Below are 144,179 nucleotides of genomic sequence, written 5' to 3'. Positions count from 1 at the left end.
ATAGAATAAGAGCTACTGTAATTCTATTGGCTATTCTAATCAGCCAATAGAATTACAGTAGCTCTTATTCTATTGGCTATTCAAATCAGCCAATAGAATTAAAGTAGCTCGCATCCGATTGGCTGATTTGAATTTGGAGGCTCAAATCAGCCAATAGGAATTCAAGGGACGCCATTTTTAATCGCGTACCTTGAATTCCTATTCAGTGTACGGCGGCGATTGTATGAAGAGGATCCTCCATGTTCCGGCTCCGGTCTTCAGTTCCAGAGGTCTTCGGTTCCAGCGCCGCCGATCTTCAGTTCCAGCATCGCTGGTCTTCAGTTCCAGATGGACGGTCTTTAGCTCCGCGGTCATCGGTCTTCAACTCCTCCGCTCCACGCCGGCTGGATCCTGGAAGAAGAAGAGGTCGCCTCCTGGAACAGGAGCTTCTCCGCCGGTCTTCAGGACAGGTAAGGAGCACTTGGGGGTTAGACTTAGGTTTTTTTTAAGGGGGGATTGGGTGGGTTAGAATAGGGGTATGTGGGTGGTGGGTTGTAATGGGGGGGGTGTTGGGTTTTTTTACAGGCAAAAGAGCTGATTTCTTTGGGGCATGCCCCACAAAAGGCCTTTTTAAGGGCTGGTAATAGAGCTGTTAACTTTTGTAATTTAGATTAGGGTAGGGAATTTTTTTTATTTTGGGGGGCTTTGTTATTTTATTAGGGGGCTTAGAATAGTTGTAATTAGCTTAAAATTCTTGTAATCTTTTTTTATTTTTTGTAATTTAGTTTAGTGTATTTAATTGTAGTTTAGTTTAGATATTTGTAGTTTATTTAATTTATTGATAGTGTAGGTGTATTTGTAACTTAGGTTAGGATTTATTTTACAGGTAAATTGGTAATTATTTTAACTAGGTAGCTATTAAATAGTTATTAACTATTTAATAGCTATTGTACCTAGTTAAAATAAATACCAAGTTACCTGTAAAATAAATATAAACCCTAAAATAGCTACAATGTAATTATTAATTACATTGTAGCTATCTTAGGGTTTATTTTATAGGTAAGTATTTAGATTTAAATAGGAATATTTTAATTAATAATATTAATATTAATTAGATTTATTTTAATAAGAATTTAGTTAGGGATGTTAGAGATAGATAGGGTTATTATACTTAATATATATATATATATATATATATATATATATAATATAATAACGATATTAACTATATTAACCCTAATATAATTAGGGTTAATATAGTTAATATAGCTGGCGGCGGTGTAGGGGGATTAGATTAAGGGTTAATCTATTTAATATAGGTGGCGGCGGTGTAGGGGGATTAGATTAGGGGGTAATACATTTATTATAGGTGGCGGCGGTGTAGGGGGATTTAGATTAGATGCAAAAGAGCTGATTACTTTGTGACAATGCCCCGCAAAAGCCCTTTTAAGGGCTGGTAAAAGAGCTGATTTCTTTGGGGCATGCCCCGCAAAAAGCCCTTTTAAGGGCTGGCAATAGAGCTGTTACTTTGGGGCAATGTCACGCAAAAGGCCCTTTTAAGGGCTGGTCATAGAGGTGATTACTTTAGGGGGATTAGATTAGGGGTTAATGTATTTAATATAGCTGGCGGCGGTGTAGGGGGATTAGATTAGGGGTTAATACATTTAATATAGCTGGCGGCGGTGTAGGAGCTCACATTAGGGGGTAGTTTAATGTAGCTGGTGGCGGGTAGGAGCTCACATTAGGGGGTAGTTTAATGTAGCTAGCGGGGGATTAAGGGGCTCACATTAGGGGTAGTTTAATGTAGCTGGCGGCGGTGTAAGGGGCTCACATTAGGGGGTAGGTAATATAGATGGCGGCGGTGTAGGAGCTCACATTAGGGGGTATTATAGAAAAATAGGTAGCGGCGGTGTAGGGGGCTCACATTAGGGGGTAATATAGATAAAATAGGTAGTGGCGGTGTAGGGTGCTCACATTAGGGGGTAATATAGATAATGTAGGTGGCGGCGGGTCCGGGAGCGGCGGTTTAGGGGTTAATAACTTTATTAGGTTCGGCGGGGTCCGGGAGCGGCGGTTAGGGTTTAATACATTTATTATTATTAGGAGAGTGAGGGGGGATAGCGGATAGAGGGTTAGACGTGTCGGGCTATGTTTAGGAGGCGTGTTAGACAGTATGGGTGATTTAATAACTTAGTCAGGTTTTTTATGCGGCGGCAGTTTCTAAAGTGCCGTAAGTCACTGGCGACTCCAGAAATTTGTACTTACGCAGATTTCTGGACACCGCTGGTTTGTGAGACTTACGGCACTTTAGCCTCTGACGGCGCCGTATATGGGATAGCTCGAGTTGTGAGCTGAAACTACGGGCGGCGCAGGTTTCCAAGCTTGCGACGAAACCTGTGCCGAATATCGGATCGCGCCCACAATGTGCATCTGTTTTATTCAAAACTAGAGGCTGTGCAATGTGTGGCTCATCCATCTGAAGGATACTGTACTGATTTGAACATCCTAGGTCATGTGACCTTGAAGCTATCGAATTTCAAAGCCTTTTTAGCACCTATATCAGCTTATTAATAAAATGTGCATTATTTTTTTGCTAAACTAAAAATTGTGCAATGTGTGGCCCATCCCTCAAAAGGATCAAATTGTTATTTAACCAACCTAGGTCATGTGACTTTGAAGCTATTGAATTTCAAAACCTTTTTAACACCTAAATCAGCTTGGTAATAAAATGTGCATCAGTTTTTTGCAAAACTAAAGCCTGTGCCATGTGTGGCCCATCCCTCAGAAGAATACTACATGGATTTGAACAACCTAGGTCATGTGACCATGAAGCTATTGAATTTCAGAGCCATTTTAAGCATCTATATCAGCTTATTAATAAAATGTGTATCAGTTTCTTGCAACTCTAAAGGCTGTGCAATGTGTGTCCCATCCATCTGAAGGATACAATTTTGATTTGAACTATCTAGGTCATGTGACTTTGAAGCTATTGAATTTCAAAGCCTTTTTAGCACCTATATCAGCTTATTAATAAACTGTGCATCAGCTGTAATCAAAACGAAAGGCTGTGCAATGTGTGGCCCATCCATCTGAAGGATACTGTACTGATTTGAACATCCTAGGTCATGTGACCATGAAGCTATTGAATTTCAGAGCCATTTTAAGCATCTATATCAGCTTATTAATAAAATGTGTATCAGTTTCTTGCAACTCTAAAGGCTGTGCAATGTGTGTCCCATCCATCTGAAGGATACAATTTTGATTTGAACTATCTAGGTCATGTGACTTTGAAGCTATTGAATTTCAAAGCCTTTTTTAGCACCTATATAAGCTTATTATTAAAATGTGCATCAGTTTTTTGCTAAACTAAAGGCTGTGCAATGTGTGTCCCATCCCTCTAAAGGACCAAATTGTTATTTGACTAACCTAGGTCATGTGACTTTGAAGCTATTGAATTTCAAAGCCTTTTTAGCATCTATATCTGCTTATTAATAAAATGTGTATCAGTTTTTTGCAACTCTAAAAGCTGTGCAATGTGTGGCCCATCCATCTGAAGGATACTGTACTGATTTGACTAACGTAGGTCATGTGACCTTGAAGCTCTTGAATTTCAAAGCCTTTATAGGGCCTATATCAGCTTGGAAATAAATCGTGCATCAGTTTTTTTGTAAATCTAAAGGCTGTGCAATGTGTGTACAATCCCTCTAAAGGACAAAAGTGTTATTTGACCAATCTAGGTCATGTGACCTTGAAGCTATTGAATTTCTAAGCCTTTTTAGCACCTAAATCTGCTTATTTATAAAATGTGTATCAGTTTTTGCAACTCTAAAGGCTGTGCAATGTGTGGCCCATCCTTCAGAAGAATACTACATTGATTTGACCAACGTAAGTCATGTGACCACAAAGCTAATGAATTTCAAAGCCTTTTTAGCACCTACTGTATATTCGCTTATTAATAAAATGTGTATCAGTTTTTTGTAATTCTAAAGGCTGTGCAATGTGTGTCCAATCCATCTGAAGGATACAATTTTGATTAGAAGTATCTAGGTCATGTGACTTTGAAGCTATTGAATTTCAAAGCCTTTTTAGCACCTATATTAGCTTATTAATAAAATGTGCATCAGTTGTAATCAAAACTAAAGGCCGTGCAATGTGTGGCCCATCCACCTGAAGGATACTGTACTGATTTGAACATCCTAGGTCATGTGAATTTGAAGCTATCGAATTTCAAAGCCTTTTAGCACCTATATCTGCTTATTAATAAAACGTGCATCAGTTTTTTGTAATTCTAAAGGCTGTGCAATGTGTGTCCCATCCATCTGAAAGATACAGATTTGATTTGAACTATCTAGGTCATGTGACTTTGAAGCTATTGAATTTCAAAGCCTTTTTAGCACCTATATCAGCTTATTAATAAAATGTGCATCAGTTGTAATCAAAACTAAAGGCTGTGCAATGTGTGGCCCATCCATCTGAAGGATACTGTACTGATTTGAACATCCTAGGTCATGTGACCTTGAAGCTATTGAATTTCAAAGCCTTTTTAGCACCTATATCTGCTTATTAATAAAATGTGCATCAGTTTTTTGTAATTCTAAAGGCTGTGCAATGTGTGTCCCATCTATCTGAAAAGTACAGATTTGATTTGAACTATCTAGGTCATGTGACTTTGAAGCTATTGAATTTCAAAGCCTTTTTAGCATCTATATCTGCTTATTAATAAAATGTGCATCAGTTTTTTGTAATTCTAAAGGCTGTGCAATGTGTGTCCCATCCATCTGAAGGAAACTGTACTGATTTGAACATCCTAGGTCATGTGAACTTGAAGCTATTGCATGTCAAAGCCTTTTTAGCACCTATATCTGTTTATTTTGAAAAAAGTTTTATTAGGTTTTTCATAACAGGTTATACATAACAAATTTCGGCAAGTACAATCAGATTAATTGGACATAAAGCAAACATTCAGCAGGATATTAATGGTGTCAATCTCTTACCCATGTTGGTTTGAGACCACTGTATAGCGTATTATACCAATATATATCATCTTATTTCGTAAAAGGATCTGAAATTTTTAAGTAAATGTTAAATATTAACAGGATCAACAGAATCGAGGTCTACCCATAGAAAGGTATAATAAAGTCGTCCGTCACCACCCGGCCGATTGGTCGGATGGGCGGCTGGTCCCGGCTCTCTCTAAAGTGTAATACAGTGCATTGGTAGAATTTATTGAATCTCTGTGTTTCTCTGTGTTCTAGCTTCGTGGTACATAATGAGTGGCTCCCACTGTATGATAAATTTATCTTTGGTGTGTAGGTTCTCAGCAGCTAAGCTAGCCATTTCATAATGATGTATTATTTTTTTAACAATGAAAGTGAAGTTAGGTGGAGTGGATTTCCAATATTGTGCTATGCAAACTCTAACCACCGTGCAAATGGTCATAACTAGTTTTTGGTGTTGTCTTAAGATATTGGGAATCGGGAAGTGTAATAGGGCCTGTTCTGGAGTCAGTTGTATATGTTTATGGAAGAGATCGCTAAGAAATGTTGAGGTGTGTTCCAAAATTTCTTTCGCTCTGTCACACTCCCACCACATATGTATGTACGTCCCCCTTACATTACATCCTCTGTAGCAGAGATTCAGGGAAGGTCCTTCTGATCCACCGAACCTAGTAGGATATATATACCATTTAAATGCTACCTTGAGAAAATTCTCTTTCAGCATAGCATTGTATGAGAAGGAGAGGCCTCTGTCTAAATTAGTTAGCCAAGTCTCCAAGGACCAAGTCTTATTAAGGTCTTGTTCCCATTTCCCTATATCTGTTTATTAATAAAATGTGCATCATTTTTTTGTAATTCTAAAGGCTGTGCAATGTGTGTCCCATCCATCTGAAGGATACTGTACTGATTTGACCAACCTAGGTCATGTGAATTTGAAGCTATTGAATTTCAAAGCCTTTTTAGCATCTATATTAGCTTATTAATAAAAATGTGTATCAGTTTTTTTTGTAATTCTAAAGGCTGTGCAATGTGTGTCCCATCCATCTGAAGGATACTGTACTGATTTGACCAACCTAGGTCATGTGACTTTGAAGCTATTGAATTTCAAAGCCTTTTTAGCACCTATATCCGCTTATTAATAAAATGTGCATCGATTGTAATCAAAACTAAAGGCTGTGCAATGTGTGGCCCATCCATCTGAAGGATACTGTACTGATTTGAACATCCTAGGTCATGTGAACTTGAAGCTATTGAATTTCAAAGCCTTTCTAGCACCTATATTAGCTTATTAATAAAATGTGTATCAGTTTTTTGTAATTCTAAAGTCTGTGCAATGTGTGTCTCATCCATCTGAAGGATACAATTTTGATTTGAATTATCTAGGTCATGTGACTTTGAAGCTATTGAATTTCAAAGCCTTTTTAGCACCGATATCTGCTTATTAATACAATGTGCATCAGTTGTAATCAAAACTAAAGGCTGTGCAATGTGTGGCCCATCCATCTGAAGGATACTGTACTGATTTGAACATCCTAGATCATGTGACTTTGAAGCTATTGAATTTCAAAGCCTGTTTAGCACCTATATTAGCCTATTAATAAAATGTGTATCCATTTTTTTAATTCTAAAGGCTGTGCAATGTGTGTCCCATCCATCTTAAAAATACAGATTTGATTTGAATTATCTAGGTCATGTGACTTTGAAGCTATTGGATTTAAAAGCCTTTTTAGCACCTATATTAGTTTATTAATAAAATGTGTATCAGTTTTTTGTAATTCTAAAGGCTGTGCAATGTGTGTCCAATTCATCTGAAGGATACAATTTTGATTAGAAGTATCTAGGTCATGTGACTTTGAAGCTATTGAATTTCAAAGCCTTTTTAGCACCTATATCAGCTTATTAATAAAATGTGCATCAGTTGTAATCAAAACTAAAGGCTGTGCAATGTGTGGCTCATCCATCTGAAGGATACTGTACTGATTTGAACATCATAGGTCATGTGACCTTAAAGCTATTGAATTTCAAAGCCTTTTTAGCACCTATATCTGCTTATTAATAAAATGTGCTTCAGTTTTTTGTAATTCTAAAGGCTGTGCAATGTGTGTCCCATCCATCTGAAAGATACAGATTTGATTTGAACTATCTAGGTCATGTGACTTTGAAGCTATTGAATTTCAAAGCCTTTTTAGCACCTATATTAGCTTATTAATAAAATGTGTATCAGTTTTTTGTAATTCTATAGGCTGTGCAATGTGTGTCCAATCCATCTGAAGGATACAATTTTGATTAGAACTATCTAGGTCATGTGACTTTGAAGCTATTGGATTTCAAAGCCTTTTTAGCACCTATATTAGATTATTAATAAAATGTGCATCATTTTTTTGATAAACTAAATGCTGTGCAATGTGTGGCCAGCTCTCTAAAACACACTACATTAATTTGAAGTTTCTAGGTCATGTGATCAGGGAGCTTTTGAATTTATAAACTGTGCCCAAAAATGTAGTGATGCGCTTTGTTGACGGTCCCTTGCAACTTCCATTGACTGTGCACATATTGTACACAACCTTGAGAATAAAATATGGTGCCATTGTTTATTTTTTGTCGGAGTCAGGAAAACAAGACCTGTGCAGTGTTGTACACATTTTTTCTTTCAAAACTAGACTAACACAAGGTTTCTAGCTGTTATCGTTGATGTGCTATTGAACTTTGAATGTTCGAAAATCTGTCAAATATCGAACATCAAACCAACTTTACCACAGTGAGAAGGGACTGCTACTGAGGGACGAGATTTACCTGAAAGTCTTATAGCTATATAATGTACATTATTATTTAGCAACAATATCGCTAAGTCTCCCTAATAGTCACAGCCAATTAATTAAGCACGCTGAAGGTTTATGAATGCTATAGTGTGCTGAGATATAGGGAGACATAACTATTATCGGACCTTCAGGTTCACCTAAAAATTACACTGTCTAACTATACTGAGCCAGTATACTGTTGCTTAGTAGCTACATTTTATTAGGGACATATATATACCCCTGATTACTAGTATATAGAGATGAGCAGTTAGCATCATAAAATATTACTAACGTATGGTGCCGAGCTCTAATAACTAGCAAATCATACAAGCGCAAGATCTATCATGGTTAGATCAATCACTGCATAACTATCAAACTATTAGGGACACTTATATGTTATTTGACTTAATACTGTTCAGCAACACTTATTTGATTGAGCAAGAGAACAAGTGTTCTATAGATCAAGATATTTCCTGATACATGTACTGGTGAAATATATACTAACAGAGACTTGCTTATAGATCCTCGCTAGCAAAGCGGAGTATATGAACCACTAATTAACCAATAAATCTATAAACCGTGAATACAAACAGGAAAGCACTATAGAATTGAGAACTTGGGTGAAGACTATTAGTAATAGTAAGACTAACCTGTTTATGTACACAGGTGAACATCATTTGTTTTAACAAGTTTTCTGTTGATGTGCATAAGAAAGTACCGTTTACCTCACAGGTATAACCAAAACACTGTTCTCTATGATGTATATATCAAGTTGCTAAATCAATAAATACTATTAGAAATGACAATCTTTGGGACCTATATTATTATTACACAACAATTAGGAGTGTAGCAATTGGGCAGCCATTCGTTGAATCTAACACGTGTAACCAGATACAGCCCCACTGTCCATGATGGTCACAATTAGATATTGACAATTAACACAATTATAGATATTATTGTTAAGTATTACATATGTCCCCCAACAGAAGGTGTCAGATATTAGGATATTATAAATCCAAATGATCCCACATTTAGAGATACCTTACCTACTGAGAAACCTATTTGGTAGTTACTCTGAGAGACATACAGTGACCTACATGGTGTATATATATTCATAATTCCAATATACCCATATACTTAATTGAGTTGGGCTGTGATTGGGCAGCAATACATATCGGCTATTTTCATACTAAGCTCTCCAGCCCAGTAAACTTTTATTTCAGTTATTTGATCCCAGGTGGCCACTGGGAGCCCCCCATATTCTGGAATACAATAGCTATCACCTTGATATAGTAACAGCATTTAAAAGAGTGTAAATTTTAACGTGTATGTGTGTTTGTGTGTTTTTTTATCATTTATTAATAAAAGTTATGTTTTAATAACACCCGGACTGCACGCTTTCTAGTCTAGGCATGGAGTGCTGCTTGCATTCTTTCAGCGGATTTCTCTCTATCCACTATCCTTTTGCTATAACCCAAAGTATTGATCTAGGCCCATTTTGGTATGTTTCATGCCACCTTTTCACTGCAAAATGCAATCATATTAAAAAATTTGTTAACTTTTTCACAAACTTTGGGCTTCTCACCAAAAATTATTTAAATAACGCTTGTGCAGTCATAACACAAATGGATGTAAACACTTTTTTGGGATCCCCTTTGTTCAGAAATAGCAGACATGCATGTCTTTGCCATTGTTTTATGGTAATTGCAGCTGCGCACCAAACATCTGAAATCCCTGGTAGTTAAGGGGTTAATCGGGTAGCTTGTAAGGTTAAGTTTAGCTCCAACCACCTAATCCCTACCTGATCTAGGGTTGCCACCTTGGCCATGTTCCCTAGACACTTATGAGTTACACATGCTGCAAGGTGTGCAGAGGGAAACATGAATTGCACCCCTGGATAACACACAAATAGTGTTCGTGGACAGCACTATTCATGTTCCTCCCTGCAGCATGTGTAACTCAAAAGCGTGCAGGAAAACAAGGCTGAGGTGGCAGCACAAACCTGATCTTTCCTAAACTGGTCTCTTCCTTCCCTCACCCCCCACTGGTCACCAGACAGTCTGCCAAAGTGAAGTTTTAGTTGTTGTTTTTTTTTTTTAACAAATATTTTTATTATTATTATTTTCTACAGTGTAGGATTACCCCCTTACCTTCTCACCTCCCAGATCCCTCTCAAAAAGCTCTCTAACCCTCCCCCCTCTCCAAGTGTCTGCCATCTTAGGTACTGGCAGCTGTCTGCCAGTACCCAGTTTTCTAACTATGTATCTCTTTATAAACATAAAAATAAATTCTGTAGTTTAGCTGTCCCCTTCATTTACCCCACCTCCCCCCTCCAGGCTCCAAGCGATCTTTTCCCCTACTCTCTATTCCCCCTCTCCACTCTAGGACCCCCCTCTCCCTCCCTCCTTCTGCTTTCCTTCAACTCTCAGCATTTATTTATTTTTTGCAGTGTAGATGTCCCCCCCATTCCATTCCCACCCCTCCCTCCCCCTCCAGCAATGGGCCGCCCAACCGCCTCCCTCCCAACCCTCCCAGACCACCAACGATCAGCACCACAGCTACCAGATATGCAGAGAGGGACACAGAGTGTCTTTCTCTGCATCAGTCTCTCTACACTTCTATTTCTGCACTGCCCCACTTGTGGGGCATACTGAAATAGTGCAATCTTGCCACTATTAGTGAGACCTCAGCGAAAAGAGGCCCAGGACAGCAGCATGGTATAGCTATGGTTGCCACCTCGGCCATGTTTTCCTGGACACTTCTGAGTTACACATGTTGCAGGGTGTGCATAGGGGAACATGCATTGTACTGCTTGACAGCACAAAAATAGTGACCCTGTACAGCACTATTCATGTTCCTCTCTGCACACCCTGCAGCATGTGTAACTTAAAAGTGCCCAGGAAAACATGGCCGAGGGGGCAACCCTAGGTACAGCGCTGGTTGTTAAGGGTTTAATATCAGCTTTCAGAATTTCAAATAGCATGATTAAAAATTCTTCCAGGAAAAACCATCTTGGCCACTTAACATTTGTTGTATATGTATGTGTATCCTACAGGGTATTGTGTTATCTGTCACAACAGCCCCCATTCTGCAAGTGTCGTGTGCTAATATGCTAACATACATACAGGTCTATTTATCAAGCTCCGAACGGCTTGATGACCCGTGTTTCTGGTGAGCCTGAAGACTCGCCAGAAACACAAGTTATGAAGCAGTGGTCTTCAATAGGCAGGCTACCGCCATTGACTTCAATAGGCAGGCGAACTTTAAAACCAACATGGACTCTTTCTGGCCACAATAGCGAAGGAAAAGTTGTTTCAAGGGGACTAACACCTGGACTGTGGCATGCCGGAGGGGGATCCATGGCAAAACTCCCACAGAAAATTACATAGTTGATGCAGAGTCTGGTTTTAAGCCATAAAGGGCATAAATCAACTAACGTTCCTAAATTTTTTGGAATAACATGCTTTAAAACATCAGGTATGATGTTGTATCGATCAGGTAGTGTAAGGGTTACACCCTCTTCACAGTGACAGACCAAACTCCCCGTGTAACGCACCGCAAACAACCGCAAACAGTCCATTTGCACAACCACAAGATAGATAGATTTGATAGATAGATACATAGATCAATAGATGCAATATACATTTGATAGATACGATTGATAGTTAGATAGATTTGATAGATAAAGAGATAGATTTGATAGATAGATATATAATTTTCCAGACAGAGAATTACAAGACGTGCGGTCTGGGACCCATAGTAAGGTTCCCAGAGACAGTTGCGGCGCCAGGGGACGTGCATATGGCAGGGATTTTAGGAACCGGGAGATGGAAAAAGATGCTTGGTCGGTCCTCCTACTTCAAAATTGGGGCACTGCGCGTGCAATCTACTGTGGCATCAGATATGAGTGGTGTGTTAAGTAGTACTATTCTTATCAGTTTAATACCTGTTACTCCCCGTATCGGGGGAGGTGTATATGGCATGGATTTTAGGAACCGGGAGATGGAAAAAGATGCTTGGTCGGTCCTCCTACTTCAAATTTGGCCTAAACACAAGTGGCTGTCACAAAACAGTCCGGCCACGAGATAGATAGATTTGATCGATAGATAGATGCATAGATTACATAGATCAATAGATGCAATATACATTTGATAGATACAAATTACATAGATCAATAGATGCAATATACATTTGATAGATACGAATTACATAGATCAATAGATACAATATACATTTGATAGATACGAATTACATAGATCAATAGATGCAATATACATTTGATAGATACGATTGATAGATAGATTTGATAGATAAATATATAGATTTGATAGATATATAATGCCCCAGACAGAGAATTACAAGACGTGCGGTCTGACACCTATGGTAAGGTTCCCAGAGGCAGTTGTGGCGCCAAGGGACGTGTATATGGCATGGATTTTCAGAACCGGGAGATGGAAAAAGATGCTTGGTCGGTCCTCCTGCTTCAAATTTGGGGCACTGCGCGTGCAATCTATTGTGCCACCAGATATGAGTGGTGTGTTAAGTAGTACTATTCTGATCAGTTTAATACCTGTTACGTCCCCTATCGGGGGAGGTGTATATGGCATGGATTTTAGGAACCGGGAGATGGAAAAAGATGCTTGGTCGGTCCTCCTACTTCAAATTTGGCCGAAACACAAGTGGCTGTCACAAAACAGTCCGGCCACGAGATAGATAGATTTGATAGATAGATACATAGCTTACATAGATCATAAGATGCAATATACATTTGATAGATACGAATTACATAGATCAATAGATGTAATATACATTTGATAGATACGAATTACATACATCAATAGATGCAATATACATTTGATTGATACGAATTACATAGATCAATAGATGCAATATACATTTGATAGTTACAAATTACAGAGATCAATAGATGCAATATACATTTGATAGATACGAATTACATAGATCAATAGATGCAATATACATTTGATAGATACGAATTACATAGATCAATAGATGCAATATACATTTGATAGATACGAATTACATAGATCAATAGATGCAATATACATTTGATAGATACGAATTACATAGATCAATAGATGCAATATACATTTGATAGATACGAATTACATAGATCAATAGATGCAATATACATTTGATAGATACGAATTACATAGATCAATAGATGCAATATACATTTGATAGATACGAATTACATAGATCAATAGATGCAATATATATTTGATAGATACGATTGATAGTTAGATTTGATAGATAAAGAGATAGATTTGATAGATATATAATTTCCCAGACAGAGAATTACATGACGTGCGGTCTGGGACCCATGGTAAGGTTCCCAGAGGCAGTTGCGGCACCAGGGGACGTGTATATGGCATGGATTTTAGGAATCGGGAGATGGAAAAAGATGCTTGGTCGGTCCTCCTGCTTCAAATTTGGGGCACTGAGCGTGCAATCTATTGTGCCACCAGATAGGAGTGGTGTGTTAAGTTGTACTATTCTGATCAGTTTAATACCTGTTACTCCCCCTATCGGGGGAAGTGTATATGATATGGATTTTAGGAACCGGGAGATGGAAAAAGATGCTTGGTCGGTCCTCCTACTTCAAATTTGGCCAAAACACAAGTGGCTGTCACAAAACAGTCCGGCCACGAGATAGATTTGATAGATAGATACATAGATTACATAGATCAATAGATGCAATATACATTTGATAGATACAAATTACATAGATCAATAGATGCAATATACATTTGATAGATACGAATTACATAGATCAATAGATGCAATATACATTTGATAGATACGAATTACATAGATCAATGGCATGGATTTTAGGAACCGGGAGATGGAAAAAGATGCTTGGACACCCAGTACAGGTCGTTCTCCTTCAGCCTTTTTATACGAGGGTCCCCGACCCTCAACAGGTACGACAGCATGAAAGACCCCATATGCCATGACTTCCTTTTGCACAATCGAGTACAGGTATGGCATCGATTTTAGGAACCCGTAGATAATTTTTAGGAACCGGGAGATGGAAAAAGATGCTTGGACACCCAGTACAGGTCGTTCTCCTTCAGCCTTTTTATACGAGGGTCCCCGACCCTCAACAGACACGACAGCATGAAAGACCCCATATGCCATGACTTCCTTTTGCACAATCGAGTACAGGAATGGCATTGATTTTAGGAACCTGGAGATAATTTTTAGGAACCAGGAGATGGAAAAAGATGCTTGGACACCCAGTACAGGTCGTTCTCCTTCAGCCTTTTTATACGAGGGTCCCCGACACTCAACAGGCCAGACAGTTTGAAAGACCCCATATGCCATGACTTCCTTTTGCACAATCGAGTACAGGTATGGCATCGATTTTAGGAACCCGGAGATGATTTTAGGAACCGGGAGATGGAAAAAGATGCTTGGTCGGTCCTCCTACTTCAAATTTTTTTTTTTGGTTTGTGTTTTGAAGCCACAGTGCAGCACCAGAGGCCAGAAAAATTAGGCATGTACACATGCCTGAAAAATTAGGTATTGTTGCAGCCGCTGCTGTAGCAGCGGCCAGAAAAATTGATGTTTGTTTGACAGAAAGTGCCCTAAAACATTGCGGCTTGAACCCTAGTTGTTGGCGGATGGCGGATAAGTCACGCAAGTCATCCGGCATTCGAAGATAAAATACAGCAGCATGTGGACCATTTTTAGCCCAAGGCAGATCATCTCATCAGGCCTTTTTTACTCAAATGTATCGCCCAATGTCAGTCCCTTCGGGATCCATTCCTCATTCATTTTAATGAAGGGAAGGTAATCAAGACTTTTTTGACCTAGGCGACTTCTCTTCTCAGTGACAATACCTCCTGCTGCACTAAATGTCCTCTCTGACAGGACACTTGAAGCGGGGCAGGCCAGAAGTTTGATTGCAAATTGGGATAGCTCAGGCCACAGGTCAAGCCTGCAGACCCAGTAGTCAAGGGGTTCATCGCTTCTCAGAGTGTTGAGATCAGCAGTTAAGGCGAGGTAGTCTGCTACCTGTCAGTTGAGTCATTCTCTGAGGCTGGATCCCGAAGGGCTGTGGCGATGCATAGGAGTTAAAAAGGTCCGCATGTCCTCTATCAACAACACGTCTGGAAAGTGTCCTGTCCTTGCCGGCGTGGTCGTGGGAGGAGGAGTATTACTTTCACCTCTTCCCCTGTTAGATTCCCGTTGTGCTGTGACATCACCCTTATACGCTGTGTAAAGCATACTTTTTAATTTATTTTTGAACTGCTCCATCCTTTCCGACTTGTGGGAATTCAGTAGCATTTCAGTCACTTTATGCTTATACCGGGGGTCTAGTAGCGTGGACACCCAGTACAGTTCGTTCTCCTTCAGCTTTTTTATACGAGTGTCCCTCAACAGGCACGACAGTATGAAAGACCCCATTTGCACAAGGTTGGATGCCGAGCTACTCATGTCCCGTTCCTCGTCCTCACTGATCTCACTGAAGGTATCTTCTTCCCCCCAGCCACGTACAACACCACGGGTACCAGATAGGTGACAACAAGCACCCTGGGATGCCTGTTGTGCTTGGTCTTCCTCCTCCTCCTCAAAACCACATTCCTCCTCTGACCCCTCTTCCTCACAATCCTCTTCCTGCGTTGCCGCTGGTCTAGCAAGCGATGCTGATAAGGCTGTTTATGGTGGTGATGGTGACCACAACTCTTCCTCTTCCTCTTCACGCTCATCTACGGCCTGATCCAGCACTCTTCACAGGGCACGCTCCAGGAACAAAACAAATGGTATGATGTCGCTGATGGTGCCTTCGGTGCGACTGACTAGGTTTGTCACCTCCTCAAAAGGATGCATGAGCCTACAGGCATTGCGCATGAGCGTCCAGTAACGTGGCAAAAAAATTCCCAGCTCCCCAGAGGCTGTCCTAGCACCCCGGTCATACAAATACTCGTTAACGGCTTTTTCTTGTTGGAGCAGGCGGTCGAACATTAGGAGTGTTGAATTCCAACGTGTCGGGCTGTCGCAAATCAAGTGCCTCACTGGCAGGTTGTTTCGCCGCTGGATATCTGACAAGTGCGCCATGGCCGTGTAGGAACGCCTGAAATGGCCACACACCTTCCTGGCCTGCTTCAGGATGTCCTGTAAGCCTGAGTACTTATGCACAAAGCGTTGTACAATCAGATTACACACATGTGCCATGCACGGCACATGTGTCAACTTGCCCAATTTCAATGCCGCCACCAAATTACTTCCGTTGTCAGAAACCACTTTGCCGATCTCCAGTTGGTGCGGAGTCAGCCACTGATCCACCTGTGCGTTCAGGGCGGACAGGAGTGCTGCTGCGGTGTGACTCTCTGCTTTCAGGCAAGTCAACCCCAAGACGGCGTGACACTGCCGTATCCGGGATGTGGAATAGTACCTGGGGAGCTGAGGGGGGTGCCGTTGATGTGGAGCAAGACGCAGCAGCAGAAGAGGACTCAGCCGAGGAGGTTATTGAAGAGGATGGAGTAGGAGGAGTAGAGGAGGTGGCAGCAGGCCTGCCTGCAAGTCATGTCGGTGTCACCAACTCGTCCTCTGCAGAGCCAGGCATTCCATGCTTGGCAGCCGTCAGCAGGTTTACCCAATGCGCAGTGTAGGTGATATACCTGCCCTGACCATGCTTTGCAGAACAGCTATCAGTGGTCAGATGGACCCTTGCCCCAACACTGTGTGCCAGACATGCCATTACTTCCTTTTGCACAATCGAGTACAGGTTGGGGATTGCCTTTTGTGAAAAGAAATTTCATCCGGGTACCTTCCACTGCGGTGTCCCAATAGCTACAAATTTTTTGAACGCCTCAGACTCCCTCAGCTTGTATGGTAAAAGCTGGCGGGCTAAGAGTTCAGACAAGCCAGCTGTCAGATGCTGGGCAAGGGGGTGACTTGGTGACATTGGCTTCTTACGCTCAAACATGTCCTTGACAGACACCTGACTGTGGGCAGATGAGCAGGAACTGCTCCGAAAGAGAGACGGATTGGTGGATGGTTGAGAGGGGGCAAGGAGCACAGCAGTGGTTGACGTGGCTGAAGATGCTGGACCAGGAGGAGGATGGCGGCTTTGAGTTTGTGGGCTGCTTCTACTCATGTGTTCATCCAATAGGCGTTTGTGATGTGAGATCATGTGCCTTTGCAAAGCAGTTGTACCTAGGTGGGTGTTGGACTTCCCACGACTCAGTTTCTTTTGGCACAGGTTGCAAATGGCATTGCTGTTGTCAGAGGCAGACACATAAAAAAATGCCACACTGCTGAGCTCTGCGATGACGGCAATCTGGTGGTGGCAACAGCATGCGTTGATTGGCGTGCTGTCTGGCTGACCCCGGGTGCCGATATATGCTGTCTATCTGTGCCACTAGCTCCTTGCAATGACCTCCCCCTGCTTCCAACTCGTCTCCTCCTCCTGCTACTCTCTGTCTCCCCATCTGAACTTTCCCCCTGTTCTTCTTCTCTTCTACCGGGCACCCACGTGACATCCACGGACGCATCGTCATCATCAACCCCTTCACTTGTATCTGACAACTCAACAACGGAAGCAACGGCGGGTACAACATCATCATCATCGTCACACCGTGCGTCGTCCATGTCTGTAATGCTGCCTGACTGAGACATATCACAGTTATCTACATCCTCTGTCAATGATGGTTGCGCATCACTCATTTCTTCACACTGAGGTGTACATAACTCCTCTGACAGATCAAGTGAGGCGGCTGTGGTGCTAGTGTCGGTGGTGGCAGCAGGCGGGCGAGTGGTAAGTTGAGAGGTGCCCGAAGCTAAGCTAGAGGAGGAGGATGGTGCGTCAAGGTTACGAGCGGAAGCTGTAGAAGATTGGGTGTCCTGTACTATAAAGTCAACTATTTCATCAGAACTTTTTGTGTTCATGGTACGTGGCCTAACACTGGGCATTATTCTATGGCCAAAGGGAATCACAGCACCATGACCACGAAGGCCCCTGTGGGTTGGCCTGCCTCTGCCTGTCATTTTTTTTTTCAATTAGTGCTACTATGCGTGCAAGCTACTGTGAGTGGGCACAGTATACGCTGTGAGCCTGACACAAAAAACCAGACTGATGTTTCACAGTCAAAAAAATTTTTTTTTCTAAAATGTACACTGACAGTGCACTACTATTAAACAAGATAATATATGAGTGGTGGCACTGGACAAGTTAGCACAGTATACGCTGTGAGCCATACACAAAAAAGCAGACTGATGTTTCACAGTCAAAATATTTTTTTTATTTTTAAATGTACACTTTCACTACTATTAAACAAGATATGAGTGGTGGCACTGGGCAAGTGGGCACAGTATACGCTGTGAGCCTGACACAAAAAAGCAGACTGATGTTTCAAAGTCAAAATAGTTTTTTTATTTTTAAAATGTACACTTACACTACTATTAAACAAGATAATATGAGTGGTGGTGGCACTGGACAAGTGGGCACAGTATACGCTGTGAACCTGACACAAAAAAGCAGACTGATGTTTCACAGTCAAAATAGTTTTTTTAATTTTAAATGTACACTTACACTACTATTAAACAAGATATGAGTGGTGGCACTGGGCAAGTGGGCACAGTATACGCTGTGAGTCTGACACACATGCTGGCAGTGGCAGGCTGGCCTGGCAACTGCAATTAGATTACACTAGCAGACTGATGTTAAAAAAAAAAAAAAAAAAATTACACTACTGTTACACCAGATATGACTGGTGGTGACACTGAGAAAGAAGGCACAGTGTATGCTGTGAGCCTGACACACAGGCTGGCAGTGGCAGGCTGGCCTGGAAACTGAAATTAGATTACACTAGCAGACTGATGTAAAAGTTTTTTTTAAAGAAAATTACACTAATGTTACACCAGATATGAGTGGTGGCACTGAGCAAGTAGGCACAGTATATGCTGTGAGCCTGACACACAGGCTGGCAGTGGCAGGCAGGCAACTGCTATTAGATTACACTAGCAGACTGATGTAAAAAAAAATTTAAACAATTTACACTACTGTTACACCAGATATGACTGGTGGTGACACTGAGAAAGAAGGCACATTATATGCTGTGAGCCTGACACACAGGCTGGCAGTGGCAGGCTGGCCTGGAAACTGAAATTAGATTACACTAGCAGACTGATGTAAAAGTTTTTTTTAAGAAAATTTACACTAATGTTACACCAGATATGAGTGGTGGCACTGAGCAAGTAGGCACAGTATATGCTGTGAGCCTGACACACAGGCTGGCAGTGGCAGGCTGGCCTGGCAACTGAAATTAGATTACACTAGCAGACTGATGTAAAAGGTTTTTTTTAAAAATGTACACTAATGTTACACCAGATATGACTGGTGGTGGCACTGAGCAAGTAGGCACAGTACATGCTGTGAGCCTGACACACAGGCTGGCAGTGGCAGGCTGGCCTGCTGGCAACTGAAATTAGATTACACTAGCAGACTGATGTAAAAGTTTTTTTTTTTAAATTTACACTTATGTTAGACAAGATATGAGTGGTGGCACTGAGCAAGTAGGCACATTATATGCTGTGAGCCTGACACACAGGCTGGCAGTGGCAGGCAGGCAACTGCTATTAGATAACACTAGCAGACTGATGTAAAAGTTTTTTTTAAAATTTACACTACTGTTACACCAGATATGACTGGTGGTGGCACTGAGCAAGTAGGCACAGTATATGCTGTGAGCCTGACACACAGGCTGGAAGTGGCAGGCTGGCCTGGCAACTGAAATTAGATTACACTAGCAGACTGATGTAAAAGTTTTTTTTTTTTTAATTTACACTAATGTTACACCAGATATGAGTGGTGGCACTGAGCAAGTAGGCATAGTATATGCTGTGAGCCAGACACACAGGCTGGCAGTGGCAGGCAGGCAACTGCTATTAGATTACACTAGCAGACTGATGTAAAAGTTTTTTGTTTTTTTTAAATGTACACTACTGTTACAACAGCTATGACTGGTGGTGGCACTGAGCAAGTAGGCACAGTATATGCCGTGAGCCTGACACACAGGCTTGCAGTGGCAGGCTGGCCTGGCAACTGAAATTAGATTACACTAGCAGACTGATGTAAAAGTTTTTGTTTTTTAAATTTACACTAATGTTAGACAAGATATGAGTGGTGGCACTGAGCAAGTAGGCACAGTATATGCTGTGAGCCTGACACACAGGCTGGCAGTGGCAGGCAGGCAATTGCTATTAGATTACACTAGCAGACTGATGTAAACGTTTTTTTAAAAAAATGTACACTACTGTTACACCAGATATGACTGGTGGTGGCACTGAGCAAGTAGGCACAGTATATGCTGTGAGCCTGACACACAGGCTGGCAGTGTCAGGCTGGCCTGGCAAATGAAATTAGATTACACTAGCAGACTGATGTAAAAGTTTTTTTTTTAAAAAAAATTTACACTAATGTTACACCAGATATGAGTGGTTGCACTGAGGAAGTAGGCACAGTATATGCTGTGAGCCTGACACACAGGCTGGCAGTGGCAGGCTGGCCTGGAAACTGAAATTAGATTACACTAGCAGACTGATGTAAAAGTTTTTTTTAAAAAATTTACACTAATGTTACACCAGATATGACTGGTGGTGGCACTGAGCAAGTAGGCACAGTATATGCTGTGAGCCTGACACACAGGCTGGCAGTGGCAGGCTGGCCTGGCAACTGAAATTAGATTACACTAGCAGACTGATGTAAAAGTTTTTTTTTTTTTAAATTTACACTAATGTTACACCAGATATGACTGGTGGTGGCACTGAGCAAGTAGGCACAATATATGCTGTGAGCCTGACACACAGGCTGGCAGTGGCAGGCTGGCCTGCTGGCAACTGAAATTAGATTACACTAGCAGACTGATGTAAAAGGTTTTTTTTTTTTTAATTTACACTAATGTTACACCAGATATGAGTGGTGGCACTGAGAAAGTAGGCATAGTAGATGCTGTGAGCCAGACACACAGGCTGGCAGTGACAGGCAGGCAACTGCTATTAGATTACACTAGCAGACTGATGTAAAAGTTTTTTTTTTTTAAAAATGTACACTACTGTTACAACAGATATGACTGGTGGTGGCACTGAGCAAGTAGGCACAGTATATGCCGTGAGCCTGACACAAAAAAGCAGACTGATGTTTCAAAGTCAAAATAGTTTTTTTATTTTTAAAATGTACACTTACACTACTATTAAACAAGATTATATGAGTGGTGATGGCACTGGACAAGTGGGCACAGTATACGCTGTGAACCTGACACAAAAAAGCAGACTGATGTTTCACAGTCAAAATATTTTTTTTATTTTTAAATGTACACTTTCACTACTATTAAACAAGATATGAGTGGTGGCACTGGGCAAGTGGGCACAGTATACGCTGTGAGCCTGACACAAAAAAGCAGACTGATGTTTCAAAGTCAAAATAGTTTTTTTATTTTTAAAATGTACACTTACACTACTATTAAACAAGATAATATGAGTGGTGGTGGCACTGGACAAGTGGGCACAGTATACGCTGTGAACCTGACACAAAAAAGCAGACTGATGTTTCACAGTCAAAATAGTTTTTTTAATTTTAAATGTACACTTACACTACTATTAAACAAGATATGAGTGGTGGCACTTGGCAAGTGGGCACAGTATACGCTGTGAGTCTGACACACATTCTGGCAGTGGCAGGCTGGCCTGGCAACTGCAATTAGATTACACTAGCAGACTGATGTAAAAAAAAAAAATATTTTAAATTTACACTACTGTTACACCAGATATGACTGGTGGTGACACTGAGAAAGAAGGCACAGTATATGCTGTGAGCCTGACACACAGGCTGGCAGTGGCAGGCTGGCCTGGAAACTGAAATTAGATTACACTAGCAGACTGATGTAAAAGGTTTTTTTAAAGAAAATTACACTAATGTTAGACCAGATATGAGTGGTGGCACTGAGCAAGTAGGCACAGTATATGCTGTGAGCCTGACACACAGGCTGGCAGTGGCAGGCAGGCAACTGCTATTAGATTACACTAGCAAACTGATGTAAAAAAAAAAATTAAACAATTTACACTACTGTTACACCAGATATGACTGGTGGTAGCACTGAGAAAGAAGGCACAGTATATGCTGTGAGCCTGACACACAGGCTGGCAGTGGCAGGCTGGCCTGGAAACTGAAATTAGATTACACTAGCAGACTGATGTAAAAGTTTTTTTAAAAAAAAATTTACACTAATGTTACACCAGATATGAGTGGTGGCACTGAGCAAGTAGGCACAGTATATGCTGTGAGCCTGACACACAGGCTGGCAGTGGCAGGCTGGCCTGGCAACTGAAATTAGATTACACTAGCAGACTGATGTAAAAGTTTTTTTTTTTTAAATGTACACAAATGTTACACCAGATATGACTGGTGGTGGCACTGAGCAAGCAGGCACAGTATATGCTGTGAGTCTGACACACAGGCTGGCAGTGGCAGGCTGGCCTGCTGGCAACTGAAATTAGATTACACTAGCAGACTGATATAAAAGGGTTTTTTTTTTTAAATTTACACTTATGTTAGACAAGATATGAGTGGTGGCACTGAGCAAGTAGGCACATTATATGCTGTGAGCCTGACACACAGGCTGGCAGTGGCAGGCAGGCAACTGCTATTAGATAACACTAGCAGACTGATGTAAAAGTTTTTTTTTTAAATTTACACTACTGTTACACCAGATATGACTGGTGGTGGCACTGAGCAAGTAGGCACAGTATATGCTGTGAGCCTGACACACGGGCTGGCAGTGGCAGGCTGGCCTGGCAACTGAAATTAGATTACACTAGCAGACTGATGTAAAAGTTTTTTTTTAAATTTACACTAATGTTACACCAGATATGAGTGGTGGCACTGAGCAAGTAGGCATAGTATATGCTGTGAGCCAGACACACAGGCTGGCAGTGGCAGGCAGGCAACTGCTATTAGATTACACTAGCAGACTGATGTAAAAGTTTTTTTTTAAAAAAAATGTACATTACTGTTACAACAGCTATGACTGGTGGTGGCACTGAGCAAGTAGGCACAGTATATGCCGTGAGCCTGACACACAGGCTTGCAGTGGCAGGCTGGCCTGGCAACTGAAATTAGATTACACTAGCAGACTGATGTAAAAGTTTTTGTTTTTTAAATTTACACTAATGTTAGACAAGATATGAGTGGTGGCACTGAGCAAGTAGGCACAGTATATGCTGTGAGCCTGACACACAGGCTGGCAGTGGCAGGCAGGCAATTGCTATTAGATTACACTAGCAGACTGATGTAAAAAAATTTTTAAAAAAATGTACACTACTGTTACACCAGATATGACTGGTGGTGGCACTGAGCAAGTAGGCACAGTATATGCTGTGAGCCTGACACACAGGCTGGCAGTGTCAGGCTGGCCTGGCAAATGAAATTAGATTACACTAGCAGACTGATATAAAAGTTTTTTTTTTTTTAAATTACACTAATGTTACACCAGATATGAGTGGTGGCACTGAGGAAGTAGGCACAGTATATGCTGTGAGCCTGACACACAGGCTGGCAGTGGCAGGCTGGCCTGGCAACTGAAATTAGATTACACTAGCAGACTGATGTAAAAGTTTGTTTTTTTTAAATTTACACTAATGTTACACCAGATATGACTGGTGGTGGCACTGAGCAAGTAGGCACAATATATGCTGTGAGCCTGACACACAGGCTGGCAGTGGCAGGCTGGCCTGCTGGCAACTGAAATTAGATTACACTAGCAGACTGATGTAAAAGGTTTTTTTTTAAAATTTACACTAATGTTACACCAGATATGAGTGGTGGCACTGAGAAAGTAGGCATAGTATATGCTGTGAGCCAGACACACAGGCTGGCAGTGGCAGGCAGGCAACTGCTATTAGATTACACTAGCAGACTGATGTAAAAGTTTTTTTAAAAAAATGTACACTACTGTTACAACAGATATGACTGGTGGTGGCACTGAGCAAGTAGGCACAGTATATGCCGTGAGCCTGACACAAAAAAGCAGACTGATGTTTCAAAGTCAAAATAGTTTTTTTATTTTTAAAATGTACACTTACACTACTATTAAACAAGATAATATGAGTGGTGGTGGCACTGGACAAGTGGGCACAGTATACGCTGTGAACCTGACACAAAAAAAGCAGACTGATGTTTCACAGTCAACATAGTTTTTTTAATTTTAAATGTACACTTATACTACTATTAAACAAGATATGAGTGGTGGCACTGGGCAAGTGGGCACAGTATACGCTGTGAGTCTGACACACATGCTGGCAGTGGCAGGCTGGCCTGGCAACTGCAATTAGATTACACTAGCAGACTGATGTAAAAAATTTTTTTTTTACATTTACACTACTGTTATACCAGATATAACTGGTGGTGACACTGAGAAAGAAGGCACAGTATATGCTGTGAGCCTGACACACAGGCTGGCAGTGGCAGGCTGGCCTGGAAACTGAAATTAGATTACACTAGCAGACTGATGTAAAAGTTTTTTTTTTTAAGAAAATTACACTAATGTTACACCAGATATGAGTGGTGGCACTGAGCAAGTTGGCACAGTATATGCTGTGAGCCTGACACACAGGCTAGCAGTGGCAGGCTGGCCTGGCAACTGAAATTAGATTACACTAGCAGACTGATGTAAAAGTTTTTTTTTTTTAAATTTACACTATTGTTACACCAGATATGACTGGTGGTGGCACTGAGCAAGTAGGCACAGTATATGCTGTGAGCCTGACACACAGGCTGGCAGTGGCAGGCTGGCCTGCTGGCAACTGAAATTAGATTACACTAGGAGACTGATGTAAAAGTTTTTTAAAAAAAGTTTTTACACTAATGTTAGACAAGATATGAGTGGTGGCACTGAGCAAGTAGGCACATTATATGCTGTGAGCCTGATACACAGGCTGGCAGTGGCAGGCAGGCCACTGCTATTAGATTACACTAGCAGACTGATGTAAAAACAAATTAAAAAAATGTACACTACTGTTATACCAGATATGACTGGTGGTGGCACTGAGCAAGTAGGCACAGTATATGCTGTGAGCCTGACACACAGGCTGGCAGTGGCAGGCTGGCCTGGCAACTGAAATTAGATTACACTAGCAGACTGATGTAAAAGTTTTTTTTTTAAATTTACACTAATGTTACACCAGATATGAGTGGTGGCACTGAGCAAGTAGGCATAGTATATGCTGTGAGCCAGACACACAGGCTGGCAGTGGCAGGCAGGCAACTGCTATTAGATTACACTAGCAGACTGATGTAAAAGTTTTTTTAAAAAAAATGTACACTACTGTTACAACAGGCACAGTATATGCTGTGAGCCTGACACACAGGCTGGCAGTGGCAGGCTGGCCTCCTGGCAACTGAAATTAGATTACACTAGCAGACTGATGTAAAAGTTTTTGTTTTTTAAATTTACACTAATGTTAGACAAGATATGAGTGGTGGCACTGAGCAAGTAGGCACAGTATATGCTGTCAGCCTGACACACAGGCTGGCAGTGGCAGGCAGGCAACTGCTATTAGATTACACTAGCAGACTGATGTAAAAGTTTTTTTTTTGTAAATTTACACTACTGTTACACCAGATATGACTGGTGGTGGCACTGAGCAAGTAGGCACAGTATATGCTATGAGCCTGACACACAGGCTGGCAGTGTCAGGCTGGCCTGGCAAATGAAATTAGATTACACTAGCAGACTGATGTAAAAGTTTTTTTTTTTAAAAAATTACACTAATGTTACACCAGATATGAGTGGTGGCACTGAGGAAGTAGGCACAGTATATGCTGTGAGCCTGACACACCGGCTGGCAGTGGCAGCCTGGACTGGCAACTGAAATTAGATTACACTAGCAGAGTGATGTAAAAGTTTTTTTTTTTTAAATTTACACTAATGTTACACCAGATATGAGTGGTGGCACTGAGCAAGTAGGCACAGTGTATGCTGTGAGCCTGACACACAGGCTGGCAGTGGCAGGCTGGCCTGGCAACTGAAATTAGATTACACTAGCAGACTGATGTAAAAGGTTTTTTTTTTTAAATTTACACTAATGTTACACCAGATATGACTGGTGGTGGCACTGAGCAAGTAGGCACAGTATATGCTGTGAGCCTGACACACAGGCTGGCAGTGGCAGGCTGGCCTGGCAACTGAAATTAGATTACACTAGCAGACTGATGTAAAAGGTTTTTTTTTTTTTTTAAATTTACACTAATGTTACACCAGATATGAGTGGTGGCACTGAGCAAGTAGGCACAGTATATGCTGTGAGCCTGACACACAGGCTGGCAGTGGCAGGCTAGCCTGCTGGCAACTGAAATTAGATTACACTAGCAGACTGATGTAAAAAAAAATTTTTTTAAATTTACACTAATGTTACACCAGATATGACTGGTGGTGGCACTGAGCAAGTAGGCACAGTATATGCTGTGAGCCTGACACACAGGCTGGCAGTGGCAGGCTGGCCTGCTGGAAACTGAAATTAGATTACACTAGCAGACTGATGTAAAAGTGTTTTTTTTTTTAAATTTACACTAATGTTACACCAGATATGACTGGTGGTGGCACTGAGCAAGTAGGCACAGTATATGCTGTGAGCCTGACACACAGGCTGGCAGTGGCAGGCTGGCCTGGCAACTGAAATTAGATTACACTAGCAGACTGATGTAAAAGTTTTTGTTTTTAAAATTTACACTAATGTTAGACAAGATATGAGTGGTGGCACTGAGCAAGTAGGCACAGTATATGCTGTGAGCCAGACACACAGGCTGGCAGTGGCAGGCAGGCAATTGCTATTTGATTACACTAGCAGACTGATGTAAAAGTTTTTTTAAAAAAATGTACACTACTGTTACACCAGATATGACTGGTGGTGGCACTGAGCAAGTAGGCACAGTATATGCTGTGAGCCTGACACACAGGCTGGCAGTGGCAGGCTGGCCTGCTGGAAACTGAAATTAGATTACACTAGCAGACTGATGTAAAAGTGTTTTTTATCATTATATCATATTATCATATAATGAGCTGAAAGTAAAAAGTTTGCGCTCTGGAGTTTGCAAAGTCATGGTAACAAATAGACTTTGAGAATGGAGTCGAAAAAGTTGAGAAAAAAAACCTAACAAGTTGTGCAAACATGATTACTGTTATTTAAAATCGCAGCATTAGAAGATGATATTGCATATTTCAAAATCCAATGTCCTGCACATAGCAGAATACATTCTATTTGAACAGAGATATTTAAATATATATGATGGATTTTTGCACAAATATACAGTATGTTTATATATATATATATATATATATATATATATACAGGGAGTGCAGAATTATTAGGCAAGTTGTATTTTTGAGGATTAATTTTATTATTGAACAACAACCATGTTCTCAATGAACCCAAAAAACTCATTAATATCAAAGCTGAATAGTTTTGGAAGTAGTTTTTAGTTTGTTTTTAGTTATAGCTATTTTAGGGGGATATCTGTGTGTGCAGGTGACTATTACTATGCATAATTATTAGGCAACATAACAAAAAACAAATATATACCCATTTCAATTATTTATTTTTACCAGTGAAACAAATATAACATCTCAACATTCACAAATATACATTTCTGACATTCAAAAACAAAACAAAAACAAATCAGTGACCAATATAGCCACCTTTCTTTGCAAGGACACTCAAAAGCCTGCCATCCATGGATTCTGTCAGTGTTTTGATCTGTTCACCATCAACATTGCGTGCAGCAGCAACCACAGCCTCCCAGACACTGTTCAGAGAGGTGTACTGTTTTCCCTCCTTGTAAATCTCACATTTGATGATGGACCACAGGTTCTCAATGGGGTTCAGATCAGGTGAACAAGGAGGCCATGTCATTAGATTTTCTTCTTTTATACCCTTTCTTGCCAGCCACGCTGTGGAGTACTTGGACGCGTGTGATGGAGCATTGTCCTGCATGAAAATCATGTTTTTCTTGAAGGATGCAGACTTCTTCCTGTACCACTGCTTGAAGAAGGTGTCTTCCAGAAACTGGCAGTAGGACTGGGAGTTGAGCTTGACTCCATCCTCAACCCGAAAAGGCCCCACAAGCTCATCTTTGATGATACCAGCCCAAACCAGTACTCCACCTCCACCTTGCTGGCGTCTGAGTCGGACTGGAGCTCTCTGCCCTTTACCAATCCAGCCACGGGCCCATCCATCTGGCCCATAAAGACTCACTCTCATTTCATCAGTCCATAAAACCTTAGAAAAATCAGTCTTGAGATATTTCTTGGCCCAGTCTTGACGTTTCAGCTTGTGTGTCTTGTTCAGTGGTGGTCGTCTTTCAGCCTTTCTTACCTTGGCCATGTCTCTGAGTATTGCACACCTTGTGCTTTTGGGCACTCCGGTGATGTTGCAGCTCTGAAATATGGCCAAACTGGTGGCAAGTGGCATCTTGGCAGCTGCACGCTTGACTTTTCTCAGTTCATGGGCAGTTATTTTGCGCCTTGGTTTTTCCACACGCTTCTTGCGACCCTGTTGACTATTTTGAATGAAACGCTTGATTGTTCGATGATCACGCTTCAGAAGCTTTGCAATTTTAAGAGTGCTGCATCCCTCTGAAAGATATCTCACTATTTTTGACTTTTCTGAGCCTGTCAAGTCCTTCTTTTGACACATTTTGCCAAAGGAAAGGAAGTTGCCTAATAATTATGCACACCTGATATAGGGTGTTGATGTCATAAGACCCCACCCCTTCTCATTACAGAGATGCACATCACCTAATATGCTTAATTGGTAGTAGGCTTTCGAGCCTATACAGCTTGGAGTAAGACAACATGCATAAAGAGGATAATGTGGTCAAAATACTAATTTGCCTAATAATTCTGCACACCACTGAACAAGACACACAAGCTGAAACGTCAAGACTGGGCCAAGAAATATCTCAAGACTGATTTTTCTAAGGTTTTATGGACTGATGAAATGAGAGTGAGTCTTGATGGGCCAGATGGATGGGCCCGTGGCTGGATTGGTAAAGGGCAGAGAGCTCCAGTCCGACTCAGACGCCAGCAAGGTGGAGGTGGAGTACTGCTTTGGGCTGGTATCATCAAAGATGAGCTTGTGGGGCCTTTTCGGGTTGAGGATGGAGTCAAGCTCAACTCCCAGTCCTACTGCCAGTTTCTGGAAGACACCTTCTTCAAGCAGTGCTACAGGAAGAAGTCTGCATCCTTCAAGAACAACATGATTTTCATGCAGGACAATGCTCCATCACACGCGTCCAAGTACTCCACAGCGTGGCTGGCAAGAAAGGGTATAAAAGAAGAAAATCTAATGACATTGGCTCCTTGTTCACCTGTTCTGAACCCCATTGAGAATCTGTGGTCCATCATCAAATGTGAGATTTACAAGGAGGGAAAACAGTACACCTCTCTGAACAGTGTCTGGGAGGCTGTGGTTGCTGCTGCACGCAATGTTGATGGTGAACAGATCAAAACACTGACAGAATCCATGGATGGCAGGCTTTTGAGTGTCCTTGCAATGAAAGGTGGCTATATTGGTCACTGATTTGTTTTTGTTTTGTTTTTGAATGTCAGAAATGTATATTTGTGAATGTTGAGATGTTATATTGGTTTCACTGGTAAAAATAAATAATTGAAATGGGTATATATTTGTTTTTTGTTAAGTTGCCTAATAATTATGCACAGTAATAGTCACCTGCACACACAGATATCCCCCTAAAATAGCCATAACTAAAAACAAACTAAAAACTACTTCCAAAACTATTCAGCTATGATATTAATGAGTTTTTTGGGTTCATTGAGAACATGGTTGTTGTTCAATAATAAAATTAATCCTCAAAAATACAACTTGCCTAATAATTCTGCACTCCCTGTATATATATTAATTCCTCAGAAAAGATAAGCACAGTCTTACAATGTTGCCACAGCTGCCAGGGTGCGCTTCCTGTTAGTGTAAACAATTCCCATCGTAGAAAAATGGCACTCGCTGGACTTTGGCACACTATCCAATATTTAATTCATATTCAAAAACATCTCGTAAAAGACATAACGTTTTGGTGTTATATTAACACCTTTGTCAAATGTCAAGTTTACAGAACAAACATGTCCCCATAGAAATTCCTAACACCATATCCCAAATGCTCACCTTATATACATTTTAAAAAGCCTGGTTTGCCACATCGCACCGACTCCCGACGACGTCATCGCGCTATTGCGTGAGCGTGACGCATCATCATGATGTGATTGGCCATAGGTTACCATGGTAACCACCTAAACAAAACATGTAATGCAGTCCGTGAACAACAGTCCCAAGGAAGGTGTTATTCCAGAATTAAAAAGGTAAAGCACAAGAGTGCCCAACTTCATTAAATACATAATATTGGAAGAACCTCGTTAACCTTAATTAATCCTGAGAAAAAAACAACACCTTCATGTCATACTGCAGAAGTGCGAAAATATCACAAATAATTAAAATCAATCCTAATACCATTGCATAAACTCTATTGTGTCATTACAACAATACACAGACATATTCTCACAAATAAGTTGACCATATAACATTGAAGGTGGCACAAACTGACCCATTCTTTTAAGATAATATAATATACACAATCTTAACTCATTCACGTCATGCCTTTTGTATATGGGTAGAAACCCGTGAGTAACCACTAGAATGAAGATTCATGTAGGATCCGTATATGGGTTAATATACTTAGGAGTAATCAGATAGTGTTATTATATAGTCAGTCTATAGGTTATTTGGTGTAAAATGGCCCGAAATCGAGGTAAGTATTAAGTCCCTTTGGTATCAGGGTATCTAGTGTATGGATCCATTTCGTCTCCATCTGGAGGAGTCGCTTTGCTCTATTGTCTCCCCTGGGCAGCGGAGGGATGTGATCAAATACCATCATTCTCATACTGGATACACTGTGCTTATATTGTGCGAAATGGCGTGCCACCGGCTGTTCAGAATCCCCTGTTTTAAGGGCTTCCTGAATGGCACAACGATGATTCGCCATCCTGTCTCTGAAGCTTGTGATCGTTTTCCCAATATATACCAGGGAACATGGGCAAACCAGCATGTATATTACATGTGTACTGGTACATGTGAGCCTATGGCGGATGGAATAGCGTTTATTGGTATGGGGATGTTGAAAGGTTTTACCCCTCATCATGCTATTGCATGTCGTGCAATTTCCACATGTAAAACATCCCTTGCTTGAAGACTTTAGCCAAGTTTCACTCTGGTAACATCCTACTGGATCAGTTTTCACCAGTAGGTCCCGCAGATTGTCTGCCCGCCTGTGTACCATCCGTGGTGGCTTATTCCCATGGAATGGGAGCGTAGTATCCATCTCCAGAAGAGCCCAATGTTGGCGTACCGATCTCGTCAGCGCCCGACTCATTGGAGTATATGTACTCACAAAGTTCAGCCGTGATGTTGGCTCCTTTTTTTCCTTTGGTACATCATCATCAGGTATGCTTTCCAGCAACCTCTCTTTAATATCTCGGACCACCACACCATCATAACCCCTTCTTATCAACTTCATCTCCATCTCTTTTAACTGTTCCGTCATAGTTTAATGAAGTTGGGCACTCTTGTGCTTTACCTTTTTAATTCTGGAATAACACCTTCCTTGGGACTGTTGTTCACAGTCATGTCATATGCGATTGCGGACAGCATTACATGTTTTGTTTAGGTGGTTACCATGGTAACCTATGGCCAATCACATCGTGATGACGCGTCACGCTCACGCAATAGCGTGATGATGTCGTCGGGAGTCGGTGCGATGTGGCAAAACCGGCTTTTTAAAATGTATATAAGGTGAGCATTTGGGATATGGTGTTAGGAATTTCTATGGGGACATGTTTGTTCAGTAAACTTGACATTTGACAAAGGTGTTAATATAACACTGAAACGTTATGTCTTTTACGAGATGTTTTTGAATATGAATTAAATATTGGATAGTGTGCCAAAGTCCAGCGAGTGCCATTTTTCTACGATGGGAATTATATATATATATATATATATATATATATATTTACACACACACACACACATCATTATAGGCTAGGACGAGTCATTATTTGGACCATGCAGTAGCTTCCCATACTAGCCTTATCCCTTCCTGCTGTAAGCAGTTTGACACTGGACTGTCTTGCCTCTACTCACGAGGATTGCTTACGTGTTCAACCCCCCCTTATGTTCACACTCATTATCTCTGTCAAGGAGGAGTGGCTTCCCCAATTTGCATCAATGGCACCACGCAGAGGAACACACCTCACCACAGACTCCAGTGACATTGCATGGGCTGACATTTCCTGCAGACGAGGAGGCCCCTACCAATTTGCCACAGGATCCAGATGACCCGCAGCGCTTGTAGAGATCTGCTGAACTAGTTATCACAGGAGCGATACTCGGAGGTATGCCACTCACACGTCTACCACAATAGACCACACATCTGTTGCTATATATTTTAGCCAACAGTGTCAGGACACTTTCCGCAGTGGATTGAACTGCTTTACATATTGGCATTTATTTCCACTTATGGACTGATGTACTTATATTGTGGAGGGGGGCAACACAACCTTAACTTACTCTACTCAAGATAGAAAACAGACCGTTCCTGATATTAAGACCGGTAGCGAGACACAAATTGCACCTGGACACACTACCAGAGTCGTCTAAAGACTTGAACTAACCTATTTGAACTTTTTGGGATATGACTGCTCTTTTACACTACTAGAGTATACTAACCCTTGTTCTCTTTTTTACATCATTATATATGGGTATATATATATACAGATATACAGTATATAGGAATATCTATTTAGAAATACATAGAACATATTCTGCTGTGTGCAGAACATTAGAATGTATAATATTTACATTAAATACACAGTATAAAACTTTATTAAACATGCATATAGCATAAATATGATTGTTCATGTTTTCATCTACTTGACTGCAAACGGCTCCAATGCACTTAAACATTTGTATGTATGTGTTTATATGTGTATATATGTCTGTAAACTCAAAAGTACATATATACACACATATAAACATATATATATATATATATATATATATATATATATATAATATATATTATATATATATATATATATATATATATATACAGTATACGCAATCGCATGCATATACATATTTAGACATGTATATTTAGACATGTATATGTGCAGGCAAATATAGATATTTTTAATTAGATATTGTTATTATTAGTGTAACTGAACTTTAAATATATTTTTGATTGTTTTTTTGCCACTTTTTGTAGAGCATAACAGTTAACACATTCACATTTACTTTCAACTTCTAATACGAGCAGAATTTAACTTGCCTGCACACAGCAGTGAAAACACGATATCGCTCACGCACCAACTCATAATTAGGGATGGGCGAATGTGTTTATATTCGAATTCGAATGTTAGAACGAATGTTATTGTAGAAATTCGATTTACATAATAGAATGTTGATAAGAACGAATATTCTTAAAAATTCGATTTTCGAATGTTATTTACAGTTTTCGAATGTCACATTCGAATTTGAATGTCACATTTGAATTCGAATATTACATTTATAAAACACAATATTAGACTAGAAATACTATTTCGAATTCGAATGTCACATTCGAATGGAATATCACATTCGAATCGAATATTACATTTAAAAAACACAGTATTAGACTAGAAATACTATTTCAAATTCGAATGTAACATTCAAATTCAAATGTAGCATTCAAATTCGAATATTAAATTTATTAAACACAGTTGTAGACTAGAAATACTATTTCGAAGTTGAATGTCACATTCAAATTTGAATATTACATTTCAAAATTGAATGAATACATAGCTAAACATTCTATTATTCGAACGAAAATTTGAAAATAGAATATTAGAATGTTATATAAACATTCGGAATTCGTATCGAACAAACGAATGTATCAAAATTCTTTTTAACTTTTGAATTTTTAGAAACATTCGCCTATCCCTACTCGTAATCTAGCCCTTAGTGCTTAAACCAATCAAACAAACATATCTTCGAATGACAATTCTTCAAAAATAACTTCCACTTCTTCTCTTTCTCATGCTTCAAAAAATGCTACCTCAAAAAGACAAAAGTGTATGCAATGGCGAAGTATATTATTAACTATCCAATTCTACAGAGAATAATACTCACACATGCATGAGCTTTGACCCAGCACTAGGGGTGAAGCACTTTAAAATGAATCCCCAGGCACAAACTGGATTCTGTTTTTAATCTCTTTATTAATACCACCTCAAAGGAAAGAATATATTATTATTACTATTATTATCAACAGATTCCGCAGCGCTATATAATAATATAGAGCACAATAAAGAAGATTTTTATATCATGGAGGAAAATCTCTGCTCAGAAAGGTGTTCACACATATGATAGATATAACCCCTTCGCTTCCGGTAATTTCAGAGAAAAACTTTACCAAAATACCGGAATATTTTTAGCATTTTTTTTATCACTCCATTTAAACAGAAATAGAGTCTTGTTTTTTTTTATTTACCTGTCAAAACTATATATGTTTTTTTTTTTTTTTAAGCAGACAACCTATGGTATTAATCTAGGCTAATTTTGGTATATTTCAGGTCACCATTTCAAGGCCAAATGTGATCATATAAAAAAAAATCTTTAGCTTTTTCACAAACTTTGGGTTTCCCACTGAAATTACTTACATAGCGCTTGTGCAGTCATGACACATATGATTGTAAAAGCTTCTCTGGGATCCCCTTTGTTCATAAATAGCAGACATACAGTATATGGCTTTGCACTTTTTTGGGCTTATTAGAATGCTGCTAATTGCAGCTGTGCACCACACTTCTATAATTCCTGGCAGTGGAGGGGTTAATCAGGTAGCTTGTAAAGTTAATTTTAACTGTAGTGTAGAGATTACCCTCCCACCTGACACCTCCGACCCATCTGATCTCTCCTAAAAAGCTCTCTTCCCCCAACCCACACTCATCTTTCACCATCTTAGGTACTGGCAGACATGTAGTTTAGTTTTTTTATTATTATTTTTTTTTCAGTATAATGATCCTCCTCAACACTCCAACCTCCCTGATCCTCCCCAAATAGCTCTTTCCCCCTCCCACTAATGGTGGCAATTTTTGGTACTGGCAGCTATTTTTTTTTTTTAAATTTCAATAGTGTAGTGGTCCCCACATATCCCTCCTCCAGCGATCATTAGTTTGGGCACCCCCACCCCTCCATTCCACCACTTTTCTGTACTGTATCTCTCCATCCTTCCCTTTCCCTTCAATTTTATTTTCTGCAATGTAGGGCACCTCCCTCCATCCTCCACCATTGGGCCGCCCATCTGCCTCCCGCTTTCCCTCCCACACCTCCCACTAGCTCCAGCAGATGATCGGTACAAATAGTTACACACACAGTGTAACTCTCCTTAAAGGGACAGTCAACAAGAGAATTTTTATTGTTTAAAAAGAAAGATAATCCCTTTATTACACATTCCCCAGTTTTGCATAACCAACGCAGTTATAATAATACACGTTTTACCTCTGTACTTACCTTGTATCGAAGCTTCTGCTGACTGCCCCCTTATTGCAGTTCTTTTGACAGACTTGCATTTTAGCCAATCAGTGCTCACTCCTAGGTCACTTCACGTGCATGAGCTCAATGTTATCTATACGAAACACATGAACTAATGCTCTCTAGTGGTCAAAATGCAATTTTCAGATTAGAGGCAGTCTTCAAGGTCTAAGAAATTAGCATATGAACCTCCTAGGTTTAGCTTTCAACTAAGAATACCAAGAGAACAAAGCAAAATTGGTGATAAAAGTAAATTGGGAAGTTGTTTAAAATTACATGCCATATTTAAATCATGAAAGTTTTTTTTGGACTTGACTGTCCCTTTAACAATATGGAATCTGCCTTCATATGGAACTAGAACACCAATCATGCTCTGTTTCCATAGGCAGACAGATGCCTGCAGCTCAGGAAGATTAGCTCTCAGCTGTCACTTGACAGTCGAGACTGCTGGAGCTTCCTGCAGCTGCAAGATATATATATACAGGGAGTGCAGAATTATTAGGCAAGTTGTATTTTTGAGGATTAATTTTATTATTGAACAACAACCATGTTCTCAATGAACCCAAAAAACTCATTAATATCAAAGCTGAATATTTTTGGAAGTAGTTTTTAGTTTGTTTTTAGTTTTAGCTATTTTAGGGGGATATCTGTGTGTGCAGGTGACTATTACTGTGCATAATTATTAGGCAACTTAACAAAAAACAAATATATACCCATTTCAATTATTTATTTTTACCAGTGAAACCAATATAACATCTCAACATTCACAAATATACATTTCTGACATTCAAAAACAAAACAAAAACAAATCAGTGACCAATATAGCCACCTTTCTTTGCAAGGACACTCAAAAGCCTGCCATCCATGGATTCTGTCAGTGTTTTGATCTGTTCACCATCAACATTGCGTGCAGCAGCAACCACAGCCTCCCAGACACTGTTCAGAGAGGTGTACTGTTTTCCCTCCTTGTAAATCTCACATTTGATGATGGACCACAGGTTCTCAATGGGGTTCATATCAGGTGAACAAGGAGGCCATGTCATTAGATTTTCTTCTTTTATACCCTTTATTGCCAGCCACGCTGTGGAGTACTTGGACGCGTGTGATGGAGCATTGCCCTGCATGAAAATCATGTTTTTCTTGAAGGATGCAGACTTCTTCCTGTACCACTGCTTGAAGAAGGTGTCTTCCAGAAACTGGCAGTAGGACTGGGAGTTGAGCTTGACTCCATCCTCAACCCGAAAAGGCCCCACAAGCTCATCTTTGATGATACCAGCCCAAACCAGTACTCCACCTCCACCTTGCTGGCGTCTGAGTCGGACTGGAGCTCTCTGCCCTTTACCAATCCAGCCACGGGCCCATCCATCTGGCCCATCAAGACTCACTCTCATTTCATCAGTCCATAAAACCTTAGAAAAATCAGTCTTGAGATATTTCTTGGCCCAGTCTTGACGTTTCAGCTTGTGTGTCTTGTTCAGTGGTGGTCGTCTTTCAGCCTTTCTTACCTTGGCCATGTCTCTGAGTATTGCACACCTTGTGCTTTTGGGCACTCCAGTGATGTTGCAGCTCTGAAATATGGCCAAACTGGTGGCAAGTGGCATCTTGGCAGCTGCACGCTTGACTTTTCTCAGTTCATGGGCAGTTATTTTGCGCCTTGGTTTTTCCACACGCTTCTTGCGACCCTGTTGACTATTTTGAATGAAACGCTTGATTGTTTGATGATCACGCTTCAGAAGCTTTGCAATTTTAAGAGTGCTGCATCCCTCTGAAAGATATCTCACTATTTTTGACTTTTCTGAGCCTGTCAAGTCCTTCTTTTGACCCATTTTGCCAAAGGAAAGGAAGTTGCCTAATAATTATGCACACCTGATATAGGGTGTTGATGTCATTAGACCACACCCCTTCTCATTACAGAGATGCACATCACCTAATATGCTTAATTGGTAGTAGGCTTTCGAGCCTATACAGCTTGGAGTAAGACAACATGCATAAAGAGGATGATGTGGTCAAAATACTAATCTGCCTAATAATTCTGCACTCCCTGTATATATATATATATATATATATATATATATATATATATATATATATATACTGTACATATACATTATGCTGTATGATTGACTTTGTACAGCATGATGTATATATACGTAATAATGGGTCAAGGGGTTAAGCTCTGTGAGTGAGCCTTGGATGTAACAAATCCAAGGCTCAACAGGAAATATATTCAAAGTATTTGTTAAAAATAAAATGATTGTCAGTCAGAGCTTATGACAGAACACAAAGGTACATGAATCCCCATTTTTTTTTATTTCATGATTCAGATAGAGCATACAATTTTAAACAACTTTCATATTAACTACTAGTATCTTGTTTTGCTTTCTTGGTATCCTTTGTTAAAAATAATAGTAGGCTCATGAGCTTCTGATTGGTAGCTTCATATATGTATATGCCACGAGTTATTGGTGCACCCAGATCCCATTGCTGATTCTTCAACAGAGGATAACAAGAGAATGAAGCAAATTTGATAATAGAAGTAAATTGCAAAGGTGTTCAAAATTGCATGCTCTATCATTCTCATAAAATAAAAAATGGGGGGGTTTCAAGTCCCTTTAATATGGAAAACAGATGTATGATAAACTACATGGGGTATGGGGTCAATTTATTAATGTGTGAGCGGACATGATACGATGTAGTGTATCATGTCCGCTGCACATCGATAAATGCCGACTGCATACGCATTTATCATTGCACCAGCAGTTCTTGTGAACTGCTGGTGCAATGCCGCCCCCTGCAGATTTGCGGCCACTAGCAGGGGGTGTCAATCAACCCAATCGTATTCGATCGGGTTGATTTCTGTCCCTCGCCTCAGAGCACAATGCAATAGATGTCCACAGCACTCAAAAATTCAAAAATCTTTATTTTAGGACATAAAATAGAAGCAACGTTTCGGGGTTAATACCCCTTAATCATGCATGGGTTAACACACTGTATTTTGTGTATCTCTGCCTCCACCTAGTGGTGAAACATTATATTGCAATCTTTATTATCAAAATTCTAACTCTAATTTAAAAGCCATATATGTACTATTTTGTATGGTATAGAATGTTATGCATATGTTACAATGGAAGGAAAACAATTTTGGTTATACTTTTTGTTTTAAACTGTTCATTAATTTTATAATTTTAACAATAAACTTAGCAATTACAAATATACAGAGATGTCTAACTCTCTATTAAGGCCTTTAGGGACCATAGTCTCTAATTTATGTATCCACCAAGTTTCTTTTTGTCTGAGCAATTTTTCCCTGTCTTGACCATTCCTTTGTACTTTTATGTGATCTATAACTTGCCATCTCATCTGGCTAATGTTATGGCCCTTCTCAATGAAATGACTAGAGACAGGCGCTTCAGTATTTCCACACCGTATATTAGAACGATGTTGGCTCATTCTATCTTTTGCTTTGCTGGTGGTCTCGCCTAAGTATATCAGGGAACACGGGCATTTAATAAGATATATTACATGAGTAGTTTCACATGTGTAAAATCCATTGATTCTATACTGAGTGCCATTATGAGGATGATAAAAATATTTGCCCCTGGTTATAGAGCTGCAAAACTAAAACTAAAAACTACTTCCAAAACTATTCAGCTTTGATATTAATGAGTTTTTTGGGTTCATTGAGAACATGGTTGTTGTTCAATAATAAAATTAATCCTCAAAAATACAACTTGCCTAATAATTCTGCACTCCCTGTATACGCAATCGCATGCATATACATATTTAGACATGTATATTTAGACATGTATATGTGCAGGCAAATATAAATATTTTTAATTAGATATTGTTATTATTAGTGTAACTGAACTTTAAATATATTTTTGATTGTTTTTTTGCCACTTTTTGTAGAGCATAACAGTTAACACATTCACATTTACTTTCAACTTCTAATACGAGCAGAATTTAACTTGCCTGCACACAGCAGTGAAAACACGATATCGCTCACGCACCAACTCATAATTAGGGATGGGCGAATGTGTTTATATTCGAATTCGAATGTTAGAACGAATGTTATTGTAGAAATTCGATTTACATAATAGAATGTTGATAAGAACGAATATTCTTAAAAATTCGATTTTCGAATGTTATTTACAGTTTTCGAATGTCACATTCGAATTTGAATGTCACATTTGAATTCGAATATTACATTTATAAAACACAGTATTAGACTAGAAATACTATTTCGAATTCGAATGTCACATTCGAATGGAATATCACATTCAAATCGAATATTACATTTAAAAAACACAGTATTAGACTAGAAATACTATTTCAAATTCGAATGTGACATTCGAATTTGAATATTACATTTAAAACACAGTATTAGACTAGAAATACTATTTCAAATTCGAATGTGACATTCAAATTCAAATGTAGCATTCAAATTCGAATATTACATTTATTAAACACAGTTGTAGACTAGAAATACTATTTCGAAGTTGAATGTCACATTCAAATTTGAATATTACATTTCAAAATTGAATGAATACATAGCTAAACATTCTATTATTCGAACGAAAATTTGAAAATAGAATATTAGAATGTTATATAAACATTCGGAATTCGTATCGAACAAACGAATGTATCAAAATTCTTTTTAACTTTTGAATTTTTAGAAACATTCGCCTATCCCTACTCGTAATCTAGCCCTTAGTGCTTAAACCAATCAAACAAACATATCTTCGAATGACAATTCTTCAAAAATAACTTCCACTTCTTCTCTTTCTCATGCTTCAAAAAATGCTACCTCAAAAAGACAAAAGTGTATGCAATGGCGAAGTATATTATTAACTATCCAATTCTACAGGGAATAATACTCACACATGCATGAGCTTTGACCCAGCACTAGGGGTGAAGCACTTTAAAATGAATCCCCAGGCACAAACTGGATTCTGTTTTCAAATCTCTTTATTAATACCACCTCAAAGGAAAGAATATATTATTATTACTATTATTATCAACAGATTCCGCAGCGCTATATAATAATATAGAGCACAATAAAGAAGATTTTTATATCATGGAGGAAAATCTCTGCTCAGAAAGGTGTTCACACATATGATAGATATAACCCCTTCGCTTCCGGTAATTTCAGAGAAAAACTTTACCAAAATACCGGAATATTTTTAGCATTTTTTTTATCACTCCATTTAAACAGAAATAGAGTCTTGTTTTTTTTTATTTACCTGTCAAAACTATATATGTTTTTTTTTTTTTTAAGCAGACAACCTATGGTATTAATCTAGGCTAATTTTGGTATATTTCAGGTCACCATTTCAAGGCCAAATGTGATCATATAAAAAAAAATCTTTAGCTTTTTCACAAACTTTGGGTTTCCCACTGAAATTACTTACATAGCGCTTGTGCAGTCATGACACATATGATTGTAAAAGCTTCTCTGGGATCCCCTTTGTTCATAAATAGCAGACATACAGTATATGGCTTTGCACTTTTTTGGGCTTATTAGAATGCTGCTAATTGCAGCTGTGCACCACACTTCTATAATTCCTGGCAGTGGAGGGGTTAATCAGGTAGCTTGTAAAGTTAATTTTAACTGTAGTGTAGAGATTACCCTCCCACCTGACACCTCCGACCCATCTGATCTCTCCTAAAAAGCTCTCTTCCCCCAACCCACACTCATCTTTCACCATCTTAGGTACTGGCAGACATGTAGTTTAGTTTTTTTATTATTATTTTTTTTTCAGTATAATGATCCTCCTCAACACTCCAACCTCCCTGATCCTCCCCAAATAGCTCTTTCCCCCTCCCACTAATGGTGGCAATTTTTGGTACTGGCAGCTATTTTTTTTTTTTTTTTAAATTTCAATAGTGTAGTGGTCCCCACATATCCCTCCTCCAGCGATCATTAATTTGGGCACCCCCACCCCTCCATTCCACCACTTTTCTGTACTGTATCTCTCCATCCTTCCCTTTCCCTTCAATTTTATTTTCTGCAATGTAGGGCACCTCCCTCCATCCTCCACCATTGGGCCGCCCATCTGCCTCCCGCTTTCCCTCCCACGCCTCCCACTAGCTCCAGCAGATGATCGGTACAAATAGTTACACACACAGTGTAACTCTCCTTAAAGGGACAGTCAACAAGAGAATTTTTATTGTTTAAAAAGAAAGATAATCCCTTTATTACACATTCCCCAGTTTTGCATAACCAACGCAGTTATAATAATACACGTTTTACCTCTGTACTTACCTTGTATCTAAGCTTCTGCTGACTGCCCCCTTATTGCAGTTCTTTTGACAGACTTGCATTTTAGCCAATCAGTGCTCACTCCTAGGTCACTTCACGTGCATGAGCTCAATGTTATCTATACGAAACACATGAACTAATGCTCTCTAGTGGTCAAAATGCAATTTTCAGATTAGAGGCAGTCTTCAAGGTCTAAGAAATTAGCATATGAACCTCCTAGGTTTAGCTTTCAACTAAGAATACCAAGAGAACAAAGCAAAATTGGTGATAAAAGTAAATTGGGAAGTTGTTTAAAATTACATGCCATATTTAAATCATGAAAGTTTTTTTTGGACTTGACTGTCCCTTTAACAATATGGAATCTGCCTTCATATGGAACTAGAACACCAATCATGCTCTGTTTCCATAGGCAGACAGATGCCTGCAGCTCAGGAAGATTAGCTCTCAGCTGTCACTTGACAGTCGAGACTGCTGGAGCTTCCTGCAGCTGCAAGATATATATATACAGGGAGTGCAGAATTATTAGGCAAGTTGTATTTTTGAGGATTAATTTTATTATTGAACAACAACCATGTTCTCAATGAACCCAAAAAACTCATTAATATCAAAGCTGAATATTTTTGGAAGTAGTTTTTAGTTTGTTTTTAGTTTTAGCTATTTTAGGGGGATATCTGTGTGTGCAGGTGACTATTACTGTGCATAAATATTAGGCAACTTAACAAAAAACAAATATATACCCATTTCAATTATTTATTTTTGGTGTGCTAGCTGGAGGCGCTGGTTCAGCTTGTATCAGTCGTTGGTATCTTCCTTTCCTTTCCTTCCTCAGTTGTATAAGTCTAGGTGCAAAATAGTGGTGCTGAAATATCAGACAATACACCATACAAAGGTGAATATCTACTCACAGTGTATATTGCAGGTTACCGGCTCCTTCCCAATATGAAAAGACAATATCACAGATTCAGTAAAAAAGTTTGTCTTTATTTGGCTCAACGCAAAAGCGTTTCAACGGTCCCAGCCGTCTTTCTCAAGAGCAATAAAAGTGCTTTACAAACCAAAGCATACCTTTCCGCTGCACAGGCGGCCTTTAAATACATGTCAGTTACGCTACCTGCTTCCCCATTGGAGGAGAGCAGGTTTACACCCAATTCAAAATTTCAATTGTAAATTTAAAATAAACATCTAAAAAAACATAAAAAACAATATTAATTATATTAGAAACTATAAGTTTGTTTTAAAATATAAAATTTCTGTAGATATCATCATTTTTGCCGGTTTTGTAGTTCCCTTTCAGGTGGTTTTCTGTTTCAAGTTCTCTTTCAGGTCCGGTATGTCAGTGAAGATCACATGTTATAGGTTGTCCAATGAAATTCAGTTTCTGGTATAGTGATGTTTTGTAGTTCCCTTTCAGGTAGTTCTCTATTTTAGGTTCCCATTCAGGTCTGATATGTCAGTGGGTATCACATGTTATCGAATGTCCAATGAAAAAACAGTTTCTGATTTTCTCAAAATAAAAAGACATAAGTGTTATTCACAAATACAAAGTTTCTTATATGAATTCTGCTTATCCAAATATTTGGAGGAGGTAGAATAAATTGCCATTTAGAAGTATGTTACAAGTTGGAATAGATACTTTTCATAATTAAACATTCATATTATAAATAGACTTCTATATTTATTGAATGTTAAATATTGACTCAGCGACTTGTGTGTTGCATATAATTTCTTGAAATTAAGTGTGAGAATTATATTCTTTTGTATAATATGTGTATATATAAACATTAAGTGTGATGATATGACTTGAACTGTCTGTATAAATACATGTTTAATTTGCCCCCCCTTTTTTTTTTTTTTTTTTTTTTTTTTCTGTGTGTGTCCTTATAATCGTATTCACCTCAACAAGAACAAAAAATGTTACTGATTTATTTAGGCCCCATATTTTCATCTTTTGAATTTATCATTTATTTTGCCCCCCCTTTCCTATGTTAATAGTTTTTTAGACAAAGGCAGCAATTTTTGTGTCCTTATTTAGACCCCATTGGGCATATGTTCTAAGTGTATGTATCCATTTTAATTCTCTTTGGTCTAGTTGTTTTGCCAGATTACCACCCCTCCAATGAAGTTCAACCTTCTCAATTCCTATCCATAGAAAGGATTCTTTTGTGAAATGTTCACAATTGTTGCAGTGTAGCGGCACTCCGTGGTCATCATGATTCTTTTCTATTTTATTTTGATGTTCCATGATTCTTGTTTTTAAAAATCTGGACGTTTGTCCTAAATACTGGATTTTGCAGCCACATTGCAACAAATATATCACATTTTTACTTTTGCAAGTAATGAATTCTTTTATTTCAAATTTTTTTCCCGTAACTGTGGAGTCAAATGTTTTGTGTGTTCTTCTGGTGTAGTTACAACCTTTGCATTTGCCGCAAGTGAAGAAGCCTGTCATGTTACTTATTTGTAAAGGTTTTTTGGGGGCTATGCCTTTTATGAGTGAGGGAGCTAATTTTTGTTTCAAATTTTGTCCTTTTCTGAAGATAACTGTGGGCTTAGCTGGAATTATAGGTCCTAGATATTCATCCTCCTTTATAATGTGCCAGTGTTTTTGTATAATTTTTTTGATTGTATGATGTTCTACATTAAATGTGGTCACAAATTTAGGGAAATTATTATTAAATGAGGTCTCATTTTTGTGTTTGTTTTCTAACAGGGTTGATCTTATTTTATTTCCAACTTCTTTTCTTTCTTTTTCTAAAGCTCTATGGTCATATCCCTTTTGTATGAATCTTTCTTTGAGTATTCTTGATTGTTGTTCGTAATCATCTATATTGCTGCAGTTCCTGCGTATTCGTAGGAATTGGCTTTTTGGTACTGACTTTAGCCAGTTAGGATGGTGGCAGCTATCAAGTCTAATGTAGGTGTTAGTGTCACACTTCTTAAAGTATGTTTTGCTGTGGATTTTTTAATCTATAGTGTAAAGAGTTAAATCTAAAAAATGTATTTCTTTTTTGTCATATTCTACTGATAATGTGACTTGCTGATTATTGTTATTAAGTATTTGTACAAATTCTATGAGGAATTTGAGGATTAATTTTATTATTGAACAACAACCATGTTCTCAATGAATCCAAAAAACTCATTAATATCAAAGCTGAATATTTTTGGAAGTAGTTTTTAGTTTGTTTTTAGTTTTAGCTATTTTAGGTGGATATCTGTGTGTGCAGGTGACTATTACTGTGCATAATTATTAGGCAACTTAACAAAAAACAAATATATACCCATTTCAATTATTTATTTTTACCAGTGAAACCAATATAACATCTCAACATTCACAAATATACATTTCTGACATTCAAAAACAAAACAAAAACAAATCAGTGACCAATATAGCCACCTTTCTTTGCAAGGACACTCAAAAGCCTGCCATCCATGGATTCTGTCAGTGTTTTGATCTGTTCACCATCAACATTGCGTGCAGCAGCAACCACAGCCTCCCAGACACTGTTCAGAGAGGTGTACTGTTTTCCCTCCTTGTAAATCTCACATTTGATGATGGACCACAGGTTCTCAATGGGGTTCAGATCAGGTGAACAAGGAGGCCATGTCATTAGATTTTCTTCTTTTATACCCTTTCTTGCCAGCCACGCTGTGGAGTACTTGGACGCGTGTGATGGAGCATTGTCCTGCATGAAAATCATGTTTTTCTTGAAGGATGCAGACTTCTTCCTGTACCACTGCTTGAAGAAGGTGTCTTCCAGAAACTGGCAGTAGGACTGGGAGTTGAGCTTGACTCCATCCTCAACCCGAAAAGGCCCCACAAGCTCATCTTTGATGATACCAGCCCAAACCAGTACTCCACCTCCACCTTGCTGGCGTCTGAGTCGGACTGGAGCTCTCTGCCCTTTGCCAATCCAGCCATGGGCCCATCCATCTGGCCCATCAAGACTCACTCTCATTTCATCAGTCCATAAAACCTTAGAAAAATCAGTCTTGAGATATTTCTTGGCCCAGTCTTGACGTTTCAGCTTGTGTGTCTTGTTCAGTGGTGGTCGTCTTTCAGCCTTTCTTACCTTGGCCATGTCTCTGAGTATTGCACACCTTGTGCTTGTGGGCACTCCAGTGATGTTGCAGCTCTGAAATATGGCCAAACTGGTGGCAAGTGGCATCTTGGCAGCTGCACGCTTGACTTTTCTCAGTTCATGGGCAGTTATTTTGCGCCTTGGTTTTTCCACACGCTTCTTGCGACCCTGTTGACTATTTTGAATGAAACGCTTGATTGTTTGATGATCACGCTTCAGAAGCTTTGCAATTTTAAGAGTGCTGCATCCCTCTGCAAGATATCTCACTATTCCTGACTTTTCTGAGCCTGTCAAGTCCTTCTTTTGACCCATTTTGCCAAAGGAAAGGAAGTTGCCTAATAATTATGCACACCTGATATAGGGTGTTGATGTCATTAGACCACACCCCTTCTCATTACAGAGATGCACATCACCTAATATGCTTAATTGGTAGTAGGCTTTCGAGCCTATACAGCTTGGAGTAAGACAACATGCATAAAGAGGATGATGTGGTCAAAATACTAATTTGCCTAATAATTCTGCACTCCCTGTATATATATATATATATATATATACTGTACATATACATTATGCTGTATGATTGACTTTGTACAGCATGATGTATATATACGTAATAATGGGTTAAGGGGTTAAGCTCTGTGAGTGAGCCTTGGATGTAACAAATCCAAGGCTCAACAGGAAATATATTCAAAGTATTTGTTAAAAATAAAATGATTGTCAGTCAGAGCTTATGACAGAACACAAAGGTACATGAATCCCCATTTTTTTTTAATTTCATGATTTAGATAGAGCATACAATTTTAAACAACTTTCAAATTAACTACTAGTATCTTGTTTTGTTTTCTTGGTATCCTTTGTTAAAAATAATAGTAGGCTCATGAGTCTCTGATTGGTAGCTTCATATATATATGCCTCGAGTTATTGGTGCACCCAGATCCCATTGCTGATTCTTCAACAGAGGATAACAAGAGAATGAAGCAAATTTGATAATAGAAGTAAATTGCAAAGGTGTTCAAAATTGCATGCTCTATCATTCTCATAAAATAAAAAATGGGGGGTTTCAAGTCCCTTTAATATGGAAAACAGATGTATGATAAACTACATGGGGTCAATTTATTAATGTGTGAGCGGACATGATACAATGTAGCGTATCATGTCCGCTGCACATCGATAAATGCCGACTGCATACGCATTTATCATTGCACCAGCAGTTCTTGTGAACTGCTGGTGCAATGCCGCCCCCTGCAGATTTGCGGCCACTAGCAGGGGGTGTCAATCAACCCAATCGTATTCGATCGGGTTGATTTCTGTCCCTCGCCTCAGAGCACAATGCAATAGATGTCCACAGCACTCAAAAATTCAAAAATCTTTATTTTAGGACATAAAATAGAAGCAACGTTTCGGAGTTAATACCCCTTAATCATGCATGGGTTAACACACTGTATTTTGTGTATCTCTGCCTCCACCTAGTGGTGAAACATTATATTGCAATCTTTATTATCAAAATTCTAACTCTAATTTAAAAGCCATATATGTACTATTTTGTATGGTATAGAATGTTATGCATATGTTACAATGGAAGGAAAAAAATTTTTGGTTATACTTTTTGTTTTAAACTGTTCATTAATTTTATAATTTTAACAATAAACTTAGCAATTACAAATATACAGAGATGTCTAACTATCTATTAAGGCCTTTAGGGACCATAGTCTCTCATTTATGTATCCACCAAGTTTCTTTTTGTCTGAGCAATTTTTCCCTGTCTTGACCATTCCTTTGTACTTTTATGTGATCTATAACTTGCCATCTCATCTGGCTAATGTTATGGCCCTTCTCAATGAAATGACTAGAGACAGGCGCTTCAGTATTTCCACACCGTATATTAGAACGATGTTGGCTCATTCTATCTTTTGCTTTGCGGGTGGTCTCGCCTAAGTATATCAGGGAACACGGGCATTTAATAAGATATATTACATGAGTAGTTTCACATGTGTAAAATCCATTGATTCTATACTGAGTGCCATTATGAGGATGATAAAAATATTTGCCCCTGGTTATAGAGCTGCAGCGCATACAGTTTAGACAAGGATATGAGCCTAAGTTTTTATCACTAATGTAGGATTGTGTATTCCTTTTGCTGATTTGACAAGATGGAATCTTAAATTTTTCACTCTCCTATGGGCCATTAAAGGAGGGTTTTTAAATATGGGTATTTTGTCATTACAGTCCCTCAGTATATGCCAATGTTTACGTATACTTTTTGATATCTCATTACTGAGAGGACTGTATTGAGATATAAAGACCATTCTGTTATCTTTGTTATTGGAATCGCCTCAGAGCAGGCGGACAGGTTATGAAGCAGTGGTCATTAGAAGGCTCGCCAGAAACACGGGGCATCAAGCTCCGTTTGGAGCTTGATAAATTGACCCCTAAGTCTTAGTTAAAAATTTGCCAAATACTGGGCCATGTAACTTCTGCTGCTGACTGGGTCATCATGCTGTGACCACTAGAAACAGTACTTCTACTATGTGTTTAAACCCTTTGCCGGGATTGATCACATAGGGTTGGTAGAGTTAAAATGACATGCTTTAATTCAGCGTGTATTTTTTCCACTATAATGTCCCTTTAACCCATATGAAAACTGACAGGAAGAATAAGTAAATAATTTTTGCAACAATTGAATATCTGAAACATCCTTGTAACTATTGAAGTGCAAATTCCAAAATATATATATCCAAAATATTACTTGAACATTTTATGCATCTTCTGACCTATAGCAGTATTTATGCTGAAAACATACATTGTTTCCACTGAATATTAGAAGCTATTAGATGTAATTTGAAGATACTTTTAAATTCCCTTCCATGATCAAATTTACATTTTTCTCTTGGTATCCTGCATTAAAAATGGCATATGTACATATCCTCAGCAGCAACAATGCACTACTGGGGACTAGCTGGTGATTGGTGGCTATATACATTTCCCAGTAGCTCACCAGGTGTGTTCAGCTAGTTCCCAGTAGTGCATTGTTGCTCTGGAACTGACTTTAACTTTGTGTTTAATCTCTTTGTAGAGGTTAAACACATGATTATATGGAAGCAATAGTGCAGAAGTAACAATCTCTTACATATTAGAGCATTGTCTTTTTGCACATTTATGTCCCTTTAAATATACATGTATTTTTCCTAGATTACACCTTATGAACTCCATCTAGATCCCATTGCTACAGGTTCCATAAACAATCAGGTGTTTAGCTGCTGCTGACTATCTGGAAATATTGTTTATTTGGTGCATCCAGTATATGAAAATGACATAATGACCAGGTATAAAGGAAAACAAACAGCAATACAAAGGTCAAAGAACAGGAATTTCTCCTGCTACTAGTAACCCTGTTATTGAGCCTGTTTATATATATATATATATATATATATATATATATATATATATATATAGTTGTATATAGTTCAATCACTTGTCACAGTGATGAAAAAGATGACAATTAAAGTATGTCCTATGTATATATATATATATATATATATATATACTGTATATATAATTTTTTAATTTAATTTTTATTAGTTTCACAGTATCGATACATTGAATTACAACTGTGCATGCGCGCAAGTCCTGGCCGTAGCAAAATCCAACAGGACAACTTCCGTTTCAGAATCTGCTACCTCTCAGTGCATATACTGCTGATTTACATAATCGCATTCAGATTCCACACATTTCTTTTTAACATATGTGGAGTGCGATTATGTAATACAGAGCATGTGCAGTCAGAGATTCTGACAAAGGAGATAAATCTGATAGAACACCGGCTCTTTAATCTGTCTTAGTTGTGACCATGGGGCATCACTTTGGTCTCGGCCCTAGGCAGCACATTGTCAGTGCAACTCCTTGAGCCAGCCTTGGACTTTTATATTTTTCCAATGCAATAAAATATCTTATACATAACTCAAGGGGCTTAAAGTTGCAATAAGAAAATGCTATAATACTTAAGTGCATCATTGCTTGTGTATATCTATGTGTTTAGCCTCCACAAACCGGGGGCTAATCCCAATCTTTAGAAAAATGTATCAAATGATTTCTCTACAAAAATCTCCATAGACTTCAATAGTAATTTTCAGCTGAAAATGATTAGATACATTTTTAAAGCATTGTGATTGGCTCTATAGTTAACATCAGCTCTGGAGCTACTAGAAAGCTGGACACGGTGTTGTGAGCAACTCAAGCTAAGCAGTGTTGTGCCAGAGATGACTTTAGCCATATGATGAACCCCAGTGTGGGTTAAAAAATATAGGGATAGATTTAAAGTGGAGCGCTAATTTATCACAGGCCTGCAAAAGGGCAAATTTTTCCCGTTTGCAGGCGTGCGATAAATAACCAGGCATTTCAAATGTTATAGCGCTTATACAATTAATCGGAGATCACATCTCTGGTTAATTTTATAAATGTGTCCCATTTGTCCCCAATATACAGTGTGGTGTATTTTAAAAAAAAAAAAAATAGTAGCATTTTTATTTTTTTTAATAAAATAACTGAACTGCACTGTATTTTGGGGGTAAATTTGGTTTGGGTTGTTAGAAAAAAAACACACACTGAAAAGTCCCTATACATTGTGGTCTATGGTATATACACATGTTAACACATAAATATATATGTATATTGTCATATTCATATATTTTTATATTTGCTGCCATCGTTGCGCTACTTACCCTCTTTGCTGTGCTTAGGTTCTGTGCCATCTCTGACGGCATCAGAATGAGGCTCCCATTGGAGCATATAGAAGTGTGCTCTCGTGAACGAAATGCTTCTGTGCGCTTTGAATACGAGGTCGTGTTCACATTGCACCTCACCTGTAATATCAGCGCACATTGGCTTGTATCACAAAGTGGAGTGTATATATCGTTTTAGTGAAATCTATATTTTGCGCTCTATTTATAATCTGGCCTATAATGGGCATAATGATCACTGTGCACTACAGCTATAGAGACAATACACCTTAGGAAAAGTTTCTTTCAATTGATGGATGTTATGATATATTTCTTTGTTTATGGAAGATATGAGCTTCTTTAGAATTGCTTTAAACATTGGAGTAATTATGTAAGGCGAGGGCCAAGACATCTGCCAGACAGAGGGACAATAGAACCATTGTTTAAAAGAGGGAGTAACCTGGTTTAAAATTTGGTGCATCTGTAGCCTCTATGTAATATGAATTAAGTGTCTCCTTAATCCCTTTCTATATATTCCATAATTATGACATTATCATAGTTACCATTGTTACCATGGTTATCATATTGTAGCCCCGCTGTGTATGTGCCTGTCAAGCATGGACAAAAGGTGCTTCATACATTTAATTTTAGTGTGAATGTGAAGCAAAACGTGAAACCCCAAAAAATCACCCTGAAGGTAGGTGATTATGGTCAGACCTTGGGGGGATGAAGAGCCACTCTTGCTGTGGTTGTTTCATAGGTGAGGATGTGGTAGGGTGGTAGGTGAGAAGAGTCTATTTCTTTCTATAAAATCAGACAAGTAATATATCCCTTCTGATGGGCACATAAGATTAAGAGGTTAAGAGAGTTGAAGATAGCATGACAAATATACTAGCCTGAGTATATGTTCATTGACAACACATTACAGCTACCACCTCTAAATCTAGACAGACAACTCATGTGTCCCTCTAGTGGCCAATTAATGAATTTATGTAACTTATTAACTGTTACATAACATCTTGAAAGATAATATATATCCCTGAGATAAAGAAGGGATTATCTCCTTTATATTTGACTGCCAGTTGCCATGCCAGTATGATATCACAGCCCAGCTCTTTCCCTCTCCTTCCTTCCTCTGTCAAGTGGATCAAAATCTAATGATCTATAAAATGATAAAAAAAAATATAGACACCACACCAGAGAATATATGTTTTAACTGTGTTGGGGGAGTGTTTTAAACTGAGCTCTGATATTAAAGGGCCACTAAACCGAAAATCTTTCTTTCATGATTCAGATAGAACATACAAATTTAAACAACATTACAATTTACTTCTATTATTTATTTTGCTTCATTTTTTAGATATCCTTATTTGAAGAAAAAGCAATGCACATGGGTGAGCCAATCACATGAGGCTTCTATGTGCAGCAACCAATCAGCAGCTACTGAGCATATCTAGATATGCTTTTCAGCAAAGAATATCAAGAGAATAACACAAATTAGATAATAGAAGTAAATTAGAAAGATGTTTAAAAATGCATTCTCTTTCTAAATCATGAAAGAAAAAATGTGGGTGTAATGTCCCTTTAAGTAAACAAATTTCCTTGTTTTTTTATTGTAAATAATGTAATTAGTGGATGTGCACACGTTATTTGTGTGTCTTTGTTTAGTGTTTCATTTCCACCAACAAATCTTTGTTGCCGGGTCACTACTAACTGTATTGATTTATTTTTTCAACTTTTTCTTTGCTTTGTTTTCTAAACTTAGCATGGAGGACGACTACATAGCAGTATGTCTACAAAACTGACATGTTTGAGAAAAAAATTATAATCCCATACTGGAAATTTACAAGAACTGGAAAAACAGGATTCAAATTGAACAGTCATGCAACCTTACACTAGAATTGTTGTTTTTTTTCTGAATAGTTTTTGCTTCAAATGTCCCTCTACGTTGGCCTCCCTTAAGGGAAAGCTGTCTGTGCCGGCCATATTATTTGATATTAGGTTATGTTATGTTAGTACCGCTTCTGATGTGGTTGGGGGGTGGGGGCAATATGAGGCAAATGCATTTAAAATACTAAACTAATGTATTTGGGAATCTGTAAATTGGAATAAGATACCAGGATAATAGCAAAGTAAATAACACCTTATGCTTGATTAATGTCACATTGTTTTCATCTGAACAATGTATTCAGTGCCAGTGATGACCACATGTTGTAATCCTGTGGGTCCAGGGCCCACAGAAAACACACACACATATACAAACAAACACACATACACAAACACACACACACAAACACACATACAAACACACACACACATACACAAACACACACAAACAAACACACATATACAAACAAACACACATACACACACACATACACAAACACACACAAACACACACACACACACAAACAAACACACACACACACAAAAACACACACAAACAAACATACACACATGCACACACATACACACACAAACACGCACAGCCACAGACACACATATAAAAACACACAGACACCTACACACACACTGAAATGCTCAATAAAACTGAAAAAGTCAGAGATATCACTGACCTGTAAGTGTTTGAATGCTTCTGTCATAGATTGCAAGAGTACCTAAGCTCAAAGGTGGCAGTGCAAATATAAAGCGGTGGAGCTTAACCAACCAACACCAGCAAGAGGTTAAAATAAGATAACAGATTTTTTTGAGAGCTGTAGGTACAAGAGAAAAAAAAACAAAGACATTGTAAGTAGTAACCAGGTTATTATAGTTATGCCCAGCAGTTTAATGTGCTTTTAACCCCTTAATGACAGACAATTTCAGCTGTCGTTTAAACTTATAGGGGTTAAATAACGCGGGACAGCACAGGCAGTGAGGAATGCAGAAATAGTGCGGTCTTGCAAGCCGGAGCAGCGATTTCCCCTGCCTGCTGCTCATCTCTTCATACGCCAGCAATGACGAATCCGGCTTCCTCCAATCACGTCTTCCCCCCTCCTTAGAGAAAACATTGCCTGAGGCCACGCCGTGATTGGAGGAAGCCGGATTCTTCATTGCTGACGTATGAAGAGACAAGCAGCGGGCGGGGAATCGCTGTTCCTGCTTGCAAGAAAAAAAGGTAAGTATTTCTCTTGTTAAGTGTAGTCAGTCCACGGGTCATCCATTACTTATGGAATATATCTCTTCCTAACAGGAAGCTGCAAGAGGATCACCCAGCAGAGCTGCTATATAGCTCCTCCCCTCACATGTCATATCCAGTCATTCTCTTGCAGCCTAACTAGATAGGTCGCTGTGAGAGGTCTGTGGTGTTTTTTAACTTAGTTTATTTCTACAATCAAAAGTTTGTTATTTTAAATGGCACCGGAGTGTGCTGTTTATTCTCAGGCAGCATTAGAAGAAGAATCTGCCTGCGTTTTCTATGATCTTAGCAGACGTAACTAAGATCCACTGGCTGTTCTCATCTGAGGAGTGAGGTAACTTCAGAGAAGGGGAATAGCATGCAGGGCCCCCCTGCAAATGAGGTATGTGCAGTAATTATTTTTCTGAGGAATGGAATTGACTGAGAAAATGCTGCTGATACCAATGTAAAGTAAGTTCAGCCTTAAATGCAGTGATAGTGACAGGTATTAGGCTGATGAGTGTGTGTACACTGAATGTATTTTTCTAAGGAATGGAATTGACTCTGAAAATACTGTTAATACTGAAATAATGTATGAGCCTTAACTGCAGTAAAAGCAACTGGTAGCAGGCTTATTAATAACAATTCATAACTTTTCAAATGTATGTTTAAAACGTTTACTGGCATGTTAATCGTTTTTTGTGAGGTACTTGGTGATAAAACTTATTGGGGCATGATTTTTACCACATGGCCATCTTTGTTTTCTGCATAGAAACAGTTTCTGAGCTTCCCCACTGTTGTAATATGAGTGGGAGGGGCCTATTTTAGCGCTTTTTTGCGCAGTAAAAATTCAGTCACAATCTGTCTACTTCATCCTCCATGATCCAGATCGTCTCTAGAGAGCTCAGGGGTCTTCAAAATTCATTTTGAGGGAGGTAATCAGTCACAGCAGACCTGTGACAGTGTGTTTTGACTGTGAGAAAAACGTTAATTATTAAATTGTTAATCCGTTTTTGGGTATTAAGGGGTTAATCATCCATTTGCTGGTGGGTGCAATCCTTTGCTAACTTAATACATTTACTGTGAAAAATTGGTTGCTATAACTATTTTGGTTCATTGTTATTTCAACTGTGACAGCTTTTTGTGCTTCTTAAAGGCACAGTAGCATTTTTTATATTGCTTGTAAATTTATTTAGAAAAGTATTTCCAAGCTTGCTAGTCTCATTGCTAGTTTGATTAAACATGTCTGACACAGATGAATCTCTTTGTTCACTATGTTTAAAGGCCAATGTGGAGCCCAATAGAAATTTATGTACTAATTGCATTGATGCTACTTTAAATAAAAGTCAATCTTTACATGTAAAGAAATTATCACCAGACAACGAGGGGGAAGTTATGCCGACTTACTCTCCTCACGTGTCAGTACCTTCGCCTCCCGCTCAGGAGGTGCGTGATTTTGTGGCGCCAAGTACATCAGGGAGGCCCTTACAAATCACTTTGCAAGACATGGCTACTGTTATGACAGAAGTATTATCTAAATTGCCAGAATTAAGAGGCAAGCGCGATAGCTCTGGGTTAAGGACAGAGCGCGCGGATGAGGTGAGAGCCATGTCAGATACTGCGTCACAGTTTGCAGAACGTGAAGACGGAGAGCTTCATTCTGTGGGTGACGGATCTGATCCAGGGAGACTGGATTCAGAGATTTCTAATTTTAAATTTAAGCTTGAGAACCTCCGCATATTGCTAGGGGAGGTATTAGCGGCTCTGAATGATTGTAACACGGTTGCAATTCCAGAAAAATTATGTAGGTTGGATAGATACTATGCGGTACCGGTGTGTACTGACGTGTTTCCTATACCTAAAAGGCTTACAGAGATTATTAGCAAGGAGTGGGATAGACCTGGTGTGCCCTTTTCCCCTCCTCCCATATTTAGAAAAATGTTTCCTATAGACGCCACCACACGAGACTTATGGCAGACGGTCCCTAAGGTGGAGGGAGCAGTTTCTACTTTAGCTAAGCGTACCACTATCCCGGTGGAGGATAGTTGTGCCTTTTCAGATCCAATGGATAAGAAATTAGAGGGTTACCTTAAGAAAATGTTTGTTCAACAAGGTTTTATCTTACAGCCCCTTGCATGCATTGCGCCTGTCACTGCTGCGGCGGCATTCTGGTTTGAGTCTCTGGAGGAGGCCATTCGCACAGCTCCATTGGATGAAATTATGAACAAGCTTAAAGCACTTAAGCTAGCTAACGCATTTGTTTCTGATGCCGTCGTACATTTAACCAAACTTACGGCTAAGAACTCCGGATTCGCCATCCAAGCGCGCAGAGCGCTATGGCTTAAATCCTGGTCAGCTGACGTGACTTCTAAATCTAAATTGCTTAATATTCCTTTCAAAGGGCAGACCTTATTCGGGCCCGAATATGCTCTACCTCAGGACAGGGCCAAATCAAAGGCCAAACAGTCTAATTTTCGTGCCTTTCGTAACTTCAAGGCTGGAGCAGCATCAACTTCCTCCGCTCCAAAACAGGAAGGAGCTGTTGCTCGTTACAGGCAGGGCTGGAAAGTTAACCAGTCCTGGAACAAGGGCAAGCAGGCCAAGAAACCTGCTGCTGCCCCCAAGACAGCATGAAGAGAGGGCCCCCTATCCGGAAACGGATCTAGTGGGGGGCAGACTTTCTCTTTTCGCCCAGGCTTGGGCAAGAGATGTCCAGGATCCCTGGGCGTTGGAGATCATATCTCAGGGATATGTCCTGGACTTCAAAACTTCTCCTCCACGGGGGAGATTTCATCTTTCAAGGTTATCAGCAAACCAAATAAAGAAAGAGGCGTTTCTACGCTGTGTACAAGACCTTTTACTAATGGGGGTGATCCACCCAGTTCCGCGGACGGAACACGGGCAGGGATTCTATTCAAATCTATTTGTGGTTCCCAAGAAAGAGGGAACCTTCAGACCAATCTGGACTTAAAAATCCTAAACAAATTTCTAAGAGTTCCATCATTCAAAATGGAAACTATTCGAACCATCCTTCCCATGATCCAAGAGGGTCAGTACATGACCACAGTGGATTTAAAGGATGCCTACCTTCACATACCGATTCACAAGGATCATTATCGGTACCTAAGATTTGCTTTCCTAGACAGGCATTACCAGTTTGTAGCTCTTCCCTTCGGATTAGCTACGGCTCCAAGAATCTTTACAAAAGTTCTGGGCTCACTTCTGGCGGTACTAAGACCGCGAGGCATAGCGGTGACTCCGTACCTAGACGACATTCTGATACAAGCGTCAAGTTTTCAAACTGCCAAGTCTCATACAGAGATAGTTCTGGCATTTCTGAGGTTGCATGGGTGGAAGGTGAACGTGGAAAAGAGTTCTCTATTACCACTTACAAGAGTTCCCTTTCTAGGGACTCTTATAGATTCTGTAGAGATGAAAATTTACCTGACAGAGGCCAGGTTATCAAAACTTCTAAATGCTTGCCGTGTCCTTCATTCCATTCCACACCCGTCAGTAGCTCAGTGCATGGAAGTAATCGGCTTAATGGTAGCGGCAATGGACATAGTACCATTTGCGCGCCTGCATCTCAGACCGCTGCAATTGTGCATGCTAAGTCAGTGGAACGGGGATTACTCAGATTTGTCCCCCCTACTAAGTCTGGATCAAGAGACCAGAGATTCTCTTCTATGGTGGCTCTCTTGGCCACATCTGTCCAAGGGGATGACCTTTCGCAGGCCAGATTGGACGATTGTAACAACAGACGCCAGCCTTCTAGGCTGGGGCGCAGTCTGGAACTCCCTGAAAGCTCAGGGATTATGGACTCAGGAGGAGAAACTCCTCCCAATAAATATTCTGGAATTAAGAGCAATATTCAATGCTCTCCTAGCTTGGCCTCAGTTAGCAACTCTGAGGTTCATCAGATTTCAGTCGGACAACATCACGACTGTGGCTTACATCAACCATCAAGGGGGAACCAGAAGTTCCCTAGCGATGTTGGAAGTCTCAAAGATAATTCGCTGGGCAGAGTCTCACTCTTGCCACCTGTCAGCGATTTACATCCCAGGCGTAGAGAACTGGGAGGCGGATTTTCTAAGTCGCCAGACTTTTCATCCGGGGGAGTGGGAACTTCATCCGGAGGTCTTTGCTCAACTAATTCTTCGTAGGGGCAAACCAGATCTGGATCTCATGGCGTCTCGCCAGAACGCCAAGCTTCCTTGTTACGGATCCAGGTCCAGGGACCCGGGAGCGGTGCTGATAGATGCTCTGACAGCCCCTTGGGTCTTCAACATGGCTTATGTGTTTCCACCATTCCCGATGCTTCCTCGTTTGATTGCCAAGATCAAACAGGAGAGAGTTTCGGTGATTCTGATAGCGCCTGCGTGGCCACGCAGGACCTGGTATGCAGACCTAGTGGACATGTCGTCCTGTCCACCGTGGTCTCTACCTCTGAGACAGGACCTTCTAATTCAGGGTCCTTTCAAACATCCAAATCTAATTTCTCTGAGGCTGACTGCATGGAGATTGAACGCTTGATTCTATCAAAGCGTGGCTTCTCGGAGTCGGTTATTGATACTTTAATACAGGCTAGGAAGCCTGTTACCAGAAAAATTTACCATAAGATATGGCGTAAATATTTATATTGGTGCGAATCCAAGAGTTACTCATGGAGTAAGGTTAGGATTCCTAGGATATTGTCCTTTCTACAAGAGGGTTTAGAAAAGGGCTTATCTGCTAGTTCGTTAAAGGGACAGATTTCTGCTCTGTCTATTCTTCTACACAAACGTCTGGCTGAAGTTCCAGACGTTCAGGCTTTTTGTCAGGCTTTAACTAGGATTAAGCCTGTGTTTAAGACTGTTGCTCCGCCGTGGAGCTTAAACTTAGTTCTTAATGTTCTTCAAGGCGTTCCATTTGAACCCCTTCATTCCATTGATATCAAGCTGTTATCCTGGAAGGTTTTGTTTTTGATGGCTATTTCCTCGGCTCGAAGAGTCTCTGAGTTATCTGCCTTACATTGTGATTCTCCTTATCTGATTTTTCATTCAGACAAGGTAGTTCTGCGTACTAAACCTGAGTTCTTACCTAAGGTAGTTACTAACAGGAATATCAATCAAGAGATTGTTGTTCCATCACTGTGTCCTAACCCTTCTTCAAAGAAGGAACGACTTTTGCATAATTTGGACGTAGTCCGTGCCCTGAAGTTCTATTTGCAGGCAACTAAAGATTTTCGTCAAACTTCTTCCCTGTTTGTCGTTTACTCTGGACAGAGAAGAGGTCAAAAGGCTTCAGCTACCTCTCTCTCTTTTTGGCTTTGTAGCATAATACGTTTAGCCTATGAGACTGCTGGACAGCAGCCTCCTGAAAGGATTACAGCTCATTCTACTAGAGCTGTGGCTTCCACCTGGGCCTTTAAAAATGAGGCCTCTGTTGAACAGATTTGTAAGGCTGCGACTTGGTCTTCGCTTCACACCTTTTCAAAATTTTACAAATTTGACACTTTTGCTTCTTCGGAGGCTATTTTTGGGAGAAAGGTACTTCAGGCAGTGGTTCCTTCTGTTTAATGTTCCTGCCTTGTCCCTCCCTTCATCCGTGTACTTTAGCTTTGGTATTGGTATTCCATAAGTAATGGATGACCCGTGGACTGACTACACTTAACAAGAGAAAACATAATTTATGCTTACCTGATAAATTTATTTCTCTTGTAGTGTGTTCAGTCCACGGCCCGCCCTGTCTTTAAGGCAGATCTAAATTTTAATTAAACTCCAGTCACCACTGCACCCTATGGTTTCTCCTTTCTCGTCTGCTTTGGTCGAATGACTGAATATGACATGTGAGGGGAGGAGCTATATAGCAGCTCTGCTGGGTGATCCTCTTGCAGCTTCCTGTTAGGAAGAGCTATATTCCATAAGTAATGGATGACCCGTGGACTGACTACACTACAAGAGAAATAAATTTATCAGGTAAGCATAAATTATGTTTTTAACAAAAACGGTGAAATGTAATTTTTAATGAATGAAAGTGCCCCTGTTTTTAATAGTATTTTTAAAAACCAGACACTCATTTGTGAAACTTTACATTCACTTTAACATTTTAACAATGCATAAAAAAAATTATTTCAAGAGAAACATTATTGCAATATAGATTTATTATTTATTTTGCTGCCTTTTGATGTAAAATACATCTAAAAATTGTGTCCCAGTGTGGCTTGGGTTAATACTTTTAGGCAATTTATGAGAGCTTTTGTTTACTTTTCCCTCTGTAAGCTTCTATGGTGTCTTATGCTTTTAAAAGGTGGATTATCAGTTTTGCCTCAACAGTCATTAAAGGAAAATCATTCTTTGCAATAGCAACTAAGTTGAAAAAGTGCTAAATAACCTTAATGGGAATACAATAATGCGGGCTACCCCAGTTTGCACATATGCAAATAGAGTTTGTGCTATATCTGAATATTAGTTTGTGATTGATTAGCAGGGGTTCTTTTGTTCTGGGGACAGGGAAATCAGTGAAAAAAATAAACATAAAACAATATACTCATTTGATAAAATAAAGCTGCAGTTTTCATTGCAAAATTATTTTTATATATGAAGGTTTATACTTATGTAGTTTACAATTTGTGTTTAATATCCCTTTAAGGAATAGAAAGGTTACAAGGACAGAGAGCAATACAGTCATGTGAGTACAGAGAGGCCAGTGTTGTAAGAGGTGGAGAATTTAGATAGATTGCAGTGTTACGCCAGTGTAAGAAAACAGCAGATATTTGCTTGCAGATATCTGTATAATATAAATGTGCACAAAAATGTATTTACACAGCAAACAAAATATAAAATACTAAACAAATATGTAAATGTATTAGGGACTCAAAAGGAAGGCAGAATATATTTATTGAAAATCCTGACAATGTTATGTCACTTTAAATATTCAAATTATATTTATGCCTAAATTAGTGTATTTTCCATTTAATCTAAGCTAAAATAGAATAATACAGAAGTTGGAGGGTTCTCTGAATATGTAATCGATCTTGCAGTTTTTCCAAAGGCTCTCTGGACATTTTTGTCTCTTTAAAGGGTGGGGACATGATGTGATATGACAGGGTGGGAGGTGATAGCTGGCAGAAGAATGGGCGCTGGGAGGGGAAAGAAAGCAAATAAAATGTGAATGTAGATTTGGACAGCATGGATAGTGAGTAAACAGGCTGCCATATTCAGATAGTTCTGATATTTTTCTGCAGGACACATGACTGAGATGGCTGTTCGCAGTGTCCTTGTTACTGGATCAAACAGAGGAATTGGCCTGGAGCTGATTAAGAAGTTCATAAACAGATCACAGCCTCCTGAATACATATTTGCAACATGTAGAGATCCCAAGGGCCCCAGAGGAGAGGTAACATTTGACATTTGTAGCTATTTGTATTGTGTCACCATCCGACATTCTGCTATGCTGGGTTACCAGTTCCTTTGCACATGTAAGTGTGTGTGTATATATATATATATATATATATATATATATATATATATATATATATATATATATATATATATATATATATAGGAAAGTGTTATTGAGGGGGGAAAAAAACTTTCTTAAAAGAGCAATAATAAAATGCACTAATGTGGAAGAGCATATTATTATTTCACTATTTTGCTGAGAATTATAGGGTTGAGCCAATCCTTTCGAAAAAAACGTATGAAATGATTTATCTACATAAATTCCCATATTAATGGCGATTTTCTGTAGAAAATCATTAGTTATGCTTAGCTAAAGATCAACCCCTATGTGTTTAACCACTTAAAACCTAGTTAAATTCAGTTTCAGAGCAGGAGTGCAGTGCATATCCATAGTTAAAGGGACACTGAACCCATTTTTTTTTCTTTTGTGATTCAGATAGAGCATGCAATTTTAAGCAACTTTCTAATTCACTACTATTATCAGTTTCTTCGTTCTCTTGCTATCTTTATTTGAAAAAGAAGACAGCTAAGCTATTTTTTGGTTCAGTACCCTGGACAGCACTTGTTATTGGTCGGTTAAATTAATCCACCAATCAGCAAGAACAACCCAGGTTGTTTATAAAAAAATGAGCCGGCATCCAAACTTACATTCTTGCTTTTCAAATAAAGATACCAAGAGAATGAAGAAAATTTGATAATAGGAGTAAATTAGAAAGTTGCTTAACATTGCATGCTCTATCTGAAGCACGAATGAAGAAATTTGGGTTCAGTGTCCCTTTAAACACAGATGGTGAAGAGCAGTGATGCACATGTGGTTTGATTCAGAGGGCATGTTCAGCTTTAAACCAGTAGTGCAATGCGGACTTGAAGTTGAATTTAACTTTGTGTTTAACTCTGAAGGCGTTACAAACCTAATTCTCTGCAAGCAGTGTTTAAAGGGACAGTATACACTTATTTTCATATAACTGCATGTAATAGACACTACTATAAAGAATAAGATGCACAGATACTGATATAAAAATGTTAAAACACTTACTTAGAACCTCTTAGTTTAGCTCTGTTGAAAAGGTAGCTGGAAAGCCCACTGCAAGTGGGAAATAAGACACTCCCCCCTCCCCCTTCTTTTGCATATGAAAAGACCCTTTACACAAACAGGAGCAAGCTGGAGAAGGTAGCTGACGGTATTCACTTAAAACTTTGGGGCTTGGTTAGGAGTCTGAAAATCAGAGCAATGTTATTTAAAAATAAGCAAAACTATACATTTAAAAAAACACTTTATGGGCTATATAAATAGATCATCTACAAAACATTTATGCAAAGAAAAAATGAGTGTATAATGTCCCTTTAAGAGCACTTTATTATTGTCCTTTATGCCCATTTAAGCAGTTTATAGTTTTAACCTCTAGCATTATTATTATTTATTTGTATAGTGCCACAAAATGCAGTAGCTCTGGCATTACAAACAGTATGTTTAGTTTAAAGGAACATTAAACCCAAAAAAATTATTTCATGATTCAGACAGAGAATTAAATTTTAAACAACATGCCAATTTACTTATATTATCTAATTTGCTTCATTCTTTAGATATCCTTTGATAAAGAAATAGCAATGCACATGGGTGACCCAATCCCACAAAGCATCTATGTGCAGCAACCAATCAGAGGCTACTGAGCCTATCTAGATATGCTTTTCAGGAAATAATATCAAGAGAATGGAGCAATTTAGACAATAGAAGTACATTAGAAAGTTGTTTAAAATGGTATTCTCTATCTGAATCATGAAAGAAAAAAATTGGGTTTAATGCCCCTTTAAGAATGAAAGTTTGTTTCTAAAATGTGTAAGGAAAGTAACAGGTCTTGAAATCAGACATGTTTGTCTAATTCCGGTTTTGTTCTGTGGAGAATGTGAATAGGCTCCACACAAGAATGTGTGAGGTATTCATAATCTAAGTCTTTCCATACTTGGATTGAGATTTGTATATTTTCAAAAAACTATCTACAGGTAGCAAAAGAAAAAATAATAATAAAAAAAATGTTATCAATATTTTTAAATTGTATGCTTTACATTATGAATAAAAAGTTGTTTGTTAATAAAATGTATTATCAAATATATGTTGAACCTTTTTCATTTAAGGGCCAGTTAGTGAAATTTAGAAATCCAACTAAAAGAAAAATATATAACGCATTCAGTGTTCCCTCGAAGAACACATTTTGTGAGTGGCCCAGCACTGAAACAGTTAAAGTGAATGTAAATTTTGATGCTAAAGTGCCCGGTTTTTAAAACTTTGATTAAAAACAGGGGCACTTTAATTCATCAAAATTTACATTTCACTCCTGTTGTGACAAAAAAACTTACCTTTTAAACTTCACAGCAGCTGCTGCTTCCTCCGGTCTCACAAGCCATTTCTGATGTCAGAAATGATTGATAGGTCATCCTCCAATCACAGATTCCCCCCCGGGGGATTCAGTGTCTGATTCACTGCTGTGATTGGAGGAAGCCAGATACCTCATTTTAGACCCAGGAAGAGGCTTTGAAACGGGTGGAGGAAGCTGGAGCTGCTGTGAAGATTAAAAAGTAAGTTTATTTTCACAACAGGAGTGAAATGTAAATTTTGATGAATTAAAGTGCCCCTGTTTTTAATCAAAGTTTTAAAAACCGGGCACTTTAGCATCAAAATTTACATTCACTTTAAGGGAATTATAGCTTGCTGTCTGCATTGTGTAGTGCAAGGTGCAGTTTCCTAATTAACTGTTTCACTGCTGGGCTGCTCACAAAATGTTGCCTTAGAGCTCTTCTGGCCTCCTGAACTGGCCAGGTTTTCAGGATTACCTTGGGTGAGAGCAAGTAAAATAACTGTTTACTAATCTGCTGATTTTTTTTTTTTTTTTTTTTTATACCTGTGCTCCAGTTCAGAAATCTTTAAAGGCAACACTGACCACACTCCTAAGCCTTTGCATGAGCAATATGTAATTGTTTTGGCTTCCTCAATAGCAAGTATCAATCTAATAAATAAATGCATTAAAGGGACATTCTCACATTCGTGCACTTTATTTTATTATAACCAACATTTTTATCCACATGTAATATCAAAAGTGCTTCTGGCAAAAGCTATCTCTCTTTAAATTGTATATTTTACTGTGTTTGTCTTTATGCCGAAGCAGATTGCATATGGTGTACGTGTACATTGATAACATTTTCTAGAAGCATTATTTTTTAAGATTAGACTACCCATTTACTTACTGTATCTGTGATATACTAGAGACAGTTGCTGGATTCCTTCACATTATCTGCCTCTTATATCTCTATCATTAGTACATATATAGTGCTAGAAGACTAAGATTACAACTAGAGGAACAAAGTAAGTACTGAAAACTCACATCTTGGCTCAGACACCTATAGGTTTTCTCCTATAGACATGGAGGACAGCATAAAATGAACTTGAAGGCTGCATTGGACCTTGGTTTAAACAAACCTAATGCAGATGATGCAACAATTTAAGTATTAATGCATTATTCCAAGGACACCTGAGAAAAATAAACTAAATGTGTTTCTATCTATAGTGAGTGTGTTGATTAAATAAAAATTGCAGACAATCTTTAAATGTACATCTGAGGTTAAAAAAAAAAATCTACGTTCATAGAACTATCTTTTGTCAGCACAAGTAGACTAAAATGTACTATACCCTGGGTGACCACAATCCTATTGGGCAAGATACTATAGCTTTTGCTTGTTCCCAGCTAAGCACATCTGTTGCATATTTTGTCACAAAAGTTGTGACTCATATTCTCCCCCCCACCCTGTTTTGGCTAGAGGAACCAGTGACCTCTCATTTGAAAGAGCATACTCCCCCTTTTCAAATGATTAGTCACTTGTTCCTCTAGGATGCAGATGATCACCTTTTTAAAATGGCAATCACCTGGTCTATGAGAGATTTGGTGACATCTGGTGGTGGAGGAGGGGAGCTACTACAGAGCCATAGAAATTGCAACTATATATCTACTAGGTGCCTTTTACAATGCTCTGAGCTTTAAAATTAAATGGACCCTAGCACACCAAAATAAGCAGAAATGGTCATGTGACCCTCTTGTTTCAAAAAAGGTATCAAAGGTCCAAGTGGCAATCTGTTGATCACTGTGGCAATAGTGATCTCCTAAAACAACCATAAGCATATACTGTAGAGCAGTGGTGTAAAAGTACAGGCCCTGGGGCAATATGTGGCCCTAAAGATAGTTTAATCTGTCCCTCCCTTGTTTATTAGGAAATTATTTGAGCCCCATCATTTTTTTAGGGTTCTAAGAGGTGTAACAAGTTAATGTTCTGTACAGGTACTCACTAGATAAATATAAAGACAAGCAGGCATTCTCCAGTGTAGACTCCCATGATTTACTGGTTGGATAAATTACACTTTTTACAGTTCCAAAATGATCACTTTACTTGGCACTCACAAGATAAATATACACTGTGTATGCCTATTCTGGGCTACAACTCCCACATACACTACTATTTGGGTAAATGTCTCTTCCAGTTCCTAGTATATCCATTTCCAGAGAAGTCACTCTGTTCAAGTGGCCCCCATTAGAGAAGCAAACTTGGCCATTGGCCCCCAGATACAATGAGCTGGATACCCCTGCTGTAGAGTAACATCAGGGAGTGAGGTATCCATTATGCTGCCCACCACAATAGACAATCGTGAGACCCCTGATTTGAAAGTAGCTATCCTCATTCTTTAGTGGTCCTGTGCCTATCCAGCTGCTAGCTAATTGTCATAATGACAAATACCTTTTATCACTGGTTCTATTTTGGGGGTCCTGGTGTTTAAGAGTCTTATTACCCACTTTCCATAGAAATATATAATACAAACTCACATTTGAAAGAGTGAGGTTCTACATTTCAAAGAAGTCCTTATACATTTGAAGTGATCATTTTATTAATAATTATAACCTGGAAGTAACTTATAGCGTTGTTTTTATCAATCCATATTTCTCAGAACTAATAAAAATCAAAATAAATATGAGAACTTGGTGAATATAAAAATAAGTTATTCTTTGAAATTTTAAATAGGTTGACTTTGGGTCGAATTTTGTTGTTGTAAAATAGGGACTGGTGGTCATTTCAACTCTGTATATGTATATACATACATAATAATATACCATAAAAAGAAAGGACTAATGCAGATTTATAACAAAAGCCAAAGTGTGACACAGGCTGCACCAAAAATATATACTTTATTTACAGCTTTATATACTCAGTGGAATCTCTGCTAATACAGAGTGTGGTTGTGTAGCTGATACATAGACAGAGGAAACACATGTCAAAATAAATAAAGATATATCTAAACAGACGTCTGTTGAATTATTTAACACCATATAGTAAACTTTAACTTAAAAAAAAAACGAAATGTCTAAAAACTTTAGGGAACAAGCTTGAAATTTTTTTTTTTATAAAAAATGCACACACTATGCAATCGCAAATTATGTTATAAACTGGAGCACTTAAGTGCCTAGGCACGCTCCTTATATTATCCTAAAATTAGACAGCTAAATATAATGAAAGTTAGTAGGTGTGGGGAGCACTTAGTGCAAATGCACGCTCCAATCCAGCATGGAAAGAATAATTAAACATTTCCTGTTTATCACAGATTAAGGTTTACCAAAATCTTCAGTCTCTGGGCAAATCAATCAAACGGTGCCTCTTTCCTTAGTTTAGGACAAAACCGGGACCTCCTTTTCCCTCCAGATTTGGTTTATATCACTAGTACTGTGTCTTTGTTATTGCAAGTGTAATCCTCTGCTGCAGTGATTTTACCTTCTCCTGCCTCTGCTTTTGAGTATTAGAACAACTAATACAAGTGATATAAACCAAATCTGGTTGCGATTGCATAGTGTGTGTATTTTTAAAAAAATATTTTTTAAGCTTGTTCCCTATAGCATTTTTTTTTCTAGGTCTGGAACAGACTAAAGAGTGTTTATCAACCCTTGCACCCACTGAACTAAGTTACAGTCTAGCCACCTGTGACAAATTGGTTAAGGGGGGAAGGGTCTGTTAACACTTTCTGTGCCAAACAAGTGACTGGTGCAGGGTTGGTTAACCCTGGTCATCACATTGTCCCTTTTTAACTGCTACACGTTTGGCAAATAATTATTTATTTTGAAATCCTATGACTCTACCTGTAAAGTTGCTAAATAAAGGATCAATGTTAAAGCAGAGACAGGTAATATAATATTTTAAATTGAGTTTTTCAAAATTAACTATAAACCTCATGGTAAGTGTGTGTGTGTGTATATATATATATATATATATATATATATATATATATATATATATATACTGTATATATATATATATTTTTTTTTTTTCTATATCTCGTGGTAAAGGGACACAATACATTTCATGTACCTCGCTTTAATCATGGGTGCTGCCATTTTTAGAACCTATATTACATTTGCAGGTATTTGAGGGAGAGTTGCTGCACATGTGCAAAAAAAGTCAGCACTGGAATGTAGTTTAAAAATGGCAGCACCTGGGAGGGAGGCAGGGAATAACCTCAACACTATGCTGATAAAATGTATTTAGTTTAATGTCCCTTTAAAGTAAAAGGCTCCACAGAACAGCATAAAACCAGTTCTGTTAGTCTTTCTTATGACTTAATAGGTTTTAGAGCACTGATGAATTTGGCGACATTAAAGTAAAAATTTAAACTAAAATTGATTGGATAGAGCAGGAAATTTTTTTTTTATTATTTTTTTTTTAATCAAAGTTTTTTTATTTAAGGTATTTAGTATTACAACAAACTTGTCATGTCAGAAAAACCATTTCAACATTACATAATCAATCCTTTATACAGAACGACTAATAAATAGTATTTAGGTAATCCTTAGGATCACCTGCCTAGATACAAAGATGACACTCCATACAATTATCCACAAATTGGTTGGCTAATCTTGTGTATAATGATCATAATAAGTGTAGAGCATTACAACAGTCATTCTTACTGTGAGTATGGCATTCTCATTTGATACCTAACGCCTAGATTTAGATTAACACAGCTTTTTTTCCTACCGCTGCTCCCAAACAACGCTGGTATTTAGAGTTGTCTGAAGGGCTGCGTTAGGCTCCAAAAAGGGTGCGTTGAGCCAAATTTACCGCCAATTCAACCCTCAATACCAGCGTTGCTTACGGTAGCGGTAAGCTGGAAAAACGTGCTCGTGCACGATATCCCCATAGGAAACAATGGGGCAGTTTGGGCTTAAAAAAAAATCTAACACCTGCAAAAAAGCAGCGCTAAGATCCCAACGCAGCCCCATTGTTTCCTATGGGGAAATACTTTCTAAGTCTGCACCTAACATGTACCCTGAGTCTAAACACCCCTAACGTTACACTTATTAACCTCTAATCTGCCGCCCCCGCCATCGCTGACCCCTGCATTACACAATTAACCCCTAATCTGCCGCTCCGGACACCGCCGCCACCTACATTATCCCTATGAACCCCTAATCTGCTGCCCCCAACATCGCCAACACCTATATTATATTTATTACCCCCTAATCTGCCCCCCAACGTCGCCACCACCTAACTACACTTATTACAGTTATTAAGCCCTAAACCGCTGCACTCCCGCCTCGCAAACCCTATATTAAATAGTATTAACGCCTAATCTGCCCCCCAACATCGCCGCCACCTAACTTCAAGTATTAACCCCTAATCTGCCGACCGGACCTCGCCGCTACTCTAATAAATGTATTAACCCCTAAAGCTAAGTCTAACCCTAACACCACCCTAAATTAAATATAATTTTAATCTAACAAAATAAATTAAATCTTATTAACTAAAGTATTCCTATTTAAAACTAAATACTTACCTGTAAAATAAACCCTAAACTAGCTACAATATAACGAATAATTATATTGTATCTATTTTAGGATTTATATTTATTTTACAGGCAACTTTGTATTTATTTTAACTAGGTACAATAGCTATTAAATAGTTAATAACTATTTAATAGCTACCTAGTTAAAATAATTACAAAATTACCTGTAAAATAAATCCTAACCTAAGTTACAATTACACCTAACACTACACTATCAATAAATTAATGAAATAAATTACCTACAATTAAATAAACTAAACTAAATTACAAAAAAACCCACTAAATTACAGAAAATAAAAAAATATTACAAGAATTTTAAACTAATTACACCTACTCTAAGCCCCCTAATAAAATAAAAAAAGTCCCCCAAAATAATAAAATTCCCTACCCTATACTAAAATACAAAAGTAATCAGCTCTTTTATCAGCCCTTAAAAGGGCTTTTTGCAGGGCATGCCCCAAAGTAATCGGCTCTTTTGCCTGTAAAAAAATCCAATTTTTCCCTACCTTAATTCCGATTGGCTGATAGAATCCTATCAGCCAATCGGAATTCGAGGGACGCCATCTTGGATGACGTCATTTAAAGGAACCTTTAAAGGCGTCAGTTGAAGAGGATGGATCCGTGTGGGCTGGAAGAAGATGGCTCCGCTCCGCTCCGGATGGATGAAGATAGAAGATATAATAAATATTATGTAGGTGTCGGCGATGTTAGGGGCAGCAGATTAGGGGTTCATAGGGATAATGTAGGTGGCGACGATGTGCGGTCGGCAGATTAGGGGTTAAAAATATTTATTATAGTGGCGGCGATGTGGGGGGACCTCGGTTTAGGGGTATATAGGTAGTTTATGGGTGTTAGTGTACTTTAGACCACTGTAGTTAAGAGCTTTATAAACCGGCGTTAGCCCATGAAGCTCTTAACTACAGCCTTTCCATGGGCGGTAGGAGTCTTGTCGGTAGAGGGTGTAACGCTCATTTCAGCCAAGACTCTAAATACCAGCGTTAGGAAGATCCCATTGAAAAGATAGGATACACAATTGGCGTAAGGGGATCTGCGGTATGGAAAAGTCGCGGCTTGAAAGTGAGCGTTAGACCCTTTCCTGCCTGACTCTAAATACCAGTGGGTGGCCAAAAGCAGCATTAGGACCCCTTAACGCTGCTTTTGACAGCTAACGCAGAACTCTAAATCTAGGCGTTAAGTTTTTTTATTATACTTATTGAGATATCTGTGGTACCTCTTTTTCAATGTATACTACCTGATAGAGTGAAACTTTCATCTGGCAAATTTTAGAATAGTAACAATTAGTATAGGAAGTACAATTCTATGGAAACACATAGCGGATTAATACCGCTGAATAATTCACCAAACCATGTGAATATAGGAATACATACTTCTGATTATAAGAACCTTCTAAATGTCGCTTAATGGAATGAATATAGGGTAGAAGGCCTTAGCTACTGATAATGCTGATATTGGTATTGAAAAATATTATTCTCATAATATACAAGTGTAATATACAATGGTAAAAGGAAAATGAGAATATTGGAAAGGAGGAGTAGTATACATAAATGTTTAACCCACAGAGTGTTAGCTATATTTGTCTTGCTGATAATGGCAGAGAAGGTGGGTATTGTAAATGGAAGAGAATATAACCTGGATTAAAAAGAATCGGGCGTCTCTCGAGTTATATGGGTTAGCTACTACACCTAGTAATTGACATGCCACAATTCATTTACATAATGCCTAATTGAACCATGGCTAAGAGAACCAAATATTATATAAAGTTAAACATCATTGACCACATACTTCACAATATTGAATCAAAAAAGGGATCAGACAATATGCAGTTTTAAAAACAAGACAACCTAGTTTATTCAGTTATGAGCTAGCTGAGCCTCAGCGTGGGAAAAGGCATGATATGTGAGAGTTAAAACTAAGTATATGAATACTATAGTGCATATTGTGTCTGTATAGGCCTTCTAGAGATCTATAAGCCAATAATACAGTGCTTTAAAGAGAATATATACATACTGGTCTCATAAGTAGGTTATACCTCAGCTATGTGATGCAAAGTAATTTGTTGGTTTCAATAACCTTGCCAAGAGGAAAGAGTCTTAGTGTGCGCTTTGACAAATCTCTAAACTATATGAACTATGATATAAATTGGTAGAATCACAGAACGCTAACAAAATATTAAAAGCAACCTGTTGGTCCCCACTAGGTCGGGAAACCCATACAAACTTAATAACAACATGAATGTATCAGACACAATAAACGTATATAACTTGTCTTAATCTCTTAATGTGAGCAAAAGGTTTCTCTTGAATACGTAGATACAGTATGTTCATTATAGTGCAGTCCTGCATGATATTACTAACGTTAAACCACACTTAGCCGATTCCAGAGCGATGCATAACTGTTAAAATCTGGTGTGTATGGAAGTCCTTCCTGATCTGCAACAAGGCAAACTCATCCAGCCAGATAATCATACCTCTCCATAAGACCGAAGATCGTCCCCATCTTAGCACTGTCCATACAAATCCTCCATGCGAATGTGGACAACATACAAAATCCAGCGCCCAGTCGCGGAAGCAGGCCGAACACCCACAACCAGGAGCCGCACACAGAAAGACACCCACGGGCCCTACGCTGGAAGTCTCTCTCGAAGCTGAGGTATGCAGATTAGCCCGGGCTGGAACTTCCATAATGATATCAACCATTTTTTGACTTGCACAGGTTGCGACAAAGCGTGTGGTCTCAAGAAGAGGTGCCGTGATCAGACTTGTAACCAGAAGGTTCAATGGTAGCGTATCAGCCCCCTGATGATTGGGATTGACAGCTCCAACTCCCGTTCGGCCATCTTTGACGAAGGCCATGAGGTCTTGAAATCCCTTCTCTGCCTTAGATTCAAGATCTGCTAATAGAATGTGTAGCGTTGCGTAGTATTCCTCCATTATCATTCAGCAAATAAATGTTCCTATTTTACCTGGGGAACCAGGGGGGGGGGTGATAAGAGATGTTTTAGGATAACCTCCTTCTGTTATCCCTGACAGCCTGTTTTTAGGGCTCTAATCAGAGCAAGCTTCATACAGCTATCTCAGGTCGGCAAGCTGAGAGTTCATACAAATTATATGCTTATCCTTCAATGTTTCAGGCTGTCTGGAGTAGGAATAAATGATCTTTAGCTAGTTTTTTTATTCGGAGCCTCTAGATCTGCGACCTATCATGGCCACTTCTTGGACACGCCCCCAAAGCAGGACATTTTTAATCAACTTTCCAATTTAGTTTTCTTGATATAATTTGTTAAACAATAATCCTAGATGAGCTCAAGAGTGTGCATGTGTCTAGCCATCTGTCAGCAGTGTTTGCAACAATGCTTATAGTAATGTTCTACATAGTTGCAAACACTGCTGTAATAGATTCTAGACAAAACAACATTGGCCTACCTAGGTTTACTCTTTAACAAAGGATACCAAGAAAACAAAACATTACGTACCCTAGCTGAATCATGAAAGTTACATTTTGACTTTCCTTTCCCTTTACGCAACCAATATGGCTAAATTTATACTATTTATATATTTTTTTGCATGTTTTTGAGTGGGTGGAGCTATGCAAAACACAAATGGGCGTGGCTCTGCAAAGTGTCACTGGAATTACATTTTTCAAATGATGGCAACTATGTATCTCATCGCTTTATTTGCCCACATATAAACTCCTGTGTGCTCTCTGCTTGAATGGTGTGTCTAGGCAAGCATAAAAAGCTAAATACACCACTTTTCTACTTCAGATGCAAGACTAAATTTAATTAATATTCTGGAACTAACATGGTTGTACAAAAGAGAAATGGGATGTCTGAATTGTGCAAAAGGGATGAAAGTGAATCATTATTATTTTATTTTTTTCTGTTTGTTTTTCTTGTACTTTGATACTACAATCCCCTCAACAAAAAACTGTTTATTGATGTGTACAAAAGAGACTAACATCTGTATATGTGTAAATGCAATTAACGTTATGATGATCAAATAGCATACACAAAAGAGTTGTTACCTTCATTTTGTCAAATTATAAGTTTTAATATTTTTTTATTTTTAGGAACTGAATAATTTGGCTTCCAAACACTCCAATGTGGTGCTGCTTCAACTTGGTATGTTGTGACCTAGATTAAAGAGTCTGTATAAAAAACATATAAACCTACCATATTTATATATGTCACATGATATAATTTCATGTACCTGTAATGCATTTATCACTTTTTTGGGACCATTAAATACTGAATTGCATAATAGAAATACCATGTAATAGCACTTACTCTGAATTTCAAATGAGCAGTAGATTTGCCTTCTTACATATTTCAGATACTTACTTACATTTTCCACACATCCTGTATCATGTGATATCCATCAGCCAATCAAACACATATGCATATATACTGTGATCTCTTGCACATGCTCAGTAGGAGCTTGAGCCTCAGTGTGTGTGTATATAAATAGATTTTGAGAAAGGAAGCAAATTGGGAAGTTTTTGTCTCAGGCCTCCAACAGGCCAGATTTTCAGGATTACCTTGAATGAGCAGGTAAAATAACCATGTTTACTAATCAACTTGATTATTTCACCTGTGCTCCAGTTCCAGTTCCTCACAATGTGGCCTGTTTGGGAGGCCTGGCGACAGGTTTAAAAACTAGTTGTCTATGTGAGTCATGAAAGTTTAATTTTGACTTCAGTGTCCCTGTGTAAAGTACCTCTAGGTAATATAATCTGTTGAGGTTAGTACATCGCTTTATCGTGTGTGTATATATATATATATATATATATATATATATATATATATATATATATATACACACACACACACACACACACACGCACAGTTCAAGAAGAGAAATGGCACACAATAGTGACATTTTTAAAGACTGGGAATTCAGCACTCTTTTAGAGAGAAAAACAGAACACTTGTATTTGGATATAATATCATAAAGTGACTTTATTATGCACAACACTGTCCAGAGTCCTGGGCAGATCCACATAGAAAAATGTGTAATAAGTTAAACACCATAACATACCATAGCAATATAAAAAAAAAAGTATAAAATGTGTGACTAAACAAAATTATAAAGTGAAAAGTAAATAGAAAAAGGGACCGGCCCCTATGACTATCCAAGCTGATAAAAAAGGCATCATACATATGTAGCATACAGGTCAAATGCAATGTGTAGTGAATGGAGAAGATGTTCTCAGGTGAAGTTCAGACCAAAATTGGTTTTAGTGAGAACTGAAACCACCTAAAAAGAGGACAAACTAATCCTGTTCACAGGACTTGGCATCCGTTACAAAAATATGAGCATACATGTGTATATATATATATATATATATATATATATATATATATACATACATACATACATACATGTAGTTATGTGTGTGTGTGTGGAAAAGGGATGCACTCGCCAGGATTTTAAAGTTACCATTTAATGTAAGGTTTTCGGGGTGTTACCCCCTTCGTCAGACAGATTGTTATTTTGTATTGTCTGACGAAGGGGGTAACACCCCGAAATCCTGGCGAGTGCATCCCTTTTCTTCACTACTATATATACATTGGAAGCACCCTTCCAATGTATAAAGTACCAAAGTATGTATGGCACTAAAATTGCCACTGAATAAACCATAAAAAGGTTAAAATATTAACCCCACATATAGGTACTATTTAGTACCTTTATAAAGTTTCTGTTTATAGGTAGTGGCCACAAATAGTGGCCTTAATATTTGCAACTGAATAAACCAAACAAAGTTCCTTTTTAAATACTGAGATTTGTCAATCATAGCTACTCATATCTAGGAATTGTCTTGAGCAGGGGTGGAACTTCCATTAGTGCAGCAGGTGCTGGTGGGGGGCATAGTAACCCAGTATATACATAGGAACATACAATCCTAATGCAGGGGTCTTTTATTAATGCAGGTAATGGGTTCTTTTTTTATCTACTCAAAATCATTATACAGAGCAGCATGTATATTACTATTGCTTACACTGAGTTACCTTTGGAGTAGCTCAAAAAGAAACTGAGTAGGCCTGCTACTGGTCTTGTGCACCAAGGCAATGGAAGTAATGATTACTTTTTGCTTTAGTGCACTTGATTTTTTTTTTTTTTAATATATATATCTGATTATCTACTGTATTCACAGATCAATAATATTGCCATGTGAGTACATGACAGGGAGCACATTTTGGAAGAGAAAACCTGAGTGTGCTGTAGGATGCAGTGTTCACGTCATGTAGGACTTTATCTAGTTACAGGTCTTTATTTTGTATGGCTATTAAGACCTCACAACCAGGAACTTTTGATAAAACAAATTGAGCCCCTCTTCCCCAGTGCACTATTTACCCAGCAATTGACTCCATTATGAAGTCAGAGGTGAAATTATAACCTGGTTCTTTAGGTCTCTGGAGAGGAAGAGGGTGTTCTCCTTTTTGTTAAAGGGACATAATACTCATATGCTAAATCACTTGAAACTGATGCAGTATAACTGTAAAAAGCTGACAGGAACATATCACCTGAGCATCTCTATGTAAAAAAGGAAGATATTTTACCTCACAATCTCCTCAGCTCAGCAGAGTAAGTTCTGTGTAAAAAGTTATACTTCACCTGCTCCCAGCTGCAGATAAAAATAAAAAAAAATGAAGAAATGAACTGCAGCCAATCAGCATCAGCAGTTCTGAGGTCATGAACTCTTACTGTGATCTCATGAGATTTGACTTAACTCTCATGAGATTTCATAGTAAGCTTCCTCTACCTGATTGGTGAAATAATATGAGAGTTCACAAGGCTCATCCTTTCAGCTGTCCCAGGACAGACACACTAAAATGCTGCTTAGAAACTCTTACAATGGGAGGTGGCTACTGAGGAACTTTTGAGGTAAAATATCTTTCTTTTTTACATAGAGATGTTCAGGAGATATTTTCTAGTCAGCTTTTTTTTACAGCTATGCTGCATCACTTTCAAGTGTTTAAACATTTGGGTATTATGGCCCTTTAAAGATATTTGTTTTAATTGACGTACACTTTACATCATCTTGATCTCTTCACAGCTGTCTGTCAACTTTGTCTAAGTTCCCTTTACTGAGGGAGGCTTTTTATCCAGGCAGTGGAAGGGGATAAGCTTTCTTGCTAGCAAGAGTATCATGTTAACCAGTTTGACATCTCCTCCTCACTAGGATATGTCTTACAAATCTTGACCAGCCAGTATTCCACCATTCTCCTAAAGCGGTGTATTTTATTGTAAGAGACATGCTACCCAGTGTTGCTTAAAAACTTTAAGGAATATGATCCCGAAACATTTTTAATTATTCAGATACATCATACATTTTTAAACTACTTCCAATTTTCTTCTGTTATCTAATTTGCTTCTTTGTCCTGGTATCCTTTGTTGAAGGAGCAGTAATGTACCACTGTGAGCTAGTTAAAAGCCAATAGCAAGAGTCATATATATATGCAGCCACCAATCGGCAGCTTCTGAACCTACCTAGGTATACTTTTCAACAAAGTATGCACAGAGAAATAAATTTAAGTTACTCTATCTGAATAATGAAAGGAAAAATAGTGGTTTTATGTCCATTTTTAATATGTGCATATTATTTAAACTTATATGGTGTACCCTTCTTAATAGTATACAAGCATTCAATTTAAAAGCTTGCCCTATGTATCATTAGGGAATGTGTGTCTCATAATGCACATGAGCAATCATATGGTTTAGGAATTTACCTCGCATTAGTCTCATGACTTCCTGGTAATCTCACAAAATCTCAAGATATTAGGAAGTCAGGAGTGTGTATAAGAATATCTAATATTAGTGTGAATGCTGTTAGACATTTCATGCACTTAAGTCAAACACAAGTATGCAAGAATGAAGTTCATTTGCATTTCTCAGTTTGCAACTACATTTCTGTTCATAAACAAAAATATAGCTCCAAGTGACTGCAAGTTGTAAACTTCGTTCCAGAAAAACAAACGGCCTATAGAGAGATCTTTACTAGCTTTTTAATAACAAGACAATAACAACTTTCATTTCAAAAGGACGTCAAATACCTCTAGCTTTTGTGTAAAATTATGCTTGTCCCATGCTCCCTAGAGAGGCCAGAAAGCAGGTTCTATAGCCTGTAAATGCTACAAATTAAAGGGAAATGAAACCCATTTTTTATTTTATGATTCAGATACAGCATGTAGTTTTAAACACTTTTCCATATATATAGTATGTATTCGCACAAAAAATTGTTGCAATTGCAAATGTTTTGGCATTCTCATATTTGTATTGGTATGACACAAAAAAATGGAGAATAAAAGATAAATCTGACACATTCCACGCAAATCTCCAAAGATGGACTGGACAAAATTATTGGCACCCTCAATCTAATATTTGGTAGCACACCCCTTGGAAAAAATAACTGAAATCAACTGTTTCCTGTAACGATCAATGAGTTTCTTACACCTCTCTACTAGAATTTTGGACCACCCCTTCTTTCACCAACTGCTCCAGGTCTCTCAGATTGAAAGGGTTCTTTTTCCCAACTGCTGTTTTGAGATCGCTTCACAGGTGCTCTATGGGATTGAGATCTGGACTCATTGCTGGGCAGTTCAGTTCACTCCAGCGCTTTGTCTTAAATCATTTCTGGGTGCTTTGGGTCCTGCTGTAAGACCCTGAGCTGACACATTTGTACCCTGTGCCTAAAGGTCAGCTTGAATTTGTCTAGAAGTTGATCAAAGTTCTTTATCCACCATTCGAACAAACCTCCTTTGCAAACTTTTTTATTTTTTTTATTTATTTTTTAAAAAAAAACAAAAAAACAAGGGAATCCTCGACCAACCAAAAAAAATCTGGAATATCCTTCATCCGTTGGATTTGGTAAGTTATATTGTTCAAAAGTATATTGAGAGACTAATGCTCTCTTTAATTCTTTCAGGCTGGGAGCGGATTTGGCCTTCCAAGATCTTAAAATTAAAATACGACCCACCAAAATAATCGTGTTAATTAATTTAGATCGGTGTTGAACACTCTGTGGTTTCACCAAGAAAAATATTTCCATCGGTTGGATTTCATAATCAAACTCCAAAATTACTTTCATCCAATAAAATTTTTTTGCCCAAAACTGACCGGTCTTCGGACAAGCCCAAAAACAGTGTAATAGATCTGCGTTAGGAGCGCTACATCGCGGGCATAGTTTCCTAGTTTTATACCATCTGGATAATCTCTCCGGAGTAAAATAAGTTATTAATGATAATTTAATCTGAGATTCTCTCCAAGAGGTCAAAACCCAACTTTTATCTAGTACTTTGAAAGAATTCTCTATAACTGCTCTATCTATCTCTGGAAATATCTTACTCCATCTTCCCACAATATACACTACTTGATCGTCTGAGGCTTTTTAATTGAATAACGAATAAAATGGGCTGATTGAATAGAACCCTATCCTATACAGATTAATCCTGGCTTGTATCTCACCAGATATCCATTCTAACCCATACTTTTGTTTTAGTTCAGATATCAAATGCCTTAATTGTAGATAAGCATAAAAGTTTTTGTTCACAAGCCCATATTGGTTACTTAACTCCTGAAATGGAACCGGATTAAGGTCCATATCTACTATTTGTCTTACATAGACAAGCCCCTTAAAAGCCCAGTCTCTGAAGATTCTATTAGACAGCCCTAGTGGGAAAGACGAATTACCAATAATTGGTAAAAATCCGGAAACATAAGGAGACTGATCTAATGTCCCGCAGAGATTTTGCCATGCTAAGATTATGTTTCTAAATGTGATTAATGAAAAAATTGTCAAAGGCAACATAGTAATTGGACAATTCAAGATGGCGCCTAAACTAAAAGGGGCTATCACCGAGGTCTCCCATGCAACCGCCGCCACTTGGTCTTGTTCTGTTAACCAGTCTACCGCAATTTTGGCTCTAGACGCCAGACTATATAGCTGTATATTTGGAAGTTTAAGACCTGCTGCTACTCTATTATTCATTAATCTGACGACTGAAATACGAACCTTTGCACCTTTCCAAATAAATTTAGCACAGGCCTTATTATATTTAATTATATCTGCCTTATGTATGGGCACTGGAATGTTTTGGATAAAACAGTTTTGGAAAGATAATAGTTTTTATAAGCGTAACTCTTGCTGTTAATGAGATAGGTAAATTCATCCAATCTTCCATTTTCTTCTTACAGTCCAAAAAACATTTAACAAAATTCAACTGATACCATTCCTCCGGATTGACACTGAGTTTAATTCCTAATTATGATATCTGAGAAGTTTCTCTAAAAGGATATATATTATCTTGCTCCCTTTTATTAATCCATAGAAGTTCGGATTTTGATACATTGATTTTATAACCAGAAATGGCACCGAAAGTTTCAAACTTGTCTAACACAAGAGGCAAGGTCTTTTTAGTATTACTTAAACATAACAATATGTCATCAGCATACATTAATACTCTCAGTTTCTGGTCGCCTATCTGTATTCCATCCAGTTGTTGACGGAACCAAATCGCTAATGGTTCTAACAATATGTTAAAAAGTAATGGGGACAATGGGCAACCTTGCCGTGTGCCCCTGTGTAATACTAATCGTTGTGACAATCCACCGTTGAAGAGCAACGATGAATTGGGTGTTGAATAAATTATACGAATAAATTCATACATTTGTCCAGTCAATCCAAACTGTTCTAATGAAAAAAATAAATGCTTCCACGATATCCGGTCGAACGCCTTTTCGGCGTCCACCGTTAGTAAAGCTAGATCAACCATATCTCTATGCCCAGATTTATTCCAGAAATAATCTAACAGGGTCATGATTTTTCTTATATTTTTAGCCGGATTTCTCCTAATCATAAACCCTGCCTGGTTCTCATGGATTAATAGTCCTAAATGTGGGCTCAATCTCTTCGCTAAAATCGTTGCGAGTAGTTTGTAATCCGTATTTAAGACGGAAATGGGCCTATATGAATCAAGAAGTTCAGGGTCTTTATTTTTTTGGAATTAAAGATACTACCGCAGCAGCAAAATTTGTGGAACATTTATTGTTCTTAAAAAAATAATAATTGAATAACTCTGCCAATGAGGAAACTATCTGCTGGTGGAGAATCCTATAAAATTCTATAGGCAGACAGTCTGGCCCTGCTGCTTTGTTGGTTTTAGCTGCCCTGATAGCCAAACTGATCTCTTCTACCGTAATCGGACTGTTAATTTCTACCAGTATTTCAGATGGAATTTTAGGTATCTTAACTTTGTCCCAAAAGATTTTCCTACTATCTATGTCGTGATCTTCAGCACTATATAATTTGGTAAAATAGTCATAAAATACTTTAGATATGTCCAGATTATTGGTAAATCTACCATTATTAGCTCTGATAGCCGTAATATTATTCCTACTGGTATCCTTAGTTAACCTTGCCAGGAATTTTGCTGATCTCCCTGTAAAACCACCAAAAATGATTTTCTGTCTTTGTAATTCTAACGTGGATTTTTGTTTGGCATGAACATCATAGGCTGATTTGGCCTCTAAATATTTCTGCCAATTAGTAGTTGACCGAGATTCTAGATATATTTTATATGAATTCTTGACACGGTTAGATAGTTGTAATTCCTGCTGATTGGCCCTTCTTTTACGCTTACACATATAGTTCTTAATTTCCCCCCGTAAAACAGCTTTAGCTGCTTCCCAGAAAAGTTCAGGTTTATCCTATTAAGCAATATTCAACCTATGATATTCTTGCCACTGACTGCATAACCAATTTTGGAAATGGATATCATTAACCAAATATTTAGGGAAAAAGATAGTTTGATTAACAGGCCTACTTATTCCGGATGAGTTTAATGTCAAAGAAATTACTGCATGATCGGAGATTACTATATCCCCTCTGTTTTCCACTCCAGACCACTCAAAGCTACAGGAACTAAAAAAAAATCTATCCGAGACAAAGACTGTTGGCCCTTTGATAAACATGTAAAAGCTCTCAGGTCTGGATGCTGTAGGCGCCAGATATCTATTAGACCCAGTTGTGTACATAAATTCTGTAAAATATGTTTTCCTATCACGTATACACCTGGGGGCATTACTGTCTCTGTCCAAAATAGAGTCTGATATTAAATTAAAATCCCCCGCTATTATAAGATTTTGACCCATAAATTTTTACAAATGTTGTACCATTTTATTCCAAAATTCTTTATCGACTATATTCGGACCATATATGTTACATAATACATAACGAGTATTTTCATATGTTATCTCAATAATTATAAATCGACCTTCCTGGTCAATATGTGTAGATTCTATTTTATATTCGAGGGCCTTATTAAAGAGGATTGCAACACCTTTTTTACGGGCGTTGTATGGTGCAGCTATCACTTCTCCAACCCATTTAGTACGCAGTTTCGGTACCTCCACCGCTTTCAGATGTAGCTATTTTAAGAAAGCAATATCAGGTTTTTGTTTTGCTAAATGTTTAATTATTGCTTTTCTCTTTATTGGGGAAGTTATTCCAATATTCCAAGATGTTATTTTAAGTGGTGCCAGCATAACCATTTAAGAAAAGCCGCTTCTGCTTCTGAACATAAGTGAGAAAAAGAGAGAGGAAATGGGGGGGCGACGGGGAGAGAGGAGCAAAGGAGGAGCAGAACGGGAGTGGAGGGAAAACCAGACAGCCTTCGACTAAAAAATGACTGAGAGAGAAAAAAAAAAAAACCCTCCCCGGAGGGACCACAAAAGAGGAATATTTTTTGCCTATTCCAATAAATACATCCTGTGGATAAAAATAAAACGCATATACAAACAGAAACAGAAAAACAAAGGCCACCACAATTCTATTAACAATTAACTCTAGTTTCATAACCTTGTAATTTTACTGTTGCAGACCTGTCAAACACCCATTTCATTACACAGAGCTATTGCTTCTTTACTGTCATTTAATGTATACGTGTGACCAGCTTTCGTCACTAAAAGTTTTGCCGGATATACCAGCCGGACATTGCATTCAGCTTTTTAAAAATCTATCAAAAAAGGGGGAAATTTCTCTTCTTTTAGCTGTAGTCTCAGCTGAAAAATCCTGAAAAATCAATATTTTATAAGAATGGATATTTAGCACATTAAGTTTCCTGTAGTATTTCAAATACAGCATTTTATCCTGATAGTTCACGAATTTAAAAATGACTGGTCTAGGTTTGGGCAATATTTTATTCTCTCTAGGACTTCCTATCCTGTGGGCTTTTTCAATCAAAAACGGAGTGGACGGAGGCGGAATCAGAAGTGCTTGTGGCAAAGTAACAGAAGCAAAAAGTATTAAATCTTGGAATTCCACAGATTCAGGGAGGCCAATCACCTGCAGATTATTCCGCCTTGACCTGTCCTCCAGATCCTCTAATCGGGCTTGTAGCTGGGTGATGGTCTTACCCTGAACTGTGATAATTGTCTCATGATTATTTACTTTGTCCTCAATATCAGACACCCTTGACTCCACCTCGTCCAGTCTAACTGTAAATTGTCTCACTTCCTCTGTTAAATTAGATATCTCTGCTTTAATTTCTTTCTTAATTGTTTCAAGGTGGGATGTCATCATTTTAACTACTTCTGCCGCTAATTCTGACATATTATTAGCCACTAAGTTAGACAATCCCCCCTCTTGTGAGGTATCAAGCGACATATCGATATTTTTGGTATTACCTCTCTTATCTTTTATTTTAGGTGGCATTTTTGGTGAAGTACCTTTCTGAGAGGATACAAATCTATCCATTTACCTCCGTGTATGTGTAAATACAAATATACAATTTAAACAATTCTATTTAATTAAGCCCCTAAGGGGTTCTCCTGTTCCTTTCCAAAATAGTGTAGCCAAACCAATTATATTTAAATAAGTGCAATGTGAAAAAAACAATACTATCACAAAAAAAAAAAAAAAAAAAATATTATAGAGGGGTCTCACTTAGACCCTATACATTAAATGTGCAATCTAGAAAATGTCAACCTAACTGGTTCAAGATATTTATACTTTAAAAATAATACCAATAATAGAAACATTTTCTCACCCACAGCTTGTGGACTTATGCCCAACCTTTATCTCCACTTAGATACTAAATATATGTGACTCTTCATCTGCAGAGATTTTTTTTTTCTTTTTCTTTCCTTTAAAGCACAGATTCAGTAAAACTTATTTCCCTTTCTAAGCAAGGTTAGAAAAAAAAAACCCAGTTCCACATACAGTCCCACAATATTCTTCAATCCCTCCTATGGGGAAATTTGAGAAAAAGAAATGTCTTTTAAAAGCTCACCACCCCTGAGACCGCAACCTGGAGGCTTCTGCTGTCACTCTCCTCCGCACTCGATATACTGGAGGAAAAAAGCTCTTTACGGTGGATTTTATATAGTCCAAGAGTATTTACATCACTCCCAATATCTATCTTTCCGTCCTTATAGAACACTATAGGGAAACAAGGATGTTCTCTCTCAGCACCACTATTGCCGCTCACATTCAGTTCTGGATTTATTATTGCTTGACACTGATTTACCTATACAGGTGTGTCATACTCCCGGGCTAAAGCCCTACAGTCCTAAAACAGAACTAGGGAAAATCCTTTCCAACTTTCATATGTTTCCAAGTGGCGGTTCTAATCAACCAGGCGAACCCAGAGATCCATTATCAGACTCAGCTTCGCTCTCTCTAGGTTCGCTATATCACCGGCAATATCTGTCACTATATATAAACAAGAGAGGGTCAATAATTCCTGCCAGGTTAAGTCATACCTGGTTCTCTTGATTCTCACCTTGCTCCTCTCTACCACAATTCCTCCTTAGGCAGTATTTGATCACCACAGCAAAGGGCGTTCTTTTCCGGCTTGGATTTCACCTCTCACAGAGATCAAGCCCCAATGCCGACGATCCAGCTGCCGGGGAGCTAACACACACCCTGGTGAATCAATAGAGGTCCAGCATCAGCGCCTCCCTTTTAGCGCTTGCTTACCCGGGATAAGGGACGTTTCCATTCTAACCTCCGCAGCTGCCCACCGCTCACTGTGAGTTTGTTCCAAGCAGACACTTCATGTGGGGAAGAACACCGCCCGGGAAAGCACACTCACATTCCAGGCGTACAGAACAGATCGTACCCGCTCGCAGCGGAGGTGTGTCACCAGATCTTTCCCGGATTGGCTCCTTCTACGGGTACTCACTACACACCCATCCTTCACCGACAAATCAGCTGCCGGGAAACTTCCGCTCACTGAGCTGTATCGCGAAGGGTCTAGTCACAGCGTCTCCGTTCCTCCAGCAGGACACCGTTATCTGTAATATCTACACGTAGACTGCTTCAGATGTTTCAGTCAGTCTATCAGGGTTTCATTGTTTTTACAAGGATTTTCACGGCGGTGCACTTTAGCGAGAAGAGCACTGCTATGCCAAGTGGGGGACTTCTCCTCCGTGTACCATAATATCCTGTGCCGGTCTTAGCGTCTTAATACTGAGACAAGGCACTCTATGGCAGGCTGGAGCGTATCTTTCCTCCTATGTTGGAGAGACGCAGCGAGCGGCAGCTAACTGTCTGCTACCTGTTCACTCCGCCCCCAGCAGGAAGTCCCGCTTCAGAACCAGCTGCTTTGCAAACTTTGATAATCTTTTTTTTTTTTTTTTTTTTTTCGTCCACGTCCAGAGATTAGCTACAGTGCCATGGGCTGTAAACTTCTTGACAATGTTGCGCACATTGGATACAGGAACATCACGATCTCTGGAGATGGTTTTGTAACCTTGAGATTGTCCATGCTTTTCTACAATTTCTGTTCTCAAATCCTCAGCCCATTCTTTGCTGCTTTTTCTCTTCTCCATGATCAGTGTGGCACACAGAGTCTCATAGCAGAAAGGTTGAGTACATCTTTCACCATTTTAACTAATTGCTGGTGTGATTTCTATATTGTTAGCGCCTGTTAATTGATACAGGTGAGTTTAATTACACATTACAGCAGTATCACAAACTTGGAATGCAATTATTTCTTGCAATTTTGAGAAGGTGCCAAGGATTTTGTCCACTCCATTTATGGAGTTTTGTGTGGAATGTGTCAGATTTGTGTTTTTGTGTTTTTTTTTGTCCTACCAATACCAGACATCCCAAGTCTCCCTGAAGTTCAGGGAGTCTCCCTGATTGTAATAGTGGCTCCCTGATGCCAGCAAATGGAGTGCAATCTCCCTGAAACTCCAAGTACTGTGATCCTATGTGGCCCAAATCCGGAAAAGTGTTTCTTTAAGGATGACTTTAGTTGCTGGGACGTTATAGAACCCACAAATCATGCATCAGTAACCAGAAAGCCCCCATTGATTTTAATAAAATAAAATACAAATACCTTATTTACTGCACGTAATTAAACTTCGTATTCTAAAATATTTGAGCATTCAACAAGTGTACGATCACTGGAAAATATGTTTGTTGTATGTGGTTGTGAAATAAAACTACTTTTTTTAATGTGACTTTAGTGGGAAGCTATTTTAATAAGTCTCTATCTTACTTAGGGTTTCAAGGTGTCCAATATATAACTGGGAGGGGGGCTGGTGGCGGCGCAGTAGCGGGAGAAGCCACCTCCCTGAAATGAGTTTTTGCAGGTTGGGATGTCTGCAATACAAACTAAAGAAATAAACATGGTAAGGCCTAAACATTAGTAATTGCAACAATTTTCTGGGCGAAGTGGTGCATTATGTGACAGAAATGCAGGGGTGTCAATATTTTTGACTATGTATGTAATTGTTATATTATGTATGTCATTTTTATATTATATAATGTAAGTATGTAATTTGTATAGTATATAATATCCTGTAACTCTTGCTTAAGTGCAGACTAATCCTATATTGATATGTATAGCACTGCTTGGTAAATTTACTTTAGCAAGTAGTTTTCATACTTTTTGTTTTTATTCCTCAGATGCCACAGATGCTGATAGCATCAAGAAAGCTGTAAGCACAGTAGAAACGCAATTGAAAGGAGAGGGGTTAAATCTGCTAATAAACAATGCAGGTGTGATGACTCATGTCGACCTTGATAATGTTGGCTCAGAAGATATGATAAATGTGTACAAAACTAATGTTGTTGGGCCTCTGCTTATAAGCCAGGTATAAATGACTGTGTTGTTGTTGTTGTTGTTGTTGTTTCCCTCCCCCTCAAATTAACACACAAAATATATATAAAAAAAGCTTATTCGGTTTATCTCTTTCTTTCTTAAGTGATAAATATATATTACTTGTTCATTTACTTTTTGTGTTGAATTTTTTTTTTTCTTCTATAGGCATTTTATCCTTTGTTAAAGAAATCTGCAGATTTACATGCCAATGAGCCTCTAAGCTGTCAGAAAGCTGCTGTGGTGAATATTTCCTCTTTGTTAGGATCGATTGAAAGTCAAACTTTTACCTTCGACCCAGCCAAACAAGTGATTTCATACAGAGTCAGCAAAGTAGGTTTTCAAATATCTGAAACTTAAAGGGACAGTATACTATAAAATTGTTTTTCCATTAATGTGTTTCCAATTCCTTTTTTATGAGCTGCAGAGTATAAAATGTATGAGATTTGCTTTTTTAAGGCTTATTTGTGTATATGTGAATGATCTGATTTTGTGTTTTCTAGCCATAACCTAATAAAATGGGTTGAGCTTGTAGGTATAATCAGATCTCATTACTGTATCACATTATGTACATATACCTGCTTCTTTATCTTATATCTGTCCCTAAACCAATCACCAATACTTGTAGAGAACAATGGAAAATTAACATTTTATTACCTTATCTCTTCTATAACCAACTGGGAGTGTAGTTTCTTCTACTGGCTGTGTCAACACAGCTTGGCCTTGAGGCCAAAAACTTTCAGGATGGGTGGGGATACACGATACCTCTCAAGTAAATTAAAGCTCCGTTCACAGTCCAGGAGAATTTTTCAAACAGCACAATTATTACAGTGTGTATTAGATGGATAGTACCTGTTATCGATGTGGGGAATCCGGATCAGTGAGCAGAAGAAGTACCAACTGGGACCCGCAGGGCATTGCTGTTTACAAAAGAAGAAAATGCAGATGAACTTATCACAAGTGCTAGTTTCACATCTGAGTAGTGCTACTAGCTGCTGCTTTTTAAAGCAGCAGCTAGTAGCACTACTCAGATGTAAATCTAGCACTTGTGATAAGTTCATCTGCGTTTTCTTCTTTTGTAAACAACAATGCCCTGCGGGTCCCAATCAGTACTTCTACTGTGTGTTTAACTCCCATTGCGGGGCCAATAGTCACGTGGTACAACTCGCTGGGAGAACGACTCCAAGAAGTAGCAGAGAAACTTCGCTACACCAAATAGGTAATATACCCACCATACGAAAGGGTGATACACCTGCTCACTGATCCGGATTCTCCACACCGATATCAGGTACTATCCATCTAATACACACTGTAATAATTGTGCTGTTTGAAAAAGTCTCCTGGACTGTGAACGGAGCTGTAATTGACTTGAGAGGCATCATGTTTTTGTTCATAGAGCAACTATATCACTGATTGCAGTGATAACTGTCCGAAAAGCTTTTTAACACGTAACACTGGTGCTATACATTAATAAGACTGTGCAACAAAATAGCACTATCCGGTATCAAGCTAATGAACATTGTAACTTTTTATTGAATTTTAGCTTACTTTTATCCTAACAGATATTATGATTGTTACAGGTCTGATTTATATCTGATTAATTAGGCCACATTGTGTTTCAGGGAGACATCCCACATTTTTCTTATTATAACATTTTTAGTAAATATTTGTGAAATATATGAAAGTGTTGATGTCTTTAGCCTAACAGTCGCCCTCTCTATACATATATCTTGTATTATAAGGTACAATACCACTTATGTGGAAATAAATATCTATTGGAAATATAATTGCAAAAATACTTTTTTTTTTTAAACAGAGTTTATATCACACACTAATTCATTATGATCTAGGATGCACAACTGACAGTTTTTCAATCAATATTTTTTTATATATTTGTTGATGTTAGGGGTCCAGATACAGTGGTCTAGAAAAATACTACACAGCTTCATTGAACAAATACAGCCAAAGAGGAAATAGTCCTAGACATGGACTGAAAAGTCAGGTCCATGTATGTAGATACTAAATATGTACTTTTTTCAGGGCTTATCCATGAACAAAATTAAATATTAAAAACCACATTAGTCCAAACGACTATCTGTTGTTGTTTTTTGTCAGGGCTCCATCTTATAAGTATGAAAGTACAAGTGCACTTAATAAAATAGAAATCTAAAATCCTGTTAACATCTTTCTTATCTGTGGTTTTCAGGCAGCCTTAAACATGCTTACTCGGTGCCAAGCAGAAGGATACAAAAAGGATGGCATCCTGTTTTCAGCCCTCCATCCAGGATGGGTTAAAACTGACATGGGATCAGAAAGGGTGAGTAGTAAATACAAGCAGTGTTGTGTGGGTTGTGACAATCATGAAGATATAGGGGCCTATCTATCAAGCTCCGAATGGAGCAAAGACCGCTGCTCCATAACCCTGTCTGCCTGCTCTGATGAGGCGGACAGGAATCGCCGGAATTCAACCCGATCGAGTATGATCAGATTGATTGACACCCCCTGCTGGCGGCCTATTGGCCGCGAGTCTGCAGGGGGCAGCGTCGCACCAGCAGCTCACAAGAGCTGCTGGTGCAATGCTGAATACGCAGAGCGTATTGCTCTTCACATTCAGCGATGTCTGTCGACCTGATCCGCATTGTCGGATCAGGTCTGACAGACATTTGTTAAATATGCCTCATAGTATCTACTGAAGCAGGCACGTGTAGATGAATGAGGTATAGAAACCTAGATTTTGACAGATAAGAACCATAGACCCAACAATTTTATCCAAACTATCATAAGTGTAAAGTGGTTTAGCCCTATGCTTATCCTAGGCATTCTTTAAGTCCTAAACTGCGGTTATCTCTACCACCTTTTATGGAAGTTTTTTAATCCATGAATCAACCACCCTTTCTTTAAAGTGCTTATGTAAATTACTCCTGAAACATTCATTTTAAAATCATGACTCCTTGTTCTGGAATTGCTGTGCAAAAAGTTACTATCATATCACAGCTTCCTCTCTTCTAAGCTATAGACATTTAAGTCATTGAGCCTTTCCTGCTGGTTTATTTTTTTTTAGACCATTTTAGTAGTTCCAGTTTGCTTAGATCCTTCTGGAGAATTGTACACAATACTCAAGATGAGGCCTAACCAGTGATCTGTAACGTGGCATAGAACCTTACTATTTCTGCTGCATAGAACCTTACTATTTCTGCTGCATAGAACCTTACTATTTCTGCTGCATAGAACCTTACTATTTCTGCTGCATAGAACCTTACTATTTCTGCTGCATAGAATCTTACTATTTCTGCTGCAAATACCACTACCAAACATCAAAGCATTCTACCAACCTTACCGGCTGCGTTGTTTACCAAATTTCAAATCTCCTGTAACTTACCTTATGGATTTTTCTTTCCTGAATGCATAACTTTGCTCTTTGCAATGTTAAACTTTAGATCCCAGTCATTTGTCCAATCCACCATTTCTATATGTGAAGCATCAGTGTGATCTGCTTATGGATGTGCTAAGCAAAAGAAAATGTGAATTTACAAGCGAAATCAATCTTGATGTACATTCACAATAAAATATATTCTTCTGAGATATATATATTTGTGCAACTACATTATTATTAGTTATTTAAAGGGACAGTGCACACCAATTTTCATATAACTGCATGCAATAGACACTATGCACAGATGCTGATCTAAAAATCAAGTATAAAACCTTTTCAAAACTTAATTAGAAGCTCTCAGTTTAACACTGTTGAAGCTAGGCTGGGACACCCATTAAAAGGGGGCTGAGAAAGCAGGAAGAGCAGTCCCCCTCCCCTGCATATGAAAAGACAATTTACATAAACAGGAACAAGCAGGAATCTATAGAATTGAGTCTACATCCAACACAATAGGGCTTGGTTAGAAGTCTGAAAATCAGCACAATGTTATTAAAAATTAAACAAAACTATGCATTGTTACAGAAACACTCACAGGCTGCATAAAGGATCATCTACAAAACATGTATTCAAAGAAAAACCTAGTGTACTGTAAAATGTCCCTTTTTAAGCCCATGGTATCATGTGCAACAAATTCCCTATAACTATCAAGAGAAAATCACTTTTTTTTTTTTTTACTTTTTTTGTTATGAAATGAAAACATTACTAGGAGTTGAAGAGCACACCCCTCTTAGTCCTTATTCCAACCCCAGTCTTGGAAGTTAAAGGGACACACAACCCAACATTTTTATTTCATGATTTAGGTACAGTTGTATAAATATTCCTATAAACTCATCAGACAAACTATGGAGACTGATTCCTTTAACTCAGATGTAGCAACATACTTCAGTATTGCTTTTAGGATGTTTTGCTGTAGCCAATGAAATATGCACTTAACAAACTCACATGAGTTAAGCAACCAAACTGTTAATGAAGCAGGAGGGGAGTGTTAGCAACTCCGCAGCTGATGTTCTCCAGTTATACTGCAGAGATGAAATATGTTTGTGTGTGTCTTTTTATATATAAAATAATGTAATAAATAAAGCAAATGTGTGTGTGTGTGTGTATATATATAATTTCTACATTTGCTTTATTTTTATTTATATTTTTGCATTTGATTTATAGCTATGTAATATGACAAGCTTGTTGATTGGAACATTTATATACTCTTACAATCCATTTGGTAGTTTTGGACTTTTAACTAGTTAGAGTTTAGAAGGATATTAAACCCACATTTTTTTTTTCTTTCATGATTGATAGAGCAGGCAACTTTTTAATTTACTCCTATCATAATTTTTTTTTTTGTTCTCTTGGTATTTTTATATCAAAAAGCAGGAATGAAAACTTAAGAGCCATTTTAGGTTCAGAACATGGGTTGCACTTGCTGATTGGTAATGTATATCCCCTCAAACCCATTATATATATATATATATATATATATATATATATATATATATATATATATATATATATATATATATATATATATATATATATATATATATACAGGGAGTGCAGAATTATTAGGCAAATTAGTATTTTGACCACATCATCCTCTTTATGCATGTTGTCTTACTCCAAGCTGTATAGGCTCGAAAGCCTACTACCAATTAAGCATATTAGGTGATGTGCATCTCTGTAATGAGAAGGGGTGTGGTCTAATGACATCAACACCCTATATCAGGTGTGCATAATTATTAGGCAACTTCCTTTCCTTTGGCAAAATGGGTCAAAAGAAGGACTTGACAGGCTCAGAAAAGTCAAAAATAGTGAGATATCTTGCAGAGGGATGCAGCACTCTTAAAATTGCAAAGCTTCTGAAGCGTGATCATCAAACAATCAAGCGTTTCATTCAAAATAGTCAACAGGGTCGCAAGAAGCGTGTGGAAAAACCAAGGCGCAAAATAACTGCCCATGAACTGAGAAAAGTCAAGCGTGCAGCTGCCAAGATGCCACTTGCCACCAGTTTGGCCATATTTCAGAGCTGCAACATCACTGGAGTGCCCAAAAGCACAAGGTGTGCAATACTCAGAGACATGGCCAAGGTAAGAAAGGCTGAAAGACGACCACCACTGAACAAGACACACAAGCTGAAACGTGAAGACTGGGCCAAGAAATATCTCAAGACTGATTTTTCTAAGGTTTTATGGACTGATGAAATGAGAGTGAGTCTTGATGGGCCAGATGGATGGGCCCGTGGCTGGATTGGTAAAGGGCAGAGAGCTCCAGTCCGACTCAGACGCCAGCAAGGTGGAGGTGGAGTACTGCTTTGGGCTGGTATCATCAAAGATGAGCTTGTGGGGCCTTTTCGGGTTGAGGATGGAGTCAAGCTCAACTCCCAGTCCTACTGCCAGTTTCTGGAAGACACCTTCTTCAAGCAGTGGTACAGGAAGAAATCTGCATCCTTCAAGAAAAACATGATTTTCATGCAGGACAATGCTCCATCACAGGCGTCCAAGTACTCCACAGCGTGGCTGGCAAGAAAGGGTATAAAAGAAGAAAATCTAATGAAATGGCCTCCTTGTTCACCTGATCTGAGCCCCATTGAGAACCTGTGGTCCATCATCAAATGTGAGATTTACAAGGAAGGAAAACAGTACACCTCTCTGAACAGTGTCTGGGAGGCTGTGGTTGCTGCTGCACGCAATGTTGATGGGAACAGATCAAAACACTGACAGAATCCATGGATGGCAGGCTTTTGAGTGTCCTTGCAAAGAAAGGTGGCTATATTGGTCACTGATTTGTTTTTGTTTTGTTTTTGAATGTCAGAAATGTATATTTGTGAATGTTGAGATGTTATATTGGTTTCACTGGTAAAAATAAATAATTGAAATGGGTATATATTTGTTTTTTGTTAAGTTGCCTAATAATTATGCACAGTAATAGTCACCTGCACACACAGATATCCCCCTAAAATAGCTATAACTAAAAACAAACTAAAAACTTCTTCCAAAACTATTCAGCTTTGATATTAATGAGTTTTTTTGGGTTCATTGAGAACATGGTGGTTGTTCAATAATAAAATTAATCCTCAAAAATACAACTTGCCTAATAATTCTGCACTCCCTGTATATATATCTATATCCCTCAGTTTATGCCGGGGTTAGGTTCCAGAAGGCATAGTTGTAAATAGAACCAGTTGTAAATTGAAACCCAGTTTATAATATAATTCAATAGGAAGTGAGGGAGTTAGGTTCCAGGGGCCCGATCCGATATACAGCGTCGCCCGCAGAAGCCGGCGACGCCAAAATTTGCGCGGGTTTGGTATCCTATATACGGCGTAACCTAGAAGTTACGCTCGTATATTTCTGCCTTCGGCCGTAGTTTTTTGGGCCATAGACAGGTATACCAAACCCACGCAGTTTGGTATCCAAAATACAGCGTAAGGACTTATGTGGCGAAAATGGAGAAATCTTACTCCATTTTCACCTCGCCACAAAATGCAGCCGTAGTAAGCCTTACGCTGTGTATTGGAGCCCCGTAGCTCCCTAAACTACCTGCCAAATAAAACCTAACGCATGCGCAATGTCTATCTACCTGTCAACCGCTATCCCCCGCTGCAATCCCTAATAAAGTATTTAACCCCTAAACCGCCACTCCCTGTCAGGGATTTATCTCTTTTCCTACTGTGCCTTTAAGAATGTCAACTCACTACCCCTATTTAAGGCTCCTCCCAACAGAACTCATTGCTTGGTAATTTGTTGCTCAGTGTGAAGCTGCTTCAGAAGAGACCTAGCCGTTTATACTACCTTGTATTCTCAACTTATTGCTCTCCTTGAGTATCTGCCTATTTGAATCAACTTGCAGATTCTCTTTTGTGCTTGAAGATTTGCTCCGTTTGTTCTCTAAGAGATTTCTCAGTCTCTCTCCTGTAGTGAGGTTGTTCCCCTGCAGCGTGTGACGTCACGCTCCTCATTCTCCCGCCGCGGATCTCTGCCAGGCTCTCTGCGGTACTCCTAGGACTTGTTGCTGTGTGGTAACTGTATTGCTATGTGCTAATATCATCTACAATAATTCTAGTCTATATATATTGCATTCTATGAACTGTGTGTATTGCTGCAACCTCATTTCTCTTTCACTTGCTATATATTGTGGAACGCTCATTTGCTGGATTTCCATATTCGCTTCAGATATCAAATATGCACTAAACCTTTTTACTGCTATTTACCAAATTACAAACAAATAACTGTGACAAAGATTATTACAAAGTACCATTATTCATTATCGGACTGCATAAGCATATTTCAGACTTTACGCAATTAACCTCTATTGTGCTTGTAATGAACTGTTTGCTCTAACTTAAACTATATCTGTTTCCTCAAGTTTACCACAGCTTATATTACTCTGATTGAACAACCCTGCAAAGTACTAATATTCATTATCAAAGTATGGTTTACAAAATGACCAGAGGTTGACTTATTCACTTATCAAAGTACTGTGTTAATTTCAGTGTGTTTGTTAAAGCCTTCTGCATAAACTATTTCCATTGCAACTCTGTTTGAATTAAGGCACCTGCACTAATTAACTCTTTCACTACTGCTGCAGTCAATCCTATAAGACTTACTCTCTTTTCTGCTATAAGCATTTATTGTTGCGTGAAGGTTCCGGTTTCACTCAGCAACCCTGCTGTAGTGACCCTCAGATCAATGAGCATATCAGGGTTCCCTTAAGTTAAATCTGTGGGAATCCGAGGTAAGGTGTGAGACTGAGTGGTCCTGCATAAAGCAGGGGCTGTAATTGTAGTGTTCTCTAAAAACAACTAAACATATCCTTACATATTACCAAGCCTTAAAAAAAAAAGGAATACTACTAACAGCTAAAATCATGGATGTAAGTGAACTGTCCAGGAGAGTTGGTTCTTTAGCTCAGAGTATGGATCACATGATTCAAGGCTTAAGGGATATACAACTAGAAAATCAGAGTATAAATTTTTTTATTAATGATCATCTTGCAAACAAAACTACTAATGTTGAGTCATGTCCAGAACCCATTGTTAGTCCACCGGAAAAGTTCTCTGGGGACAGAGCTATGTTTAGGGATTTCAGGAATTCCTGCACTCTGCTTTTTACTTTGAAACCTAAGTCATACCCAACTGACAGGATTAGAGTTCTAACTGTAATTTCACTTCTCAGAGGTGAGGCCAGGTCTTGGGCCAATGCTTTCTATGAAAAAAATGATCCTATCCTAAATTCACTAGAAGATTTTTTTTCTGCAATGTCTCTTTTATATGAAGATCACAATAGAAAAAATACCGCTGAAACTGCCATTAGGTCTCTAAGGCAGGGCAAAAGAATGGTAGAAGACTACATTACTGAATTTAAAAGATGGGCTCCTGACACCCTCTGGAATATTCCTGCTTTACGTAATCAGTTCCGTTTGGGACTCAATGATGCAGTTAAGGATGAATTGGCAAGGGGTGTGATTCCAGAGGACTTGGATGAATTGATGACTCTCTCTATTGGCATAGATTGTCGGCTTAGGGAAAGGAAGTCAGAGAGATCTTATTCAGAGACTACCCCCAGAAGAAACCCCAATTATCATCACTCAACACCTTCCACAGCATTCACTAGACCCATAGAAGAACCCATGGATGTTGCAGTTATTAGGGGACCCTTGAGACCTGAGGAGAAAGCTAGGCGTAAGCTACTAAACCTATGTCTATACTGTGCTGAAAAGAACCATGCTGTTAGGGACTGTCCCTCTCTGATTCGACAAAAGAAGGGTAAGACTTCGTCCAATGACCATACTGTTAATTTGGTTGACAGCATAAAATCTCATCTATCTATTTATGTCTCCCTACAGTGGTCCCATCAGAAGATAAACGTTCAGGCCATAATTGACTCTGGGGCTTCTGGGAATTTTGCTGATAACACTTTTGTTGTTAATAATCACATCCCACTAATAAAGAAGAGTGTTGCTTTAGCTATTCGTCTGGTTGATGGTTCATTCTTTAGCTCTGGTCCCATAACTCACCACACTATCCCACTCAAAGTTGTTACCCCTTCAGGACACACAGAGCTTATTTGTTTTGATGTTCTTCCATCTTCTGTCTATCCATTAATCCTTGGACTGAATTGGTTAATAAAGCATAATCCCACTATATCGTGGTCCACAGCATCAGTAGTTTTTGATTCAAACCACTGTAAACAATCCTGTTTTGGGGTACACACACTTTGTCATATCACTGAACATAAGTTACCAGAATGTTATAGTGAATTTGCTGATGTTTTTGATAAAAAGGAGGCTGAGTCTTTACCTCCACACAGAGACCATGACTGTCCTATTGATCTTATACCTGGAAGCTCCATACCATATGGACATATATATCCATTGTCACAGCCAGAATTAAATCATTTAAAAGAATATTTAGATGATAACTTGAAAAAAGGCTTTATTAGACCTTCCACATCCTCTGCAGCTGCAGCAATGTTCTTTGTAAAAAACAAGGATGGCAGTCTTAGACCCATCATTGATTATAGGCAGTTGAACAAATGCACAAAAAAGAACAGATACCCCCTGCCCCTCATACCTGAACTTATTGAACGTTTACAAGGTGCCACAGTTTTTACTAAACTTGACCTCAGAGGTGCTTACAATCTGATTAGGATGAGGGCAGGGGATGAATGGTTAACTGCATTTCGTACTAGATACGGTTTATATGAATACACTGTAATGCCCTTTGGGTTGTGCAATGCCCCAGCGACTTTTCAATGTTTTATAAATGATGTCTTTCATGATTTGTTAGATATTTGTATTGTCGTATACTTGGATGACATCTTGGTTTACTCAAATTCTCTACAGGATCACATTGTACATGTCAAACAAGTGTTGACACGTTTAAGGGCACACCATCTTTATGCAAAGCTTGAAAAGTGTATTTTTAATACAAACACCATATCATTCCTTGGTTATTGCATCTCACCAGCTGGAATTTCAATGGAGTCAAGCAAAGTAGAAGCTATCACTAATTGGCCTATTCCTCGTAATAAAAAAGATGTTCAAAGATTCCTTGGCTTTGCGAACTTTTATAGAAAGTTCATTAAAGACTTTTCACTTATTGTTAGACCTCTCACTACGCTAACACGTAAGCAAGTTAAGTTTGTATGGAATCAAGATGCTGATCATTCCTTCAATACTCTAAAAACTAAATTTGTTTCAGCCCCTATTTTACAGTTTCCAGATCCCACATGTCAATTTACGCTAGAAGTCGATGCTTCAGAGTTTGCTGTGGGGGCTGTTTTATCTCAAAGACGTTCTGAAAAAGAACCTTTACATCCTGTCTCCTACTATTCTAGAACTATGAGTTCAGCAGAGATTAATTATGGAATCGGTGATAAGGAACTTCTTGCAATCAAATCAGCTTTGGAGTTCTGGCGACACCTCCTAGAGGGTGCAACATATCCAATCACCATCTATACCGATCACCGTAATTTAGAATATTTAAAATCAAACAAGACCCTTACTGCTCGTCAGGTTCGATGGAGTTTGTTCTTCTCTCGTTTTGATTACGTCATTACTTATAGACCAGGTTCCAAAAATATGAAAGCTGATGCTCTTTCTAGAAAAGACCCTCGTCCTACTGATGTGGTTTCTCCTTCATCTATCATACCTCCGGATAGAATTATTTGTTTAACAACTGAGTTTAAAACCATCTTACAAGAACATCTGAAGGATGATTCATCTTTGGGTCATTTGGATGTACTAAAACATTCCGACAACTTATACTATCATGGCACTTTATTGTATATACCTCCTTCTCTCAGGAATGAGATACTTACCTCTGCTCACGACTCTTTATTGGCTGGTCATCCTGGAGTTCATAGAACTGCTCATTTGATTAAAAGGAATTACTGGTGGCCAAAAATGAATGATACTATTAAACAGTATATTGATTCCTGTATGGTATGTACAACTAAGAAACATCAGCATAAGAGTCCTTATGGTTACCTTCTCTCTTTACCAGTACCAAACAGACCCTGGGCAGCGATTGCTATGGATTTTGTTGTTGATCTGCCTTCGTCAGCTAATTATAATACCATATTGGTAGTAGTGGACTTATTCTCTAAAATGGCTCATTTCCTTCCACATAGAGGATTGCCTACATCTTCAGAAACTGCTTCACTATTTTTGAATCACATTGGAAAACTACATGGTTTACCTGAAACAATCACCACAGATAGAGGTACGCAATTCACCTCGAGGTTTTGGAATCAATTGTGTTCCTCTCTTAACATTACTAAACGTTTGAGTACCGCTTATCATCCACAAACGAATGGTCAAACAGAAAAAACAAATCAAACATTAGAGCAGTACCTTCGTTGCTACTGCACTCAACAACAAGATAACTGGCATTCTCTACTTGCTACTGCTGAATTTGCTCATAATAATGCCGTAAATTCATCAACTAAAATGACACCATTTTACATCAATTATGGATTTCATCCCTCATACTATCCAAATCAGATCAACAATTCCGACATGCCTATAGTTAATGATCTTGTTAATACCATTGCTACCAATTTCTCAACATTGAAACAAGTTTTACTAGAAGCCCAGGCTGTTCAGAAACATCACTACGACCTACGTAGATCCAAGCCTCCAGATTACAAGATTGGTGACAAAGTTTGGTTAAGCACTAAACATTTACGCTTACAAGTTCCATCTAAAAAACTGGCTTCCCTATATTTAGGGCCTTATCCGATACAAAAGGTCATCAATGTTAATGCTGTAACACTTAAACTACCAGATTCCATGAAGATACATCCCACATTCCACGTTTCTCTTTTGAAACCTTACAGTGCAATCAGAGACTCAACTCAGAATGAGACGGTGGATCCTTCAGTCATTGATGGCATGGAATATGAGATTGAGTCTATTCTAGACTCTCGTTACCATCGTAATCAACTTCAATATCTTGTCAGTTGGAAAGGATTTGGTCCTGAGGAGGACTCTTGGGAGCCTTCCAATAATGTCTCTGCACCACGTCTTGTCTCCTTGTTTCATCGTAGACATCCTGATCGTCCTGGTCCTTGATCCGCGGAGCGGCTCCTTGGGGGGGGGGTGTCCTGTCAGGGATTTATCTCTTTTCCTACTGTGCCTTTAAGAATGTCAACTCACTACCCCTATTTAAGGCTCCTCCCAACAGAACTCATTGCTTGGTAATTTGTTGCTCAGTGTGAAGCTGCTTCAGAAGAGACCTAGCCGTTTATACTACCTTGTATTCTCAACTTATTGCTCTCCTTGAGTATCTGCCTATTTGAATCAACTTGCAGATTCTCTTTTGTGCTTGAAGATTTGCTCCGTTTGTTCTCTAAGAGATTTCTCAGTCTCTCTCCTGTAGTGAGGTTGTTCCCCTGCAGCGTGTGACGTCACGCTCCTCATTCTCCCGCCGCGGATCTCTGCCAGGCTCTCTGCGATACTCCTAGGACTTGTTGCTGTGTGGTAACTGTATCGCTATGTGCTAATATCATCTACAATAATTCTAGTCTATATATATTGCATTCTATGAACTGTGTGTATTGCTGCAACCTCATTTCTCTTTCACTTGCTATATATTGTGGAACGCTCATTTGCTGGATTTCCATATTCGCTTCAGATATCAAATATGCACTAAACCTTTTTACTGCTATTTACCAAATTACAAACAAATAACTGTGACAAAGATTATTACAAAGTACCATTATTCATTATCGGACTGCATAAGCATATTTCAGACTTTACGCAATTAACCTCTATTGTGCTTGTAATGAACTGTTTGCTCTAACTTAAACTATATCTGTTTCCTCAAGTTTACCACAGCTTATATTACTCTGATTGAACAACCCTGCAAAGTACTAATATTCATTATCAAAGTATGGTTTACAAAATGACCAGAGGTTGACTTATTCACTTATCAAAGTACTGTGTTAATTTCAGTGTGTTTGTTAAAGCCTTCTGCATAAACTATTTCCATTGCAACTCTGTTTGAATTAAGGCACCTGCACTAATTAACTCTTTCACTACTGCTGCAGTCAATCCTATAAGACTTACTCTCTTTTCTGCTATAAGCATTTATTGTTGCGTGAAGGTTCCGGTTTCACTCAGCAACCCTGCTGTAGTGACCCTCAGATCAATGAGCATATCAGAGTTCCCTTAAGTTAAATCTGTGGGAATCCGAGGTAAGGTGTGAGACTGAGTGGTCCTGCATAAAGCAGGGGCTGTAATTGTAGTGTTCTCTAAAAACAACTAAACATATCCTTACACTCCTGGACCCCGCCACCACCTACATTAAAAGTATAACCCCCTAATGTGATCCCCCTACACCGTCGCCAGCTACATTACATACCCCCTAATGTGAGCCCCTTACACCGCCGCCAGCTATATTAAAATGACTAACCCCTAATTTAATCCCCCTACACCGCCGCCAGCTATATTAATTACATTAACCCCTAATTTAATCCCCCTATACCGCCGCCAGCTATATTAATTACATTAACTACTAATTTAATCCCCCTATACCGCCGCCAGCTATATTAAATTAATTAACCCCAATCTAATCCCCCTATACCGCCGCCAGCTATATTAAATACATTAACCCCTAATCTAATCCCCCTACACCGCCGCCAGCTATATTAACTATATTAACCCTAATTATATTAGGGTTAATATAGTTAATATAGTTAATATCGTTATTATATATATATATATATATATATATATATATATATATATATATATATATATTAAGTATAATAACCCTAACTAACTCTAACATCCCTAACTAAAATAAATCTAATTAATATTATTAATTAAAATATTCCTATTTAAATCTAAATACCTATAAAATAAACCCTAAGATAGCTACAATGTAATTAATAATTACATTGTAGCTATTTTAGGGTTTATATTTATTTTACAGGTAACTTGGTATTTATTTTAACTAGGTACAATAGCTATTAAATAGTTAATAACTATTTAATAGCTACCTAGTTAAAATAATTACCAATTTACCTGTAAAATAAATCCTAACCTAAGTTCCAAATACACCTACACTATCAATAAATTAAATAAACTACAAATATCTAAACTAAAATACAATTAAATAAACTAAATTACAAAAAACAAACAATAAATTACAAAAAAAAAGATTACAAGATTTTTAAGCTAATTACACCTATTCTAAAACCCCTAATAAAATAATAAAGCCCCCCAAAATAAAAAAAAATCCCTATCCTATTCCAAATTAAAAAAGTTAACAGCTCTATTACCTTACCAGCCTTTAAAAGGGCCTTTTGCGGGGCATGCCCCAAAGAAATCAGCTCTTTTGCCTGTAAAAAAACCCCAAAAGGTTATACAGACTGCGCAAAGGTTAGGGTATATATGCTTTAGAATTTAAGGGGATATTTCTCCTAAATCCCCAGGGGAAAGGACACACAGAGAACAATGTAAAATCTAAAGCGCCAGTACAGGCAAAAAATACCCAGGAAAAAGAGAGCATACGATTTTGATGTTTATATTAAAAAATTTATTCTTCAACAAATGTCACAACGAGAACCTCAAAATAAAAATATATGTATAACATGGAATGATAATCTCCTAGGTAAAAATCACACCTTATACAAGAATTCAGACAGTAAAATATGTGATTGGCCAATCTCTATTAAAAAAAATGTGAGTAATCTATAAAAGCATTTACACAAGGAAAATCACACATATATTGTAGGCTACTAATGTAAGCAACTAGAACTGTATGTATCACAATTTCTAGCAATTTGTAACACAATATCTATCATAAAAATATCTACTGATAATCTAAGAGTATGTACGCTAAGTGCATGTACCAAAATAGCTTCCGTTAAATATGGCTATGTCAGCATGACAGTGAAATGTCCACAAAGGTGCAGATGAATATGAATGCTTTACTAGTATCCGTGATTCCTTTAGTGTAGCACAGTGTTTTTGAGTGTTAGTGCTCTATTGGATCCACTCAAAACTACAGGTACCTGTTTTAGTGATCCTTTTAAGTTTAGCTCTTAGAGTGGAATGAGCTGTCTTCTTTGTCTGATGTCACCTTGCAGAAGTAAATGCCTCCAGAATAAGACGAGCAATGTAACTGCTTTAGCTGATCTTGAAGCCGCGCTGTGAACCCCAGCTACAAACACTTCTGTCTCTTGCTCAGTTCGTGCCTATACCGGTTAGGGCGCTGATTGGCTTAATGGTATGGGAGTGTCTGGTTTGAGCTGTGGGGTGCCGGCTCTACAGCTGATCCTTTCCTTTCTTCCTCTTGATGCACAATAGGAGATCCGCAATGCGTTTCCGCTGAAATTACTTCAGCCTTTGTCAAGCTTGATCTCCTTTGAATCCTATGGCTTTAAATAGCCCTCCTTCCATTTCTATTGGTTAAGAATTTCAGCCAATGTGTGTCTAATTGGCTCATAAATATTTGTTAAACATTTGTAAACATTATATCTCTTGAAATGATGTATATTCAGATATTGTTTATTTGGTAAGTTCTAATAATTAGTCATAAACATGTATTTCTCTGAAATCTAAAATTGAATGATTGTATAAGATTATAAGAGATATTTTCAACAAACGTTGATAAAAGAACTAAGATGATAAAAAAAAAACTTAATTTTGTTAAACTAAACTTTATTTTAGAGATATTAAGGTTAGAATTAATCATAAACAAGTATTTCTCTGCAAACTAAAATTTGATTGATTATATAAGATTATAAGTGATATTTTCAACAAACGTTGATAAAAGATCTAAGATGATAATAAAAAATAAAAAAAAGGCTATTTTTGAAAAACTAATCTCAATTGTAGAGATATTAAGGTTGGAATTCAGAGATGTCCTTAGTCAGGACTAAATGCTACACAATGGTCTAAATTTTTGGAAAAAAGTGGTGAAAAAAATATATGATAAAATTTGAATTTTTTTTTAAAAGGATTGGGATAATTTCACTAATATAATACAGTTTATACTGATTTGTATACTTTACTGTTATCTCCTGTAAAGAACACACTGAACATTTTTTTAGAGGTAGGCCTACAACACCAGGGAACAAGAAGAAAAAGAAATCACTCAGACGACGAGGAAAGAGAGGAGGAGGGTTACAGAGAAAGAGTAGAAGAACCATACAGGAACACACAGAGGGTCAAAAGGAAGAGATAAAGACTAATAGAATTTTTAATTTGAGTAAAATTAAACTAGAAAACAAACATATAGAAATATTAAACAAAGGGTTGTCATTTGCTCCAACCAGAACATTAAACAAATTTGACACTTATATTGATGCAAGTAAATTTATTAGAAATCTTACACTTAAGAAATACTTCCTTAAAACCCCTCTGGAAAGGAATTTTAATACAAAAATGTCTACAAATGAACAAGAAGTCTTAAACAATACTGAATATATTCACTCAGGCCTAAAAAATAAATCTAACTTCTACCCAAAACAAGAAAAAGGATTATTTATTGAAACCTTTGAAAAATTGGTTCTTGAAGACATCAGTAAGATTAAGCAAAATACGAAAATTAAACATAACATTACACTCAAACAAAAAAAGCTAATCAAAGAAATAGAAGAAAATAAAGAGATAACTATAAAACCGGCGGACAAGGAAGGAGGGATTGTTATCTTAGACAGAGAAGCGTATAGAAATATGATTGATGATCTAATAAATGACACCAACACATACAAGCAATTAAGATGTAATCCCACGATGATATATAAAGTATTTTTGAAACACCACCTAGATAAAGCTAGTGATAAAGGGATCATTAATGACAAAGAATATGATTATCTACTCCCCAAATTTCCTATTATGCCTGTTCTGTATGCCCTCCCGAAAATTCACAAATCACTAACTAAACCTCCAGGGAGACCGATTATAGCGGGGATAGATTCACTAACAGCTAATCTATTGGTTTACATAGACAAATACTTACAAAAATATGTGACCAAGCTCGATTCTTATCTAAGACTCTACCAATTTACTATTACTACTTGATGAGTTCAAATGGAAAAAAGATTACTTACTGGTCAAATGCGATGTACAGTCCTTATATACATCTATTAAACATGACGATGGGATACATGCCATAGAAAATTTTCTTAAAGATGATAAAGATATTAAGAAAGAACAAAGAGACTTCTTAATAGATAGTATAAGGTATATTCTTACCCACAATTTTTTCTTATACGAAGACAACTACTATGAACAGATTTGCGGCACAGCTATGGGCACCAAATTCGCCCCTAGCTACGCAAATCTGTTCATGGGAGCCTGGGAAAAACAATCTCTCAGCCTCAGCCCATATAGGGAAAACATCATTGTCTATAAGAGATATATAGACAATCTGTTTCTCATATGGAGTGGAACTAGAGAGGAACGAACAATCTGTTTAGAAAACATGAATACTAACAATCTAAATCTGAAGTTCACTGCTGATATCAGCGCTAATATAGTTCATTATTTAGACCTTGAAATCAACATTATTGACGAAAAAAATATCTACCAGAACATATTTTAAGGAAGTAGACGCTAACAATTTCATCCATGAAAGTAGCTGTCACTTAAAAAGGTGGAAAGCAAACGTACCTAAGAGTCAATTCTTAAGACTAAAAAGAAATTGCAAAGAGAAAGAAGACTTTGAAACACAGTCAAAAAGACTAAAAAATAAATTCATAGAAAGAGGATACTTAGAAGAGACCATAGAAACAGAAAGACAAAAAATTGTGAATCTAGATAGAAAAGAGATTTTACAATACAAACCAAAGAAAACTACTTCAATAAATAACGAAGAAATCTTCCTACCCTTCATAACAGAGTATGGTGAAGATAGGATCAAAGTAGAAAAAATAATAAAAACCCATTGGAAAATTCTTAAATCTGATCCTCATTTAGGAGAAAAACTCCCAGATAAACCAAAATTTGTTTATAAAAAAGCAAATAATCTAAAAAGCAAACTTGCGCCAACTTTTAAACTTAAAAATAATAATACTATAAGAGGGATCTTAGGCGTAAAACTACAAGGGTTTTACCCATGCATATCATGCAAAGCATGTAAACATTCAATTAAAACAAAAAGCTTTAAATCAAACATAACAAAGAAAGATTATAAAATTAAGGAAACCATCAGGTGTATGGACACTAATGTCATCTATCTTATTACATGCAAAAAATGTGAAAAACAGTATGTAGGAGAGACAGAGAGAACACTAATGGAAAGAATTAGGGAACATCTAAACTCCATAGAAAATTCGGAAAAGGAACGCAATAAAGATCTACCTGTCGCGAAACATTTCAGGATGTGTTGCAATAACAATTTGAAATATTTTATCTTCACAGCGATAACTAAATTTAAAAGAAAAAGAGGGGTGGTAATTTATCCTATGCACTCCTGCAAAAAGAAGCCAAATGGATATTTGAATTACAAACCCTAAAGCCTAAATGGCTAAATTTAGATTTTAACCTGAACTGCTTCTTAAAAACCTAAATAAAATCAAAATAAATTTAAAATAATATCAAAATTTAGTACCTTCTATAAAAATAGAAGCTGTAAATACTAGAGACAAGTTATATACAAATCAGTATAAACTGTATTATATTAGTGAAATTATCCCAATCCTTTTAAAAAAAAAAAAAAAAAAATTCTTCAAATTTTATCATATATTTTTTTCACCACTTTTTTCCATAAATTTAGACCATTGTGTAGCATTTAGTCCTTACTAAGGACATCTCTGAATTCCAACTTAATATCTCTACAATTGAGATTAGTTTTTCAAAAATAACCTTTTTTTTATCATCTTAGATCTTTTATCAACGTTTGTTGAAAATATCACTTATAATCTTATATAATCAAATTTTAGTTTGCAGAGAAATACTTGTTTATGATTAATTCCAACCTTAATATCTCTAAAATAAAGTTTCGTTTAACAAAATTAAGTTTTTTTTTATCATCTTAGTTCTTTTATCAACATTTGTTGAAAATATCTCTTATAATCTTATACAATCATTCAATTTTAGATTTCAGAGAAATACATGTTTATGACTAATTATTAGAATTTACCAAATAAACAATATCTGAATATACATAATTTCAAGAGCTATAATGTTTACAAATGTTTAACAAATATTTCTGAGCCAATTAGACACACATTGGCTGAAATTCTTAACCAATAGAAATGGAAGGAGGGCTATTTAAAGCCATAGGATTCAAAGGAGATCAAGCTTGACAAAGGCTGAAGTAATTTCAGCGGAAACGCGTTGCGGATCTCCTATTGTGCATCAAGAGGAAGAAAGGAAAGGATCAGCTGTAGAGCCGGCACCCCACAGCTCAAACCAGACACTCCCATACCATTAAGCCAATCAGCGCCCTAACCGGTATAGGCACGAACTGAGCAAGAGACAGAAGCGTTCAAGGCCGGATTGGCCTACCAGGATACCAGGAGATTTCCTGTTGGGCTGCAGCAGCTGGGGCTGGAAAGCTACAATTTAAAGGGGTTATTAAATGATGCAATTGGGCTTTAGAGTGTATATAACAACAATCTGGCACCTTTTGTTTTTAATACAAACTAATATAATATAATTCTGAAGCAAAATTTTGGGGGAAGGAGTATCCCAGTAATCCCCTTTGAGAAAAATGGGGTGTGTGCATTATACTGAGTCAACGGAAAATAGGGCTGGTCTCCAAATTTTCCAGGGCTGCTTTTAATTCCCAGTCCGGCCCTGGAAGTGTTTGTAGCTGGGGTTCACAGCACGGCTTCAAGATCAGCTAAAGCAGTTACATTGCTCGTCTTATTCTGGAGGCATTTACTTCTACAAGGTGACATCGGACAAAGAAGACAGCTCATTCCACTCTAAGAGCTGAACTTAAAAGGATCACTAAAACAGGTACCTGTAGTTTTGAGTGGATCCATTAGAGCACTAACACCCAAAAACACTGTGCTACACTAAAGGAATCACGGATACCAGTAAAGCATTCATATTCATCTGCACCTTTGTGGACATTTCACTGTCATGCTGACATAGCCATATTTAACGGAAGCTATTTTGGTACATGCACTTAGCGTACATACTCTTAGATTATCAGTAGATATTTTTATGATAGATATTGTGTTACAAATTGCTAGAAATTGTGATACATACAGTTCTAGTTGCTTACATTAGTAGCCTACAATATATGTGTGATTTTCCTTGTGTAAATGCTTTTATAGATTACTCACATTTTTTTAATAGAGATTGGCCAATCACATATTTTACTGTCTGAATTCTTGTATAAGGTGTGATTTTTACCTAGGAGATTATCATTCCATGTTATACATATATTTTTATTTTGAGGTTCTTGTTGTGACATTTGTTGAAGAATAAATTATTTTTTAATATAAACATCAAAATCGTATGCTCTCTTTTTCCTGGGTATTTTTTGCCTGTACTGGCGCTTTAGATTTTACATTGTTCTCTGTCTGTAAAAACCCCCCACAATACCACCCCCCCAACATTACAAGCCACCACCCACATACCCCTACTCTAAACCCACCCAAACCCCCCTTAAATAAACCTAACACTACCCCCCTGAAGATCTCCCTACCTTGTCTTCACCCAGCCAGGCAGAACTCTTCATCCGATCCGGGCGATGTCTTCAATCAAGGTAAGTATTTAGATTTAAATAGGAATATTTAATTAATAATGTTAATATTAGATTTATTTTAATAAGAATTTAGTTAGGGATGTTAGAGTTAGATAGGGTTATTATACTTAATATATATATAATATAATAACGATATTAACTATATTAACCCTAATATAATTAGGGTTAATATATATAATATAACTATATTAACCCTAATATAATTAGGGTTAATATAGCTGGCGGCGGTGTAGGGGGATTAAATTAGGGGTTAATGTAATTAATATAGCTGGCGGCGGTGTAAGGGGATTAGATTAGGGGTTAATTAATTAATTTAATATAGCTGGCGGCGGGGTAGGGGGATTAAATTAGGGGTTAATTAATTAATTTAATATAGCTGGTGGTGGGGTAGGGGGATTTAAATTAGGGGTTAATAATTTTAATATAGCTGGCGGCGGGGTAGGGGGATTAGATTAGGGGTTAATAATTTTAATATAGCTGGCGGCGGGGTAGGGGGATTAGATTAGGGGTTAATAATTTTAATATAGCTGGCGGCGGTGTAAGGGGCTCACATTAGGGGGTAGTTAATGTAGGTGGCGGCGGGGTAGGAGCTCACATTAGGGGGTAATATAGTTAATGTAGGTGGCGGCGGGTCCGGGAGCGGCGGTTTAGGGATTAATACATTTATTGTTAGGATAGTGAGGAGGGATAGCGGATAGAGGGTTAGACATGTCGGGCTATGTTTGGGAGGGGTGTTAGACAGTACGGGAGATTTAATAATTTAGTCAGGTTTTGTAGGCGCCGGCAGTTTCTAAAGTGCCGTAAGTCACTGGCGACTCCAGAAATTTGTACTTACGCAGATTTCTGGACATCGCTGGTATATCCGACTTACGGCACTTTAGCATCTGACGGCGCCGTATATAGGATAGCTCGAGTTGCGAGCTGAAACTACGGGCGGCGGGGGTTCCCTTGCTTGCGCCGCAAACTACGATCTTTATCGGATCGCGCCCCAGAACCCTCTCAAAATTGACAAAAGTAATACCTAATACATTATTTTTAAGGCTTTGAAATGAAGACTTTAAGTGCTAAACAGCATTATAAACCTAATAAAAAAATCACACAACACAGACTTTATCATCAAACTAAGTTTACAAGTTTAAAAAAAATGTTTTACTTGCATTTTTCTGCAAACAGTTATCTGCATTGTTAGCATGTTGGATAATATCGGGTCTGCAGCTATTCTATGCATTCCATTCTGGACAGATTTATAGGCACCCTGACCTTCAAGCAGCTGGGCAGGAAGATAAAAGGGAAGTGGCTGCTAGATCTTGTTCCTTTGAAAGCTGCTAGATAGCTCGGGTCTGGTTACACTGATTTATTTCAGCCTGCTTGGCTTGCATATCTACGCAGCAACACAAGCGGACAGCTCCACCTACTGGCCTGCCCTTATTTCAATCGATGCACTGCTTCTCAGTGCTTTTCAATAGCACTCACACGTCTGAAAAAAGGTATACATACACACTCACACACACACACGTTCCAGTGTGGGATCCAGCACTCACTTAAGTGCCATACACAACAGCCGTGGTGCGATTCAAAATAGTTATGCAAGTAAAGTTGTCAAGAACAGCACTCTCCATTTCGCACCCCGGCTGTTGTGTATGGCACTTAAGTGAGTGCTGGATCCCACACTGGAACGTGTGTATATGATATACTGTGTGTGTATATATATATAATTGGAAAGTTGTTTAAAATTGTATGTTCTATACAAGAAAAAGGTTGGTGTCTCCAGTCTACACTAAAATTGTTATCGTTTAAAAAGATAGATAATACCTTTAGTACCCATTCCCCACACACACACATATATATATATATATATATATATATATATATATATATATATAGGGGAATGGGTACTAAAGGTATTATCTATCTTTTTAAACGATAACAATTTTAGTGTAGACTGGAGACACCAACCTTTTTCTTGTATAGAATATACAATTTTAAACAACTTTCCAATTTACTTCTATTATCAAATTTGCTTCATTATCTTGTTATCCTTTGCTGAAAGAACAGCATTGCACTACTGGCAGCTAGCTGAACACATCTAGTTAGCAAACCACAAGAGACAAATGTGTGCAGGCACTAATCGGCAGCTAGCTCCCACTGTTGTCAGATATGTGCATATTCATTTTGAACAAGGGATACCAAGAGAACAAAGCACATTTGAAAATAGTCAAAATTAAACTTTCATGATTCCAATAAGGCATGCAATAGGTAGGCTCACATGCTAATTTCTAAGCCATTTAACTGCATCTTATCTTAGTGCATTTTGACAGTACGAAAGTGCTAGTTCATGTGTCGTATAGATAAAAAATAACTCCACGGGAGTGAGCACAATGGTGAGTCAGCACTGATTGGCTAAAACACGTCTGTCAAAAGAACTGAGCTAAGGGGGCAGTCTGCAGAGGCTTAGATTCAAGATAATCAAAGAGGTAAAGTGTATTAATATAACAGGGTTGGTTATGCAAAACTGGGGCATGGGTAATAAAGGGATTATCTATATTTTAGAACAATAAACATTCTGTACTAGACTGTCCCTTTATCTAGCGATTTAGGCTCACTCTGAGCAAGATTGGAACGCTGGGGCTTCAAAGCAGCTATCGCTACTTGTTAAATGGAGGTGTATATGTATGTATTTGATACTGAAAGTTAAAGGGACAGTCAAGTCCAAAAAAAATAATTTCATGTTTCAAATAGGGCATGTAATTTTAAATAACTTTCCAATTTACTTTTATCACCAGTTGCTTTGTTCTGTAGTCATGCTAAAGTGCATACTAACTTTGATTCTATTTATACCTATCCACCACAAGGTGGCGCTAAAGTTTCAAATTTATATTAACCCTCAATTTACCACAATATAAATTTCTTTAAACTTAAGTTTAACATTTTTCACTTAATATATACAATCAGTCATAGAATCCTAAAAAATACAGATTTATACAGAAGGCAATTTATAAGAACACAGGCATATCCAGATCTCTATTTAACCCTTTAGGCTCCATTGTATCTAGTTTCCAAATCCAGAAACATTCTCGTTGTTTCAATAAGAGCTCCCTATCTCCTAACCTATGTGGCATTAATACTTTTTCAATTATTTGGAAACTCAGCTGTCCTATTGAGTGTCCCTTCTCAATAAAATGGTGAGCTACAGGGTCTTTTAGTTTGAATATTACTTTTTTGCTCTATTATCCTGTCCTTAATGATCCTAGTCGTTTCGCCAATGTAACTCCGCCCACAGGGACATTTAGTTAAATTAATTACAAAGGTTAACTTGCATGTATGATATCCTTTAATTTTAAATGCCTTCCCTGTAATTGAATTGAGGAAATTTGGACCTTTGATCATGTTGTTACAACATGAACAATTTAAACATGGATAGCACCCTTCAGTCTTACAGAAAATATATTGTTGTTTCATTTTAATATTTGAGCCTACATCAGAATTCACCAATTGCTGTCTAAGATTTAAACCTTGCTTGTAGGCAGGCATTGGGTAGTTCCCAAATTCTTTAATTTCCAGGTTACATTCTGTTAAAACAGACCAATGTTTTTTTATAATGCGCTGGATTTGGACAGATTGAGAATTAAATTCTGACACAAAAATTAAACGATCATCTTTTTTATTATCCTTTTTCTTAGGGCTCAACAGAGTCTCTCTAGGAATAGATAAAGCATGTTTTATTTCTGTGTCAATTATTTCAGAGGGATAAACCCTCTTTAAAAATCTAGATTCCATTTCTTTGAACCTTAATTTTAATAAATCATCATCAGTGATAATTATATGTGCTCTTAAAAATTGGCTACGAGGAAGGGCCTTAAGGAGAGATATTGGGTGGGCACTTTCAAAATGCAGCAGACTGTTTCTGTCTGTTTCTTTTCTAAACAGATCAATCTTTAATATTTTACCATCTTTAATTACTTTAGTATCTAAAAATGTGATGTCATTTTCACTCCAGGTTAATTTAAATTTTATCTTCCCCAAAGTACCATTTAATTCTGTTACAAATGCAAGTAGGGATCCAACGTCGCCCCACCATATCCCAAAGATATAGTGCTACCAACAGGCGCCATACCGATGAAACTTGGGATTGGTGAAAATAAATTTTTCTTCTAACACATTCATAAAGTTTTTAGCATAATTAGGGGCGACGTTGGACCCCATAGCGGTTCCTTGAATCTGCAAAAAATACTCATCTTTAAATAGAAAAAAATTGCAATGCAAAATCAATTCCAACAGTTGCAATAGAAAGTGAGTTTGAGCTTTTGAATAATTACCATCCAAACCTAATACCATTTCTACCGCTCCCATTCCACTTTCGTGAGTGATGGAGGTATATAGACTTTCCACGTCTAAACTAAATAGAATATATTTATCAGTAACCATATCCAATAACCATATCCAAAATGCAAGTCTGTCAAAAGAACTGAAATAAGGGGGCAGTCTGCTGAGGCTTAGATACAAGGTAATTACAGAGGTAAAACATGTATAATTATAACTGTGTTGGTTTTGCAAAACTGGGGAATTGGTAATTAAAGGGACATTAAACACTAAATACATGCTAGATAGAATGATGCATTCAAAGAAAAGATTAGTCCATGACTAACATGTAGATGTATTTTTTAAAGTTTCATTAGTTGTTCAAAAAGTGACAAAATTAGTGTAAAGTTTTAGTGTCTATAAAACAATGGAAGCTGCCATGTTGTAACTTGTGTTACCTTCTCTGCTGTGGCCAATTAGGGTCAGTTATAAATAGGTCACTAGAGTGTGCAGCCAATGGTTGTGCTGGATTTAACAGTGTTCTGCACTTCCATTTCTAACCGGAACTGAAAAGCTCACAATTTCAGAATGGAATTACAGGCAAAGAGGACAAAATAAATAATGAAAGTATATTGCAGAGTTGTTTTATTATATACAATTTATCATTTTATATTACCATCTCAAAGTGTTTAATGTCCCTTTAAGGGATTATCTATCTTTTAAAACATCAAAAATTCTGGTGTTGACTGTCCCTTTAATTGTAAAGTGTGTTTGTTTTGTTTTTTAAATGCATGCTTTGTCTGAGTTATGGAAGTTTAAAGGGACAGTACACTGTAAAATTGTTTTTCCATTAATGTATTTTAAATGACTTGTTATACCACCTTCAGAGTATAAAATATGTGAGAAATTGCATTTTCGGGTTTATTTGTGTATATGAAGTAGCTGGTTTTGTGCTTTGAAACCACAGCCTATTACAATGGGTTGAACTTAAAGGTGATATCAGATCTCATTATGTTATAACTTTATGTACACACACTTGCTTCCTTATCTTATAATTGTCTGGAACACCATAGCTCAATACAAAGAGAGAACAATGGAAAAACATAATTTATGCTTACCTGATAAATTCCTTTCTTCTGTAGTGTGATCAGTCCACGGGTCATCATTACTTCTGGGATATTACTCCTCCCCAACAGGAAGTGCAAGAGGATTCACCCAGCAGAGCTGCATATAGCTCCTCCCCTCTACGTCACTCCCAGTCATTCGACCAAGGACCAACGAGAAAGGAAAAGCCAAGAGTGAAGTGGTGACTGGAGTATAAATTAAAAAATATTTACCTGCCTTAAAAACAGGGCGGGCCGTGGACTGATCACACTACAGAAGAAAGGAATTTATCAGGTAAGCATAAATTATGTTTTCTTCTGTTAAGTGTGATCAGTCCACGGGTCATCATTACTTCTGGGATACCAATACCAAAGCAAAAGTACACGGATGACGGGAGGGATAGGCAGGCTCTTTATACAGAAGGAACCACTGCCTGAAGAACCTTTCTCCCAAAAATAGCCTCCGATGAAGCAAAAGTGTCAAATTTGTAAAATTTGGAAAAAGTATGAAGCGAAGACCAAGTTGCAGCCTTGCAAATCTGTTCAACAGAGGCCTCATTCTTGAAGGCCCAAGTGGAAGCCACAGCTCTAGTAGAATGAGCTGTAATTCTTTCAGGAGGCTGCTGTCCAGCAGTCTCATAAGCTAAACGAATTATGCTACGAAGCCAAAAAGAAAGAGAGGTAGCGGAAGCTTTTTGACCTCTCCTCTGCCCAGAGTAAATGACAAACAGAGAAGACGTTTGTCGAAATTCCTTAGTTGCCTGTAAGTAAAATTTTAGAGCACGGACTACATCCAGGTTGTGCAGTAGACGTTCCTTCTTTGAAGAAGGATTTGGGCATAAAGAAGGAACAACAATCTCTTGATTGATATTCCTGTTAGTAACTACCTTAGGTAAGAACCCAGGTTTAGTACGCAGGACTACCTTATCCGAATGAAAAATCAAATAAGGAGAATCACAATGTAAGGCTGATAATTCAGAGACTCTTCGAGCCGAGGAAATAGCCATTAAAAATAGAACTTTCCAAGATAACAATTTTATATCAATGGAATGAAGGGGTTCAAACGGAACGCCCTGTAAAACATTAAGAACAAGGTTTAAACTCCATGGTGGAGCAACAGTTTTAAACACAGGCTTAATTCTGGCCAAAGCCTGACAAAAAGCCTGGACGTCAGGAACTTCTGACAGACGTTTGTGTAACAGAATGGACAGAGCTGAGATCTGTCCCTTTAATGAACTAGCAGATAAACCCTTTTCTAAACCTTCTTGTAGAAAAGACAATATCCTAGGAATCCTAACCTTACTCCAAGAGTAACCTTTGGATTCACACCAATATAGGTATTTACGCCATATCTTATGGTAAATCTTTCTGGTAACAGGTTTCCTAGCCTGTATTAAGGTATCAATAACTGACTCAGAAAATCCACGTCTTGATAAAATCAAGCGTTCAATTTCCAAGCAGTCAGCTTCAGAGAAGTTAGATTTTGATGTTTGAAGGGACCCTGTATCAGAAGGTCCTGTTTCAGAGGTAGAGACCAAGGTGGACAGGATGACATGTCCACCAGGTCTGCATACCAAGTCCTGCGTGGCCACGCAGGTGCTATTAGAATCACTGATGCTCTCTCTTGTTTGATTCTGGCAATCAATCGAGGAAGCAACGGGAAGGGTGGAAACACGTAAGCCATCCTGAAGTCCCAAGGTGCTGTCAGAGCATCTATCAGGACTGCTCCTGGATCCCTGGATCTGGACCCGTAACGAGGAAGCTTGGCGTTCTGTCGAGACGCCATGAGATCTATCTCTGGTTTGCCCCAACGTCGAAGTATTTGGGCAAAGACCTCCGGATGAAGTTCCCACTCCCCCGGATGAAAAGTCTGACGACTTAAGAAATCCGCCTCCCAGTTCTCCACTCCCGGGATGTGGATTGCTGACAGGTGGCAAGAGTGAGACTCTGCCCAGCAAATTATCTTTGATACTTCCATCATAGCTAGGGAGCTTCTTGTCCCTCCCTGATGGTTGATGTAAGCTACAGTCGTGATGTTGTCCGACTGAAACCTGATGAACCCCCGAGTTGTCAACTGGGGCCAAGCCAGGAGGGCATTGAGAACTGCTCTCAATTCCAGAATGTTTATTGGCAGGAGACTCTCCTCCTGACTCCATTGTCCCTGAGCCTTCAGAGAATTCCAGACGGCACCCCAACCTAGAAGGCTGGCGTCTGTTGTTACAATTGTCCAGTCTGGTCTGCTCAATGGCATCCCCCTGGACAGATGTGGCCGAGAAAGCCACCATAGAAGAGAATTTCTGGTCTCTTGATCCAGATTCAGAGAAGGGGATAAGTCTGAGTAATCCCCATTCCACTGACTTAGCATGCACAGTTGCAGTGGTCTGAGGTGTAAGCGTGCAAAGGGTACTATGTCCATTGCCGCTACCATTAAGCCGATTACCTCCATGCATTGAGCCACTGACGGGTGTTGAATGGAATGAAGGGTGCGGCAAGCACTTTGAAGTCTTGTTAGCCTGTCCTCTGTCAGGTAAATCTTCATTTCTACAGAATCTATAAGAGTCCCCAGGAAGGGAACTCTTGTGAGTGGAACGAGTGAACTTTTCTTTTCGTTCACCTTCCATCCATGTGACCTTAGAAATGCCAGCACTAACTCTGTATGAGACTTGGCAGTTTGAAAGCTTGAAGCTTGTATCAGAATGTCGTCTAGGTATGGAGCTACCGAGATTCCCCGCGGTCTTAGTACCGCCAGAAGAGCACCCAGAACCTTTGTGAAGATTCTTGGAGCTGTAGCAAATCCGAATGGAAGAGCCACAAACTGGTAATGCCTGTCTAGGAAGGCAAACCTTAGGTACCGATAATGATCTTTGTGAATCGGTATGTGAAGGTAAGCATCTTTTAAATCTACAGTGGTCATGTATTGACCCTCTTGGATCATAGGTAAAATTGTCCGAATAGTCTCCATCTTGAACGATGGAACTCTTAGGAATTTGTTTAGGATCTTTAAGTCCAGGATTGGTCTGAAAGTTCCCTCTTTTTTGGGAACCACAAACAGATTTGAGTAAAACCCCTGTCCCTGTTCCGATCGTGGAACTGGATGGATTACTCCCATTAACAAGAGCTCTTGTACGCAGCGTAGAAACGCCTCTTTCTTTGTCTGGATTGTTGACAATCTTGACAGATGAAATCTCTCTCTTGGAGGAGAGTATTTGAAGTCCAGAAGGTATCCCTGAGATATTATCTCTAGCGCCCAGGGATCCTGAACATCTCTTGCCCAAGCCTGGGCGAAGAGAGAAAGTCTGCCCCCCACTAGATCCGATCCCGGATCGGGGGCCCTCAATTCATGCTGTTTTAGGGGCAGCAGCAGGTTTCCTAGTCTGCTTGCCCTTGTTCCAGGACTGGTTAGGTTTCCAGCCTTGTCTGTAGCGAGCAACAGCTCCTTCCTGTTTTGGTGCAGAGGAAGTTGATGCTGCTCCTGCTTTGAAATTACGAAAGGAACGAAAATTAGACTGTCTAGTCTTGGCTTTGTCCTGAGGCAGGGCATGGCCTTTACCTCCTGTAATGTCAGCGATAATCTCTTTCAACCCGGGCCCGAATAAGGTCTGCCCTTTGAAAGGTATATTAAGCAATTTAGACTTAGAAGTAACATCAGCTAACCAGGATTTTAGCCACAGCGCCCTGCGTGCCTGAATGGCGAATCCTGCATTCTTCGCCGTAAGTTTAGTAAGATGTACTACGGCCTCCGAAATGAATGAATTAGCTAGTTTAAGGACTCTAAGCCTGTCCGTAATGTCGTCCAGAGTAGCTGAACCAATGTTCTCTTCCAGAGACTCAATCCAGAATGCCGCTGCAGCCGTGATCGGCGCAATGCATGCAAGGGGTTGCAATATAAAACCTTGTTGAACAAACATTTTCTTAAGGTAACCCTCTAACTTTTTATCCATTGGATCTGAAAAAGCACAGCTATCCTCCACCGGGATAGTGGTACGCTTAGCTAAGGTAGAAACTGCTCCCTCCACCTTAGGGACCGTTTGCCATAAGTCCCTTGTGGTGGCGTCTATTGGAAACATTTTTCTAAATATCGGAGGGGGTGAGAACGGCACACCGGGTCTATCCCACTCCTTAGTAACAATTTCAGTAAGTCTCTTAGGTATAGGAAAAACCTCAGTACTCGTCGGTACCGCAAAATATTTATCCAACCTACACATTTTCTCTGGTATTGCAACTGTGTTACAATCATTCAGAGCCGCTAACACCTCCCCTAGTAATACACGGAGGTTTTCCAGTTTAAATTTAAAATTTGAAATATCTGAATCCAGTCTGTTTGGATCAGAACCGTCACCCACAGAATGAAGTTCTCCGTCCTCATGTTCTGCCACCTGTGACGCAGTGTCTGACATGGCCCTAATATTATCAGCGCACTCTGTTCTCACCCCAGAGTGATCACGCTTACCTCTTAGTTCTGGTAATTTAGCCAAAACCTCAGTCATAACAGTAGCCATATCCTGTAATGTGATTTGTAATGGCCGCCCAGATGTACTCGGCGCTACAATATCACGCACCTCCCTCTGAGCGGGAGATGTAGGTACTGACACGTGAGGCGAGTTAGTCGGCATAACTCTCCCCTCGTTGTTTGGTGAAATTTGTTCAATTTGTACAGATTGACTTTTATTTAAAGTAGCATCAATACAGTTAGTACATAAATTTCTATTGGGCTCCACTTTGGCATTGCAACAAATGACACAGGTATCATCCTCTGAATCAGACATGTTTAACACACTAGCAAATAAACTTGCAACTTGGAAATACAATTCAATTAGAATAATATTAAAATGTACTGTGCCTTTAAGAAGCACAGAAGATCTATGACAGTTGAAAATTAATAAATTGAAACAGTTATAGCCTCAATCCTTGTAAACAACACAACTTTAGCAAAGGTTTAATCCCATTAGCAAAGATAACAAATTCTGAAAGCAGGAAACAAATTACAGAATAAACGTTTTTTATCTCAGTCAAACTATAATTCTCACAGCTCTGCTGAGAGAAATTACCTCCCTCAAAATAAGTTTTGAAGACCCCTGAGCTCTGTAGAGATGAACCGGATCATGCAGGGAATACAATGAGTTGCTGACTGAAATATTTGATGCAGTAAAAGCGCCAAAAAAACGGCCCCTCCCCCTCACACACAGCAGTGAGGGAGAACAGAAACTGTCAGAAAAACAGATTAAGCAACTGCCAAGTGGAAAAATAGTGCCCAAACATTTATTCACTCAGTACCTCAGTAAATGAAAACGATTTTACATTCCAGCAAAAACGTTAAACATAATCTCTAGTTATTAAACAGCTTTATGTATTTCTTACAGTGTAATTCTAGTGAAGTACCATTCCCCAGAATACTGAAGTGTAAAGTATACATACATGACATTATATCGGTATGGCAGGATTTTCTCATCAATTCCATTGTCAGAAAATAAAAACTGCTACATACCTCTATGCAGATTCATCTGCCCGCTGTCCCCTGATCTGAAGTTTACCTCTCCTCAGATGGCCGAGAAACAGCAATATGATCTTAACTACTCCGGCTAAAATCATAACAAAAACTCTGGTAGATTCTTCTTCAAACTCTGCCAGAGAGATAATAACACACTCCGGTGCTATTTTAAAATAACAAACTTTTGATTGAAGATATAAAACTAAGTATAATCACCATAGTCCTCTCACACATCCTATCTAGTCGTTGGGTGCAAGAGAATGACTGGGAGTGACGTAGAGGGGAGGAGCTATATGCAGCTCTGCTGGGTGAATCCTCTTGCACTTCCTGTTGGGGAGGAGTAATATCCCAGAAGTAATGATGACCCGTGGACTGATCACACTTAACAGAAGAAATGATAATTTTATTACTTAACTATCCTGCATCCCACTGAGAGTGTAACTTCTTCTGCTGGCTTTGTTTACTTAGGCTTGTCAATAGCATATACTCCAGTATCAACTTTCAGTATAGGTTGGGAAACCACAAGCTAAATCAGTTATTTCAAATGCTGAAATAGGAGTAAAGGAGCTACTTTCAACCAGTTTAATACACTCTAGCAGGTAAAAAGGATAATTGGGAATAATTTAAAGGGGAGAAAGTTTTTGGGTGAACTGTCCCTTTAATTTTGAAATTAGTGTCCATTTAACCTGAAGAAATGTAAGTAAGAAAAAAAACAAATAACGCTTAGTAAGAACAAAACAAAATTGCTGTCTATAAGAGTGTAATCCGTATCATAAACTGTTCTGATAAGGTTGTTAACTGTTTGTGGTATATTTATCATTCTTAAATTATTTTGTTTCACGGCAGGCTTTACTGACTACAGATGAAAGTGTAACTGGAATGATGAAGGTCCTCAACTCTCTTTCTGAGAAACAAAATGGAATCCTAATGTCATGGGATGGCAGCGCTATTCCCTGGTAGAAGCTTTGGTTGACCATTTTTGACATTGACTGCAATAGATACAACTACAAGAAACCTCCCCAAACATCAAAGACAATGGGACATCTGTTAAAAAAAAAAAAAAAAACTAACTTTTTTTTTTATAATTCAAATAAAAAAACAAATAGACAAAGTACTTTAATAGAATCTTTATTGATGTAAATGCTGATAACGAACTAAAAACAACGCATTTAGGTACAAAAAAGAAAATGACATACAAGTGGGAAACAAAATGTAAATATGAATAGATAAAACAAAAAATTAACTGATTGTATGATGATACCAGCTTCTTCTCTTAAAGTGATTGTAAAATTTAATTAATTTAAGGTCAGTATTAAATAATACTCTTAAAAACAGGGGCACTTTAATACATTTAAGTTTACAATGATGCTTATTTTTAAATACTTACCTTTGCGTTATGGTAAACATAACGCTGATCCTTCACTTGCATCTGCTGCTTTCTTTAGCAGATCAATTATGAATCCGGCTTCCTCCAATCGTTGTGTGCACCCTTTGGCGTCCAGCTCACGGGCCAACGCAATGATTGTGGGAAGCAAATGCTCTAAAGACTGCTGCTCCCATAACCCTGTCCGCCTGCTCTGATGAGGCGGACAGTAATCGCCGCAATTCAACCCGATCGAATAGGATCGGGTTGATTGACACCCGATTGGCCGTGAGTCAGCAGGGGGGCGGCGTTGCACCAGCAGCTCTTGTGAGCTGCTGGTGCAATGCTGAATATGGAGAGCGTATTGCACTACGCATTGAGCAAGGTCTTGCGGACCTGAACCGCACTGTCCGATCAGGTCCGCAAGACCTTTCATAAATAGGCCTCAGAGAGAGAAGAGAAAGGTGGGAGAGCAGAAAGGAGGGAAAGAAGGGAGCAAGGGAGGGAGCTGAGAGAAGGGAGGGAGTTGAGGGAGGGAAAGAAAGAAGGGAGGGAGTTGAGAGAGGAAGGGAGTTGAGGGAGGGAGAAAGGGAGAGAAGAGGAGGGGGGAAGAATACACTATGAAACAATCACTGCCCTTTACATGCAACAACATACAGTAATTACCATCATTCAAGTAATGAAACTTTAAGTGTCCGTTTTAGAGTTTGATTAGACATCACAAGCTGATCTAAGCAGTGCACAGACGCATGCAGTCTGTTAGTTACTAAGACCTGCAATAAGCACTGCGCTCGCAGACCCACCACAGCTGACAAGGGGAGGCAGAATATTTGCAAAAGGTCTTCTCCTCCAGCCTCACCTTGCAAGCATATCCCCGGGCAAGTTTCTTACCAAGAACTCTTCCAATGCAAAAATGCCAGCAGCACTAAATGAATCAATGGTTTAAAGTTGCACTGCCTGTGAAGAGCGACCTTAATCAGTGCACGTGCCTTGTCTTCTCTGTAAAAGCCTGCACTTTATCGCTCACTGTACTGTGTGCTGGCTTTTAGAGGGAGGATAGGGCAGATGTGCTGCCCCTCCCAAATCTGCTGCCCTAGGGCCCCGCCTTGTAGGCCTAGGCCATAATACGCCCCTGTCTGTGGGGCATCCTCAAACAGAAGGTGGGGGAGTGCAAGGTCTCTAACATCCACCAGTGGAAGAGGACTCCAGTGGCAACCTGTGAAGCTCTGGTGAACTCGGTGCCCAAGAGGGTTAAGGCAGTGCTGGAAAATAATGGTGGCCACACAAAATATTGACACTTTGGGCCCAGTTTGGACATTTCCACTTAGGGGTGTAATCACTTTTGTTGCCAATGGTTTTAATGGCTGTGTATTATTTTGAGGGGACAACAAATTTACAGTGTTATACAGGCTGTGCACTCACTATTTTACATTGAAGCAAAGTGTAATTTCTTCAGTGTTGTCACATGAAAAGATATAATAAAATATTTACAAAAATGTGAGGGGTGTACTCACTTTTGTGGGATAGTGTGTGTGTGCATATATATATATATATATATATATATATATATATATCAGGGCTCAAAATTTCAAGTACTAAGCTACTAGCCAGACCAAAATGTTACTCGCCACTTCTGATCCCACCCACCAACTGACCAAGCCACGCCCACTACTGCACCCTATCTTTACATCTGTTTAGCCATTGCAAAACACCTTCTAATACAGTGATTTTAATCTTGTTATTATTTTTTACCAAAACAAATTAAATAATGCTACATACGGTAATAAATTAACAAAAAAGGTACATAAGAGCAACATCAGCTATGGATTATGGGGGAGACAACAGCTAGATGAAGTAGGCTGCTCACTAAACAATCCTTGTTATGCTCTATTAGGGGTATAGTCTCCCCTACATTACCAGAGCTCTACAGGGGTTTATAGGTGTAAGTCACACACAGATGTAGCCTTGTAATGATAGAGCTTCACACGGGTACGTGACTCAAAGTTCTAAGGTAGTAGCTGAAACTTTGAGTCTTGTTCTCCTGTGGAGCTCTATCATGTAGCAGAGCAGAGACCACAATATTAATAAAGCCTACTAGGCTTGATTCACACAGCCAGTATAATGAACCAGCAAAATCATGGGAGTAGGAACCAAAAAAAAATCTGGGGGGGGGGGATAGCATTTTTACAGGCAATGTATTCTTATTCAGTAAACTTGGAATTGTATGGAATGGCAACATTTAAATAATTAAATTATCTCTCTCTCTCACAAAACTCCCTCTTTCTCTACCCCTCACACTCTCCCTTCTCTATCCTCTTTTACACTCCCCCCTTCACACAATCTTCCTGCCCTGTCTTTCTCTCCTCTTCTCTCTCTTACTCACTCTTTCATCTCCCACACATTCTCCTAATCTGTCTTTACACATTCTCCTCTCTCTTACACACTTCCCTCATCTCTTTTAAACTCTGCTCCTTTCACACACCCTCATCCTCTCCCCTCTTATGCACTTACATTAAAATATATGTACACACACACATATATATATATATATATATATATATATATATATATATATATTATACAAGCACACGCATACCCACGCAATGTTGTTTGACCTCCCAAATTGTAATATCTAGAAGTTACCCAGGTTTCTAAATATTTATGTGTGATTTCTTTTGGTACATTAACTAAATATATCAAGTTAAAATTAATTGACAGCAGTTTATTATCTAACATAAGATTTCCAAATTGATTCACAGAAATTAGTATTTTTTTTTTAAATATACACTCACTCATAAACCCAAACTCACTGACACACAAACACTCTCTCACACACACACACCTACACTAATATACACACACACACACACACAGACTCTATCGCACACTCTCATACTCAGTCACACTTACACACAATAACTCTCTCACACACAAAAAAAAAATATCAAACTATCCTGAGCCAAATTATATCGTGAAAAAATATTGCAGCAAACTTGGCAACCTAACCAATACATTTCAACGAAAAATTCTGAATAAGGAACTGAGCATTTCCTCTATGAAAACCCTCTTAGCTCACCCATATTTGGCTTGTTTTAAACTAATCAGGCATACCTCTATATAAAAAAAGTTAAATGTAGCCTAAGCCAAATGATATTAATCATAAAATATGGCACCATGCTAGGTACCCTAATATATGCATTTCAAAGGTAAATTCTGAATAAGGAATGGAGCATTCCTTCTATGAAAACCTTTTTGGATCCTCCAGATTTGCTTCTGTTCTACTAATTGAGCATCCCACTATAAAAAAAAAAAGTTGAATCTATACTTAACAAAATGATATTGATCATGAAATATGACACCATACTTGGTACTGTACTGCTTCCGTGCATTTCAATAGGAAATTCTGAAGAAACTAAGAATTTTCTCTATAAAAAAAACAACTTGACTTATCCAAATTTGGTTCGTCTTCTACTAACTGAGCATCTTTCTATAGGAAAAAGTTGAATCTTGTCTGAGCCAAATCATATTGATTATAAAATATCACCAAACCTGGTACCCTAACATCCATGCATTTTAAAGAAAAATTCTGAATATGCAATCGAACAATTAAAATATGGCACAAAACATGGGACCCCAGCAACCATGTATTTCAATAAGAAATTATAAATAAGGAACTTAGCTTTACATACATAAAAATAATAATAATAATAATAGAGGAACAGATTGATATAGAAATTAGGATTCCAGGTTTGGTGCAATATTTTATGTCATTTAGCTCAGGTTACTTTGATCTTTTTTCTATAGAGGGATGACCAATTAGTATAAAAGAAGCCAAAGTTGAGTGAGCCAAGATAATTTTAATAAAGGAAAAGCTTAGTTCCTTATTCAGAACTTCCCATTGAAACCCATGGAAGTTCGGGTAGCAGGATCGGTGCCATATTTACTGAACAATATAATTTGGCTCAGGCTACATTGAACTTTTTTCTATAGATGGATGCTCAATTAGTATAAAAGAAGCCAAATCTTGGTGAGCCAAAATGGTTTTCATAGAGGAAATGTTCAGTTCCCTTTGAAATGCATTAAAGTTAGGGTGCTAGATTTGGTGTCATATTTTATAATCAATATTATTTGGCTCAAGCTAAATTCAACTTTTTTATATAGAGAGATGCCCAATTAGAATAAAACAAGCGAAATATTGGTGAGCCAAGATTGTTTTCATACAGGCAATGCTCAGTTCCTTATTCAGAATTTCCCATTGAAATTAGGGTGCTAGATTTGGTGTCATATTTTATCACCAATATCATTTGGCTTAAGCTAGATTCAACTTTTTTATACATAGGGATGCCCAATTAGTATAAAACAAGCCAAATGAGAGTGAGACAATATGGTTTTAATAGAGTAAAAGCTTGGTTACTTATTCAAAATATCCTATTGAAATGCATCAATGCTGAGTCGCTAAGTTTAGTGCCATATCTTATAATCAATATCATTTGGCTCAGGCTATATTGAACTATGCCCAATAAAGACTGAAACAATTGTCTGAGGTTGCCGTGTTCCTTGTTCAGAGAGGAATTGCCTGGTATTTCGGCGCTGGATTGACCGTAATAGGCGGGATCGAACTGATACACTACAGGAAAGTTCTACTCTGTGAAAACCATTACTGGGCTAAAAAGAAGCTGCACCCAGGTGGTAAATCGCCATAGAACAGGCTAACAATGGTATTAAGCCGGTTGTTTGTTCCTGTGAGCGTGCTTCTCTCTGTGTGTATTTAGTATAAAAAAAGCCAAATATAAATAAGCCTATATGATTTTAATAGAGTAAAAGCATTCTTCCTTATTCAGAAATTTCCATTGAAATGCATAGAAGCTAGGGTGCCAAGTTTTTTCATCAGTATCATTTGGCTTAGGCTAGATTTAACTTTTTTAATATAGATGAATGCTCAATTAGTATAAAACAAGCCGAATGTGAGTAGGCCAAGAAGGTTTTAACAGAGGAAAAGCTTGGTTCCCTTTTCAGAATTTCCCATTGAAATGTATGGATGCTTGGGTGCCATACTTTTTGTATAGAGGGATATTCAATCAACAAACTAAATATGGGGGAGCTAAGATTGTTTTAATAAAGGAAATGCTTGGTTCCTTAATCAGAATTTTCCATTAAAATGCATGGATGCTAGGGTGCCAAGTTTGATGCCATATTATATGATCAATATAATTTGGCTCTGGCAAGATTTTTATTTTTTATTTTTATATATAGAGATGACAAATTAGCATAAAACAAGCCAAATATGAGTGAGCCAAGATGGTTGTAACCCCTTAAGGATAAGGTCAAATTTTAATTTCTTTCCCTTAAGGACCAGGGCTATTTTTACATTTCTGCGGTGTTTGTGTTTAGCTGTAATTTTCCTCTTACTCATTTACTGTACCGACACATATTATATACCGTTTTTCTCGCCATTAAACAGAATTTCTAAATTTACCATTATTTTCATCATATCTTATAATTTACTTAAAAAAATATATAAAATATGAGGAAAAAATTGAAAAAAACACTTTTTCTAACTTTGAACCCCAAAATCTGTTACACATCTACAACCACCAAAAAACACCCATGCTAAATAGTTTCTAAATTTTGTCCTGAGTTTATAAATACCCAATGTTTACATGTTCTTTGCTTTTTTTTTTACAAGTTATAGGGCAATAAATATAAGTAGCACTTTGCTATTTCTAAACCACTTTTTTTTTCAAAATTAGCGCTAGTTACATTGGGACACTGATATCTTTCAGGAATCCCGAAATATTCCTTGACATGTGTATATATTTTTTTAGAAGACATCCCAAAGTATTGATCAAGGCCCATTTTGGTATATTTCATGCCACCATTTCACCACCAAATGCGATTAAATAAATAAAATCGTTCACTTTTTCACAAATGTTTTCACAAACTTTAGGTTTCTCACTGAAATTATTTACAAACAACGTGTGCAATTATGGCATAAATGGCTGTAAATGCTTCTCTGGGATCCCCTTTGTTCAGAAATAGCAGACATATATGGCTTTGGCATTGCTTTTTGGTAATTAGAAGGGCGCTAAATGCTGCTGCGCATCACACGTGTATTATGCCCAGCAGTGCAGGGGTTAATTAGGTAGCTTGTAGGGAGCTTGCAGGGTTAATTTTAGCTTTAGTGTAGAGATCAGCCTCCCACCTGACACATCACACCCCCTGATCCCTCCCAAACAGCTCTCTTCCCTCCCCCACCCCACAATTGTCCCCGCCATCTTAAGTACTGGCAGAATGTCTGCCAGTACTAAAATAAAAAAGGTATCTTTTTAAAGCATATTTACATATGCTGCTGTGTAGGGTCCCTCCCTTAGCCCCCAACCTTCCTGATCCCCCCCAAACAAACGTGTGCAATTATGGCATAAATGGCTGTAAATGCTTCTCTGGGATCCCCTTTGTTAAGAAATAGCAGACATATATGGCTTTGGCGTTGCTTTTTGGTAATTAGAAGGCCGCAAAATGCCACTGCGCATCACACGTGTATTAAGCCCAGCAGTGAAGGGGTTAATTAGGGAGCATGTAGGGAGCTTCTAGGGTTAATTTTAGCTTTAGTGTAGTGTAGTAGACAACCCCAAGTATTGATCTAAGCCCATCTTGGTATATTTCATGCCACCATTTCACCGCCAAATGCGATCAAATAAAAAAAATGTTACATTTTTCACAATTTTAGGTTTCTCGCTGAAATTATTTACAAACAACTTATGCAATTATGACATAAATGGTTGTAAATGCTTCTCTGGGATCCCCTTTATTCAGAAATAGCAGACATATATGGCTTTGGCATTGCTTTTTGGTAATTAGAAGGGCGCTAAATGCTGCTGCGCATCACACGTGTATTATGCCCAGCAGTTCAGGGTTTAATTAGGTAGCTTGTAGGGAGCTTGCAGGGTTAATTTTAGCTTTAGTGTAGAGATCAGCCTGCCACCTGACACATCACACCCCCTGATCCCTCCCAAACAGCTCTCTTCCCTCCCCCACCCCACAATTGTCCCCGCCATCTTAAGTACTGGCAGAATGTCTGCCAGTACTAAAATAAAAAAGGTATCTTTTTAAAGCATATTTACATATGCTGCTGTGTAGGGTCCCTCCCTTAGCCCCCAACCTCCCTGATCCCCCCCAAACAGCTCTCCAACCCTCCCCCTCTACCTTATTTGGTGCCATATTGGGTACTGGCAGCTGTCTGTTAGTGATGTCCCGAACTGTTCGCCCGCGAACGGTTCACAGCGAACATAGGTTGTTCGCGTTCGTGGGCGAACACATGGTGATGTTCGATCCGCCCCTATGTGTCATCATTGAGGAAACTTTGACCCTTTATGTCACAGCCGCCTGACACATTAGAGCCAATCAACATCAGACACTCCCTCACAGACCCTCCCAGCTACTCGGAATCCGCCATTTTAGACTCATAACGACCTTGCTTTCTTAATGAGAGGACGTGTTGTGTTTTTGCTCCTGACATTAATAGGAAAAACATAGCTAGGCTAGTGTATTTACAGTCCAGAAGGACTCCACTCATCTCTGCTGCAAGCACAGCACCCCAAAAAGCCCTTTTTAGGGCTATATTTTGTGCCTTTTTTTTCCCCGTTTTTTTTTTATTAGCATTTGCCTGGCTTTCAGGCTGTGTGTTTAAGGCTCACAGCATATGCTGTGACTACTGCCGCCCACCACTGATATCTCCCTAACAACATTAGTTTAAATTTAACTAACCAAAAAATTTAATAATTTTCTAGTGTAATTTTTTTTAATTTTCTATCAGGCCAGTGTCACACAGCATATACTCTGGTTCATTGCTCTGTGCCAGCCAGCAGCCACCAGTGTTAATATCCGTTTATAACATTATTTTTAATTTAAAAAAAAAAAAAAAAATATTTTGCTAGTCTAATTACATTTACTATCAGGCCTGTGTCTGTCAGGCTCACTCAGCATTAATATACCTCATTTTTTTTCAGTCTTTTGGTTAATTGGTCTGTGCCAGGCAGCCACCCAGCACTAATATCTATTCCTCTTCACCTTAATTTTAATATAAAAAAAAAAAAGTTTAAATTTGTTTGCTAGTGTAATCTAGTATAATTTTCTATCCGGCATGTGTGTTTTGCTGACATACAGAGCCTACTTTGTTTACTTGCTGCCCTCCCTAGTCTATGAGCCACAACTCATATGTGTTTAACCTTTTTTTAATTCCCCCCCCGAAAAAATTAGTTCAATCATTTTTCTAGTGTAATCTAATTGTATTTTGTATCAGGCGTGTGTGTATCTGACTTACAGAGCCTACTGTTTTTAATAGCTGCCCTTCCAGGGCTATCAGCCACGACTCATGTGTATGTGCTTAACCTTTTTCTTTAAATTCCCCCCCAAAAAAGTCTTTAAATCATTATGCTAGTGTAATCTAATTTTATTTTCTATCAGGCCTGTGTCTAACTGTCTATCTGACTTACACAGCATACTGTTGTTAATTGCTGCCCTACGTAGCAGCCAGCCAGTGCGACCACTCATAGAGTCATATGTGCATTGCACTTCTTAACATAATTTTAATATTAAAATCTAAAATTTTAAAATATTTTGCTAGTGTAATCTAACTTAATTTTCTATCAGGCATGTGTTTTTGTCACTTACACAGCATACTGTGTTAAATTGCTGCCCTACCTACCATCCACGACTCATATATGCCAGCCTGTGTGCCAGGCCCAACTAGCCAATTAGTGGCACCAATCACAATTCTTGTAACAGTATATAAAAAAATAAAAATCATAATTTTTCGGACTGCAAATATTCAGTCTCCTAGTGCCATTGAATTGCATTTACCTCCTGCCTGCCACTGCCAGCCTTTTGTGCCAGGCCGTCTAGCCAACTATTTACACCAATCATAATTGTTGTCACAGACAGTATAGTTACTAATCAAAATTAAAAAAATTTTGATTGTTGATCTTAATCCTCAGTTTGCTCGTGCCCTAGAATTGCACTTTTCTACTGCCTTCCAAGCCTGTGTGCCAGGCCTACTTGAAAAATATTTACACCAATCATATTTGTTGTGACAGTATTCTTAATAATTAAAAATGAAAATTTTGGGTATAGTTGTTGTGAATCCTCAGTTTGCTGGTGCCAGTGAATTGCACTTTCCTCCTGCCTTGCAGCCTGCTGTGTGCCCGGCCCACCTAGCCAATTATTGCCAGCAATCATATTTCTTTTAACAGTATTGCAAAAATTGTCAATCATCACTGTTTTGACTGTCAGTAATCAGTCTCCTAGTGTCCTTGAATTGCATTTACCTCCTGCCTGCCAGCCTTTTGTGCCAGGCTGTCTTGCCAACTATTTACACCAATCATAATTGTTGTCACAGTATAGTTACTAATTAAAAAATTCTTGATTGTTGATGATCTTAATCCTCAGTTTGCTCGTGCCCTAGAATTGCACTTTTCTACTGCCTTCCAAGCCTGTGTGCCAGGCTTACTTGAAAAATATTTACACCAATCATATTTGTTGTGACAGTATTCTTAATAATTAAAAATTAAAATTTTTGGTAATAGTTGTTGTGAATCCTCAGTTTGCTGGTGCCATTGAATAGCACTTTCCTCCTGCCTTGCAGCCTGCTGTGAGCCAGGCCCACCTAGCCAATTGTTGCCAGCAATCATATTTCTTTTAACAGTATTGCAAAAATTGTCAATCATCACTGTTTTGAATGTCAATAATCAGTCTCCTAGTGTCCTTGAATTGCATCTACCTCCTGCCTGCCAGCCTTTTGTGCCAGGCCGTCTTGACAACTATTTACACCAATCATAATTTTTGGTCACAGTATAGTTACTAATTAAAATTAAAAAATTCTTGATTGTTGATGATCTTAATCCTCAGTTTGCTCGTGCCCTAGAATTGCACTTTTCTACAGCCTTCCAAGCCTGTGTGCCAGGCCTACTTGAAAAATATTTACACCAATCATATTTGTTGTGACAGTATTCTTAATAATTAAAGATTAAAATTTTTGGTAATAGTTGTTGTGAATCCTCAGTTTGCTGGTGCCATTGAATAGCACTTTCCTCCTGCCTTTCAGCCTGCTGTGAGCCAGGCCCACCTAGCCAATTGTTGCCAGCAATCATATTTCTTTTAACAGTATTGCAAAAATTGTCAATCATCACTGTTTTGACTGTCAGTAATCAGTCTCCTAGTGTCCTTGAATTGCATCTACCTCCTGCCTGCCAGCCTTTTGTGCCAGGCCGTCTTGTCAACTATTTACACCAATCATAATTGTTGTCACAGTATAGTTACTAATTAAAAAAAATTTGATTGTTGATCTTAATCCTGTTTGCTCGTGCCATTGAATTGCACTTTTCTACTGCCTGCCAGCCTGTGTGCCAGGCCCAACTATCCAATTAGTGCCAGCAATCATATTTATTTTAACAGTATTGCAAAATTTGTCAATCATCACTGTTTTGACTGTCAATCTGCAGTCTACTAGTGCCCTCCTGCCTGCCTGCCTGTGTGCCAGTCCCAACTAGCCAATTAGTGCCACCAATCATATTTATTGTAACAGGATTGGAATTTCTGTTAATCATAACTGTTTTGACTGTGATTCTTCAGTCTCCTAGTGCCATTGAATTGCAGTTTCCTTTCTCCCAGCGTGTGTGCCAGATAGGCCCATTTGCCAACTAGTGCCAAACAATCATACTTGTTGTCACAGTACTTGTAATATTTTAAAAAACTAACAATTTGTGATTTTTAAAACATCTGTCTTTTTTGTTGTTGTCAGTCTCACAGCGTATACTGTGCCCACTTTCACAGTGCCACCACTCAATTGGTGTAATAGTATTGTTAGTGTCCATTTTAAAAAAAAATGACAGGCAGAGGCAGGCCACCACGCAGGTTCCGTGGTCGTGGTGTTGTGATTCCTTTAGACCCTACAAATATGCACATTGTTCAGACGCCGGGTGCCAGGGGGGACGTGAAAAGTTCTGAGGAGGACCTAGTTGAATGGCTAACACAGGACACCCAATCTTCTTCAGCTTCCGCTGCTAGTCCTCCTAACCTTGACGCACCATCTACGTCCATCTGTGCTTTGGGCAGGTCTCAAGTGACCAGTGCCACTCCCCCGCCTGTCGCCACCACCAACACTAGCACCACAGCCGCTTCACTTGATCTGTCACAGGAGTTATTGACACATCATTTGGAAGAAATGAGTGATGCGCAACCATCATTGACAGAGGATGTAGATAATAGTGATCCGTCTCAGTCAGGCAGCATTACCGACATGGAGGTACGGTGTGATGATGATGTTGTACCCGCTGCTGCTTCCTTCCTTGATGTTTCAGATACAAGAGAAGCGGTTGATGATGATGTGTCGGTGGATGTCACGTCGGTGCCTGCTAGAAGAGAAGAAGAAGAGGGGGAAAGTTCAGATGGGGAGACAGAGAGGAGGAGGAGACGATTTGGAAGCATGGGGAGGTCGTCTCAAGGTGCTAGTGGCACAGTCAGACAGCATGCATCGTCACCAGGGGTCAGCCAGACAGCACGCCGACGCCCATCAACGCATGCTGTTGCCACCACCAGAATGCCGTCATCGCAGAGCTCAGCAGTGTGGCATTTTTTTTGTGTGTCTGCCTCTGACAACAGCGATGCCATTTGCAACCTGTGCCAAAAGAAACTGAGTCGTGGGAAGTCCAACAGCCACCTAGGTACAACTGCTTTGCGAAGGCACATGGTCTCCCATCACAAAGGCCGATGGGAAGAACACATGAGTAGAAGCAGCACACAAAGTGAAAGCCGCCCTCCTCCTCCTGCTCCAGCATCTTCAGCCACGTCAACCAGTGCTGTCCTCCTCGCCCCCTCTCAACCATCCTCCACTCAGTCTCTCTTACGTAGCAGTTCCTGGTCATCTGCCCACAGTCAGGTGTCTGTCAAGGACATGTTTGAGCGTAAGAAGCCAATTTCTCAAAGTCACCCCCTTGCCCGGCGTCTGACAGCTGGCTTGTCTGAACTCTTAGCCCGCCATCTTTTACCATACAAGCTGGTGGAGTCTGATGCTTTCAAAAAATTTGTATCTATTGGGACACCGCAGTGGAAGGTACCAGGCAGAAATTTATTTTCACAAAAGGCAATCCCAAACCTGTACTCTGTTGTGAGAAAGGAAGTTATGGCATGTCTGGCACACAGCGTTGGGGCAAGGGTCCATATGACCACGGATAGCTGGTCTGCAAAGCATGGTCAGGGCAGGTATATCTTACACTGCGCATTGGGTAAACCTGCTGACCTCTGACAAGCATGGAATGCGTGGCTCTGCAGAAGAGTTGGTGACACTGCCACGACTTGCAGGCAGGCCTGCTGCTACCTCCTCTACTCCATCCTCTTCCATAACCTCTTCCTCGGCTGAGTCCTCTTCAACTTCTGCGTCTTGCTCCACATCTATGGCACCCCCCCAGCTCCCCAGGTACTATGCTACATCCCGGGTACGGCAGTGTCACGCCGTCTTGGGGTTGACTTGCCTGAAAGCGGAGTCACACCGCACCAGCACTCCTGACCGCCCTGAACGCACAGGTGGATCAGTGGCTGACTCCGCACAAACTGGAGATTGGCAAGGTTGTTTCTGACAATGGAAGTAATTTGGTGGCGGCATTGAAATTGGGCAAGTTGACACATGTGCCGTGCATGGCACATGTGTGTAATCTAATTGTACAACGATTTGTCCATAAGTACCCAGGCTTACAGGAAGTCCTGAAGCAGGCCAGGAAGGTGTGTGGCCATTTCAGGCGTTCCTACACGGCTATGGCGCACTTGTCCGATATCCAGCGTCGAAACAACATGCCAGTGAGGTGCTTGATTTGCGACAGCCCGACACGGTGGAATTCAACACTCCTAATGTTTGACCGCCTGCTCCAACAAGAAAAAGCTGTTAATGAGTATTTGTATGACCGGGGTGCTAGGCCAGCCTCTGGGGAGCTGGGGATATTTTTTCCAAATTACTGGACGCTCATGCGCAATGCCTGTAGGCTCATGCGTCCTTTTGAGGAGGTGACAAACCTTGTCAGTCGCACCGAAGGCACCATCAGCGACATCATACCATTTGTTTTCTTCCTGGAGCGTGCCCTGCGAAGAGTGCTGGATCAGGCCGTAGATGAGTGTGAAGAGGAAGCGGGAGAGTTGTGGTGTCCATCACCCCCACAAACAGCTGAATCAGCATCGCTTATTGGACCTGCGGCAACGCAGGAAGAGGATTGTGAGGAAGAGGAGTCAGAGGAGGAATGTGGCTTTGAGGAGGAGGAGGAAGACCGAGCACAACAGTCATCCCAGGGTGCTCGTTGTTGTCACCTCTCTGGTACCCGTGGTGTTGTACGTGGCTGGGGGGAAGAAGATACCATCAGTGAGGAGGAGGAACGGGACATGATTAGCTCAGCATCCAACCTTGTTCAAATGGGTTCTTTCATGCTGTCGTGCCTGTTGAGGGGCCCTCGTATAAAAAAGCTGAAGGAGAACGACCTGTACTGGGTGTCCACGCTCCTCGACCCCCGGTATAAGAATAAAGTGCCTGAAATGTTACCAAATTCCCGCAAGTCGGAAAGGATGGAGCATTTTCATAATAAATTAAAAACTATGCTTTACACAGCGTATAAGGGTGATGTCACAGCACCACGGGAATGTAACAGGGGAAGAGATGAAATGAATCCTCCTCCTCCTCCCACGACCACGGCGGCAAGGACAGGACACTTTCCTGACCTCTTGTTGATGGAGGACATGTGTACCTTTTTAACTCCCATGCACCATCAGAGCCTTTCGGGATACAGCCTTAGAGAAAGACTCAAACGACAGGTAGCAGACTACCTAGCTTTAACTGCGGATCTCGACACTCTCAGGAGCGATGGACCCCTTGACTACTAGGTGTGCAGGCTGGACTTGTGGCCTGAGCTATCCCAATTTGCAATGGAACTTCTGGCCTGCCCCGCTTCAAGTGTCCTGTCTGAAAGGACTTTCAGTGCAGCAGGAGGTTTTGTCACTGAGAAGAGAAGTCGCCTAGGTCAAAAAAGCCTTGACTATCTCACTTTTATAAAAATGAATGAGGGCTGGATCCCGAAGGGACTGACATTGGGCGATACATTTGAATAAAAAAGGCCTGATGACGAGATGAGCTGGCTTGGGCTACAACTGGTACACAGGCTGGCCTTTTTTTTTTTTTTTATAAAGCCGGAGGACTTGCTTGACTTATTTGCCAACAACTAGTGTTCAAGCCACAAGCTTTTAGGGGACTTTATAAATGTTTTACAAACATCAATTTTTCTGGCCGCTGCTACAGCAGTTGCTACAACAATACCCCAATTTTTCAGTCATTTGTACATTCCGAATTTTTCTGGCCTCTGCTGCAGCTCTGTGGGTACAAAACTCAAATAAAAAAATAAGGCACATAACACTAGTGATTTAACTGTTACGAATTGTACAACTTAGCACACCACTCATATCTGGTAGACCATTAAATTGAACGCAAAATGCCACAAATTTGAAAGAGTAGGACCGACCAAGCATCTTTATCCGTCTCTTGGTTGCTCTAAATGATCTCCGTGTTCCATCTATGCCATACCTGTACTCTATTGTGCAAAAGAGTGGCATATGTGGTGTTTCATGCTGTTGTGCCTGTTGCGGGTCGTGGCCCATGGTATAAAAAGGCTGAAGGAGAACGACCTGTAATGGGTGCCCCATCAAATTTTTAGAAAAATGTTCCTGGTTCCTTTTCAATTATCTCTGGGTTTCTAAAATGGATGCCATACCTGTACTCACTTGTGCAAAAGGATGGCATATGTGGTGGTGTTTCCTGCAGTTGTTTCTGTTGAGGGTGCTGCACCCTCTTATAAAAAAGCTGAAGGAGAACGACCTGGAGTGGGAGTCCAAGCATGGTTTTTGGGGCTATTTCACTTTTCCAAACAATTATCTGTGAGTTTCTAAAATCAATGCCGTACCAGTACTCTATTGTTCAAAAGTATGCCATATGTTCTCTTTCCTGCTGGTATTTTGTTTGAGGGTCCTGGACCCTCTTATAAAAAGGCCTAAGGAGAAAGAGGTGTACTGGGTGTCCACTCATTTTTTTTTCTATTTCACATTTGACCAAAATTATCTCTGGGTTTGTAAAATTAATGCTGTACCTGTACTCTATTGTTCAAAAGGATGCCATACGTCCTCTATCCTGCTGGTGTTTTTTTTGAGGGTCCTGGACCCTCTTATAAAAAGGCCTAAGGAGAAAGAAGTGTACTGGGTGTCCATCGAATCATTTTTTTTTATTCAAATTTCCATTTGCAACAAATTATCTCTGGGTTTCTAAAATCAATGCCTTTCCTGTACTCTATTGTTCAAAAGGATGCCATACGTCTTCTTTCCTGCTGGTGTTTTTTTTGAGGGTCCTGGACCCTCTTATAAAAAGGCCTAAGGAGAAAGAAGTGTACTGGGTGTCCATCGAATCATTTTTTTTTATTCAAATTTCCATTTGCAACAAATTATCTCTGGGTTTCTAAAATCAATGCCTTTCCTGTACTCTATTGTTCAAAAGGATGCCATACGTCCTCTTTCCTGATGGTGTTTTTTTTGAGGGTCCTGGACCCTCTTATAAAAAGGCCTAAGGAGAAAGAAGTGTACTGGGTGTCCATCGAATCATTTTTTTTAATTCAAATTTCCATTTGCAACAAATTATCTCTGGTTTCTAAAATCAATGCCTTTCCTGTACTCTATTGTTCAAAAGGATGCCATACGTCCTCTTTCCTGATGGTGTTTTTTTTGAGGGTCCTGGACCCTCTTATAAAAAGGCCTAAAGAGAAAGAGGTGTACTGGGTGTCCACTCATTTTTTTTTCTATTTAACAATTGACCAAAATGATCTCTGGGTTTGTAAAATCAATGCTGTACCTGTACTCTATTGTTCAAAAGGATGCCTTACTTCCTCTTTCCTGCTGGTGTTTTTTTTGAGGGTCCAGGACCCTCTTATAAAAAGGCCTAAGGAGAAAGAAGTGAACTGGGTGTCCATCGAATCATTTTTTTTATTCAAATTTCCATTTGCAAAAAATTATCTCTGGGTTTCTAAAATCAATGCCTTTCCTGTACTCTATTGTTCAAAAGGATGCCATATGTCCTCTTTCCTGCTGGTGTTTTGTTTGAGGGTCCTGGACCCTCTTATAAAAAGGCCTAAGGAGAAAGAAGTGAACTGGGTGTCCATCAAATCATTTTTTTTATTCAAATTCCCGGTTGCAACAAATTATCTCCGGGTTTCTAAAATCAATGCCTTTCCTATAATCTTTTTTTCAAAAGGATGCCATATGTCCTCTTTCCTTCTGCTGGTTTTGTTGAGGGTCCTGGAGCCTCTGCTAAAAAGGCCTAAGGATAAATAAGTGTACTGGGTGTCTATTCAATGTTTTTTTAGATTTCCCGGTTGTAACAAATTATCTCTGTGTTTCTAAAATCAATGCCTTTCCTGTAATCTATTTTTCAAAAGGATGCCATATGTCCTCTTTCATGCTGTTGTTTCTGTTGAGGCTCCGGGACCCTCTTATAAAAAGGCCGAAGGATAAAGAAGTGTACTGGGTGTCCAATCAATGTTTTTTTCTATTTCCCGGGTCATATACATGATCTCTGTGTTTCTAAAATCAATGCCTTTCCTGTAATCTATTTTTCAAAAGGATGCCATATGTCCTCTTTCATGCTGTTGTTTCTGTTGAGGCTCCGGGACCCTCTTATAAAAAGGCCGAAGGATAAAGAAGTGTACTGGGTGTCTAATCTATGTTTTTTTTAGATTTCACGGTTGGAACAAATTATCCCCGGGTTTCTAAAATCAATGCCTTTCTTGTAATCTATTATTCCAAAGGATGACATATGTCCTCTTTCATGCTGTTGTTTCTGCTGAGGCTCCGGGACCCTCTTATTAAAAAGGCCTGAGGAAAAATAAGTGTACTGAGTGTCTAATCAATGTTTTTTTCTATTTCCCGGGTCATATAAATGATCTCTGGGATTATAAAATAAATGCCTTAACTGTAATCAATTGTTCACAAGGATGCCATATGTCCTCTTTCATGCTGTTGTTTCAGTTGAGGCTCCGGGAGCCTCTTATAAAAAGGCCTAAGGATAAAGAAGTGTTCTGGGTGTCCAATCAATGTTTTTTTTATTTCACAGTTGCCAAAAAGTTATCTATGGCTTTGTAAAATCTATGCCTTACCTGTCATCTATTGTTCAAAAAAAGGCTCAAGGAGAACGACCTGTACTGTACTTGGTGTCCAATCATGTTTTTGTTTTCAATTTCACGGTTCATAATAAATATCGCCGTGTAACTAAAATCAATGCCATACCTGTACTCTTTTGTTCAAAAGGATGGCATATGTGGTGTTTCATTCTGTTGTGGTTGTTGAGGGTCGTGGCCGTGGGACAGCGTATAAAACGGCTGAAGGAGAACAACCAGTACAGCCTTGCTCCTCTTTTTAGGCAGGCCAGCTCTTTGCATACATGCCCACAGACTCTGTAACACATGCCTCTTTTAGGGAGAGGTGCAGCCATAATGCAGGGTCAGAACCTCTGCCTGCAACTGTTATACTCGATTTTGCGAAAGGAAGTAACCTTACCATGGTTCCCTGCACGCACGTATTGTTGTTATATTTTTGGTGAGGGTAATCATGATGGCCATGTAGACCACCACCACTGAGAGTCCTGAAAGTAACAGGGATGAGATGAAAGAGCTAAGAATAGTAGAACTTGAAACAATAGAGTTAGCCATGGGTGTTAGTGCAAAACCGCTTGGCTTTTTTTTGGCTTTGGGTGCGGCTATTCATGCAGGCCATATAGAGCTGCCACCATTCGGTATCGTATCAGCTATTAAACTAATAAGAACAGTACTACCAAAATACAGCCAATGAAGGGCCTTAGGAAGACTGAGCCAAGGTTGGATTGTAGTATTTGGTTAGGCTAATCATGATGGCCATGTAGACCACCACAGAGAGTCCTGGAAGTAACAGGGATGATGAGATGAAAGTGCTAAGAATAGTACTACTTGAAACAACAGAGTTAGCCATGGGTGTTAATCCAAGACCGCTTGGATTTATTTTTGTATCGGGTGCGGCTAATCTTGCAGGCCATATAGAGCTGCCACCATTCGGTGTTGTATCAGCTATAAAAATAATAAGAACTGTGCTATCAAAATACAGCCAATGAAGGGCCTATGAAGACTGAGCAAAGGTTGGATTGTAGTATTTTGTTCGGCTAATCATGATGGCCATGTAGACCACCCATAACAGGGATGAAAGTGCTAAGAATAGTACTAATTGAAACAACCGAGTTAGCCATGGGTGTTAGTCTATGACCACTCGGCTTTTTTTTGGGTTTGGGTGCAGCTAATCATGAAGGCCAGATAGACCTGCCACCATTTGGTGTTGTAACAGGTATTAAACTGCAAAGAACAGTACTACTTAACACAACCTACTTACCATGGGTCCCAGAGCATATGTTTGGTTATTATATTTTGTAAGGGTAATCATGCAGGCCATATAGACCTCCATCGATAGGGTGAGTATGAGTAACAGCTATTAAAATGCGAAGGACATTACTAATTAACACAACATAGTTACCATGGGTCGCAGACCAAGAGCAGATGTCTTATTATTATATTTTGTATGGGTAATCATCCAGGCAGTATAGACCTCACCAAATAGGGGGAGTTACAGAGATTAAAGTGCTAAGAATGGTAGTACTTAAAACACAACCTAGTTAAAATAGGTACCAGACCGCATGTCTTATTATTATATTTTTTCAGGGTAATCAGGCAGGCCATATAGAACACCCCCGATAGGGGGGGGGGAACAGGGATTAAAGTGCTAAGAAAAGTACTAATTAACACAAGCTAGTTGGGTCCAAGAACGCATGTTTAATTATTAGACTTTATTAGGGTAATTATATATCTAACAAATCTATCTATTTCTCTTCTATCGATCCTATCTATCAATCTATGTATATCTATCTATCTATCAATCTATCTTCTGTCCGGGATGTTTTGAGACAGCCACTTTGGGAATGTTAGTTGATTTAGGCCCATTATGGCTTAAAAACAGACTCTGCATAAACTATGTAATTTTCCATGGGAGTTTTGCCAGGGATCCCCCTCCAGCATGCGACAGTCCAGGTGTTAGTACCCTTGAAACAACTTTTCCATCACTATTGTGGCCAGAAAGAGTCCTTGTAGGTTTTAAAGTTCGCCTGCCTATTGAATTCAATGGCGGGTTCGCGAACAATACCGGAAGTTCGAGTCCGCCGTTCGCGAACCGAAAATTTTAGGTTTGCGACATCACTACTGTCTGTCAGTACCCAGTTTATACAAAAATATCTTTTTTTTTAATTTTATTTTCTGTAGTGTAGCTTCCCCCCCCAAAAGACCATCCCCCCACCCTCTCCCAGATCCCTTAGCAATTTATTAACCCATTCCCCCCCCCCCCCCCTTTCTCCCACTTAGAAGTTTTTTTTTCTGTAGTGCAGCGGTTCCCACCCGCTCCCTCCCCGTGCACGCCCGCCACCTCCCGTGCACGCGTCCGTGCGCGCCCCTGGTGACCACGCCCCCCCGCTTAATCATAAAAGCCATCGATGGCTGCCCACCCGCCTCCCACTTTGGCTCCCACCCACCAACAATTTTCAGCAATCGATGTCCAGTGCAGAGAGGGCCACAGAGTGGCTCTCTCTGCACCGGAGGGGTAAGAAGTGTTATTGCAGGATGCCTCGATCAAGGCATCACTGCAATAACCGGAAATCTCTTCCAGACGCTTTAAACCCCAATGTCGTACTGGGTACGTCGCTGGTCTTTAAAGACCAGCTTGTGCAAGACGTACCCTGTACGACATGAGTCGTTAAGGGGTTAATAGAGTAAAAGCTTGGTTACTTATTCAGAATCTCCCAATGAAATGCATGGAAATTAGGTACCAAGTTTGGTGACATATTTTATGATCAATATAATTTGGCTCAGGCTAGATTTAATTTTCTTATATAGAGGGATGCCCAATTAGTATAAAACAAGCCAAATGAGATTGAGCCAAGAGTAAAAGCTTGGTTCCTATTCAGAATTTCCCATTGAAATAAATGGTATTATGGTGCCAAATTTCATGATTAATATCATATTAACTTTACTAATTGCTGTTTAATAAAAAAATACTTTCATGAATAAGATGCTGGGTGTATAGAGCTAACTTCAATCTTCGACATTAAGAAGCTGGCCGAATAAGGAGCTAACCAGCATCATCATATTAATACACAAACAGGTAAAATCTTACCCACAAACATAATCAACACCAAAAAAGCTATGCGTGCTGCATGTCAAACACAATTATACCAACAAACGTACGCACGGATCATATCTATATACAAATGCAAAAGTACACAAATCTTTAGCTACATATCTAATGCGGAATACAAACACTAATTCATATCACCAAAGCAAACCCCATGACACTTTCTCCAAGCAAACAGGAAGCTACATGTCATTTCCTGTAAACTGGTGCAGCAGTAAACATAGCTGTTTGCTCGAAACTGAAACTTTTGTGCTTCTGTGTAACTGCCCCTACGAACCTTGTAAAGTCACACTGCAGTATTTGATTCACTACATTGCTGTTGTGTGCGTGTGACACTCCGTGCGTAGAGCAGCTGCAGCCTGTGACTGAACCTTGCTTAGGTAATGCGTGTGTTCTCTGTAGCTGAAAAATACATGTACGTTTTGTATAGTGTATCTTTATATGTAGTTATACATACAGTTCCTCATTGGCAGCGGAGGGGTTAAAACATTTTGACGTGTATCAAACGTTTGTTCTGATAATAATTTTGCTATAATTTTTCCAGTCAGATCAGGATAATGCAGTGGGAAAACATTTACAATCCATATTATTAAAAAATAATGCAAGCATAATGTTTTTTTTTAAAAAAATACAAAAATTATTTAAAAAAGTAATCCTGTTGTATCACTATTACTTATAAAACAATTTTTAAAAACTCAAGGGCTAAATAGTTTTCAAAATTTGTAAGTTTTACAAGAAGTTGATCAGCTAAACAGATTGTTAGTAACCTATATGTTTAAAGGGATAGTAAACCCAAAAACTTTTTAAATCTTTATTAAAACTTCATTATTTATGTGACATATTTGAAATAAGTACCTGTTAAATTTTTTCACTCGTTTTCTAATTATTCTTCATCTAAGATCTTTAACAGTAACGCATGCGCATTTTCGCCCCTCAGTCCTAGCATGACCGTCACTATTCTGGCACAGGAAGCAGGGCGGACTTCATGATAATGACATCAACGTTGGTGGGAGTGGCGCACCAGAGCGCTCAGCTCTGAAGATTCACGGAACACAAGCACATTGGGGAATCATGTGTTACTTTACTAGAGGTAAGTATAATAAGTACCCCTAGGCTAACGAGCAAGTTGATTTGATCTTAGTAAAAGGACGTTACCCCTAGACTATCATTTTTTTAACCCCTAGAAAAACTAGCATGTTTTTTTCTTATAAGGCAGTGACTTATAAGACTGAATAACCAGCAATTATTTTTAACCCCTAGACTAACGAGCAAGTTGTTTTGTTCTTACAACACTCAGATTAATCGCAGGAGCTCCAAAGATTAAAAGCAATAGCAAATTCAGATGTTAATAATTAACTTTATTTGCATCTGAATTTGCTATTGCTTTTAATCTTTGCAGCTCCTGCGATTAATCTGAGTGTTGTAAGAACAAAACAACTTGCTTGTTAGTCTAGGGGTTAAAAATAATTGCTGGTTAGTCACTCTTATAAGTCACTGCCTTATAAGAAAAAAACATGCTCGTTTTTCTAGGGGTTAAAAAAATGATAGTCTAGGGGTAACGTCCTTTTACTAAGATCAAATCAACTTGCTCGTTAGCCTAGGGGTACTTATTATACTTACCTCTAGTAAAGTAACACATGATTCCCCAATGCAATGTGCTTGTGTTCCGTGAATCTTTAGCGCTGCGCGCTCTGGTGCGCCACTCCCACCAACGTTGATGTCACTATCATGAAGTCCGCCCTGTTTCCTGTGCCAGAATAGTGACGGTCATGCTAGGACTGAGGGGCCAAAATGCGCATGCGTTACTATTAAAATAATTATATGCGCATGCGGACCGCCATGATGTTTCTACCTAGGTAGAACATCATTATAGGGTCCACATAATGTGATAAAAATGGGCTTGGCAATATAAAGATATTTGATTTCGAATAACTAGAAAACGAGTGAAAAAATTTAACAGGTACTTATTTGAAATATGTCACATACATAATGAAGTTTTAATAAAGATTTAAAAAGTTTTTGGGTTTACTATCCCTTTAATTTAAAGCAATTAACAGAGCAAAAACACAAAACGCTTCACCAAATGTATGGAATATGGCAGATAGATTATATTGTCTAGTGGGTGCTTTTATTTTGTATATACAGTTTTGAAGCCTATTCTGATATTTTTAGTGTGCTCAGCAGAATGAAAATGCAAAATAAATATACAAATAAATAGTGAAGACATGCTTATAGCATTATAGTTTTGCAAGAGCTGGAAACCCAGATACTGGTTTATATGCTGCCATAACATGTCCTCAAATGAATTGTTATACTAGCTTCATTGTATTAGTATATATTATTGATTGAATTCCTCCTTTAGATTTATCCTTGCAATAGCGTTTTTTTTTTGCGTATTAAAACCACTGCTCATAATGGAAACTTTACAACCTAAGTATTGACTTGTGCTTAAAAATATAGTTAGAGGGACAGTAAAGTAAAAATTTAAGTATCATTATTCAGATAGAATATGCAATTTTTTTGTCTTACTTAACACATTTGCTTCATTCTCTTGGTATCCTTAGCTGAATAGTAAAGCTAGAAGCAGCAAAGCACTACAGAGAGCTAGCTAAAAACATAATGTGAGGCATATATGTACAGCCACCAATCACCATCAGGGCCGTCTTTAAAGGGACACAACCCAATTTTTTTATTTTGTGATTCAGATAGAACATTCAATTTTAAGCAACTTTCTAATTTACTCCTATTATCATTTTTTCTTCGTTGTTTTGCTATCTTTAATTGAAAAAGAAGGCATCTAAGCTTTTTTCTTAGTTCAGACCTCTGGACAGCACTTTTTTGATTGGTGGATGAATTTATCCACCAATCAGCAAGGACAACCCAGGTTGTTCACCAAAAATGGGCCGGCATCTAAACTTACATTCTTGCATTTCAAATAAAGATACCAAAAGAATAAAGAAAATTTGATAATAGGAGTAAATTAGAAAGTTGCTTAAAATGTCATGCTCTATCTAAATCATGAAAGAAAAAAATTGGGTTAAGTGTCCCTTTAATATTGACTAGACCCCCCCCCCCCATGCAATTTCACTCTCCACCCCAACATCCCAAAAAACTAAATCAATTTATTTTATATATATATATATATATATATATATATATATATATATATATATATATATATATAATATGTAGCCGGTAGCCTAGCACTCCTTCCACACGTTTGTAGCCAAAGCCTGGGTGCAATCCTCAAGTTTAAATATAAAGTTGCTCTGTAGATGGAGGGCACTCACAGGACTTATAGTATGCTATATAGTATGCTGTAAGTCCTGTGAGTGCCCTCCATCTACAGAGCAATATATATATATATATATATATATATATATATATATATAATTTATTTTTTTATTATTAGCCCAACAGTGGATCATCCACTGCTGGGCTAATCATTTAAAATGAAATAAATTGTAATATGTGAAACTGCACCTAAGCAGTACTAATAAGTAAATAAATATATAAATTCCTCCACTGTGGATTAATTTAATATGCTTTTGAATGTGATTCTGGTGTGAGGTTAGCTGGTTAAAGAGATTTAGGGCAGCCAACCGGAGCAAAGCAAGGTAAAGACTGAGGAGGAAGCATGGAGGTGCAGACAAATATAAGTTTACTGGCAGGAACAGCAGAACTACTAAGGGAAGCTGTAAAATCTGAGACAGAGAAAAAAAAACTATAAAAATAAACCTTACCTTAATGTGTTTAGTATCAGCATGACACTATACATCAGCCACAGCAGCACATGTCACTTCTTTGCTAGGAACAAGTTCCCTCTCACCCTGCACTAGACAATGCTGCATTGGGGAGGGGCGTGTGTGCACTCACTTATTCTTCCCACTGACACCTTTCTACAAAGCACTGTTTCCCTACTAAACTTCAGTTAGGTGATCTTAGGGCCACAGCAGAAAGAGCAGGGTTAAGGGGACCAGCAGACTGGATGCTGTCTGTCCAAGGCTGCATGGATACAGTGTGAGATGAATCACACAGCCTCAAGACTGAAGAGAGCAGTGTGTGCAGGTGCACAGATGCTCAAATCCTCACATGCCTGCCACTCCAGATTTCTGCTGCATGCGCCTACAGTCAACCCTACCAGAAACAATTCCCACCACCAGAGCAGTTTTTTTTTTTAGGACTCTTGGGCCCCTCAACAAAGACTGGGCTCTGGGCAGCTGCCCCTTTTGCCCTGTGTTAAACACGGCCATGATCACCATCTAGCTCCCAGCAGTGCCTTGTTGCTCCAAATGCTACCTATATATGGTTTTCAGCTGATACCAAGAAAATGAGCAACTTTACTGTCCCTTTAACCCCTTTGCTTTTAAAGGGATTCTGAACCCAATTTTTTTTCTTTCACAATTCAGATAGAGCATGACATTTTAAGCAACTTTCTAATTTACTCCTATTATCAAT

General features: G+C 38.6%; 2 protein-coding genes across 4 annotated transcripts in view; both read left to right on the top strand.

Moving 5' to 3' along the window:
- The first annotated feature begins 60,718 nt into the window (after positions 1–60,718).
- Positions 60,719–119,150, top strand: LOC128646065 (C-factor). The gene is made up of 6 exons (XM_053699493.1): positions 60,719–60,979; positions 73,001–73,052; positions 85,847–86,034; positions 86,208–86,372; positions 88,246–88,356; positions 118,883–119,150. The coding sequence occupies exons 1-6, from the start codon at positions 60,833–60,835 to the stop codon at positions 118,994–118,996; spliced, it is 777 nt and encodes a 258-aa protein (XP_053555468.1). The 5' UTR covers positions 60,719–60,832; the 3' UTR covers positions 118,997–119,150.
- A 20,784-nt stretch (positions 119,151–139,934) lies between these two features.
- VRK3 (VRK serine/threonine kinase 3) overlaps positions 139,935–144,179 on the top strand; it is a 403,485-nt gene continuing 399,240 nt past the window's right edge. For all 3 annotated transcript variants that reach the window (XM_053699491.1, XM_053699492.1, XM_053699488.1), the window contains exon 1: positions 139,935–140,101. The gene's annotated coding sequence lies outside the window, so the exon portion shown is untranslated. The remainder of the gene's footprint in view (positions 140,102–144,179) is intronic.

Source organism: Bombina bombina, chromosome 1, assembly GCF_027579735.1.
Source record: "Bombina bombina isolate aBomBom1 chromosome 1, aBomBom1.pri, whole genome shotgun sequence".
Lineage (NCBI taxonomy): Eukaryota > Metazoa > Chordata > Amphibia > Anura > Bombinatoridae > Bombina > Bombina bombina.
Note: the sequence above shows the minus strand (reverse complement) of the source record. Positions and strands in the feature narration are given on the sequence as shown.

Bases quoted from the DNA above. Each gene is read 5' to 3' on its own strand.
- LOC128646065 (XM_053699493.1), top strand. From the start codon at position 60,833: ATGACTGAGATGGCTGTTCGCAGTGTCCTTGTTACTGGATCAAACAGA. The intron at 73,053-85,846 runs GTATGTTGTGAC...TTTATTCCTCAG, and splicing joins TGTGGTGCTGCTTCAACTTG to ATGCCACAGATGCTGATAGC. The intron at 88,357-118,882 runs GTGAGTAGTAAA...GTTTCACGGCAG, and splicing joins CTGACATGGGATCAGAAAGG to GCTTTACTGACTACAGATGA.